The 121,896-nt window shown below is 42.7% G+C and overlaps 1 protein-coding gene across 1 annotated transcript; it reads right to left on the reverse strand.

Moving 5' to 3' along the window:
• Positions 1-57,656: 57,656 nt before the first annotated feature.
• On the reverse strand, positions 57,657-117,508 carry Irs1 (insulin receptor substrate 1). Its single transcript, XM_041649827.1, has 2 exons — positions 112,716-117,508; positions 57,657-62,170 (listed from the first exon to the last, which is right to left on the reverse strand). The coding sequence occupies exon 1, from the start codon at positions 116,430-116,432 to the stop codon at positions 112,737-112,739; it is 3,696 nt and encodes a 1,231-aa protein (XP_041505761.1). The 5' UTR covers positions 116,433-117,508; the 3' UTR covers positions 57,657-62,170; positions 112,716-112,736.
• Between the last annotated feature and the right edge of the window lie 4,388 nt (positions 117,509-121,896).

Here is a 121,896-nt window from a genome sequence, read left to right on the forward strand (position 1 = left end):
TCAAGTCTTGTAAGTGCTGACACAGTCTCTGTGCGTGGATATGTGTATCAGTTCTGCTGTGTCTAGAAGACACTGCTTCCTTGGAGTCACTCATCGCCTTTGACTCTTTGCAATCTTTCTGCCTTCTCTTCTGCATACGTCTCTGAGCCTTGAAGAGAGGGGGATGTTGATGAAGATTTCCTATTTAGAATTGAATGACTCTGCACATTGTACCATTGTTGGTTTCTGTATCAATTCCCATCTATAGTCAAAAGAAGCTTCTCTGGTGTGGGTTGAGCAAGGCACTGATCTTTGGGTGCAGTGGTGGTATGTCATTAGGAGCAGTGTTAGTGTCATTTGTCTTTAGCAGAATAGTAAAATTCATTTTTCCCCTATGTCCATGACCTTGCCAATCTTGTCTTGGCCAATTTAGCAGTGTCAGGTATGGGCTTCATCTCATAGAGTGGAGGCTAAAGCCAATAAAAAAAAAAAACTAACTCCCATAATGTTTTTGTCACCATGATACCACCCTATCTTATAGGCATATCACCACTGTAGGTCTTAAGGCTTGTAGCTAGATGACATTAACAAATACCTTTCTCTTCCAGTAGTGTGCAGAGTACCTTCTAGTACCATGAACCTTAGGAGATAGGTGTGAAACTTCTAGGCACCAGCTCTACTTCTCCATGCTCAATGACATAATTAAATATTGACTTCCTCAACAGGGCCCTACCGTCATGTTATAGAGAAGAAACAACAGCTCCAGCCATAGCCTGTCACATTTGAAACACACTGTGCAAACCCTTCAGCCAATGCATGAACAAAATGTAACCCATTTCTGGCACTGGAGGTTTAACTTGGTGGCTAGGATGTCAGTTTGTAACATTGTCTCCCTTATTATTTGGAAACTTCACTTAGACTCCTTTCATAAATGGATGTGTTTTAGAAAGCTTCTGCAGTAATGGGTTTCCATGTGTGTGGTTTTCTTTTTAAATGACCTTTTGATGTGGGATGTCCTTCTGTACATGTGCTGCTTAAAAAAAAAAAAACTCAATGAATAAAGTTGTTTTGACCAATGGCTTACAGAGTAAATCCAGGCATGAAATCCAAACAGAGAAAAAGAGAGAGTAGGCAGAGTTGAAAAGATACCATGTAGCTGCCAAAGGTAAAAAAAACGCCAGAACCTTACTGGTAAACCAAAAGCTTTAAGGTAAAATATAAAATAATAGAAATGGGTTAATTTAAAATTTAAAAGCTAGCTAGAAGTACGCCTGAGCCATCGGTCAAACAGTGTTGTAATTAATATAGTTGTGTGTGATTCTTTGGGCCTGGTGGCCAGGAAATGAACGGGCAGTCTCCCCTTATAGCCTTTAGTGTTGGTTGTTTCTCCCCATGTGCCCTCCTTTACCCTTCGCTCCCATGAGCCCTTTATATAATTCTCCTTTTCTAGTCTCCCATTTATCTCCCCATTGGACAACACTGTGCTTTTTTCTTTCTGAACAAATTCTCTACTCCTCTCTCACCCAGGTCCCTTACTATGTATGTAACATTATTCATATTATAGCCACATGTCAAAAGCTTAAAAAGTTAATATCCACATAATGAGAGAAAATACGATGTTTGTCTTCTGAGGTTTTCTCATTAAAGATGATATTTCTCTAGTTTCATCCATTTACTTTGAAATTTCACAATTTCATTTTCTTAACAGCTGAATAATATTCCATTGTATAAGTGTATCACATTTTCATTATCTATTCATCAAATGATAGATATCTAGGCAATTTCCAGTTTCTGACAACTATGAATAGAGCAGCAACAAATATGGATGAACAGTATCTCTGTAAGAGGATATAGAATCCTTTGAGTATGTGCCCAAGAGTAGCATAGCTGAGTCCTGAGATAGATTTATTCCCAGCTTCCTAGGGGACCACCACATTGATTTACATAGTGGCTGTACCAATATGCACTCCCACTAACAATGAATAAGTGTCCCCCTTTCCTGGATCTTTGCCAGAATGTACTGTCAACTGTTTTATTCATCTTGGCCATTCTGACTGGAATGAAATGAAATTTCAAAGTAGTTTTAATTTTCATTTCCTGATGGCTAAGGATGTTGAACATTTCTTTGTTTCTCAGTCATTTGTGCATTATCTTTTGAGAATATCTGTTTCAATCTGTACCCCATTTTTAATTGAGTCATTTGAGATTTTGATGTTTAGTTATTTGGTTCTTTATATATGCTACATACTAACTCTCTGTCAAATATATAATTTACAAAGTTTTTTTCCCATTCTGTAGGAATGCTGTTTTCCTGGATTGATGGTGTTCTATACTATATAGAAACTTCTTGACTTCATGGGTTCCCATTTACTAATGGTTGATGTTGGTGCCTGTGCTAACATTGTTCTCTTCAGAAAGCATTTTTCTGTGCCAATAAGTACAAAGTTATTACCCACTTTCTACTCTTTTGATTGAGTGTATCTGGCCTTATGGTAAGGTGCGTGATCCATCTGGAGCTGAGTATTGTCCAATAGATAAGGATCTATCTTCGCTCTTCTTCATGCAACCATACATTTTGAACAGTGCCATTTGTTGAAGATGTTGGTTTTTTGTTTTGTTTTTGTTTTCCTGTGTGTATTTTTTACTTCTTTGTCAAGAATAATGTGTGCAAAGGTAAACAGAATCATGTCTGGCTCTTGAATTCTATCCCATTGATAAACATGTCTGGTTTATGCTTATACCATGCTGTTTTTATTTCTATAACTTGATAAAAACAACTTGAAATTGGAATGGTGGGACCTCCAGCTGCTCTTTCATTATTTAGAATCCTGTTGTTTCTGTGTTCCCTCATGAAGTTGATTATTTATTCAATTTCTGTGAGGAATTATGTTGGAATCGTGGAGGATTGCATTGAATATATAGATTACCTTTGGTAGGATTTCCATTTGCACAACATTAATCATATCCTATTGATCTATAAGCATGGGAGTTCTTTCCATATTCTGGTATCTTCTTCTATGTCTTTCTTTAATGTCTTGAGGTTTTTATTTTACTTGCTTTGCTAGAGTTATCACAAATTCTTTTGTTGTTTTGTTTTGTTTTGTTTTTAAGGCTATTTTTAAAGGTAATGTTTTTCTGGTTTCCTTTTCAGTATATTTGTGATTTGTATATAGGAAGGTTACAGAGTTTTGTATGTTAATCTTGTATCCTGACCTTTTACCTTTTCATAGTAGCCCAGATTTCCAGGATACTTTGTGCTTGGGATTTTTGAGATATCCCATTTTCTTTGACTGAGCTATTCATTTCTTCTTCCTTGTCTTCACAACCTGAGAATCTCCCTTCCATGCCTTGTAGCACATTGGGGAGGCCTGCCTGGGTAGCTTTTGTTCAACATCCTAAGTTTTTCATTTCAAGTTTTATTTCAGTTTGGAATTTCTTTAGTAATTCTGTTTCTTTGTTAAATTCAACTTGCATGTCTTGAGATGTTTTCATTATTGCATTTAACTGTTTTTGTTTTCATATATTTTCTATTGTATCTTCTGTTGGACAGATGAGACCTTGCACACTATGGTGGGCAATCTATTTCACCCCAAATCCTCTTTTGTCTTGTTGTTCCTATTGCCATTTCCTTTTGCTTTGTTTTCCAAGTCAACTGATTTAAATGCTATCCTATCTCAAAATTACCTTCACTGGAACATCCAGAATAATGTTTGGTAGAAAATCTAAGTAGTTGTATATCAATGTGGCCTAGTCAAGTCGGCACACAGAATTTCTATTGCAATGTTCTTCTCCCCCTTTGTCTGATATTCTGGAGACCTTGCTCAGTGTCCCACCTTCCCCTCATTGGGCTTGTGGTCATAAACAATAGTTCTCAACTCCTAACAAATTTTTTGCTGTCCCTTCTGTGTAAACAACTGACATCTTACAGAAGCAAGAGATGTTAGATACTCTCTCCTGTATAGGACAACTCCCAGCAGCATGCCATCTCTAGTATAGAATGTCCCACCCCCCACCCCCACGAACATGCCATCAGCATCCCTGCATTGAAGAAATCATGTTCTAAATGGCCAGTTCACTTCTGGGCTCTCTAACCCCGCTCCTTATTGCTTCATTATCTCTGGCCTCTGTTCCAGTCACAGAAGAGGCCAATTTCTTCTCTCCCAAGGGCCTCTGCAGTTGTCATTCCCACTGCCTAAAAATACTCCACTCCTTTAATGGCTGGCTCCTTATTATCATCAGGTTTTATCTAGAAGCCCTGCCCATATCTGCACTTAATCCCACTCCATTCAATTAACCTAGTTATTTCTTTATCGCCACTGGGCATTTGCTGTATTACCTCACATGTGAGAGGTCTTGCACTCTTAAAGGTCAAAGAGGATGGGTGTCAGTCACCATAGCCCAGAGACAAGTGAGAAGCCTGGAACAGCAACAAGCGCCCAACGGATACTTGTTCAAGGAAGGAAAACATGTCTTATGTATTGTCACTAATTCCAAATATCTGCAGGCGCTTGTTTCAGACAGTGCTCCCTACCAACTCGGATGTGCCTGTAGAAGACCTGTTCCCAAAGCAACACCATGACAATAGCTCCCATCTGCTCACCCTGCCCCCAGAACACTGAGTTGTTTTCTGTTGAGCATAGATCATAAATCCAGACCTTTTTCTGGTGTCACCTAATGTACAAGGTGCAGTTTGGTGCCCATGACAAGCTTCATCTGAGTTCTATCCGATAAATCCTCAAACATGCCAAGGTTCATCTTGGATCCAAAAGGAAGGCAATGCAGATAGAGTCAGTATCTGTCAAAGTCTACAAGATGAACTTTCCCCCAGAAAAGGATTGGCATAAGAAAACTAAGCAGATCTCAGCAAAGCAACTCACTTTACAAATACGATCTGTGTAGTCCTTGCAAACATGGTTCCCTCTTGATAGAAATGGGGCCAAGATCATCTAGGCTGAAACATGTAGCAGGTCGTGTCCATATGAATCCTCTCCCCAGTCAGAATCCTCTTCTGGACCCCCGGCCATGGTCTTAGGGTGCCAGACATGGACTTGCCAATGCCTCTGGTGTGGCTCAGTGTTTGGCCACTACTGGTAATTATTAGTCTTTTGTGCTGCACTTTTCCCCCCATAAATGTTTGTAATTGCCATGTTTTGGGGGAACATCTTTCCTGCTTCAACACTTCAGATGGGGTCTCCCCATTCTTGATTCTGACTACATGGCTTTTGTGTATGGAAGCCCATGATAGAACTCACCCATCTCTACCATCTGCCTTCTGGACAAACCATTTCCCCCTAGGACTAATGGAGCTTTTGAGAGAAGGCCACCAGGAAGGTTGCCCACAACTGCCAGCCCTCTTCTTCCCCTTCTGATTCATCCCTTCACTTTGACTAAGCTCTTTACCACTCTGAGTGCTTCAGTTAGGAACCTAGAGTTGCCACCACCACCTTCCTTGGCTCCCCAGATAATCCAGTGGGTAGTCAAATGACTCGCAGTGAGAAAATGAGGATAGTTTTGGAAATTCTTTAAAATACACAAACCATGTGAAGCACATGAAAGTGAATTAACTACTATATAACAAGCAATCTTCAAGCTATAGTAGCTCAACACAATAGAGAGGTTTCTCTCCCTCCCCCTCAGTGTGTGTGTGTGTGTGTGTGTGTGTGTGTGTGTGTTTTACTGCTCATCTAACACATCAACATAGGTGTTTGTCTGGTGCCTTCTACCATGTGAACCAGGAACCTAGGGTCTCTCCTTTTCAGAGGCATGAAGTCTTCACTGGATTCCCTACAAGCAATAGTCAGGGTAAAGGGACAGTGAAGGAAGGCACTTGATACACCGTAGCCTGTGTCGTTTCCACAGGTATTAGTCCTGTGCCATCATATTCTCACACCTAATTACAAGTGCGACTCCTCACAAAATCTGATAGCATGCTCAAAAGTAAAGGGAAATGAGGGACAAGTGAACTAATAGATGTTGCCAAGATTCAAGATCCTCCTTCCCTTTCCTGGTTAAAAGGAACCTGCTGAAGAATAAACCACAGCACAGTCAATCTGGGCAATCAGGTCAGTCAGTCCTGATACCATGCCAACTCCTGTACAAGGCTGTTGAAGAAAAGCACTCCTGTGTTTACAGAGGACATTGGACAGAATAGTAATGGAACAGGATGACAGATAAGAGAACAGATTTTCACAGAGATCTGGAGAGAAGAATGTTTATGCATAGTAAAGATACTACTTTCTATTATTTGAAGAGGCCTATTCTGACTAGACTCACATAGGTGCCAGTTGACAGGGCCTCATCTTGGCCCAAAGCCAAAAGCTTCTCTTTTGTATTGGGGGTTTCTCTGAAACCATAAGACAATTCTTCTGCAAAAACTGTTTGGCCATCACAGAGAGGAATCAGAAAGGCCCTATGCAACAGGAGCCATTTAGAACCACAGCCTTGTAGGAGTCAACAGGGAAATAGTTCGCTGCCTTCTGAGCAGACCATTCTGAGACATTTGCAAGAGCTTTGATGAATAGTTCCCAGGATTCTCTTCCCTCTCTCTTGAACACCTCCCCTGCTGTCCCAGGTTTCCTATGCTTTGGTTTCAGTTGCTAGCTGAAAGGCTCTCTACAGTGAGCACCAGGTGTCCGCAGCAGAGGCTGAAGGGCTCACAAATGCTTGTGTCATTTATGTCTTTGTCTTCCTTTTCTTCTTTTTCACTTTTTCCTCTTCTTCTTTTTACTCTTCTTCTTTTTCCTCTTCTTCTTCTTCCTCTTCTTTTTCTATTCCTCCTCTTCCTCCTTCTCCTCCTTCCTCTTTTTCTTTCTCCCCAGCCAGATCACAATTTATTATTAAATGCAACAAATAATTGTTTTTTTTTTAAAAAAACTCTTGCCATTAGGTTAATAGTGGATTCACTGAGGGAAAAAAAAAAAACCTTAAGTTTGAACTTTTGTAAATGATGTTTTAAATAACCTCAATATTTTAAATGTATACTTTATTTAATTGGTACAAAATAGAACATTCTATTTTAACTTCCAAATCTCTGTAATAGACCACTGAACTTTTTTTTTTCTTTTCTTTGATGGCTTCCCCACACCCACCCCTTTCTGATTTAAAATTCTGAAGAAAATTCTCCAGGGACAGTGAGTCAGTAAACCAAAACTACATTGACTCCCATGGTTGAAACAGTATTGAAGCCCTGAGACTTCCAAAATAGATGCACATCTTGTGGGAAAATCACCACCAAGCCTGCATTCCCCTACATTAAGATGCTAAAGCATTTTGTGCTTTGTCTTCCCCTCCTTCCGGCTCTCACACAACTCAGTTTCAAGCCAAGGCAGAAGTCACAGAATGCTCAAGAACGATAATTGGAGGTCAGCACCTCTGAGATCCGGGCACGTAGTGAAGGACAGAATCTTCATAAGCTCTGTCATCTTTCCATTTGTCGATGATTAGTATCCATGCTATCCATCCAAATCAAAACACGGGTATATTCCCCATGAGTCCCCAATAGTAGGGGCTTCTCATAATCTCTCATGCCTGCTCTTCTATTCATGCAGACTTGGAGTTTTGATCTGTGTGACATGGGATGGATTTATTGTCATTGTTGAGTTCCACTATCTAGTAAGAGAAGACTGTAACTCCATACCTGATCTTTTATGCTTATACAGCATTTTATCCATTTTAGTTTCACAAGACTCCAATAGACAGGGATAATCATCCATACTTTACATGGAAATAAAGCAATGGACCCACTACCTCCCAAAGGTGGCAGTCAGAGCCATACACCTAATTTCAAAGTTGGAACTCTTTAAACTTACACACACTTGGCTTATATGAAAAATAAGCAGAGATTTGGAAGGTTAAATGATGTGTCTAGCAATGTCCACATCATATGATAAATTTCCCCCAAATGATTGCATTAGGATAGCTATTATTACTACTACTACTACTACTGTTATTATCACTATATAAAGATTAACTCTTCACATCTAATATCCACTATTTTGATTGGCTCTGGTGTGACTGGGGAGATGCCTAGAACTGTAGAGGGCCTTTGTTCAAGCATGAGGACTTAAGTTCATAGAAAGCATGGTGGTTGCATTCTCCTGCAGCCCTGGCACTGACGGAGAGTGGATATGGGAAACCCCTGAGACTCATCGGCCAGGCAACCTAGCAGAATTAATTAGCTTCAAATTCAGTGAGAGACCCCCTATCTCAACAAATAAGCCGAAGGGGGGAGTTGGGGAAGACACTCACCATTAACTTTGGCCTCTATTTACACACAAATGCTCTCACCTCCAGTAACAAGTACATTTAGAGAGAGAGAGACATGGAGAAAGAGAGAAACCCACTCATGGAATTAAAAATTCTAAATATAATAGTATATGACAGAAACCAACAGCAAAATGTAAAAAATATAAGAATCTAACAAGCCAATAAACTCAATATATAAAAGCAGAATAAGTAACTTAAACAACAACTATTTTGAAAAGACTCAGCGCTGTGAAGTTTGATCTATGCCTCCCAGACAGATCTAGATCAGAAGTACATTTCCAATCATTGAACAGGAAATCTTATAGCTGCACACGCAGGTGGCTAGGCTATAGTGAGGGCAAGCTGGTAATGAGTTTTAAACTATACAGAACTAGAATTTCTCAATGTTCAAATCAAACAGACAGAGGTTGAAAGGGAAGCTGTTAAATACTGTTAAACACTTATTCTGGAAAGCTTTGCTGTTTTCCCTTTCTACTAATTTCCAACTTGTAGTCTGTACTCTAAAAATAAGCCAGCCAATTTGTATCTGCCGGTCAGGAGGCCCTTTCCCAGTTCTGTGGTGCACGTTTGAGCCTTGAGGCAGTAAGCTGGAGTTCAGTGCGAGCACAGTGACCTGAACTGGGACAGGGCCTGGGATCCCAACCCCTCTCCCTGCACAGCAGAACAGCCTGTGCCCCACACTGCAGGCCTGGAAGCAATGACAGTCCCCTTTCACCTCTTCCCAGATAGGCAGGAAGTCAGAAGACAGACCCACTGGGCCTGTGACGCCATCCACAGTGACTCTGGCAGGGGAAAGGTCAGACAGATGACAAAAGGCTTAATAGGACGTGGCAATATGCGTAACCAAAAAAGGCTCTTCCCCTGGAAATCCTGACTGTCTTCTTGCTCTGTGAGATGCCCTATCCCCAGGCTCTGAGACTTCCAATTGGCTCAGATGCTGATGCAAGTTCTCTTCTCATTCTATACAAACACATTCTCCAGGTTTGTTTCCCTGAGACTCTAAGTTGGTCACTATAGTATGGGACAAGCCTGGGTTCAGGTATGGACCACGCCCTGACCTTAGCACTCTATTAGCCACTGGCTAGGTCCTGACATATCCAGTTCCTCTGCAAAACTCTCCCTGGGATGCTATGAAGAGAGCTGTGCTATCCTGCTGTGGCCAAAGAGACAAGCTGCACCCAAGCCAAGTCCCTACTTACCTGAGATTTCAGGCTTTAGGCACAGTGTTAGAAAATAAAAGGGAGAAAGTGGCATTCTGGGAAAGCTGTCAGAAATTAATTAGTCTATGCTGTGTTTATTCAATAAGTATTACTGCATACCATTTTAGGAGCTAGGCATTCAGAAGCAAATGCTCCAGACAAAGTTCCCTACCCTTCCCAATGACATTGCCACGGTTGGGAGAGGGATATAATTTTTTCCCTTTCTTCCCCTCTCCCAATAGCGACATCTTTTTAAGTTCATGTTATGTTTTTTTTAATTTTATGTACATACATACATACATAGAGAGAGAGAGGGACAGACAGACAGACAGACAGACAGACAGACGTGGCCAAGTAATAAGAACTGTAAAGAAACAGAAGAAGGGAGGGGAGAAAAGTGAGGTTGTAATTGTAAAAAGCCCTTCCTGAGAAAATGACATTTGAGAGAAAACTTGTAGGCAAAGAGAAGCCTTGAGGCTATGAAGACAGAAGGGAGCAAAAGCAGAGACCTGCAGAGGCCTTTGTTGGGGTAGACCTAGCAAGATGATGGAGGATAAGCAAAGAGACCAATGTGCAGAAGTGCAAGAAATGAAAAAGGAAGAAGGAAAACAAAGGTGATGATGGGATTAAAAAGTCCAGGTCCCTGTTATACTGAAAACCATTACTTTGCATACTACCTTAAAAAATTAATTGGAAAAAATAGTAACCTGAACTTAAAACATAAAGCTTGTGGTCCATTTGCAAATAGAGATCAGGCAGAGAATCCAGTAGCTACGCAGGACTGAACCGCTCAGCTTTAGAGTCTTTGGTGGTTAGAAGGCATATTAATTTTCTGTCACTAATAACAGATTCCCGCAGATGGGTCAGCTTAAACAGTAGCTGCTGACCGCCGCACAGTGTAACAAGTCCAGCACTGCATGGCTGGCTTCTGCTTCAGTTATCACATGCAAACATCAAAGCGTTTGGTGGAGCTACTGACTCGAGGGAAGAGGGCCAAGCAAAGAGTCACTGGTCTTCTTCCAAGATCACCAGTTGGGAGCTGAGTTCTCAGTGACCAAAAGACTGAAATCCCATTTTCATGCTGGCCACCAGGCAAGTGTTACTCTCAGCTCCTAGGTGTCCATAGTCCCCTGTTGTATTGTTTTTGCTACAGTATGGCTATCTTCTCCCTCAAGGCTAGCCAGAGAATTTCTTTATCACAGAATCCTCCCCCTTAGCAAAAACCCAGTCCCTCTTTTAAGCACTGGGCCAATTAGATCAAACCAATCAAGTGTCCCTTTTGAATAACTCATGGTCAGGTATTGAGTGAACAGAGTTGACATCCCATACATACATGTGCCCCCCTCCCAGGGACTTACATAGAGGGCCAGGAGTCCTGTCTGCATCTTAGAATTTCATACACTATAGAAATTACCTAAAACCTTTAGATGAGATTACCAAATTAAAAGTAGCTGGAACTGAAAATTAATCTCTTCCTCCAGAGAACCCTATAGCTTCCTGGTCCTGATCCTTTTCCGAGCCTGTTTTCCAGACTTACCTTGCATTCTGAGAATTGCCCAAATCCTTCTGTTTAGAGGAGAAAGGGAAAATCCCTCTTGCTTCTAACCAATCAAGATCCCCACCTCACACACCCCACCTGCAATAGTTTAACTCACACCAAAGTCAGAAGAACCTTTGTTTGGACCATCAAGGGAACTTGGAGAGGCAAATCAAAGAAAATGTGCAATTTGTACCTATAATTATGAATCAAGATTTATTTAGATTTTGGGTGAGGTTCTTCTCTAAAGAGTTCTGTTGCTATCTACTGCATAGTAAAACTGAAGTCTCTGATAGCATGGTAGGAGTTTCTTATCCTTCTGACACACAATAACCAGCATCTCTTTTAGTGGTTTCCATTGTTTTGTGCTTAATATGGCTACCAGAGAAGCAAAGGAAGGTGCTAGGGAGAAACCTCAGTTGATAAAATGCCTGCCACACAAGCATGAGGATCTGAGTTTGGGTCCCAGCACCCACATAAAATCCTGGTGCGTCTGTAATCCCAGCTGTGAGGAGACAAAGAGAAAAAAAAATCTCTAGGGGTCACTGGCACATCAGTCTAGTCAGTCCGTGAACCTCAGGTTCAGTGGAAGCCCAACCTCAAAACAGGATGCTGGGATGGAAAACAAGCAAGACAGCTGATCTAAACTGCTGCCCTCCATAGACACGTGCACACCATACACAAGGGTGACAGGAACGGAGGGTGGGGAGAATATGGCACTGGGGCCCCAAGCTCATCCTCACCCTCTCAATATCACATGCTTTAAAAGATGCTGTGTCGGAGCTGGAGAGATGGCTCAGAGGTTAAGAACGCTTACGGCTCCTGCAGAAGACCTGGATCTTCTCCTGCTTCTGCACACAAACATGTACACCGAGGAACACACACATCATACACATTAAAATAATTGAATGAATTTTTTTAAATGTTGGCTAGATTAACAAAAGCCCTTGCTTTATGGAGGGACAAATCTGTGCTTTAATTGAGACCCTGTCATTCACAGACAGTGCAGCTTTGAGCTCATTGTCCGTTTCATTTATCTATTCCTCTCTCCCCATCAAGTACGATAATATCACCTTCCTCCCTGGGTTACTGAAAGGATTAAAGCAAGGTAGTAGTTATAAATGTGTTTATATTTTGCCCACTAAAGTAAGTATGTGGCTACTGTGCCCATGATTTCCTTTGAAGCAGAAACTGAGGATGACCTCTGACCTCTGTTTGTCTCAACCTTGCCAAACACACAGAGACCAGAAGCCTTGATGAAGAAACATTGTACATCGCAAGAGGTGGCAGCTCAACTTGCTCATGCCCTTTGCCCTAATAATGATTTGTTAATATCCACTCTTCCTCCAAGTTTCACTTTGGACCAGACAGAGGGGTTCGGGAGACACCCCAGCTGAGCTACAGTGTGCAAATGTGCAAAGGTGTAATCGGGTGTAAACCACAGAGTCCAAGAGAAGGAAAGGCAAACAAAGACGTCGAAACCACTTCCTGAGTGGATGCAAATTCAGAATGATTGCACCGTGTATGGCCCTGCTCCAGGTACCAACACGCCCTGAAAGGAAACTGCGAAATAGCACTTAGAATGTGCATATGAAGGTGTCTGGTCCCTTCAATACTTTCTCCGGCACACACACACATCCAGCATGAGAATGGAATACCCTGTGCTTCAACTTTGTGGATGTCATTCCTCACTTAGCAACCCTCCAACACTGTATCTCGCTTAAAAGCTTCTCCTTCTGATGCCTTCTACATATTAACAATTTAAGTCTGTGTCAAATCCAACTATTAGGGTTTTTTTCCCCCTCATCAACTCTCAGTTCTGTTAGTGAAATTATGCGGGTGCGTCCCCCACTATGTGGTTTGTTTTCATCTTCCTGGCATCCAAGTATCATTTTCACCTGAAAAAAGAAAGCCAGCACCAGCTCGTTACAACAGACAAGACAGGGGGCTGGAGAGATGGCTCGGGAGTTAAGAGTGTATACTGTGCTGGCAGAGGATCAGAATTTGGGTTCCAGAACCCATGTTGGGTGGCTCACAACCCTTGTCACACCAGCTCCAAGAGATCCAAAGCTCTCTCTTCCTAGCTTCCATGGGTACCTGCACTCAAATGCAAGGAACCCCCAACACACACACATGCCCATACACATGTACACAAATATCCCTAGGCAAATCCACGTATAAAAAATAAATTATAAAAAATGTCCTTATTCACTCTTAGCTCATGTCAGTTAGGATGAAGCATGCCTGAGCTATAGTGTCATCTCATTTCTTGGGAATGACTCAAGATGGAATGATTCATTAAATTCGCCACTGCAAAGAATTCATTCACTCCCGTTGCCTTTGAAGCAAATACAGAAACTGACTCCAGAGGGTGATGGGTGTTCATAACTCAAAACCAACAGGAAGCCTAGTGAGTAAGAAAGAAATGGGAGTGGACAAGGAAGCCAGTTAGGGGCCAAAAAATAAAGCCCTTTTCAGGGAATGAGAAACCTAAAACCCACAGATTGATAAGGAAGGCCAGAAGCTGCCTGCCCAGAGAGATGTCAATAAAGAAAAGTGATTGTGAATTTAGAGGAAGCACCCCCTAGGCTGGAAAAGGCGGGGAATATGAGGACCAGCCCGGGGTGGATGGGGTGGCCTGGAAGTCGGAGCTCCCCAGTCAGCCTTAGATTTGATATTACAAACTGCAGGGCTCTGGTCTATCCATTGCCTCTCCCTGAATCATGTGTGCCTCGTCTATACAATGACGATAACACGTAACTCCAGAGAATTATTGTGAGGCTCTGATGGCATCAGTAGTAGCTGCTGTCACAAAGCAGAAAGTGACTCTCCAATGTAGCTCTCTGTTATCAGCTCCTGGACCTGAAACGGGCTTTATGATCTTGGTCTAAAGACACAAGAATCTCTTCATCCGTGTAGTATCAGCTGAAAGGTTTCAAGGGAATTCTCAGTGAAAGGGCTTTTATCCCTGATCAAGAAGAAAGAGTAATCCTAGCTCCTTTACACTCAGAGAGCTGGCTCTCAAGTGTGATTTGAAATAAGAAAAGTTTATTTCTGGTGTTTTGGGTACCTGATGTGGGATTCCCCTCTGTATGCTGTGAATACCATTGGTTAATAAACTGGCTTGGCCTGATAGGGTAGAACAGAGCTATGTGGGGAAAACTAAACTGAATTCTGGGAATAGAAGGAAGGCAAAGTGAGGAGAAACCTCTGGAGACAGATGCCAGAACTTTACCCAGTAAGCCACAGCCTCGTGGCAGTACACAGATTAGTAGAAATTAAGATGTAAGAGTTAGCCAAAAAAGAAGTTAGAGCTAATGGCCAAGCAGTGATTTAATTAATACAGTTTCTTTGTGGTTATTTCAAGGCTGAGCAGCCAGGAACAAGGGGCCTCATACAACAGGTACCTGTCTCAGACTCTTAGCTTTTCCATTTCTTTATCTGAGAAATATTTTCATTTTCCTCTTTTCTTTGCTCTGTTTATTCTCCTCTACTCACAACCCGATTACACAAAAGAATTCTAATAAATACATTCTATGAGATTAACAATGAGAGTTTGCTTAGCATACAGAGGCCCTGGGTTGATCCCCAGCCCTGCAGGAAAAATGAAATGAACTCAGCATCTTTGGTACTTAGGTTTCTTGATCCAAGTGTTTTCAGCAACAAAGAGTGTGCATGGCTGGCATATCTAGGCATCCTGATAAGGGTTAGATAACATGGTGACTGGAAGATGTCAAGAAACACTCAGGCTCAATTCCCTTCTCGCCTGTCAAACACAACTTCTGTTTTCCCATGAGATTACAGAATGGTTGTCTACATCAGTGAGGGCCCTCTGTCTCTTGTTCATGCTTTAAGAAGTGATGTGATGAGGTGAAAAGGCCTAGGGAAGTGTGGGAAAGTTTTTCTGTAGTAAACCATGGGATAAAGCCCTTCCTTCTATGGCCTGGGCCATCATACAGCATCCATTCCTGTGATAAACTATGCACACCATCCTCTAAGATTCTCCATCGGGATGCTGATGACATCAATCCACAGACATTTGTCAGGATTCCCCTCTCTTTGCTGAGGCTGAGTTGATTCACCAGCCCGCAGTACTGCATGCACAGAGGAATATAGGAGAAATTCCCGTGGAGTTAAATACGGTGATACTATTTTACTTTGTCTTCTCAAATATGAACATTACTAATGAAAGAATTTTTATCTTGCTTCTCCCAACAAGTTCTACATTTTTTAAAATGAGGACACCAGACAGGATTGAATCGTTGAAATTTTAGGTTCCAGAGGTCTCTTTGGGAAAAACACACAATTTCATAATATAGTAGATAATATAAGATATCTGAGTCATATGATTATGTACACACACACACATATAATGTACCACTAGCACCCTATAATGTCATATCCTAGAGATAACGGACATGACACTGGGGAGTCCAGGACATCTTTTCAAGGTTCTCGTAAGAGAAGGTTGCATCCTGGAGTATAGGCCAATACGGGAGGACTGAACCATAAGAATGTCAATCAAGCAGACCCAGTCTAGAAGGAGAGATGCGAACTTGGATTAGGGCTTGGAAAGAAGAAGCCCAAAGACTGAAGATTCAAAGTGAAAACAAGATAAATGTTGATGTTGATCAAGTGTAGAAACTGAAGGTCATCCAGTGAGGTCAGAGAGTCTGGGAGCTAATGGAAAAGAGCTGAAGGGAGCCCGAAGGTTACAACTTATTCGCAGAGGAGCCATTGAGACATGCCTTGGTCAACTAAGATATATTTATAACTTCCAAGTGAGAAAGGTGAGGGTAAGTCACTCTCTGAATTAATTTGTGAGTAAGTATACTCACAAACAGAATAGACTACCTCTGCCTCGAAGAAAGCCTGTATAGATATAGTGCCCATCTGAAGTAGAAATCATGTGTAAATAGAGTCTGAAATTCTTCAGGAGGGGGGTGCTGGGGAGGTAGCTTAGATGGTAAACTATCTGCTCTTCAAGTGTACAGACCTAAGTTCAGATTTCCAGCGCCCACGGAGAAAGTCAGGTGTGGTGCAACCCTGTATCCTGGCACTGGGGAGGTAGAAACAGAAGGAATCTTTGGAGCTCACTCATCAGTTAGTCTTGACAAGTCTGTGATCTCCAGATTTAGTGAGAGACCGTGTCTCAAAAACCAAAGTGGAGTGCAAGCAAGGAAGACACCCAGTGTCAACCAATGGTGTCCATATGCATGTGCACACACATGTGCATTCATCCACACACCCACTCACCCACAGTTGAAGGCATACAGCCATATACCAAGCACATACACAATATTTTAATTCTTTGGTCATGTTTTTGGTAAATATTCCTAATGAATTAGCAAGTCTAGCTTCTGAACTGTAGGCCCCCACCTTAGCAAAGTGGGCTCCTCCTTTGGAGGGATCTATAAATACTGCACTTAGGATCTCTAGTCAAACTAAGTTTGCTCTTGGAGCTGCCTAGAAAAGCACGGAATTCTTTGTACTCACCATGACTCCGGGTTTCAAATGATGGAAATAACTCAAACTAGGTCTTGAGCAAACAACAGTCTCATATTTTGGAGATGTCTTGAATAATCACTGGATTTGGGAATAGCAGGTACCTGGATACAAATGTCTTCAGAATTCAGTTTTGTCTTTCCTCAACTTTGTTCTAGGTGGAGTTCATTTTTTTATGTCATTTCAAGATGATCTCTGGTGACAGATATCTATGGCCTGTCAATGTAGCACGCCCAACATAAATAAGTAAGTAAGCAAATAAATAACCCGAGTTAAAAGTTTAGGATAGTTGGTAATAGAATCAAGTTGGCCCATGTGCCCATTTGTCAGCATGACACTGAGAGGCCAAATTTTCCACCCACCGTTCTACCCATTTACCCATTTTATGTGACTTAGTCCTCACTCTGTGGCTTCAGGAAAGGTAACCGAAATAGGCTAGTGTGGTGTGGGACAATTGTCTGTATTCTATCAATTATATTTTAAATAAATGCTGATTGGTCAGTAACCAAGCAGGAAGTATAGGTGAGACCACCAGACAGGTAGTAGAGGCAGGTCGATGAGAACAGAATTCTGGGAAGAAGAAAGCCCATTCCTCCACAGTCCTGGCCCAGCCACAGAAGAAGCAAGCTGTGACTGCCTCACTGAAAAAGATACTGAGCCATGTGGCTAACACAAATAAGAATAATGGGCTAATATAAGTTGTAAGAGTTAATAAGAAGCCTGAGATACTAGGCCAATCAGTTTATAACTAATGTAGACTTCTGTGTGATTCTTTGGGACTTGACTGTGGGAACCAGGCAGGACAGACACCACAACAACACTAGTGGGCCTCACCCTTAGCCGTGCTATAAGATATGACCATGGCAATTCCCATCCATTGACATCAGAGTAAGATTTAGAAATCACCTAATAGATAATTTCAGAGTTTGGTGGATTTACTATTAAAAACTGTTTCAGAATAAACATGACAGAGGAGACCAAGAATACATCTGTGATGAAAGTGTTTACTAACTTCCAGCAAAGTCTGGCCTAATTAGATGGTAATCACAGTTAGCTGGTACACAGTGTTCACATGAAAAACAAGCACAAGATGTGTTTGATCCGAAGGCTGATAATCCTGGCCGGCTTCTTGTAGACACGTAAGTCTTCAAAGGAGGCAACTTTTGCCTAAATATTTTCTGTTCCTTTATGATTAGCTTTGAAGGATTAAAAAAATATTCCACCACATTTTACATAAGCGAAGATGTGCTCCAGCTTGCCTCGGTGTCTTTTAAATAATTCTCCTTTAAAACTCTGCTTGCAGCACTCTGACAAGAGAGCAGAGCCCAAAGAGGTGAGGCAATATCTGTTTTATGGACAAATTTTATTGCTATCTGTTACCCTGCTGTGGGTTCTGTTTGTAGTTTATCTTAGGGCAATTAGAGATATTGCTCCTTAGACACCTACCTCAACGGCTTATTTGAAAGTCATTTTGCTAATTAGGAATTACTACATTAATATGTGTAATTCTTTTTAACTATCATACTTACCCAAATGCCAACTTTGTATTAGCATTTCAAACCTAAAATATCTTTAGACCCAAACTCTTTAAAGATACTTCACATGTAAGGAATCCACATAGCCACGAACACCAGTTATTCACCTTTCGTTAAGAAAGAAACTGCTTGTTGATATGCATCAGTGACTTACTCATAAAATATACTTCATGAAAATGGGTGCAAAATTAGGCGAAACCCGAAGAACCCCACTTGCCTTCGGAGGCTGTAAGATTCAAAACCAGTCATGTTAATAAAATTATTATACTTCCAAAAACTAAGCCAAGGCTTTTCTTCTTCCTTCAGCAAAGGAGTGTTATAATTCCCCTGAATGAGGCTAGCCCCAAGCCAGAAAGAAAACAAGAAGCAAATTGTACACTTTAGGAGGTTGCAACTAGCAGCCTCTGGTGTAACTGTCTGTGCCTCTGGAGTCACCTGCCCTTGCTTCTCTGAGCACGAGTTTGCTACTGAGTTCAGTCTGGCCCTTTCCCTATCTGTGCATGTTGGCTGGTAAATTAAGCAGGCTTCTCCAAGTGGGTGGCCTTTTTTGCAGATGCACCGCCTTTGTGGCCCAGTGACAAATGCCTGGTGCTGTCATCAGTGTCCCTGGAGATACAGGAAGACTCACTGTGTCTTGAGTAACAAGAAGAGAAGAGAGGCATGCGCCCTTGGTTCTTGTCTGCTGCTTGCTTTCATGATTCTTGTCTTTCACACTGGTGTATACCTGGTGGGGGAGACAGTAAGGGTGACAGTTCTTCATCTGGTGGAGGGAAATTTCCAGTGGGACAAATATATCTGGTTCTTACCTGTTTTTGAGTACAGGACCTCACTCCTCCACAACAGCAAACAACATCACTAGAAAAGTCATGCTTCATGCTGGCTATGGCAGCACACCTTTTTAAACCTAGAACTTGGGAAGCAGAGGTAGAAGGAGATCTGTAAGTTCAGGGCCAGCCTGGTCTACAAAGAGAGTGCCAGGCTAGCCAAGGTTGCATAATGAGACCCCGCCTCAAGAAAAAAAAATTATGAAAGTATGTGCCGTGCCTTCTATGGGGACACATGAAAGATCCTTGAGTTTAAGACCAGCCTGGTCTGTATAACAAGTCCAAGCCAGTCAGAGCTGCACAGAGAAAGACCCCATCGCGTTTTTTAAATGAAGAGGAAGTTCTAGCTTTTGGATTGTTTCTTGGAATTCAGGGACTATTTCTCCACTACCTAGACTACTACTGGCAAACAAATGTTGGCTTTATGAATGATAAACAGTATTTCCCAGAAGCACTCATTTCTTCACAGGGCCTTGATTTATGTCTGTCTTTATCAATCCTCTTCCCCCTACAGTGGTAACCTTTCAAAGAAGAAAGTTTTGATGCGTGCATCCCATATGAAAGAAGTCCACGTGGTGGTCTCGCCACCCTCAGGTTGTAGACTATGCTATAGGTGACTTTAAAAGGATTGGAATTGCAGCTGGGTTGTTTATCTCAGGAGCAAACAGTGGAAGAAGGAACTTCAGGCGGGGTTAAGAGGAAGAGGGGGAAAGCTGCTGAGAGGACCTGCTGGAGAAGAGAGCAGGGAGCAGAGCCAAATCCTAGAGTGTCTTAAAAACCAAAATAATTACTCTTTTGTGTTCTGCTCCTCCACATTGACTGTCAGGTCATTCGTGTGTATGAGATGACCCACCACAGTGCCAGGAAATAACACAATGACAGGATTCCCTGTTCAGTCTCTTCCCCCTAGCTGGGACACTGGGACTTGAGGATCCTAAGAGGCTCCGCACAGCTGGTAGGCATTTGGAGCCAGGTGCCTGCTGCTAATCCTCTAAGGGCTTCCGCTGAATCAGTCCTCATTCTGTGCTCCTCCTAAGAGGACTGCGCAGTAATTCATACATTTCAAAGAAGAGACGCTTAGAGTTGTCTAGGGACACAACACGGAGGTTTTAAGAAGTATCCTGAGTGACTCCATGTTTCAAAGTCGGCTTTGAATCTTACTTTAATAAAAATGGCAGATTGAGAACACTGCTTCCAAATCATAAGAGGACTCTGCCCAGACTCAGCATTAACACAAGACAACGAACAACCAATAGACTCTTTCAAAACTTTCCCCTTAATAAGGAAATAAACAGTTTTGGCCCCACAACCAGATCCCTAAGGTCTTATTGATTTGGAATTTCTAGGGAATGTAGGGAGATGGGCAGTAGAAGGCAAAGGCTGTTTAACAGCTATGGTGCAAGTATTAGGTTACATTACAGGAAATCACTAATATTTAATCATTTAGGGCTTTTAAAAGTCACTTTCTACAGTGTTACTTGGTAGCTAATAGTTTCAGTACCCTGCTAACCATAGCAGTGTATGCATATGAGAAATCAAATATAGTTTCTCCCCACAAATGGCACGGTTTAGCTCTCTAGTTACTTGTATCCTGCTTATAGATATTACTTGTCAGGGATGTGGCTTACCTACTCATGCAGAAGACCAGAAACTTAAAATCATTAGTAGAAGTTGTTAGGATTGGTACTTAACCAATAGAACACCTTTCCCTGAATCTTCTTCAAAACTAATAATAGCAGTCAAGCATTTTCTAGGTTACCAATATTTTTTAAAGACCTAGAGTCTCATATAGCTTCCTATAGTATGGACTGACATCTACTCATTTTATCAATGAAAAAGCCTGGAAAAAAGAAACACACCCTAGTCTAAAGCCACAGGCAGGTGGTCGCCAGCACTGGTTTTACACTCAAACTGTCTGTCTTTCCAGCCTGTACACCTACAAGTCAGGGTTCTCCAAAGACACTGAGCCAATAGGCTACATCTAGAAAGACCAAAGGATAGTTACCATGAAACACTGACTCAGATGATGACAGAGGCTGAGAAGGTCCACAATCTCTTGTTTACAGTTTGGAAAGCTAATGGTGTCATTCTGGTTCAAACTGGAAGTCCCCCACGCCAATAAGAAGCAGTAGGATCGTGTTTGTTAGGAGCCTGCAGTCCAAGGAAGAGTAGAGTCAATGTCCAAGAGCAGAATAAGATGGAGATCCCAAACACACGGAAATTTGGCCTCTGTCCACTTTATCGATTTGTTCGATAAGATTGGCTGGCACTCACCCACAAGGGGAGGGTGATCCATGCTCAGCCAATAGGCACAAAGGTTGCTCTCTTCCTGAGACACTGCCACAGACCCACCTAGAAATAGTATAGTCAGCTGTCAGTCTACCCCTCGCCATAACCCAGGTGTCATATGGACCGCCATTATCCCAGCATCAGCTTAAAAGTCTTAGGGATGTGCTGGCAGATCAACATAAGAAGCACAACACAAGAACACGAGACGTTTGGAGATCTTCATGGCAGCCATTTGGAACACATGGCTCAGTTCCATCCTGAAGTTCCATCTCCTCTAAAGAGGGTGGGTTTTCCATTTTGTCCCCAGCACCACCAGACCACGGCAAGTATCCCTGTGGACACCAACTGTCCTTGAAAGATGGACCGCAGGCTGGAGCAGTGCCTGCGTAGGTAGGCTTCACAGAAAGAAGAGTCCTCAAGAGGCTAAGCTGGGCTGAGCTTCTCTCCAACATCGCTGGTAGAGCCTGGAGAGAAGTAAAGAAACTAAGACTAGACTTTGTTAGCAAGAAGTCCCATGAGAGACCTCAAGGGCTGTGAAATTGAACAGTGGAAAAAAAATGCTTTTTTATTGCCACTAACCTCGATCTGACCTGCTCACCCCTAGGTAAGATTTACATCCAGTTATGAAAGCAGACAATAAGCCAGGCAGGATTGTGATTGTTGACAACAGAAGCCTCAGAAATTGTTATGCCTCCTTAGAATTATGAAAATGTCTGGAATCTCACAAGTATGCTTTGATATCTGAAAATGGGGGAAGTACAAATGCATGCTATTTTTCAGGGCAATAGTAATACATGCCATTGCAAACTTACATTTTTTGAGGGTCTTGCCAATGGCTTCTCAATAAAATTAATTTTCTCAGAAATCCTATGTATTGCAAGCATTTAAAAACATGATTTAGAGAAGAAGTTTGTAAGCATCTCCAGTATTTGAAAGAAACTCTAAAAGCATAAGTGCCTTTGTACACTGGACCAGTGGGAATGGAATCCTCCTTCCCACTGCCCCACCCTAAAATGTTTTCCATGTCACTACATTAGCCACTGTCTTTAGTTGGGTATCTCCCTCCTGTCCGCTAGTCTAGGCGTATCTCTCCATCAGATGTCTTGACAATACAGGCTGCTCAGTGGGAATACTTTATTAGACCTGTAAGTTTGGGTTTGTGCATGTGTTTCTACCTTTAACTGTAAAATGTTTGAACTATGAAAAAGCATGAAATGTATGTTGTACATTTGTACTTTGTATTGTTCTAAAAAACACTTTGGGGTTATTAAAATGATGCCTTGTGGGATCCTCAAACTGTATTAGTATCGATTTCAGGGATTAACTATTCACCCATTTATAACTGCCCATGTCCTTATCTCACCTTCTCAATCAAGCTCCACCTTCAGTTCAAAAACAGATGCAAGGCAAATAGTGTCTCCCAGAAAGACAGGAAAGAAACCATGTCTGCCAACAGTGGGGATGCTTCACCTTTGAGATGAAAAACAGACTGCCATGCTTGCTTTAGACACCACTCTCATGATTACACAAAGAAGATTCTCTCCAAATTAATTTGGATTTTGTGTCCGATCTTAAGGACAGCCACCTTGTGGAAGTCTTGGTAGGGCTCAAATAAAACTTTTCCCCAAGTATAAGGCAGAGCAGTGTTTGTGGTTTCTTCCTGTTAGGTTAATTTCTCATTATCTCAAGAGGACCATTAATGGCTGCTGAGAGGGAGAGAGTCACTTTTGGAGGTGGCAGGGGGGACAGCAATGGTGATGACTCCATATCCATCAGAACATGGACAGCACTGGCTGGGCTCATGGGCTTATAAAGAAAAGACATGAAATGGGGAAGGAGATGTGTTGTGGGAGGGAGTTAGAAAAAGGATGCACAAGAAGGGAAGACAACCAAGAAGCACTGTATACATGTGTAAGATTTTCAAAAGTGAAAATAAAAAAGAGGAATTGAGGGAGAAGAAAGACTTGATGATTTGATGCTGACACAGGGTTAAATATTCACATAGACAATATTAGTCTACTAGACCTAGGGGAAGGGGTCTCTACACATCCCTTGCCTTTTTAGCTTTACTTTCTCCATTTGAATAGGTCCTAGTATTTGTTCCTAAGATTCAAGTCTTTATCCTCTTTCAGTCAACATGACATATAATTTACTTAGCTATTTATGCAGCTATCTTGAGAACCTGAATTTGATTATTCTTGTGATGGATATCTGATTTGAGGGCAAAGAGGAAAGCATTGCACAAGAATGGTCTTCCTCCCTTCTCTGACAACCAGAAGCTCTGAGCACATGACCACTAGTTAACGTAAAGGGTTGAGTTGGGGTCACATAGATCCACCCAGACTGAAATAACCTTATCTAGCACACACTCCAGGAGGGAAACCGTTTATTCGCTCATTCTCCTTGAAGCATTGGAATCTCACGAACTTACTAGTGGATCCAAATTGCTACAGACAGACATATACTTGAACAGTTTGATTAACCCAAGATTTTATAAGGAATTCACTAAGAATGACAAAATATGAAATAATAAGATATGTAACTAATATAATCATGCTTACACACACACACACACACACACACACACACGCACACAATGTAGTGCTACCATACCCAGCAAACAAACCACAAATCCAGCACAATGAAGATGTAGTATTTACATCCTAGGAGACCTTTCTTACAGAAACTCTTAGCCAAGTGGACTTCTGCTCTCAGACACTAGTTCTGCCACTTTCTGGAAATTTCATAAAATCCTCTATCTTGGAGTTCTATCGAGGGGAAATTGATCACATTGTGACCCTCCGAGACAGGGATGGAGTCAACCACTAGATCAGAATCGGCCACAAAGATTTTGGAGGACACGGGATATAATATGAAAGAGAGGCACAGGAAGCAGTAGGCAGGGGTTTAGAAAGACTCAAGGGCCCTATTGGTCTGGGAAGCATGTGGAGAGAGTGTCAGCTCCTCCTCTGCTTTCTTGATTTATCAGGTTTGTACCCCAACATCTGACTCTTGAGTTTTTACTAATAATAAAATAATCTAGATAACACTTCAGTTGTCTGCACTAGTGGCCTGCTCCTCTGTGGCCACATGTCCAATACTAACTGCAGTGAGACTCAGAGTGGGTGCTCTGAGGGACTATTTGAAGCACTCGGGTTTACCCACACCATTGCTACCAATGCTGCTTTCACTCAGTGAAAAGAAAGGGTTGCTAGACACTCGTTGACAGAGTCATGATGACTATGTGGCAAAGCCTACAGTTTTACCTTGTTTATCAGCCTTCTTGAAGGGGTGGCAGTGTTTGAGAAAGTTTTCATGCAAATAGCTTTAAATCTATGATTGTATCTAACAGAAAGCGTTTTTCCTGGCGGGTGCGCTCATGAAGAGCTTCCCTTCCTTCCTTCCTTCCTTCCTTCCTTCCTTCTTCCTTCCTTCCTTCCTTCCTTCCTTTCTTCTTTCTTTTCTCTTTTCATAATTGTGACTATCAATGAATCACAATAATGAAGACAGGTGACCTGTGACATAGCTATGCCCCAACCCTTAGTAACACTGTAATACTCTCTGGGGCATCCTTTTAAACATGTTCCCTGCAGGTCATGTTCACAGTCTTAAATATGAGTTGCTTTATCCTTATTACTATGTAGGAAACACAAGACAGTCTCCAGTTATGGCTTTGTAGCACCGTGTGTATTAGTCACACATTGGAAAGTAATTTGTAACTTAAATTAGAAAGCGATAGACTCCTTCGATGCATTTGAGCCAGTCCCAAATGACTTTCATATCACTGTCACCTGCATTCATCCTTCAGGAGAAGAGAGCTGTGCACATCTGTTCTGTGAGTTCCTAATAATGATAAGAATTGTTATTGCCATTGGCTCCTCCCATGTCCATTGTTTCAATAAATCTGAGCATGACCTGTAAGTTTGAGTGGGATCAAAAAAAAAAAAAGATAGACGCTATCCCAGAGCTTCAGGCAGATTTCTAACTTGTGATGGACCGAATTCCTCCTTGGTTTGTGCAGAGGTAACTCAGCACTTTAATGTCAGGCTGTGGGGTGCTCCCTCAAGTCAGGAAAGTGAAAACATGCCCCAAAGCAGGCAGGCAGGTGTGCACCCAATCTGGGCTTCCTAACAGGTTCCTTTTGTTAGCTAACTGGTTAGCTCTTTAGGGCTGCGAGGCTGGGAGGCATGAAGTCTACCGTCAGGTGCTGGTTGGGGGGTGGACCTCATATTCCTTTGGTAGCTTCAGTGTTTCCAGGCCAGTTCTTTCAGGGAGACTAGAGCCATCCTAAGGATTTGGCCTTGAGCTCTTACAGATTATGTTAGCTTTTATTCTAATCTTCATAGGTTAAGGTCGAAACCTCACCGACGCAAGGCCTTATACCAGCTGGCTAGAGTCTGGTGAGGGAGAGAATCTTTTCTATAACTGTGAATATCAATGGATCATAGTAATAAAAGGGATGGAGAAAGCGTAAGTGCCTGAATCATTATTGATCACTTTTTTCAATCACCCCAGGCAACTTAGATCTATAAATGTAACCATAAGAAATTGCAAACATTTGACTGTTTCTGACCCACAAAACACAGCAATTTCGTACACTGTAACTTAATATAATGTGCCTTGCATTAAAAACCCCTGGGGAATCAACTGACAAAAATCAATCCAGCTACTAGATGGGTCTGCCAGCAAGAGATGGCGGTGGCCCCCGTGGTTTTATTTTCTTTCTTTCTGTTTTTAATGAAGAAGAACCCAATGACATCGAGTGTGATAAATGCATCTATGTTTTCACCTGTATGTCTAACCATGCACCTCAGAACAAATTTTAACCTCCACCCTGGGTCCCTCATCACCACAGAAAGGTTCATCCACAGAGCTTAGAACAGTGGGTTTAGGGGTGGAGAACATGGCTCAGTGGTAAAAACTGCCTCCTGCATATAACAAAAAGGACCTGAGTTTGAATCCCCAGAGCTCATGTAAAAAGATAATTTTAATTTACACATGATCTCAATTATTTTCATCACAAGGAGGGTATGAACTAAATACTTGATAAGCTTCCCATGATAATTATGTCAATTTGGGAAGTTGTATTTCCTTCATATATCTGCCTCTATATATGGGCCTAGATCCTCCTCCATTGCCAAGGTCAGAACAATCTACTATTTCAAAACCAAGGTATGACCACGAGTCATTTAAATATCAGCAGTCCTCAACTTTATTTCTGAACTGTAATGTAGCAGAAATGCTTTGGTGCCTCCGATCTTGCCTTTTAACTAAGTCTTAAATGGATGCATTGGGTAAATTCCTTAACCGTTGTTTCAGGCCAATTAAGGACAGAGAGTGGACAGGGTGATGTCATCCATCACCTGTTGACATCTGCAAAGGGCCATTATCTTTAATAAAGGAGGAAGAGGACAGGGGCTTCAGAAATTGCTCAGCTGGCTGGGAGAATGCGCTGGCCGTATAGAGGACCTGAGTTGAGCTTGCAGTGCCCACATCAGGAAGTTCAAACCTCCTCTAACTACACTTCTAGGGCTCTAATGCCTCTAATACCTGACTTTGATGGGCACCTGCACTCATATGCTCATCCACTCACACATACAAATAATTAAAAATAAAATAAGTCTTTTTTTTTCTTCTACAGAAGGAAACCAATAGGGAGAGGAATAAACAAGCACCCTTGGATGGACTTTGGTTACTATAGCATTACTATGTTGTGGTTATTTTCCACACAGTGGTGGCAATGAAGATTATGTTAGTCTGCCCAAGCTGCTATAACAAAACACGGCACACCAAGTCATTTAAACAACACACATTTATTCTCCCGAAGTTTGGGAGACTGGGAGTAAGACATAAAGGCGTTGGAATACTTGCCTTCTTCCTGTATCCGTTCATGGAGGAAGGGGAGGAGGAAGGGGAGAAAGAAAAAAAGAGGGAAAGGCAGACCAGAGAGAAATAGAAATAAACAGATTTGTAAGGCCATTAATTCCCAGCATGAAAATCCAAACCTCACAACCCCCTGGTTTCCAAGGCAACCTTCTGCAAACATCAAATGCTGTAGCTAGGGTCTAAAAACAATTTTGGAGAGTGAACACAATTTAATCCGAAAGAGCAGCTAAACAATAAAATAAAAATCACAGATAGCAGAACCCACCACAGAAAGATCTCCGGGTTATATTTTTTTTTTCAGTTACATGGGTTGAGGGGAGGGGGCAGATAGAGAAGAACACAGAGACTTTCCATTGTAAGTATGTTAGTCAAGGTTCTTCAGGAAAAAATAGAACTGATAAACTGAAGAGATTCTACAAGAGGATTATTAGACTGACTTACTTGCCAAGATTGGCAATGGTATGTCACACCATGAAGACCCAGAAACCTGCTAGTGCTCAGTCTATGAGGCTGTGTCTTAGCTGTCTCAATCTGGTGCCAAAGCCTGAAAGATTCCCAAAGAGCTATTGGTCTTCAGTCCATGTTTGAAGTCTAGAGAAGCTAATGTCAGCAAAAGAAGCAGCAGTGACAGCAGGGACAGAGTAGATGACCTCATCAACAAGAGGAAAGGTCAGCTAAGCAAAATGGTGTCGTCTTCCTTCTCCCGTGTCCTTGTAGCTGAATTGCTGCCAGAAGATGTCACCTACGATCAAGGTGGGCCTTCCCACATCAGTTAAGGCAATGAAGACAATCCCCCACAGACACGCTCAGAGCAACCAAATGAAGACAATCCCCCACCGACATGCTCAGAGGCCAACTTAATGAAGATAATCCTTCAGTGAGATTCCTCAGGAGATTCCAGGTCAGGTTAAGTTGACAATTTCAGCTAACCATCAAAATAAGCAGCCATTCTACCATTAGCACACACTAGCCCTGTATATCTTAATCAAACAGATGAGAAATTGGAGCAGTGGGACATCATATTCCAGCTTTTTGTTTTGTTTTGTGAGACAGAGTTACTCTGTGTAACAGCCCTTGCTGTGCTGGAACTCACTTTGTCGACAAGGCTGACCTTGAACTCTCGGAGATCTGTCTGCCTCTGCCTCCCAAGTGCTGGGATTAAAGGAATGCGCCACCACTGCCTGGCTGAGCTATTTTAATTAACAAATGGCAAAATGTATCAGAAAAGAAAGCTGAAGAGATGGAGAGATGGCTTAGCAGTTAAAAGCACTGACTGCTCGTGTAAAGGACACAAGTTCAGTTCCCAGCACTGATTCGGCAGTTCACAACTATCTGTAACTCTAGTTACAGGGGAGTCCCATACCCTCTCCTGGCCCCAAGGGCCCCAGGAACACAAGTCGTGCACATATGCAGGCATTCATACACACAAAATAAAAGAAAATAAACTCTCTTAAAGATACAGAAAAAGACATTATATTCCTTTCTTTGCTATATGTGCCAATCTGTGTGTGTGTGTGTGTGTGTGTGTGTGTGTGTGTGTGTGTGTCACAGAGGAAGACCTCAGGTATCATTTTCCAGTCTCTGTCCGCCTTGCTTTCTTCTAGACAGGATCTCTCATTGGCCTGGAACTGACAAAGTAAGCTAGGCTGGCTGGTCTTTGAGCACAGGGCATTATATGCATTCAATTGGTCTGTGAGCCTTGAGGATCTGCCTACCTCAGCAAGGGCATTACAGGTACTAGAATCCCACCACCACCACCCTGTCCTGCTTTATTTTAAATGTGAATGCTGAAGCTCAAACTTGGGTCCTTATGCCTACAGATCAAGAACTTTAACACTCAAGATATCTCCCTAGCCCCAGTGTAAGCACTGTAAATTAACTATGTTGTTCTGAACTACCATGTTGCTTTAATCGACTCTTATTACACATCAAAGGGTCAACTTCTTGTTGTTTGAGCATTTCTGTTTCCTGGCCTTCCTATTCTTCTCCCAGCTCAGGTTTCTTTATTTGAATAACAATTTGACTTAGGTGCTAAAAATGTCCTTCATGCACTGTTGGTCGTTTTTTATTTTTAATTTCCCTACTACGCTGAGCCCCAACTTTTGAGGTGAGACCAGAAGAGGCTGGTGTGTGGGCGGTAAGCACATTTGCTTGAAGCTGCTGTGGGATGCTGCAAACATAGCTGTGAAGCCACAGTTCTGGTGATTTCTGCAGTCCCATTCCTCAATCACACACTCTTCCGGAATTTATTTCTGCCCATGCAGAATCCACGTATTAAAAGCTTCGAGTTGCTCTCCTCAGACAGTCTCTATTTTTAGTAACAAACTGTCACTCAGAGGTGCGTACAGCTGCTCATTCACACGGAAGCCTTTTTCCACAAAGCTCACATTATTCTCCTTTCTTTTTTAAGGCCCAAAGGGCCTCTGAGGAAACACACAAACAGCATAGGTTATATTTAGTTTTTTATTCCACTATCATGAAGTTCTAAATCTAGAGGAAGTTATAAATATACTACAAGGATTTTCAATAGTATTGTAACACCACGCAGAACTATAGCAAAAAAGGGGGGGGGGCACTGTGAGGGATAAAGGAGCTTGAATTACAATAAGAAGACACATGAATTGGAACTTTGGAAGGCATTGCCCAGTATGGGGAACTAATATCACACTTAGTAGCACTAAGAAATGCACAAGACATATCCGAAGCTCTTTTAATATTCATAGAAAGCAGAAGGAATAGCAAAAGACAGCAGATACTCCAAGTCGAACGACTATCGTGTTATATAATTACACTCGGAGAGCGTTCACTGAAGCGTACACATGGGGTAGGTGAGGGATGCAACCCCACAAACTGCCTAGCACATTCCCAGCAACGCTGCCAGGTCGGCCTTTGCATGTTATCTCAAGTGCTTCCCTTTCACTAACACGGAAACCAAGGGAAGTGTTTCGTGCGCTTGGAACTCCCAGCCTGCGAAACCCCAGCCAGCCTGTTGCCCTGAGACCAATCCTATCTCACTCCTCACTAAGGAACTCATTTCCAAACCTCTCTGCTTGGAGTACCCGTAACCTATCCAACACCTCTTCAACACCTCTTCTCACCCTTCTCAGAAGGATGCAAAGAGTCCTGACACGCATCTCTTGGTCTTTACCAGCTTCTCAACTTAGCATACATAGTATTACAGTACAGGGTCGTGGGTCCTCTGCAAGGTAGACAGTTTATGTGAATCTATAGGCTTCTGTTTTCACCTACAGGGAGTGGATATAGACCTGGAGGTCTCTTTTCTATTCACACCCTTCCTCAAGATACTTCCTCAAGATAGAAAATAGCACTCCAACATTGTCACCGGTAAAAGAACCCAGCACCCAGAAATCATTTATAATGTAAGGGTGGCTACCTCGTCAAGACAGTGCCATTTTTCAACAGAGAAAAATATTTGGGCAGACAATGATCATCACTCTTTCTCCAGGAACATTTCCAGCCTTCATTTATTTTCCTTTTCTTTCCTTTTCATTCCTCTTTTTTTTTCTTGTTTCATACAAGGACCCTGTTTTTCAAGAACAAGCCTTGATTTTATAATTGACATTGCTGCCTCATGAGCGATAAATGGAACCACCTAAACTTTGAAAGCCCCCTGACCCGAGTTCACTGAAACCAATGTTCCAACAAAGACATCTTCATTTCGCCACATGGCTCTTTAGCATCCCAATGTAAGCTCATGAAAGTCAGAGCCCAGCTCTTCTGATTTGGTGCCTTGTTGCCTCAGAAAGATGAAAAGGCACAGGTTCAAACTTCTCTCTTACACAATTCAGCAAGCAAGGAACAAGGAGGGAGTCAACCTTTGTTCTAATGCACATGTTAACAGGGCATGTTGGGCAAGACCTACAAACTAGTTCTCACATTCTCCCTAAGTGAAACAGGGATTATGAATGTACAGCCAAGGTCATGTCACAGGGCGGGGGATAAAGCTTCCCCAGTTTCCTGTGTGGCATCTATGGAACTTGCAAAAATGTCTCTTGGCATTGCCAAGAACTTTAGTTCATGGACCATCTGCTCAGGAAAAGGAAGCAGATGACAATACTATGTCTTTTGAAGATAGGGCAAATCTTCCACACGAAGTACCTCAGTCCAAGAGCACCAAATATTCTCCTGACTTCTTCACGCCCCCTCATAATTTGCCAATTTCTACCTTCTTAAATACATCTGTTAAATTAATATTTTGGCAAGTGCTTAACTAAATGTGTGGTGAGCTGCCTTCCGTCTAACTTGGCCCTATGCTTCTCAAGAAAAAAAAATTTAATGTTAAGAAAATCAAAGTGTCTTCCTTTAATTGTTTTTATAACCTTTTGGAAAACCACTGTTTACCTCTGGAAGCGCAAGTGTACTTAACTAAGTCAGCCAAATCTGATGTGCCACCATTGGACGCCGCAGAGGCCATTGTCTGTTTCTTTCTCAGGCCTCATGGTCTCATTCGCTGCCCACACTACAGTTTGGAAGTGGATGAATGAATTCACAAGCATCGCTGTTTGCACTTTCACACACTGTTAAAAGGCAGGAGGATCAGATTTCAGAGTACTGTGAAGAAGCTGGCAAGGACTTCAAAGCGATTTTGAAGTATCTATTACTTTATTAAGCAAGGGTTATAATGATGTACAAAGCACCAGCTACTCATGTTTTCCTGTTCGTCTGCATTTCCTTGCAAATACTGCAATTTCAATTTTCCTGCGTAAATACTGGTTTGTACGCTGCTTTTAAAATTATAGATCAGACAGCAGTCACAGACAAAGAGCCCAAGCCACCAACCTAAACCACTTGCAGCACTACGGGAGCTACGGTGGGCCAAAAAGTCTGCCTCTTGTCCTTGTGCCTGTGGCAGTGTCTGCTTTCTTCTGTCTCCTTCCTTTCCTCCTTCACATTTCCGCCAACATTGTGAAATCCAGTGTTAGCCCACCACAGACAGCAAGCGCCTGTAGCAATCTAGCAGACATTTATGTGAGTAGTTAAAATTGTCTCAATACGTGCTTACTCAAGCACGAACACTTCGTTTTTAAATTCAGTGTGACCTAGACAGGTCTATGCCATGTGACACGGCAATGACATTAGATTCATTGTAAAGTTGGAGAAGGGAATGCTCCCTGGTCCATCAGCTCCTCTAGTGCTGTAGGACTTAACTTTAAGGCGGACCATGTAAGCAGCTCCATTATGCCTTATGGGCTGTCAGAGAGGTAGAGGGTAAGTGCTGAGGTGTCAACTGAACTGCCATTCCTAAAACTTGACCTTGACTCTTTGAACAAGGCCCATTCTTACTAAGTAATCCCTTGGACTTGAGACATATTCGTCAGGCCCCAATAAAATGCTACCCCAGTTGATATCACCCGTCTCTCACAGTCCACACTGGGTTACAGGCATGGAGGTGGATGTCATCCAAATCTCACAGTGATGAGGCCTGTGTTTTAAAATAATGGATAGGTTTGTATTTTGTCCTATAGGATCTTCATGTTTCTATCATGAAAACATACTTCATGGATTCTAAATTTGAAATCTATTATTGCTCGTCCTAGTCATAAGTAAAGTAGAAAACCCTTAGGAATTCGAATCTTTCTCCCACTCAAAAATAAGCTAAAATGAAAGTGGCAAGGAACTTGGAAACAGCATGAAGCCAAGGAAGGAGAGTCGAAGTTTAGAGGTCTGCAGATGTAACCAATCTCCTGCATACTGAGGACTCAAGCCAAAGTTTATCTGAGAACGGTTGGGTCTGGTAGATCCCACTGGCAAAGGAAGAGTGGCCACTGAATGTTCCCAGATTTCCTATTCTCATGACAATGCCACTCACTACCCACTTCACTATGACTAACGTTAAAGTCAAAAGTAAATGCCTCCTTTGACCATACCAACAACGCTCATAAAATATTCAGTGTCTAGCAAAACCAAGGTCTATCTGGGTGGTGGTGACACACACGTTTAATCCCAGCACTTGGAGGCAAAGGCAGGTGGATCACTGTGAGTTCAAGAGTAGCCTAGTCTACAGAACTAGTTCCAAGACAGTCACAGCTGTTACACAGAGAAACCATGTCTCGAAAAGTCAATAAAATAAGAAAGAAAGAAAGAAAGAAAGAAAGAAAGAAAGAAAGAAAGAAAGAAAGAAACCAAGGTCTATTATGAAAATAAATTTCCTGGAATTGCAATGTTAAATCTGATTATCAGTTTTCTCATTCATACATAGGATTGAAATGATTTTAAATCCCTTTAAACCACCAATTTGGAGATGTCATCATCTTAGTGCATGAAACATACTGAAAAATCTTGCCCATTCATTTAAATAGCATACTACAGTTGAATCCCACATGGTGGCTAACATGATTCGTTACTTTATTAGCTCAGCTCAACCTCAAACTATCATTGGCTTTTTGCATCATACCATATATGACAAATATAAAGACATCTCAGCCTCTGAATATAAGTCCCAAATGGCCATCTCAAAATGACTGGATGGCAGATAGCACGGTTAGAGTTGGTGCATTCAAAGCTGGTCTATTTCCAAGAGACCTTTCTTGCTAATTCCCAAAGTCTATTTCCCTCTATAGCCAGTATCTTTCCTAGTGCCACAGCTTTACACGTCAGTATTAACCCCCAGTCTAGCTTCCACCATCACCCTTCCCAACGGACTTTTTTTTCTTTTCTATCTTTCTCTTAAATCCAAAATCAAATCCTATATTTTGGAGAAAATCTTTCCTGATCAAACAGCCGAACATTAAATTCATTGCCAAAGTTGCTTAGTCATTTGCTACAGAGTAATGTTTGTGAATTCCCCAGAAACATTCTAAAACCCTAACCCACTATAGGTCCTGCATGAAAGTGATTAATGTCCTCGTAAAAGAGATATGGAAGGACTCTCTTGACTTCTCTTTCCACATGAGACAAGAAGCCCATAATGTGCAACCCCAAAGATGGCCTTCATCAGCCCCAGCCATTCTGACACTGTGATCTTGAACTTCCAGTTCTGGTCCTGTGAGTATTACATATCCATTGTGTAGAAATTCCTTGATTGCTAACGTTCACAAGTCATAGATACATAGTTTTGTGCAAATGATAAAGCATGGAAGAGAATAGGGGATGGGCCTGGGCAGAAGGTACAGCTTAAAACAAGATGAATGTGGAGGATGCCAAGCAGGAAGGAAGTGCTTAAGGAAAAAAAGTCTATCAAATCATGAAAAACAAGAGGGAGAATTGAAAGGCTCAATGGAATACGACCTGGAACTCCTTAGCCCCCTGCACTTACATATGCCTAAGTATGAATCCCAGTGTAAGGCTTCTGTTTGTTCCATCTGTCTTCCTCAAGACAGTGTGAATTATTTGAAGCAGAAATTGCCTTTTATCAATCTATACCTTAGAGCATTCACCAAAGTTCCTGCCCAAGAGTAAGAAGTCAATAAACTTTTGCTGAATATTGAATTCATCTTCATTCAGCTAAATAATTTATCTCATCTAAATTCAGAAAATAGCTTATACTAATCGAGTCAAATGATGTGTGTGTAGCTATACTTAATTCTTAAAATATAAACAGTTGGCAAATTTCCTCTGAAGTAAACAATTAAATGCCTTATTAAAACTTCCAGCGGCAGACCCCCATTGCCTCTTTTGGCACTTCTGTCTGGGTCATGGAGAACTCACCAAATATGGATTTGAAACTGGGTAGCATTTTCCCATAAGGGAGGAACAGTCAGTACTAGCAGAGATGGCACACATTCCTGGATAAAAGTTTTCAGCTAGCACACACCGTGCTAGTTTGGCTCTAGAGTTATTAACATGGAGAAAGGGTAGAATTCGAGTCACCCACATGCCCATAGATGAATGAGATCACTCCACCATCTCCCTGAGTAACCGTGGTGTAGAGGTGGAACTTCCCTGCCTGTTTTAAGTTATAGGCAGGAATGTGGAGAATGTCGGTTTCTTCCAACACCAATCATAGTAGAGAAGCTTCTTTTTCTCTTATCCTCACTTCTCTCCCTTTGACTTCTAGAGACCTGAGCTAGAGAAGCCAGCTATTATCCAGAATGGCTAGAGAAAAGACACCTGACCACTGGAGATCCTAAAAGGATACCAATTCCCCTGTTGTTGAGACTCCTGGCAGCAAAGGATCTAAGGAAATTTCTTCTAATCCATGATATCTATTATAATTACATTATGTGCAGCATGCCAAGACCACTCATGTAGAATCACTCAAAACCTAACTGTGGTTTTTTTCAAAGTTTTTCTAAGAGCTTAGGAGGGGCCAGAGTAGCTTAGGGTCTGTTTTGCGTGCTCCGTGACCAGGAGCTCTAAGGGAAGGGAAGACCAGCTTGATATTAATAGTGTTATCATGGCATTTAACAGCTGTTGTTCTTAATGGTGACCCTTGTCAATTGCAGGAGAATAAAATGCCTATAAAGATCTGTTATACTCATCCACCTTGCTCTTTCTCCCTCCCATCACTAATCCATTTTGCACATCTTGTTCCATCCTGTCAAGTGGACATGACTTTGTTGAATCAGTAAGGAGACATGGGTAGGGGGATCAAAAGCTAAAAAGGGAACTATATCTACTTGGAAGAACTATGTATTCTAATTTTATTTCTATTAATATGCTAAAACATGCTGACCAAAAACAACATTAAGAGATAAAGGGATCATTAATTTTAGATCACAGTCCTTTGAGGAAGCTTAAAGCAGGAACTTGAAGGCAAGACAACTTGTTTTTCCACACACAGCTTCACTTCCCAGTCAAAGAATCAGATCAAGAACCATGAAGAATGCTGCTTTCCAGCTGACACCTTTCTTAGACGGTTGAGGATCATGTGTGTAGGCAGTGGTGCCACCCACAAGGGGTCGAGTCTACAGAGACAGTCAAGACAATCCCCCACAGGCATGGCTACAGGCCAACCTGATCTAGGCAATCCCTCAACTGGGGCTCTTTTCTCAGATGACTCTAGGCTGTGGCAAATAGACATTTAAAATTAACCAGCACAGGGAATGGTAGGTGGGAGGGGCTGGAGGAAGGGAACATGAGGGATCAGAATGGTTGCGTTGGTGACTGGATGAAGGGGGAGAGTAATGAAAGAGATATATCTTGATAAAGGGGACCAGTATGGAGTCAGGGAGAAATCTGGTGCCAGGGAGACTCCACAAGGATGACCCCAGCTAGGACTCCTAGCAATAGTGGAGAGGGTGCCTGTAATCTAATCTAATTAGTGATTACCCTAATTGTCATCATAGAATCTTCACCCAGTAACTGATGGAAGCAGATGCAGGGTTCCACAGCCAAGCACTGGGCCGAGCTCCAGGAGTCCAGTTGAAGAGAGGGATTATATGAGAAATGGGGGGGGGGTGTCAAGATCATCACAGGGAAACCCACAAAGACAGCTAACCTTAGGCTGTGAGAACTCAAAGGCTCTAGATGACAGCTAGGGAGTCGGCAAGGGACCGAACTAGGCCCTCCACATGTGGGTGACAGTTGTGTAGCTTGGTCTTTTGTGAGGCCCCTAGCAGTAGGACCAGGACCTGTCCCTGATGCATGAGCTGGCTCTTTGAAACCTAATCACTATGGTGGGATGCCTTCCTCACCCTTGATGCAAAGGGGAAGAACTTAGTCCTGCCTCAACTTGATATGCCATGCTGTGTTGACTACCATGGGAGGCCTTACCCCTTCTGAATGGAGGCGGAGGAGGAGTGAATGGGGGGAGTGGGGGTAGGAGGTAGGTGGGGGAGAGGGAATGGGAGGTCATGAGGGAGGGGAATCTGTGATTGGTGTATAAAATAAATATTACTTAATTAATTAAAAACACAGAAAAATTAACTACCACAGAGAACTTATCCCCCCAAAAAATAATAGAATGTATTTATTGGCTAAATGAATAAACCCTCTTAGGGTTGACTGTAGGTGCCAGCATTAAAAGCCACTGATTTAACTGTTCCCTAGAAACTCCGATTACAAAGCTGTTTTGCTTAAGTTATTTCAGCAAAACCATGGTTTGCTCGTTTTTTAATTGATGATTGTCAATGACCCAAATGTAGAGCTTATTCTCTTTTGTAATATCCACTTAGTCTTCTTGAAGCTGGAAAGCAATTTCATCAAAGACCATAAAACATTGGCATTATTTGACTGGGTACCTATACTGTTAGGAAATCAAAATTTAGAGCAAATGATTTATAAATATGCTGGAAATGCACATGGCAATAAAACCTATTAAAATTGCCCATTACTAAGGAGTGATTAAGTCGATTAAAACACATTCTCAAAGAAAGGCAAATTTTTACTCTACAGCAGAATATGTGTTGCCTGAGCTGTCTAAGCTGCATACACAGCAGGCAGCGAAAACAAAAGGTGTCTCTGCCATATAAGAGTTTATACAATTAAAAACATATTCTCTTGACATTTATCAGTTTTAGTTAATAAGAACATAGAAGAATTCTAAGGGATAAAATTATATAACCTGCTTCATGTGGCTACAGAAAAATTACTGAAAGTCAAAATCTAGTAGAAATCATCTGGGTGTTGAAATTGAGTCTCTCTCTCTTTCTCCTTTTTTTGCTTGTATTTCTCCATATCACTATAATTTTTAATTGTATTTAATAAACCATTTAAAAAAAAACAAATGTGTATGGGTATATGCTACAACGTCTGGAGGTCAGAGGACCACTTGCAGGGTTGGGTTCTGTCTTTTCACTGTGTGGATCCCTGGGATGAACACAGGTTGTCATGCTCCATGGGAAGCACACTCACCTCCTGAACCACCTCACAGGCCCCAATAAACAATGTGTACACTCAGAAAAACAAGCAACAGAGTAAACAGGACAGACAGCAAGTGCTGCCCACATGGGAGCTGCAAGAACACTTGACTGTTCTGACTATGCACAGTCTGTGCTCCTGTCAAAGTTGGGGCTTTGCAGTGTCTGAAGCCCCTTTCAGCCTTGCTTATCCAGCAGCCAAGAACAGCAAGCAAATCCAGCTGCTGCTCAGTGTCAAGTATGCGTGGGATGATAAGTTAATGAGCTGATGGGAAGTGTAAACTGTGTGTTGAGATATTACATATTGTAATATCCAGGAAATTTTGTATATAATGTTACTTGTATACAAAATAGTTTGAGCATTTGTAAATACAATGTGTGTGTGTGTGTATGCATGCACACACACAGGATAATTGTATAATATATTGAACATTTTCTACAACATTTTTACTGGCAATACTAGCAATGCTTCAACTAAATATTGTATTATTTATTTTTTTAAGCAAATATATACTTAAATTCCAGGGAGAAAAATATCATGCCATGTATCCTGATGTTTGTTTGAAAATCAAGTGTGTGTGTGTGTATGTGTGTTGATAGATAAGAATTTCATGAAGTAATCTCAATAGAAAGTCTTACTTTTAAAAACCTGAAATGGATTATGAAATGAATGGTCACATCTAATTATTTTGTTGTTGTTTGCCTACATGTGTATGTATTTTAAACATGTATACAAAAACTAACCCAAAGCCGGGTAGTAGTGGTAGTCCAAGAGCTCAGGAGACAGAGGCAGGCAGATTTCTGTGAGTTCAAGGCCAGCCTGGGATACAAGAGCTAGATCCAGGACAAGCTCCAAAGCTACAGAGAAACTCTGTCTTGATGAAGAAAAAAAAAAAAAGCAGTGGTCAGAATAAGCAGTAGCAACAGTGTATATATGAAACATAACATCACCTTTGTTACTAGGTTTGGGAGAGACAGGATACAGAGTAGAAAGAAAATTGGGTATTGTCTTTTCTTTAGGATGGATTAATCAATATGTTGAAGAGAAAAATAAATCTCAGGTGTTTTATTAATATGCAAAGCAGACTATATTCAACATTGTCTAACAGGAGCATTGGCTTTCAGGGCAGGGTCTATGTCTACAGGAAAGGGAAAGTTGGTGTGTGTCATTGCTTACTACAGTCTGGATCACAGCCCACACAAATGTCCAATATGCTGTTACAACTTACTGCTGCCCTCTCAACGAGGGGCCTCACAGAGAGAGGTCATTCTGGACAGACAGGAAGGAAATAGAAACCAGTGTTCCAAGTTTGTTCTAAACCGAACACTAAAAGGAAAGCAACCTTGTTCAGCCTCAAGGCCCTACAAGTTTGCAGACATGTGAACAAGGCAGGCCGAGGGAAGCATTGTGGAGTCAGAGGGTCTGAATCGAGGAGACAGCTGGCGGGAAGGAGACTGCCCTCCCAGATTTACAGGCTCCATTCCCTGAATAGCTTGACCCGCGCCATGCAAGGAGTACCGGACAGAGGGAAAGACTCAGCACTAGGGTTGTTTCCACAGCAAGTGGTGATCATTTATTGTAGTAATAAATAGGCATTTTTTTTCCTGTGAAACAATACAAATTGCTTTGTTGTGTTTCTTAACACAACATCAGTACCTACTAAAATATACTTATTGTGAAGATCAGACACAGAGTTAAAAATGATTGTTGCCTCAAATCTCATATATACTAATCTTTAATGTTCTGGTGTGTGTCTATGCAGTGAGCTCTTTTCACAATACATTACTCTTTTTTTGAGATCATTATGAAGGCTTTTTTCAGACTTGCTCCTTTTTTTATTGATATTTATTGAGCTCTACATTTTTTCTTTGCTCCCCTCCCTGCCGCTCCTCTCCCCCTTCAGTCCTCCCCCAAGGTCCCCATGCTCCCAATTTACTTAAAAATTATACTTTTTACTTCCCATGTAGATTAGATCTATGTAAGTCTCTCTTAGTGTCCTCATTGTTGTCTAAGTTCTCTGGGATTGTGATTTGTAGGCTGGCTTTCTTTGTTTTATGCTTAAAAACCACCTATGAGTGAGTAAATGCGAAAATTATCTTTCTGTGTCTGGGTTACCTCACTGGTTTCTTAAATTTATGATAATGTAATGATTTGGCAATTTTATTTTAAAAAATTTAAAACATGATTTTTGTTTTACCTACTTTTTGAGACCAGATCTCAGGGGTAAGCTTACTGGCCATGCAGAAGAGGGTTGGCTAACAGTTCCTCAAATCTGTGAGTGTTACTTTATACAACATCAGAGACTTTGTAAGTATAATGTAATTAAGAATGTTTAGATGGGCAGATTGTCCTGGATTGTCTAGGTGGGACAGAAGTGTAATCACAAATATCCTGTACGTGGGCAAGGGGTATTGATTGTAGCAGTATGACATGAAGACCAGGCTACAGTAGTAGGACGTGCCTGTTTTGAAGATGAGGGAGTATCCAAAATAAAGAATTTCTAGGTTCTTCCCTAGAAAACTGAAAGGAACGTGACCTGTTTTGACACTCTGATTTTGGCTAGTGACCTTTGGAACTGTTAAAGGTTAAGCATATGTTGCATTATGTCATGAAGTCTGTGTCATCAACTACAGAAAAGCAAGATCTATGTCTATTCATACCTATTTATCAATAATAACAACAGTTCATTCCAAATTGTTTAGTACCTTTTAAAACAAAGTGGCCATAGTTGGCCAATCAAATGCCACTGTCGATGCGTTGGCTTGGAAGTGGGCATCAACGCAAGGCAGTATCAGCAGAACCCATAAATCTCAACACTTAGAAGATCTCCTTTTCACTCAGAAGCGGTAATGAGTTGAAACATTACAGCATAGCCCATCTTTGTACTGGATTGCACATCCTTAGATCACCTATTGCCTGTCTTGCATCCTTAGGTAAATACGGAGAAGACAAAATGAGATTGTAGACCATAGAAAGCACAGTGTAAAACTCTACCCATTCATTTGTCAGTAGGAGGGCAGGACAGCCAAATCAGGGACAAGATTAACCACTGGGACTCCATTCCTATTGGGGGGATCTAGCTTGCTTTGAGCTAGACTTTGAGAAAATTCTTCAAGATATTTAACACATGGTGCTTGGCCACATCCCAGGCATTATTGGTCTCTTGCTGGATTGCTGATTGGTAGATAATACGTTAGTTTTAGGAATCTATTTACTGATTGCCTTGCCTGCTCTGTCAAAATACTCAGACATTAATGCTTAATGTATACCTTAGAAATGGTGTTGTCGTATTGGACTATATATGCGATTAAAAAAAGTTTGGTGAACAAAATGTGTAGACTGTTTACCATTTAAATTCTAAATCCGAGACACTATTTTTAAAGAGAGTAATTTTTTAAAAAGCAACCAGAAAAATGTCTGCTGCTATGGTACCTGTCACATTTATAATAGTTAATGTCTTCTGTTTCACCAAATGTTTAAATGGGGATCGCCCTTCTTTTAAAGTCTCTCACTAAGTTCTAAGTAGAAATACGTGCCTGCTTTGTTGACTCTTTCACCGAACCTTAATGAATCATATAAAGATTTTTTAGAAACTATTGAGATATACTTTTGTAAGCAGCTCCCAGACAAAACTGGCAACATCTCTAAAGACCGAGACACTGCAGAAAACGCTGATTGCTGCCTGTGAACAGAATTAATGAATTCAGTCCACAGGTGAGAAAGAACTTACAGTGAATATTCAATGCCGTCCTAAACCTGCACAGAAAAAAAAATGTGTTCGCAGCCCATCAAGCTGTTAACTTTGTGTGATTTGCACTGCAAGAGCTTCCTTCCTTTTTCTCCTTCATCTTCAAGGAGGAAAGTGTTTGACTTCAGAATGCCAGAGTGGAGAGTTAGATCCTCTGTGTACAAAACGTTCTGGTCCGGAAGACTGGAAACCCAAGAGGGTCTATGGGTTTGCCCGAGGTTTCCTTTCTGATTGCTGAACATCTTGCCTTCCTTCCTGTAGAGCATCATGTCTTACCCTAATTTTGACTGTCCCAAATAAACTGCCTGGAGTTGTAGGACTCAACAGCCTGCAGAAGAGGTCTGCCCGAAACTGTCCACAGCATCCAGCAGGAAACCACAAATAAGCCACTTATTTCCCTAAACCTGTGCTGGAACTTTACAAAATGGGGGGCTCAAATGCCTCTCCTCAGCCCTATCTATTCTCTTTCAACCTCACCAATGGCTGTTTTGGCCTCAGCAAAACCAAAGAGAAAGGGAAAGGGAATAACTAGAAGGAAAGTTCCCAAAGACACGCTGCCACTGAAGCATGAAGGTGCTTGCTGGGGCTAAGGGAGTTTCTAAACTCTTTTCCTGTCTCATCTATGCTTCAGTGAGGGGAAAATCTTCAAGACCTACTTGCTGGCACACCCTGAAGATGAGTCTTCAGGCATGGAGCCTCCTATATTTGGTAGCTTCTGTTCCAGAACCTCCCAGGTTTGCTTAGACCTGTATACCACACTTGGCCAATATGCTAACTTCTGGGGGAAACACAGTCCCCCAACAAGTCCAGCTGTGAAGAAGTAGGGACTTTTGGTAAAGCTTCCCACAACATCTTCCAGATGGATCACCCTGTAACTTCCTTCTTGCATCTAATGGGGAGTTTCAGACATGCAGACAAACCATTCATAAATATAAATGAGTCTAAAGTGACATGAGTACTTATTATGTCTGGATACCACATTAAAATGTCCAGCTCAGCATTTAGACCCAGCTCATCATTTGTTGAAAGGGAGGGAGAGACATAGCTAGAGAAAGCTATAGTAAGATGCCCAAGCTCCTATAAATAGATTCTCACCTTTGCTCCAGTGAACAACCCTAGTGAAACTCATTGGGACAGACACACACACAGAGACAGAGAGACAGACACAGAGACGGGTCGTGTGATGTTTTTTACTCTTTGGACTCTGCGGGAAACTACTGCCCATCTCCCAAATGAATCACACGCGGAGGCTTATTCTTAGTTATAAACGTCCAGCCTTAGCTTGGCTTGTTTCTTGACAGCTTTACTTAACTTATATTACCCGGTCTACCCTTTGTCTCTGGGCTTTTTCTGTTCTCTTCTGTAAATCTCACTCTTTCTCTGTGGTTTGCTGTGTAGCTGAATGACTGGCCCCCATGCCCTCCTCCTTCTCGGACTACTACTCTGAACCCCTTCTCCCAGATTTTTCTTATATATTCTCCCTACCTACCAGCCCTGCCTATCCTTTCTCCTGCCTAGCTGTTGGCCATCCAGGTTTTTATTAGACCATCAGGTGTTCTAGACAGGCAAGGTATCATAGCTTCACAGAGTGAAACAAATGCAACATAAACAAAAGCAACACACCTTAAAATAATATTCCCAACAGAGAGAGACAGAGAGGTGAAGTTAGAAGCAGGGCTAGTTGAGAAGAAGAGGATTTAGCAGAGAAGGAGAGGACAAGAAGAGGTTTGGAGGGAAGTATGAATATGACTGAAATATCATGTGAATGTATGACATGTACGAAAATGATGAAGCCATTATTATATATAATTAATTATGCTAATAAGATCCATTTTAAAGGTAAAAAAGGCCCCATCTTGACATTCTTGTTGCATAAGTAGATCAATTATACTCTTGTAACTAAACTGCAGTAAGAGAATATCTATACCAGCAAAGAAAAATGCTGTGTGCACTTTAAAATAATTATTAAAATATTCATTTTCATATGTACTGCAAATCTTTCTTTGGTATTAGATGAGATCCTCATTGTCCTTATTAGGAAATGAATTATTGACTTGCCATTTTAATCTAAAAACAATAAATATAAAACACTACTTCTTTAAAAAGTCATTTGTGCTATTCCAATTCTTAATAATCTTTCAGGAAAAATCTTTATAATCACATATTATGTATATTATTGGATAATATGCAAAAAGTAAATATGGGAAAATATGCATAAAGTGCCAGCCATGGAAAATATAGATCTGTGAGGATAGCAGAATATCATTAGGGGTCATTGCATTGTTATGTTCCTTTAGCAAAGAAGCAGTATTGGTTTTCCCCTAGACCCTTGACTTTTCTAGTCTCAGGTTCCTGGACACACAAACAGCATTGGACATAGGTTCCATCTCATGGAGTGAGTCTTCACTCAAATCTGATCTTGGTTGGTTACCCCCACAAGCTGTGTACCGCTATTGCACACTCTTGTAGATTGAAGGGTTTGTAGCTAAGTTGGCGTTTACTTTTCTCCTTTGGTAGCATGCAGAATACCTTCCACTATTAGTGAATACTAGTCTGTAGGGATGAAAGGTTGTAGGAAAGCATCAGCTCAACTTCCCCATTTTCTTGGGTTTTCAACCCACCAGTAGCTGAGAGCATGAAGCTGAAACTTAGGCACTAAGGGATGACTGCACACACTAATTAGATTTCCCTTGTTATTTGTGCTATATAAACATTCTACTTCCTATGTTACTTTTTATTACCTAGTTATACTGTGAACTAAGAGAACACATGAGAATCTCTGCCAAAAACCATATTCCACCCATGTATTGTTACATTAAATGTTTTTCTGTATACATGAAGATATTCTGTTCTTAGGCACACATATCTCCACACTGTTAAAATCCTCATTCTGAATCACATTCTTCCTAATATTAAAGGATTCATAGAATTATTAAGATTCCCACTTGATAGGACCTATTATAACTCTGTTTCCTTGCAATTCAATTTTAGTTTATAATATCTGATATTACACTTTAAATATACTTTTAATTCCATGGACTGAGTTATCAGCTATAAATGATACAATTCACCTTTTAACCCAAGAGATCAAAGAGGTACCACTCAGTTCTGTAACACTGTTTTTCATCTAAACAGACTCCATCCTCTATCCTCTAGCTGTCCTTTCAAGGTATTTCCAGCCTCCTTTCATGGGTTTTGTTGCTTAGAAATGAGGACACCTTTGTCATCCTGTGAGAATACCAGATAGAGCCCAGGACTGAGAATGGAAAGGAATGTAGCCAGTTTGGAACACATCTGGGGATGGAGCCCAGGTCCATCCTTCAGTTAGTGGGTGGCCTTGGAAAAGTACCAACTCATGAAAGCCTCCATTTTTTGTTTTGTTCTCTCTCTCTCTCAGAATTGGTTTCAGAATTCCCAAGAATATGCACAAAACAGTGCTGGGTAGATAGTAAAAAGAAAGCAGCCAGTATCATTATTTGGATTGTTGCTAGCAATGTTATTTTAGTTATTTGTTATATCCTCTAATTATTTATCCACTTGTTTGGCAGATATGTCTTGATTTCAAGTTATAGACCAGGCAGCAAGGACCACACTGAAAGAAGCACAGGGAGCTTCGGGTATACAGAGGGCAAGGGGATAAGCAAACAAGCAGAGACCGATAACCGCAGATGAAAATGATGCTGTAGAGAAACTGAAAACAAGATGCACAGGGGAGAGTGACAGGAGGGACAAAGATGAGGAACAGCCACTCCTGACAGGAGCATTTGAACTGAGAACAGGCTAAGAAGGGAATACCTGTGTGGGGCTCTGAAGCCAATGGGGTGCTCCACCCGGACAGAACCCAACTCACCGGATGAACAACAGAGTGGGGTTTTATTCCCACTGGACCTGGGGATCTCTGCGAAAGCATGGCTCCTTGGTGTGCTAAGCCTTGCATCTGCCATGGTGTCTGCCTCCCACAGAGAGGTCGCCCAGCAGCTGGTACTCAGGGATTCCGTGTAAAGCAGAGGTGGAAGGCGAAGGGGAAAGGAAAGGAAAAGAAAGGAAAGGGAAAGAGGAAATATCAGAGGAGACATCCAGACAGATGGATTTCATGGTTTTCAGGGACGGGAGTTCACAAAGAGATTGGCAATGGAGGAGGGGACCCCCCCCCCCCTTGTGAGCATTAGCTGCCATACTGATCTCTTTCCTGGGGTGGACCCAGATGGTGGTGGGGCCTGGGAAACCAGGAGGTCTTGCTCATCAGTATCTCTGGCACTTGTCACTGGCAGTTCTGTGTCTCAGGTCGCAGATAACAACTGTCAGATGGTCTTAGTGTGAAGCAATATGCTCTCCTCTAAACAAGGAGGCAAGCCAAGCCCTAGAGAGGCCGAAGTCTGGACAAAACACACAGGCCTGGAAAGACTTAAGAGTTCATGTGTAATTGAATGAACAGAGCACTTCGGGTAAATGTAACGAGTTAAAGTGAAGCACACAATGTCCCTGGTGCCCCTGATCACACAAGCAAGAGAGGCATCACACATCTTTGGAAAGAAAAAAACAAAATACAAAAAAAAAAAAAAAAAAAACAAGGAAAGAAAAAAGTGACTGTTACCATATGAGAAGTTAAAAAAAAATAATGCTTAAAAGGTTGGTTCAGCCCAAGAATGGATAGAAAGAGGGCTGAGAAGCAATAGGAGCAGGTAACACTCAGGACAAAGACTAAGAACTGCTCAGCACAACATTTTTCCAGGCCTCCAACTCCTTGTGGTCCAGGAAGCATTACGTCTATCCAGGCAGGACAATGGAGTCTGGTTTGGCAAGGTCCCTCTCGACACTCTCTACTCTTTAAATGAACAACTTCAAACAATTGCTTGCACTTCTGAACAAAACAGCAGCCTTAGATGACGTTTGAAGGTGCTAGACTTGGGGAGCATAACTGCATCCTACATGAGGGTAAAGGAATGGGATTCCACTGGAGTTTTTGCTACCAGCTGATCCTGAGGAAGAAAAGCAGCAGCTGGAATGAGAAGGAGAGCTGGCTTTGTCACTGCTCACATGCACTTTCTTCATGGACTCAGGTGGGGGTGGGAGGGCCAGCAGATCAAGAAGTCTCAGGAATGTATTCTAGAAAGCAACACAATCACAAGATCCCAACTTCGGCTTAATTCTAAAGCCTTCAGCACACAACTTTATTTTACCAGGAAGCAAAGGCAGGAAGGGCAGGGGAGGACTTAAGGTGGGAAATTGTTCCTCCTATAATGCCTTTTAACGTCACCATTTGTCATGGGACAGGAGACTGTAGGCATCTTCATAAAGGTATTTAGAATGGAGTTCCATGGTTAGACATATAATGTGTAAGCCTAGGAGGAAGTCCTGCCTATGCCTAAGGAGCGTCCAACTGCACAGTGATCAACAGCATCCTCAGTTACTGAGAGGAAGACTGTGGCTCTCGGAACTTAAATTGTTTTCCCATGCTCTCGGCTTATCGGGAATCTCTAGATTGGCCCAGGGCTATTTGATTTCAATGCCAGAGTCATTTTCTCAAATAAAAAATTCATCTTCTTGTGGCCCATCAAAAAAGCTTTAGGGAGGCTTTGGGATGACACCCCAGTTGGCAAAATGTTCACCTTGCAAACATGAGGACTTATATTTGTGTAATCTCACCACAGGGGAAGTAGAAGCAGGTGGATTCCTTGAGTTCCTTGTTCATCCATCCTAGCCTGCTTAGCAAATTACAGACCAGTGAGAGACCCTTGTCTGAAAAAGGAAAATCAATAAAAGGTATAAAAGGTTGAGGTGTCTGAGAAATGACACCTGAGGCTATCCTTTGGTCTCCACTCATATATGCAAGTAGATGTATAGTTGCTCATACATGCACAAATGTGTGCATGTGCAAACACAAAACTTAAGCAGCAGATCTTTAACTCATCGTCATCTCTGAAGAAAATCTTCAGTTGTTGGTTGCATTTACATGCTCCTAACATGTGCACACCGAGATCAGAGCTCCTACCAGAAACACAGTCCTGTAGTTTCTTAGAGAATGTCTATGAAGAGTTGTACACATTTCCATAGTTTTGACTGAGCTCATCTTTGGGAGCTGCTGGAAATCAGCACCAGACCAAGGACAGGGAAGATGAAAATACAGACTTCCTATTAGCAGCAGCAAATAGGACCTGCTGGGTGGCAGAGAAAATTCTTTTCCTGATTTAGTTCTTTTCAGGCCACCGGAAGTATGAGAGGCTACCTCAGTAAGTGAGAGCCAAGGCTGTGTGCCAGTGGGAAGCAGTCATCCATGGAGCTGGAGCTGGGAGAGGGGTGAGTCACAGTGTGCAGGGTACCACCAGGCCATTAGTCACCTTCACAATTTCCTGCCCCAGATTTCGAAGGGGGAAAAAAATCTCAGATATGTTTATCCAGAATTAAAATATTCAGAAAAAATACCTAGAAAAACTGTTTTATTTAGTAAATGCACAAATTAGATGCCATTTAAAAGGTAAAGGTTTTTTTTCTCATATTATACACATGGGAAAAGGATGACCTCTGCATGATTTTTGGAGCTTGTTCCTAGATCTGGTTTTAGATAGGGTCAGATTCTGATCTCCGAGGTGCCACTAATAGCAACCATTCCCTTTGCCAAATGCATTCCTTCCTTGGGGAAACTTTTCTTTGTTGAGGCGAATGTCTCACGAATTCAGACTTTAACTTCACAGACCTTTCCAAAAAGCAAATCATCATGCTTCCTCCTTTCTAGGAAGACCCAAGTTTATGGATGCATCAGATAGAATGGCAACCCTTGACCAACTCCTAGTCATGAGTGGAGAAATAGGTTCAACTGTCTGTCGTGTTTTGTCCTAGGCCTGTGTCTGAGTCTATAAAACAAGCAAGAGGGGTGAAATCATGTGGCTAGACGGTTTGTAAATGTGCTCATGTGTGTGCAGGCCAGCGGTCAACACTGGGTGCCTTTCTCTCCTTCTCTTCACTTTAGGTTTTCAGTCATGGTCTCTCCCTAAACGTGAAGCCCTGACCAGCTGGTCAGAGATCCCTGGGTATCCTCCTGTCTCTGCCTGAAATGACAGGCTAGTGCCACCACATCCGGTGTGCACTGGGGATTCCCAACTCAGGTCCTCATGCTTGCAAGGCGAGCACTTCACCCATGCCGAGCAATCCACTGGCTCTAGGGATTATTCTAAGGGACCATTTCTTCGCCATCGCAGGACCTTTAGTGGATTCCATAATAAATTATAAATCTTTTACCTGGGAATAGAAAACACACACAGCCACACCACCATGATACAAACACAGTGCCTTTGATTTGGGGGTGTTGATATCAGAGTCACAGTTGAAAAGAGCTAATGCTCCCCTCCTGTCAACGAATAGTTGGGGGGCCAGAGAGAACTTTGCTTAAGTTTCTTACAGGGCCAAGATGAGAACAGAAGTAGTCACGTGGTCAGGAAAAGAAATCAGGCTCACAGCTGTCAGACATTCCTGCAAAAAAAAAAAAAAAAATAGGAAGATTGCTAGACTTGGAAAAAAAAAGTTTGTCTAGCTCGGCCAAACCGATTCTGTTTTTCAACAGATGAAGTAAACCAGACTTAGACTTTTTTTTTTTTTTTTTTAACATCTGGGGCACGGAATCCTGCAGATCGGAAGCAATGCCCTGTTGTGGAGATAATAAAAGGATTTAAAATTAAGTAAAGAATTTAAATTTAAAGCAGAACATGCTAAGGTTGGGTTTTTAAAACACGCCACTGTTTCCTCCTAGAATCATGTATACGTGTGGGAAGGGTGGCTGTTGGGCAAGGTAGGATGGGAGTGGGTGATCAGATGAGGGATTTGAGTGTGCATGTATGGAAAGAGTTGGGGTATGTGTATATCTGCATATATTTGATAGGGAAAGCTGCATTTACCTCTGTGGGGAAACCCCCAAAGATTTGAGCTTAAGAGGCAGAGAGACTAACATTCTGACTTTACCACAAAAGGACTAGAGAAGGGAGCTGGACGCTGGCAAGATACCTCAGGCTGGATCTGAATTATGGAATTGTCCAGATGTTATTAATGTTCATCAGGATTTCAACGATATGGCTTTTTATTTCAGTTCCCATGTCTTTCGATTAGTCATGGATCTGAGTTGGAATCCCATTTGTCAACTATGGATCCTTACAGTGGTGTCATAACTTCTACATACATTGAGATGAAGGGTTATTTGAAAAAACCTTTGAACATGTTATTGCCGGCAACAGGAGCATGACAAAGATTTGGGTGGGGGGGACATGAGTTGTGAGTGCTACCTGGGTGTGCTCACAATATCTGATCTAGAAAGGTTTTCTTTTTTTTTTTTTTTTTTTTTTTTTGTTTTTCGAGGCAGGGTTTCTCTGTAGCTTTGGAGCCTGTCCTGGCACTAGCTCCTGTAGACCAGGCTGGCCTAGAACTCACAGAGATCCGCCTGTCTCTGCCTCCCGAGTGCTGGGATTAAAGGCGTGCGCCACCACCACCCAGCTAGAAAGGTTTTCTAAACACAGGAACAAAAGTGGTCACCTCTGCCTCTTGTTGTAACGTGAGAGTAAGAACTTAAACCTGCTGACAAACGGAAGAATTTTTCCAACAGAAGGTGCATGAGTGCCTTCAATGATGTGAACCCTGGAAACAGCCCCTGCAGAAGGTCCCGTCCTGCCTGCTCTTCTGCATTTCAGCCCTTGGCTCCTTTAGTGGAGTCTGTCTTCTCCAGATCTGGTTGGCTATCTAACTGACTCTGGCAACTTCCTAGAAGCTGACTTCTTAAATCTCTGTGTTGGTTTTATATTGGGCCCAGGCAGGATCCCCAAACTGACTGAGACAAGGGCATTAAGGCACTTTTTGAGATATATTTTAACCAACCTGATATCAATATGACTTTAAAATAAAGTCACAGAGCATTTTCTCTGTGGTACAAATCTCATGCCTCACCCACGGCAGTTCCTCCGCAACACTGAGTGAATATCGAAGTTTGGGGATAAAACACTGAGGAGTTTCCCTTCCTGTTTCATCTAAGACCAGAATAGAACACTGGTTTGTTTGTTTTAGAATTTAGTAATCCTCACATATTTTGTCTTAGTCCTCTAGGCAGACAAATATCTCCCTGGCCAGATGGATACACCTGTCCTCTGTTCTGTAGTTGGTGGCAAGTTAGCAAACAATAATAGAAAAGAAATTCCTGCTGCTTATCCCTAATCTTTATTGAGGTCTTCCAATTCTGGATGCCATGGTCACCTTGAAATTTCCCTGATATTTAAGGAAACCCAAGCTCTGTTTGAAAAGGAAAACCCTTAACTGATTTCTACCATTACAAGAATTATTCTATAAATATTGAGGCAGCAACCAAAAGCACCTTCTTGGCCCTACTTCATTCAGAGCTGTTTGCCAAACTATAAAGTAGCATTTTAGTTTATACCCAAAGTGGCTTGAAAGAATATTCAACTGTCAAAGGCATGGAGATGCATCAAGGACTGTGAACCCCAACCAACAGCATAGTCACTGTGGTAACTCTGGCAACAGAGGTCCCCTATCTACTCTGTGTAGCAGGTCCTGGAGAATCTCAGAAGCCCAGGGCCGGGGTACTGTTTCACAGTACTCCCTTTTGAGAAACACCAGGCAGGTAGTAAGCACTGTACTTCATAGGCCGTTGAGACTCTGATAGCACTCAGCTGTGCTGCTGAACTGCACAGGCATTGTGTGACTGGAGTAGCAGTTACATCCCAATGAAACTTTGGTGATAAAAACATGAAGCCCACTGGATTTGAAGCTTCCAGTCATAGGTGGCCAACCTTTGGTTACTAAACCATGGGGTGCTATGACTGTGGGGATTCACTAATAAGATGCTCATCCAACATCCTTTATATTCTGCTGGTCTCTTTCTCATTACAAAATTGAGATCTAATCTTTGCAAAACTTTATAGAAAACCCATACAAGCCAGGTGGTGGTGGTGTGTGCCTTTAATCCCAGCACTTGCGAGGCAGAGGCAAGAGGATCTCTGAGAGTTTGAGGCCAGCCTGGTTTAGATAACAAGTTCCAAATTCCTGGACAGGCTCCAAAGCTACACAGAGAAATCCTGTCTTGAAACACTTCACTAAAATACAAAAAACAAACAACAACAAACAAACATACAAATAAAAACATACAAAAAGCTATGAGACATATTCATTCTTAGTATTTTAGAAAACAGTCTTCCATGTGTGGGGGAGGAGGTGGGCACATGTGTAAGGATGTCTGTGTGTATGTGATGTGGGATTCCACTCTGTATGCTGTGAATATTATTGGTAAATAAAGGAACTGCTATGGGCCTATAGCAGAGCTATAGGGAAACAAAGCTAGGCTGGGAAAACTAAACAGAATACTGGGAGAAAGGGGGCAGAGTCAAGGAGAAGTCATGGAGCCACTGTTGGAGACAGATATGCTGAAACTTTGCTGATAGGCTACGACCTCGTGGTGATGCACAGATTAATGGAGATGAATTAAATTAAGATGTAAGAGTTAGCCAATAAGAAGCTAGAGCTAATGGGCCAAAAACTGATTTAAGTAAGACAGTTTCTGTGTGGTTATTTTGGTTCTGGGTGGCCAGGATGAAAAAGCAGCCCCCTGCAACAAATTGGCACCACATGGCCATCTAAAATCCACTTAAAACCTGAGAAAGCTTAAAAAGGGATCCTAGACACAAGACAGAGTCAAGCATGGTTTGGTAGCAACATTTTCTTGGGTGGGCTCTGTTTGCTAGAATCAAGCAGAGGCATGGCTCCCTTAAGAGAGGTTTTCCTGATTCAGTAGTAGCAGAAAAAAAAATCTGAGGCCATTTTGAAATGCCAGCCTTCTGGGCTGACCTGCCAGGTTGACCTCTGGCTCTTTTAGGAGACCAAGCATTTGAATGGGGTTTTTGAGCAATGTGTTAAGGCTTGCTTGGTGGCAACATGGACCAGGTGGGTGCCTATAGAAGGGGCACTGTGCATAGCTCTCAGAGGCAGCTGGACTGGGCGAAGCAAGCAGGAAATACCATATTTCCCCTAGCTATGGTGCCACTTATGTTTTTAAAAAGCACTTGGTATTTTAAGAAGCAGTCCTGGTCAGAAAAGAATTATAGATATACAATAGGACAGATTCAGATATAAAAGATGTCTAAATGAGTCACAGTGTTGGATAAATGTACATAGGCTTGAGAGAGAGAAGAAAATGAGTATAGAGAGTTATAAAAAGAAGTAAATAGTTTACAAAAAATGAAACAAAGTCTTTAAAGAGACAGAGTATAGACAGTCATAAATTAAAAGGAGTAAAGAAAAATAAGCCATGTAAAGATGGAAAATTCACAGAGAGTCTGGAATATGTATATTATTGTGTTTTCATCGAATTTTTTGACTGTGAAGGAGCCAAATACAGAGAGACATTTTATTGTGTTGGCTGCTAAGCTAAGCCAGCATGTATATTATAAAGGTGTCTTGATGTCAGAATTTAGGTGTAAGGATATGTTGCTTTGAAAAAGAAATTCTTCTTTTCTGTCCACAGAAGATGAGAACCTGTGGATTGCTTCCAGACTAATGTGGTTTAATGGACCAAGACCCCCCCCTTAAAGGTAGCTTTGAACACCCCTCAAAAATTATTTCATCCAATAAACAGCAGGAAGAAGTTTGGATAGAACTATGCTCATATTCCCAAATATTGTTCATAAATGTTTGTTTACATTTAAAGGGGGAATATACTATAGAGATTTGCATTGGCATAGATCTTGGTTTATTGATACAAATTTAAGGTCAATATTGTTATATGTATATTTCAGCTCTTGATTAAGGTATTGTGATTGTATAGTTCATTTAGAAAATGTAATATATAATTAAGAAATACAAGTTAATAGATAATCATCTATAATAGTCAAGCTTGTAGTCATGTCAGTTAAATTTTCTAGATGTACAGAGATGTATTTCAGATAGATAGGTATTCTTCAAACCTTTCAAAGACTACAAAATATGGCCTTTAAAATGTTTTAAGAAGTTAGGACTTTTCATGACAGAGACATGTCTGCTCCTGGCAGCACCAATTACTTCAAGAGGAAGATGGGCATTGAAGAAGCTCCTTATGGAGTTGGTTAGCCATTTGGGCAAGAAATTGCTCTTGCCTGGACTGCTTGATGAACTGGACATACAGTACCTGCAGAGAAATGACTGCTGAACTTGCCTAAAGGTGAGACAATTTTTCTGGGTTCCTGCTTCATGAAAGAGTCTGCCAGAAATTCTACAGGACACAGAAGAAAATTACTGACAATCTGCCAATAGAGGCAAAACAATCTTTCAAATTTCCTGCTTCATGGAAAAGTCTGCCAGATACTATGAGCCTGTAGGCTGAAGATGGATGTCCTAACGGAACAGAAGAATTTTGGGTGACTGTCCAGGCAGCGAGAAGTCTATGCCAATTCTAAAGTTTTTGAAGTTGCTTACAGTGAACTTATTTTTTACTTAGGTAATATTATATCCTTCTGGAGTCTTTAATGGAGTTGAAGAATAGATAGATAGTTATAATTATAGTTTTCCTTAGTTGCAAAAAAATAAAGTAGATATAAATATTGTAACTGTAATTCTTGCTTGATATCTGTTTTGTTGTATATAATTTCACTATTTTAAAATTAAAAATTGTTTTTTTCTTTAAACAGAAAAGGGGAGGTGATGTGGGATTTCCCTCTGTATGCTGTGATTATCATTAATGAATGAAATTGCTTTGAGCCTATAACAGAGTAGGGTGGGGCAAAGCAGAGCTAGTCAGGGAGGACTGGACTGAATAATGCTGGGAGAAAGAAGAGCAGACTCAGAGAGAAGCCATGTAGCCCCATGAGAGCCAGACAGAACTTTACCCAGTAAGCCACAGCCACATGGCAATGCACAGATTAATAGAAATGGGTTAAATTAATATGTAAGAGATAGCCAATAAGAAGCTAGAGCTAATGGGCCAAGCAGTGATTTAATTAATATAGTTTCTGTGTGATTATTTCAGGTCTGAGCTGTTGAGCAGCCAGGAACAAAACAAGCAGGTCCTCCTACTACATGTATGTGTATGTGCCTCTGCATGTTTTAAACTGCTGTGATGCAGTGTAATGAAATACATGGAGATTTTCTAGATACCTTTATTTTTAATGACTCTCTCCATAAATTTAGGCCAGTTGTATTGATTTCTGTCTTAAGAGGCTGTTTTCTTACCAGGGCAGTGAAGAACTTTATTTTCATTTCTTTTCTCACTTTACAATTGGGAGACGTTGGTCTTTGAGATTTGGGGCAGCTTACATGCAAGGCAAACAGAAAGGATATTGTCTAATGAACTCTAGTAGGTATGGGTGCTAGGAAATCTCTTTGATATTCACAGAGTTTCCTGTGGCCTTGTTAAATCTGTATAATAATTCTGGGAAGCCCATTATAGCTGCTCTCAGACCCGTCCTTGAGCTTCACTGGACATCTCTCAGAGAGGAGAGATTTCTGAACTGTGATGAGCATCAACCATCTGTTCCCAAGTGATGAGGGCTCATCCTCCAACCCAGATGACTCTGGCATCTGCCTCCCCACTTTTCCTGTTGTCAGCATCAGTTATTTCTCTATTTATCAGTTTCCTTATCAGACAATATCAAAAGTTCTAATTTAGGACTGTTCAGTGGAGATAGTGTGTAAAAGCTAATGCCCACAAAACACAGTTTGAACTGCATGCAGCTTTGACAATTAACTCACTGTCATTTTGTCTTCCTAAAATAAAGCCAGATGTTGTAGTTTGCTGCTGCTGCTGCAAAAAAAAAAAAAGGTATACCTTGTGAGAGAAGTAAGAGAAGCAAGCAACTACAATAGACATCAATGGACTAAACTAGACATAAAGAACACGACCTTATTAGCTTGTATCTTGCAGGCCATAGCTGGACAGAGTCACATTCAACTTCACGTGCAATCACATTAGTTCTGCAAAGTCATTAACACAAGGCAGTTAGAGGAATGCTGAGGTGTGTGTGTGTGTGTGTGTGTGTGTGTGTGTGTGTTTGTGTGGGTGCATGTGTGTGCATTTTGCTGTGGATCAAACCCAGAGCCTCTTGCATACTAGGTAAGCACTCTATCACTGAACAGCAGCCTATTTCGGTAGTGTTTTCAATATCTGAAACATAGTTTTGAAGCACCTGTGAAGGGGAAGCTTACTAGGCTCTCAATGAGAACACAAAGCTTGCCTGCAAACAATGCTCAGTGAAAAGCCAGTTGTCCAGCCTCTCAAGAATCTGCAATCAGACACACACCTTGTCTCCCTTTGCGTTGTCAAAAACCAGATAATTTATGCAAATCCTGGTGTATAATAAACACCTATACTGATTTTAATAGTACCACTGAGCTCATTACAAATTCTCCTTGGCTGTTACTTCTCAAAGCCCTTCGTCAGCAACACTTTACTTGCTACACTCTGTCTCTTTACGTGTGTAAAGGTAAGACCACAATTCGGCTATAAATTACACCATTGATGCATTCCAACTAGACTTTCCTCTAATTAATGCTAATTAGTGATGTTCCAATGTGATTTCAATAGGAGATAAAGCGTTATTTACTCTGCAGTTCCACTACAAGGGAACTGTTTTGCCTTTTTTGTTTAATATAAATGGAAGGAAGCAATACAAAATAAAGATCAACCACAACTTAAAGCATGTATTAAGTCAATTTTGTGTGCTGCTTTTAAACAATGAAAATATCAATTATCCTGTCAGGCAGCTCTCTCTAGCCTTTGTACCAAATAAGTGAGTCTTTGGAGTCTCATGGTCATAAAAACTTAACATTTTAAAACTTAACCTTGAATCTGTTTCCAAAATGTCAGTCAGTAGCTTGAATTAGCCCTGACAAACAAGCTATAAAAGTCATCTTCTCCCTTAAGTTTTCAAGCAAGAAAACTCAAAAAAGCAAGGGAAAAGACTTGGCTGCTCTGATGCTGGCAACCCAGACAATTATCTCCCAACGTTCTAGATTTGTGTTTGTGGTGGTTTGAATGAGAATGTCTCTGTAGGCTTAGACATTTGAATGCTTGGTCCTGAATTGGTGGTGCTATTTGGAGAGGCTTGGGCGTTTTGGTCTTGTTGGAGAAACTATGTCACTAGGGGCAGGCTTTGAGGTTTAAAAGCCTCAAGCCATCCCCAGTGTGCTCTCTCTCTTCTTACTTGTAGTTTAACATGTGACCCCTCAGCTCACTGCTCCAGCCAGTATGTCTGCCAACTACCATCATAATGGTAATGGACACTTTTCCCTCTGGAACTATAAGCCCAAGCAAAGAACTCTTCCTTCTGTAACTTGCCTTGGTCAAGACATTTTAGCCCAGCAATAGAAAAGTAACTAATACAGTGCTGGTGGCAAAACCAATCCAAAATTTCCATCTGTATAGAAATCAGGATTTCCCAAATGTGTTTATCAGAAAAGCCACATAGTAGGCGAAAAAATAAAAAGTAGACATTTCTGGAGCAGCCCAGCACTCCAGGAGGTATTTCTAATAAGCGGTTCTAATGAGCAGACACATTTGGGCAACATGTTCCAGCAGAGATTCTCACTCTGACCTCTGACCTCTGGCTAGACTCTTCCAGGGAACATTGAAAGCAACAACTGATGCCCAGACCCCACTTGAAGGCCAGCTGGACCATTGTTCTAGCCACGGCTATTTTTTGGAATTTGCACAAACAACATGGAGCCAGGGCTGAGAGGTATCCTTGCCCCCACTTCTCAGTTTCATCTGTCCACTGGAACTGGCAACTCAGATCCCAGGACCATGACCTATGTTTGGACAGAGGGACTTGAGCATGCGCAGGCTCAAGGCTGACAAGTGTCCCAGTGACCAGAAATGAAACACAGTTCTTTCCACCAAGAAAACGCTTCCTTTTCTCTCCACGTGTTTCTCCTTTGGTACCACTGACCATCATGCAGCTAAAAATCTTTATAGAGCTTTTTATTTTTTTTTCTTAATACGCTCATCCACTGAATGCAGCCCAAGAAGGGAACAGAAAACTACCTGTCCCAGATAGCAGTTTTAGAAGTATGTTCACAGTGGAAACTGCCCATACCCAACCAATGACCCACACCTGGTCCAGATCCCACATGGAAAGACAACAAGAAAACCACTATGCACATCTCTGGGTTCATTTAGACAGTTTTCTTTAATTAACGATGAAGACACTACAATTCTAAGTACCAGACAGAATTGGGGGTAAAAAGAATTGAAGACAAGCATAACATTATAAAGAAAGCTTGGAAAAGTGAAACACTGCTAAAGAAAAAATATAAACCTGGCCTGGTACCCATTACATATATACATAATACGGTATCCACATATATACAGTAAATGTTTTGGTAGCAACAGAGACCATGTGTTGGTCTTTTGTACACAGATGAAGTAGCACCATCAATAGCACCACCATCTTCGGATGATAAACCAAACCACACACAGTAAATGGAAAGCTAGATGGCATTTGTTTGGCCCACCCTGTAGCCAAGAGGTATAAGGAAAGTAACTACACAAGAAAGATTCTTCTGGAAACTCTATTCTTAGGCCAGTGGCAAAGTTCTAAAATGAATTTTTTTAAAAAAAACACTAGCACTACAAATGGATATGCAAACAGACACATTTTCCTGGGTAGTGAATTTGTTCTACGATATGGCATAATGGCTAACACTGGAAAGACAGCATGAACAAAGAGAGGTTTAAATAGTGGGTGAATGGCAAAGGGATAACACACCCATCTCTTGGTGCAGACATCACAAATGCCAAGTCATTGATAAGCTAGGGAAGGGAGATAACACCTTACCCAAGTCATACATTTAAAAATCATATTTACTACTTATAGGCTCCTAATTAAGAGTAGGGCCAAACACCTCCAGCACCTCTCAGTCTTCTTCCAACATCTATTCGGTGCCCTAATTGTGAGTAGTGAGTGACAGATACCCAGCATGTCATCTGAGCCAAACTTTCTACAGGTGTGTAAGGGGAACTGATGAACAGAGCTCCACTGGAACCTTCTTAGGCTTGGCTCAGGGACGAGCAGGCCCAGTGTTTAACCCTCAGTTCTACTAACTACAAGGAAGGTTGTCTCTGCTTTCCATAGTTAAGCTCATGGTCCAGCCTGGAAGTCCTTCCATTAGTACTGCCAACGTTGGGCCTGCTCACAGCCTGTTTCCTACAAGTTTCTCAGAAGCAGCCCATACATATGAGTGTTGCATCACCTCCTGCTAACATGCACACTGTCTTGGCAGCACTAACCCTCCTGTCTTGTCACTGCAAAGAAACCATTTCTTATTTGCTTTCCCCAATTGTCTTCCATGGACCTTCCCAAGAAGCCCCTTCTCTCCAGAGTGGGTGTGAATGCCTGGCATCTTCCTAGACCTCATTGTATGACCACCTCAAGTACAGATCCCAGCCAAGGCATCATGAGGTAAATTTGGGATCGGTATCACCAACAGCCACAGCAACTCATGGCTGTACTATCCCTCATGTTCCTTGCTGTCATCGTGTGGTGGTGAGCAGCCTTTCTCTATCTTTGAGTAGCCTGTTTCAAAGGTGTTCCCAACTACATGGTATATTGCATTCAGGATGTACCATTGAATTAAAAATACTGTTTCCTACAGTACAGCAAAATTGTTTCTTAACACTTTGTCTCACATATAAAAGACAGAAGACAAAAGCTAAGAGAAGACAGGTTAAAATTCTCTATTTCTGCTAGATGGTTCTTGAGTAGATCCACTTTTGTAGTCGCTAGATTAGTCGAGAGTGGCCCTGACCTTTGAAAGTTAGCAAGAAATAGTCATACACGTAGCAGCAGTACTGATTTGTCATTATTGACCCAGGTGGTTGATCATTAATGGAATCCCCTCATTTCCAGCTGGTTCTAGAGCTAAGCTTTTGCCCCAAAACACAGGTAACATCAGAGCCAGGGAATATACTTGTTCTTTTCACAAAGGAGAATTTTAAAACTCTGTCTTAACACGTCTCTAAGAAAGAATGCTGAGAAAGGTTGGTCTCGTAAAGAGAAAGCCACTAACTTCCACATGAGCCAGGGGCCACTAGAAGCCCCATTAATGTAAGGCCCTGGTTGGCCTGCAAATACCTGGAAAGAGATAAAAGCCAACCTTTAACAGGAATTGAACACAAAAACATAGCAGCTGATGTGTTTTGAAGTAAACCCTTCAAAGAGCCAGAGCATGGGAATTCAGCCTGGGTACCAGCGACTTCCAGTTCCAGGTCAGCTATGTTTGATTGGAAGCTTTCATCCCACCCAGCTCAGGTGACTCTAGAGGAAGCTGAAGGAAGAATGTCTACCTTTGCAATATTGACTCCATAAAAAGCAAGAAACTAGGAGATGCCTATCCACGCTCTTCTTTTCCACTGTCACCCCAAATGTCAATAACCCCATATACAGAAGCATGATAGTCACAGATATCTGAAGCCTGGGCTCTGTGAGCTATCACAGCCAGCTTTCTAGGCAAACAGTTGGGGCTGACTTTGTTCACTGCTCTCCCTTCCATTACTCGGGTCCTGGGGGGAGGGGTGGGGAGCAAGCAGCTTGCTTTCTTCTTATATTAGCAAGCATTTGAGTCAGAATACTTAAAGAATGAAAAGTTACTTTGACAATGAGAGTCTTTGCTTACACATTTGTAAAAACAAAAAGAAAAAACAAAAAAACAACTTTCACATCAGATTTTTCAAAGCCAGTGGGGTTTTCTACTGACAGCAAATGATGTCACTTGGCAGAGTTCCTTGAAAACAATGTATACTTATGACTAGAGACCTATTTACCTTAGAAACTGATGAGCATGCAAATGATTAAAATCTGCAACAATGAACATTGTACAACAGTCTGTGAGGTATGTGTCTTCTGGCTGACTGAGTGCTAACACTGGCCTCAGCAGTCGGGGGTCAATTTATCCCTCTAAATAGAGCAAGGGGTCCCTAATCAGTTGATCAGGGCAATGGTCAAGGCAGTGCCTTTGCCCTAGCTCCTTCCTTGCAGCCCCACCCAGGCAGCTCAATCCTTCCCAGAGGCAGAGAGTTGCTCCTCCTCCCAGCAGCATTGCCTTCCTAGGGACTCAGAGGGAGCCCGGCACTGCATCAATTCTCTATACTTTTCAGAAGTTTCGTGGCAATAATTTACAATTCTGGAGGAAACATCCTCAGGTATATTCATTGCCATTGCTATTTAATACATGAAAAAATCCAAGACGTGGACTTTCCAAATAAGGAAAGGATTAACATGTTTACTGCTGGCTAGATGCCTCAGGGGCAGGTCACTATGTTTTTCTGTGCTCTCTGTAAACCACGTTTATTAGATAACCGCTAAAAGGCCAGCAAACACCAGGGCAAATGAGCCAACCGCATTCATCTAAACACACACAACACTGGAAGCTCTCAGAACACAAGAGATAGGTGTCTTAGAGAACATGACATGGAGCCCTGGAAGGAAGGAAGGAAGGAAGGAAGGAAGGAAGGGGGGAGGGAAGGAGGAAAGAAGGAAGGAAGAATCTGGAATTTTAATTTCCAGTTAGCAAGAACACACTTCTCCTAACAGCCTTTTCAAGACAATGTATGAAATGAAACATGATGTGTACACAGACAGAGAGGGGGTGGGAGCGAGAAGCTTATAGAGGTGGGGAAGGGGATCAACAGTGTCTAGTTTATTATGAACAGAAAGACATTTCCAGAATTTATAAACACCCACATTCTTCATTCCAAAGAGAGCTTTTGACTTGAAGGGATCGCTCATGCCTCCTTCTCTCTACACAGTATATACAATGAAAGTCTGTGGTTTTCTTTTCTTGCAATTTTGCTTCCATTCAGTTACCAACTCTAAGCTGACAACTGAAAGCACCCCAGTAGAATACATCCTCCTTCTGTTTGGAAAAAAAAACCAAAAATCAAAACTAGAATGAATTTTTAAAAGGAACTCAGCTCAACATCAAGTTTATATTACAGGAGACAGTATCAGCGAGTATAACTGTACAGTACAGAACTTTCTATGGCACTATGATTCTTATTATATTATTTTTCTGAATTAGAATCTCAAAACAAGGATCATACCCTAAACTACTCTTCTTCGCCTCGTTTTAAGCATTTGCTCCACTCTTTACAACAGAACATCAAATACCTCAGTTCCACATCCAAAAAAAGATGTGCGGTAAGGAAAGTTACATTTTCATTAAAAAATTACACATATAAATCAAAACCTATGTTAAATATTTAATACTCTCTCCACCCAACGTGAACAGTTCCGTATGAAATAATTTAGAGTGGTGCTTCATGGGACACGGTTTCAGAGTAGATGAAACATACGCTTGTAGATGCGACGAGAATAAACCCATTCTCTTGCGGCATGGTGATGGGCACACCAGCTCACTGTGGCCAGCGAAGTCCTTAAGGTTCAAGATGAAGTTTACGCAGACTCATTGTCCTGGGGTCACAGTGCTTTCTTTTTGCTTGGCACAATATTGAACGTGCAGTTCAGTCATGAACTCCTGAGGATTGTACAGAGTAAACAAACTGTAATGGATGCATCGTACCATCTACGGCAGAGGGAGACGTGAGGTCCTGCTTGTGAGTTGTGAAATAGTTTGAGTCTGGATACCCATGAGTTAAAGGAGGATTTTCTGAGGTCATTTAGGTCTTCATTCTGGAAAGAAAACGGAAAAAAAAAAATGTTACCATAGGCATCTGGAAATGTATACTCAAGCAAACTATGAGAAGCTCCCTCCTTACAGAAGGATCTATCTGAGATCAACTGAAGTTATAGGCATAAGTAGTAGTAGTAGTAGTACCTACTATGTACCTACATAACACCAACACACTATATTTAAGTTTTCTTTCAAAATACAAGTGTTTATAGCAGTCCCAAGCTAAAGTAGTGAATACTACAGCAAACAGATCAATGTGATCCATACATTTCAGAGTTTTGGCAATAAATAAACACAAAATTCTTTGGGGTTATGTTTGCAGCAATAATGTTCATTCTAGCTCTCATTTAAAATATTGTAAAACACAACACACAGTTATAGCCTACACTCAAACTTCCAATTTAGGTGTAATTTCTTTCCTCCAATTCAAGAAAGCTCACCTCAGTGGGAAATTATCTGTAACTCCCCTTCAGAAAGGAGACCCTTTATGAACCCCAGAAAACAACTCTTGCTCTCCAGTTTTACATAGACAGTACTTCAGAGGTACCTATTTTTCATGTACTCAGAATTGAGTCTCTCTATATGAATATGTATAGAATGCCCAGAACAGTCTGCGTCAAGCAGATTGTCATAAATAACTCGGTGAATGAGAAAATGGCTACGTTAAGTGCCATGGAGTCGCCGAAGTTCAATTCCGCTGAAGTTGGCCTCCTACCAGTTTCCAAAAGAAAGGCGAGTTTCATTATTAATAGAACGTGAAGCCAACAGGTGAATTTCACAACAGGTGCACCCAAGAAGAATTCTAGATTCACAAAGGTGGGGAAGAGGGCTTCTAGCTAAGAACATTAGTTAAATGCCTCACTGACACATTTGGCTGCCTTTGGAAGAAAAGGGATAATCCGGGGATGTGGAAACAAGGATTGTCACCCCAGTGTTTGTACAAGGCTTGCCACATCGCAGGCATTTGATAAATACGAGCTGAACAAAGGGCAGGCATGCCACAGACTTGCCATTGAAGACATGATAGAACAAGGCTCGGGACAGGAAGGGACCAGCAGTGGGTAGGCCATAAGAAGGATGCCGCTTCATAGAACTGCCAAAGGCCACAAGGGACGCGTGGAGTTAAATATAGAGATCGAGGGCAGGTACGTGGCGAAACCTCTGTGGACAGTCCAGGAGGCCTTTATCTAACTACGGGGATAACAGATAAGGACAAGGACCACAGGAGACACAGGAGGACGAGCATAAATGCTGACCGGCACAACTTGTTTGTCCTCTCTCTTGCTGTTCTCCCTAGTGCTGTTTCTGAGACCGGGACTTGCTGTGTGGCCCAGGATGTCCTTGAACTCATGGTCCTCCCGCCTCAGCCTTTCCAGTGCTGGGATTATAGGGGCTTACTGCCAAGCCTAGCCTCTGTCTCCCTTTGAAGGGAGTGATTGTGACACTGAGCCACCAGCATTTCCTATTTACACACTGGCTTTCAGATAAGTCAAAGTTTACCAAAGAAGACTCATTTTATGAGATTTTTATTTATTGTAAAATATTAACTCTGCCTCTAAAAGACAGGCTACCTTTTACTTACTAATAAAGACTCAGTATAGAGATGCCAAAGCAAAAACAAACAAATAAAAGTGGCCGGGGTTTCTCCCTTTAACTGCAGTGAGACAGAGTTTACTCCATATGGAGAAAGGGCTAGGCCATTCTTCCAATAGCCTCAGCTCAGCTACGATACTCACGGCCAAGTTTTGGGGTTGTCATTTACTTTTAAGTTTCTCCTGAATTCCTATCAGAATATCAGGATATAGCTAGATAGAGATTCACAGCTCTGGGCCTAAAATTAGGTGGGCCACACTCTATTCAACGACCTGTGACAAGAAGCTGCCACCTATACAGTGCAAACAGAGTGGGGAATGAAGGGCACACAGCATGTTTTTCATTTCATATCTGGCTCTCCTCCAGGAGAGCTGGATGAATAGCTTAGTTTGGGAACAAACTGTACCCAGGTTTATCACCACATGTGCCAAGCTGCACGGGTGTACAGGGCAAGGACTAGGGGACCCTGGAAGGGGAGACAGACAGACAGCCTCTCTGTCTGCTTAAATACATGGCTTCGCACTACCAGGTACCACTTTCGTAATTTTACATAAGCATGTTCGAAAGTAGAAAAAAAATAAAAACATATCCCTTCATCAAATAGCTCCCTCCAAAAGTCATAGCCCTCTGCTTTAAAAAAGGCTTTCACGTAAAATCTACCAAGACACAATTCAGGCACAAATATCACCCATTGGTGTCACCAATTTAGGAACTTAAGAAAAAACAAAAACTGGAGTTCATGTGGGGGAGGGTGGAACACAAGGCCACAGAGGAAGTCTGAAGAGCACATCTGCCTGGTTTTGTACAACGGTGTGAACCTGGGACTGCACATGAAGGCAAGAAGCTGCCAGGTAGTGAGGCAGACCACCCCGGTGAGAACTGTCCTTCAGCGGGGCCCTTTGGGAGGCAGGGTACTCGTTCGGATCACAGAGCCATAGTCTGCAGCCCTGCTTGTGGAATGCCTTCTCAAGTTTCCACTTCTTTTGGCAACTGCCTTCTCAATCTCAGGCACAGTCTTCCCTATCTCAGGCACAGTCTTCCCTGTGGTCTCTAGAGCAGCCAGTCTTAGCTCTTGGAAGGCACATTTGATCTTTGGAGACTGCCAAAAAGGTTTTCTAGCCAAATTCAGTGAATAAAGGGGTTGATAGTTCCCAGGGACCTAATTACCTAAAGCCAGAGAGTTTCAGGACTGAAGCTACAAAGGCTTTAGTCTTCTTGTACACCAGGGAGAGAGACCATAGTCTTCACAGACAGACCTCTCTGAGGCTTTATTGGACTTACGCTCATCTTCCTATATCCTTAGCACTACACTCTTGCACCCTAGACAGGCTGAGCCTGGAACACCCAATGTGGCGGAAGAAAAGGCTATACTCTAGGTGCATAGGTTTTTGCAATTTAGGAATATGTTTCCAAAAAGGATAACCACACTGCGTTCTCACAGTCGTGAAATTCAATACATGTCTTTTACAAACACAAATGCAATGGCATATACCGTAATCAGCAACAGAGATGACACGGCCATATGTACATGCAATGTCCTTAGCTTCTACAGCCTCCATCAGCAGACCTCAGGTGCCCATACCAAACGTGGCCATGCTACTTTCCAAATTTAAGAGCTCACTGGTCCTGTGCATAAAATGGAAACCAAATGCAACCCATTTCCTCAGCAGAAGACTCAGCGCAAACATCAAGCTCTCTAGTTACATCCCTGGGGAATTACTTCTGAACCCAGAAATGTGATGCGCCTGTCATGAGAGTTAGCAGCAGGAAGTTACACTTGGACAAAATTTCATCACACCAGTATCTACTGTACCCCCTCTTTGTGTATCTTCTTGTCCGATAAAACCCACCTAATCCTGCTGCCAGAAAGTGAAAAAAGTCCTTTTTAAAGCATTATCAGATAAGTCAACACTTGAGCGATGCCACTTGAGTCCGACAGATTATTGCATTATGGCATCCAGAAAGAATTTACATCTTCCGGAACTGTACCCACTTAAACTATGCCTACTTGAGCTGAAAAACAAACACAGCTTTTGCTTCCTTTCACATTGTTTTGGCGGAAGGATCAGTTTTGGCTGTGAAAGTTGAAAAACAGCAGGCAGCTGAAAAAGAGGTTCCGGGAAGGGTCTGTACCCTTCCAAGAAGCCACTTTTAGTCAGAGCCATTGGTCAGGGACCATCTTGAGCATCTTGGTTTTGAAACTTGTTGCCATTCTGTGGAGTCAAGTGCAACATAGTAATAAGTGTTTGACCAGGGTTACTATTCTTGATTCTTGGAAAATAGGAGTAAAAAATAGTTCTAAAATATGGCCACAAAGTAGCCCTGCCTCATCTAATGGTATTTTTAAAAGGTCTGCAAGGCTCAGTTTCCTTCCGAGGAGATTACTGTTTGAAATCTCACTGTGGATTTAGCAAGACAATTTCCTATTAATTAAATCCTATACTTAAAGAAGTGTGTCAAGGTCTGAGAATGTTGCTTAGAATGATACTTGCTTCTTTTGACATGTACAAGGCCCTGGGTTCAATCCACTGCAGAATGAAAATAGTGTCAAAACAGCCACATTGCATTTTCACTTAACATAAATGTGTATGCGGGAAAGTTATAACACAGAACACTTATAAAATACAAGAAGATCTAAATTTCCATAATATGTTTATAATGCCTGGCACCCAAGGGTAACTGTTAATTCAGTTATTCCAATTTCACAATTTATATGCAAAGTTTTGAGGTCTTGTAATCCTGCATTCATTCTTAAATGTGTTTTTTAAAAAGGGGAAACTAACATTCAAATCATCCTTCCATACTTTCTCATTCTCACAAACATGTGAAGCGAGTCATGTGAAATTGGTGGCTCGATTTTGATGTTACCGTAGTATCCTATCCTTTGTCTCATCTTCCTAATTCACTGTCTGGAATTGGAAGTGGGGTGAGCTGCCGCATTCCCGGCTTTGCTCTCCCACCTGGGAAATGGAGAGGGAAGAAGTGGAAGTTTGGGAGCTCAAACATTCCTGTTGGGCACTGCTCTGTCCTCCAAGATGGCAGCTGTGATGCTAGCGCTAGCCTCTGGAATCCCCTTCCATGACTTCTCACCTTAATATATTTAAGGCTGGGTCTTTCCCTAAATATGAAGCTCACAAATTCAGTCAGACTCGTTGCCCAGCAAACTTGAGGAATCCTCTTGTCTATGCCTCTCAGGAGTAGATTTACTTGTACAAACCACCATGCCCAGCTTTTTAAAGGGGGAGTTCTGAGGATTGAACTCAGATCCTCATGACTGCACAGCAAGCCCTTTATCAATGGAGACATCTCCAGGGGTTGGCAAGTCTACTGTTTTCCTCCTCCTCCTCCTCCTCCTCCTCCTCCTCCTTCTCCTCCTCTTCCTCCTCCTTTTTCTCCTCCTCCTCTTCTTCTTCCCCTCACCCCTCTCCTCTTTTTTTTATTTTTTGTTTTTTCAAGACAGGGTTTCTCTGAGTAGCCCTAGCTCTTCTGAACTCACTCTGCAGACCAGGCTGGCCTCAGAGTCAGAGATCCCCCTGCCTCTGCCTCTTGGGTGCTGGGATTAAAGGGGTGTGCCACCACCACCTGGCTGTTTTCTTATTTCACATATACATTCAAGTGCATGCCACTGCCATTCATTCTTCCAGCTTTCTCCCTGGTGTTGCTACTGCAATAACTCCTGGTAATACTAATGCAAAAATCACATCTTCTAGAATGTCGATATATTAATAACATACTCCAGGATGACTTTTTAAAAAACATCCTTCAGTCTAGTAGCTGAACCTAGAAAATGAGAGAATGGCAAAACCAAAATCAAATACGCCAGTTGCAAATCTTGTCGCATGGCAGTAAACAGAGATGCCTTAATGATAACATTTGTTATCACACAACCATAGCTGAAGAAATGGGAGCACCAATCTCCTTGGTAGATTGTGAAACACTAACAGGATCCTGTGATTGACAGGCAGTGCTCCAACATCCGAATCAGATGGCAGCACCCAAGAACCAAACAGCGCTCTAGAGAGGCATCTCTGCCAAGCTCACCAACTGTCCACTTAAGGAAAAGGGAGCTTCAAAGGTTGGGCACAGGAGAATCTGTCTGGTCTCTAGAAGGTGGAGCTAAGAAGTAGGATGACAGGCTGAAGCTTTGGAAGAAGGCGACACTAGGGAGTGAGAACGTACTGTCTCTATTCTAATGCCTTCCAGTAATCACTTCGAAATAATTAGTCACAAGTTAGAGGTAAGGACTTTGATAGCCGCTGCCTGGCATTGAAACATAGAAAGGCGTTTAAGCTAAAGAAAGAAAATTTCTTTTCAAACTAGCCAAGATTGCGTTGGCAAGACTGGGTTTCATGGTCTGAAATGGCAAAGGGTAACCAAGCAGACCAAACCAATGCTTTAATGGAGCTGCTTAAATAGCACTCGTGCCCAGTGCCAGTCACATGGGGAGAGCTGGGGAAAATAACAACGTTGCTGGCCAGACCTTCAGGAGCACAGGGTTGCCAGGGAGAAAATCCAGGATGACGTGCCAACATGTGAGAGGCCATCTCGCTCCAGTTCCTCCTTTGTCGCGCAAAAGACCTTCTAGTGGGGCTGGTGACTTCAGGAGACCACCAATGAAGACAGGCAAGCTTTATTACAGAAAGAGAAATTACCATCTACCAAGGAGGCAATGGAGCCGTTTGGTTCCTCTGTGGCCTACTGGAGTGAATACTGTCCCCCACCCCCACCCCCACCCCCGTGGGTTCCTCTTTTCCTGGCTTCCACTGTGCTCTGGAAACTTCTCAAAATGATTAGGGATGGGAAAAGAAATGTAAACAAAGATGTTCAGTTCTCAATAAGTAAAGGTGTGCTGTCGATAAACCATTCAAATAAAATTCTAAAATATTTGAAACTGAGGCCAGAGAGATGGCTCAGAGTTAAGAGCACCAGGTGTTCTTCCAGAAGGAGCCAGTTCGAGTCCTGGCACCCACATGGCAGTTCACAACCATCTGTAACTCCAGTTCCAGGGCACCCAGCACCCTCTCTGGGCCTCTGTAGGCACCAGGAACGCATGTCGTGTACAAGCACACATACAGGTAGAACGCGCACAGTCGTAAAATTAATTTTAAAAAATCCTTTTAACGAAATTAATTTTGCATTCCTTTAACTAATTAAAGAGGAGCTCAGTAATAAAGCAAATTGTATCAGAGGCATAACAGTGTCCCTGGAAACGGGTAAATCAAAATGCCTTCAATGTTGCCATCAATAACACGCCACTAGGAATAATAATTTTTGTCAACTTTACAGATATAAAAATCACCCAGGGGACAAACCTCACACATGCATGTGGCTGAAGGGGTTTCTAGACTACAGTTAACGGAGGCAGGAAGACCCACTCTAAATGTGAATGAAAAGATAGAATGGGCCCAGCAACAGTAGCCACCCTTCTCTGCCCACTGATTGGGGCCGTCACGTGACCAGCTGCCTTGCGTTCCTGTGGCTGGAACTTCCCAGCCCTGATAGACAGCATCTCTGAATCATAACCTTAAACAAATCCTTCTGTCCCTACACTGCTTTTGCCACAGCAATGAAAGAAGTAATATGTACGGCCACATATATAACAGAATCAAAGCAGAAAGATTTAGAGAAATTCTTCTACAATACGGGTCCGACCATAAGTGCCACGGGGGCAGGAAGTCTTTTACTCTCATGGGGACTGTTTCGACAGCATCTTCTCTCTTACTGGAATTACATTCTAGTTAGTTCTGAGGTTTATACTGTAACATCACGTCACTTTCGGGTTTGGGGTTTTATTTTGTTTATAATGGTCAGAAAACAGGACACAGAATTTAGAAGTCTGGCTTGAATACAAACCAGTGGGCTTAAATCACATCCTGGCTTCCTTTACAATGCTGTGAAGAGAGGGTTAAGAGGGTTTGCAACACAGTTTCTGTAGTCAGACCAAAGGGAGGGAGGCAGGTCTACCACAGCAACTTTTCTTTGGCTCTCAACACTAAGTGGGATTCTCATGCTGTCCCTCGAGTCTGATTGCTCCAAGACAGCAGGCCCCTGACTGCATGTGCGAAAGTGTCCGGATACTCAGTTGTTCCCAGCCATCATCAGTTTTTCCATAACAGCATGTAAACAGGGCCCAGAACAGACGCTCACTCAGACAGCCCTGGATCTGCAGGGAACTGAGGTAACAATCATTACCACAATTGACATCACTTTTGGCAGCTGGAAAAACCTGTGTTTAATCTATTTCCTTATTGCCACAAATGTGAGCCGGAGTCCCCAGTATTACGGCTGTGGTTGACTTTATGGAAGATTTTTGGTAATGCAAGAAAAGTCTATGGAACCAAACAAGAGACTTTTAGAGAAACCACAGGATACCTCAGTAGTGTAGCCTGATTCCCCTCACTGTAGGTGGTTTAAACAGGTCTACCAGAGGAAAACACCACTCCTAACAGCTCCTGGGAGTTCAGGGTCAGGAAGAGACATTCTTTACCCGAAACTACACACTTCTATCTACTGAACACCTCCAGGAAACCGATGTCAAATCACAAGGAAAAAGTTTGTTTATTTGGCCCTGTCTCCCTTCTTTGAGGAGAGACTGCCGGGGCGGGAAAGGGCATGTAATAATGAATTTGATCTTTGTTTGAAATTAAGGGAACTGTTCCCAAAAAGGGGGGGAGTAGGAACTAACTAATAATAGAACACTTTCTCTCTGAAACTAATTGAAAATACATAAGACTATGGCATTATTTCCAAATGCATTAAACCATGGTTCTCCCTGCTCTCAACTTAAGAATCTTTTTCAAAATAATTGTGCTTATTTATTTATTATGTATCAATTCCAGTTCCCCTCCCTCCTCTCCTTCCACTACTCCAACTTAAGAATCTTAAGGAAATACAGTTCAACAAAAGCTTGTGGCATATGAAGCTAAATTTTAAACATAATCTTATCACTCCCTGGCCTTTTAGCTAAAATCAAGTGTAAAGGAAATAAGGAAAGTTAGAAAACCATGCCACCCACGTTCAAAAACACAAGTCCAAAGCGAAGAGTCGTGTGGAATGGGTGGTGCTAAAGATGAGCGACAGATATTTCTCAGAATAAATCAGTGACATGTACTTTGTCCGGTGTTCTATTTTCATTTCTATTGCTGCAATAAAACACCAAGAAGCAAGTTAGAGGAGAAAGGGCCTTATTTAGCTGACAATTCCAGGCAACAGTCCGTTGCTGAGGGGAAGTGAAGGCAGACACTTGAAACAAGTGCTAAAAAGAAAGAAAGGAAGGAAGGAAGAGGAAGGAAGAAAAAAAGAAAAGAAACAAAGGCTCACATCCTTGCTTGCCTGTGCTTGCTCTCAGCTGGTTTTTCCCTTTCTCATACTGTTTAGGACCCCTTGCCTAGGGAATGAATGGTACTGACCACAATGGGCTGGGTCTTCTTGATATCAATTAACAATTAGATCAATACCCAGAGATACGGCCACAGGCCAATTGGATGTAGAGAATTTATCAAGACTCTCTCTCTCTACCCACGTGACTCTAGGTTGTTCAAGTTCACAGTTAACATTAACGAGTCCACCCTGGATTGCCCATCCAGTGCTAAATGAGTAACCTATATAGAAATGAATTTTACAATGTATGCTTGGGAAAGACAACTTCCAAAAGGCTACTTTGAGAATGAAAAGAGAGCTTTGATGCCTGTGAAAAACTGATCATTTTGTCTAACTCCAAAGTTATTCACAAAGTGAAATGTGAATGGAAGCTAAGATGACTTCTAGCACCTCTTTTGTTTTTCTATATTCTGGGCTTTCAGGCAAGTCACTCGCTCTCCTGTTGTTTAATTTTTCATTTACAACATGGAATAACAATAGTGATTGCGTAGGGTTGTCATGGAGATCTCTTATTATGCACGACACAGAAGCCCTTGATTTGTGGTTCTTTTGTGACTGCTCTGGTTAAGAACGAGAAATCCTTGGCATTCAGATATACTTGTAACGACTGAAGAAAGCTTACCAGCTGAAAATAGTTTACGGAACTAGCACGCACAAACGGCTCCATAGACCATAGCCACAGGCTAGAGTTGAAGGCAGAATGGAACACAGTTTCGGAAGGAAGATACAGTTACTAAGAAGAGGAGATGGCATGGGAAATGGCAGAATGGAAAAGAAAGGGATACGTCAGTATAGAAGCTGCCACTATGCCTTGTGGTCTGATTATTATTTATGAACAGGGCACAGCAGCAGTTACAATAGCAAGACAGTGGCACTCATCTGAAGTCTTAAAGCCATCTACAAAAGGTCACTTCTGATGGTTGAAGAAATTAGAAGCTGGGAGCCCCTTGCCCTTTCTACGCCTGATAATAAAAACTTTTACAAAGAAACTACGCGAACGAGCTGAGAGGGGTGCTCACTGAGGGGTTTTAAGGCACTGTCTCTAGTTTCTAAAGCATGTTTACCACTGTGGGAGAAGAACTGGGTGGCTTAGGTTTCTAAATTCCTTCCTCCCAATCTCTCTGATCTGAAGGAAACGAACAGGACAGTGCCCTGACCAGTCAGGGCTGCCTGAGCAACTTAAAAAGCTGAAGTCGATGCCAGATGCAATGAAGTCAAACCATCGGCAGCTGGAAGAGTGGGGGGAGGGGACAGAAGGGAGACTGAAAGATTATCCGCAGAGTTGATAATGTGCACATGGCTGTCTGCAGCTCCCAGGTCTTGGAAGGAGACGCTGGTATAGATTCCTGACCAACTGTGAACAGCTCCTTATTGTCTCACACAAAGAAGCAAAATTCTCTCTGCAGGCAAAGTGGGGTGACCTTTCACCTGTTGACCCCAAAGGTCCTGCGCCTTTGCTTTCATCTTTCAAGTCTCACTTCCGTTTGGCTCTAGAGAAACACCCTCCCCCAAGAGTGAGTGAGTGAGTGTGTGTGTGTGTGTGTGTGTGTGTGTGTGTGTGTGTTTGCTTGCATATGTACACCAGAGATCAACTTTTGTGTCATTCCTTGGGTAGGCCGCTCAACTTGTTTCCTTGAGAGAGGGTATCTCAGTGGCCTGAGGTTCGCCAAACAGGCTAGGCTAGAAGGTCAGTGAGCGCCAGGGACCCACCTATCTCTGCCTTCCCAGCAGGGGATGGTAGGTGTGTGTGACTCAGGCCCAGCATTTTCACATTGACTCTGGGGACTGAAGAGGTTCTGATGCTTTTAAAGGCACCTTACTAACCTAGCTGTTTCCCGGGGCCCCTGTTCCCTCTAACTTGGAAAAGGCCTTGGCTTGGAAGTTACTTTGGCTACATCTGAAGTTGTACCATGTTGTAGTGATGAGCTGATGGTCTGGCTGAGCCAAAAGATGCCTGAGGACTGTTAGGCCCAATTCTTAATAAGTAGACGGTGACAACCCTTAAGGCATTGTTATAGAGCTATATCAGTGTTACAGACAAATTCTGGCTTCCTTTGTATTCTTCATGCACTAGTATTAGGGACCTTAGGATTTTCACTAAATCATAAATGCAGAGGAAGAACGGTACCTATATAAGACATGAGAGTTTGTTATCTATTGTGGCTTATGAGGCCACCAACAAACCAGGAAGAAGGCCTTGCAAGACAAGAGATCAGCATTATCTTGGATCTTGGCTTCCCTGGTCTCCAATTGTGAGAACTAGGTATGTCTTGTCTAGCCACCACCATGGTTTGAATAGAAAATGCTCTCTTGGGTTCATATGTTTGAACACTTGGTCTCAAGGTGGCGACATTATTTGGGGGATGTTATGGAAAATTAGGAGGAAGGGCTATCCAGAAGAAGCCCGTCAATGGGAGGAGAGTTTTTGGAGTGTTAGTCTGAACTTCCTCTCACTTGAGTCTTTCTGTTTCTGGACTACCAACCCATTCTAACCACTGATGCAAACCACCAGCCACCCATCACTGCCCACTACCACGATCATAAGCAACTTCTGCCACCATGCCTACTTCACCATGACTGGCTATGGAGCCATAAACCAGATTAATTCTTCTTCCCTTACTTCTTCAGGTGTTCTGTCATAGTGATCGGATGAATACCTATTCTACAGCCACCCGCTCTATTTTGTGACCTCAGCAAGAACAAAGACAGCAACTCTGAGGAGCTGGCAGAAATGAGGAAGAGAAGTGTGGACCACTGACATCCAAAACCAGGACCTGAAACATGCACTTGAGGCTGACGTCATCTCTGCGTGGTTACCTTCTTGTCTCCCAGCCTTTCACTCAGTTTCTAGACTAATGTTCTCAGACAGGGTAGGTGGGGAAAATGTATCTCATGGAGGACCTTGATAATGTTTGCAGACATTTCTGGCTGTCTCAGCTGAAATCAGGTATAGTAGGGGGAGTGAGTGCTATTAGTTTCTCATGGGTAGAGGACACAACCACTGCTAAATGCCCCCACCATAGACGGAACCGTCAGGTCGGCTGCAGCACAGAGTTATCTGGCTTCAAAATGTCAAGACTGCCTGAGAAATCCTGCCTTGGGGCTGCTGCCTCCAGCTGAAAAAGTCAGGGATGGGGGAGGGGGGTGTTCCAAATGTGGCTTGTTCACTGCTCCTGGGGTTTGATAAGGCCTCAGTAAGCCTGTGAGGGCTTCGTCTTGACAATTTTTGATCCGAGGACTTTCTACATTTAGAGCCCCCCACTGGCAGGCTGCTTCAGAGTCCCAATATGCCCCTCCTCATATCCAGACCCTTTCAAAATGACGATGCTTGCTTACAGCTTAATTTGTGCTGTGTCCTGTTTCCTCGGTAACCGTTTTGCTAGAAGACAGCTAGGTAATGCAATCAGTCCACTGTTCCTTTCTTTTCCTCAGAGAAACTTCGGGAAGCAGTATCATAGCAGAGCACTAACTCCAGAGGAGAGATCCACACAGTCTCGGGAAGAAGAGCAAGATGAAGTACTGGTCTGCCAGTCCTGACCAAGAAAAAACAGGAGGACCCCACTAAGAGATACACTTGGTCCTCCCAGGTCTTAGTTCATCCAGTTTAACCTGTATTGAACCACCAATCTTGAACAGGGCCTCTATTTGCTTCCACAATAAAGGAGAGAAAATATCTATCCCCACAATCAGTTGCAAAGGCAGGGAGATACAACAAGAAAAGGATACTGGGAACAAAGAGATGGTTTATTTCAGTCACCTGTGGCTCTTAGTACTAGGTTTTGTTCTCAAGTGTCTAGGAGTGAAAACAAAATTATGAATTGGATTTTCACTGTTCCAGAATCAGTTGACTTTTTAGAATCAATGGCCATTCTGAATCTTAGAGAGAGTACATCTAAATCAGAGTGCTGCTTCCTAGATGTTTTTTTTCACACTCCATGAAACAAGTATCTTCCTTGAAAGATGATCTACTACTAAAGACAAAACAAAACAAAAAGGCAAACAAGCAAACATGAGGTAAGACTGAGGCCTGAATTCTTGTCGCTCTATTACACATCTGCCTGGGAAGGCACTTCCAGGTCTGTTTTCTTTCAATTTCTATTAAAGAGAAATAAGAAAAAGGAGCAAGTGGCTGAGATTTCAGGCAGCATCGCTGATGAGCCGAGGAAGGCCTCAGAACTCTAGACACACAAACACAAAAACAATAAACACAAAGAATAAATTGATTTGTAGATGATTAAACAGTAAGATATTCAGGCTGATCCCTAAGGTAATAACAGTAATGACAGATCCTGCTAAAATACAGCCTCAGGAGCCTTCGTGGTCCCAGCACACAACAAGGAAATGACAGCTTCCATTCTTTCCAGACTGTAGCCCAGAATGCTGACAAAATGTCACACAATTGTGCCTTATTATCAAGCACTAATGGATTGTAATGAATAATTTATGAAGAACCCAAAAGTAGGCTCTCCCTCATTCTGCTTAAAAAAAAAATCACCTGAGGCTTCTGCCCTAAGCCCCTGCCACTAGTGGAACTGGCCTTCCTGGTCATTTAATCTCTTGGTGTTTTCCTCCCATAAAGAGAAGACAGTTTTGTGACTGGTCAATCTCCATGACCAGCTGGTTCTTTCCAGATGATCCTCATCCTCGCCCCTCCCCTATGAGCAATGCCCTTCAGGAGACCTCACCACAGTTCCTGGGATCTCTGGAGATTTCCCAACATACAGGATCCCCTTCCCAAAGGCGCCTGCCTCAGAGCCTCAGATGCAGTCAGTACCAACTTGAGGGCCATGTGACCCTAGCGTCCAAGCTGAGACACTTCCTCATGGCCTCTCCACTCTGCTTTTGATCACCTAGTGGTGATCACCTAGTGGTGTACTAGCACTTCCTACAGGGGGAGAGCCAAAAGATAAATGGGAAACTCAATAGAATTCAACTTTGTATTTTTTCCATTTGAAAATGCTGTAAAAAATGGTTTTTAAAAGGTGTGTGTGTATGTGTGTATATACAATGACTAAAATAATCTAGATGACTCTGAGTCCAACTTTCATTTTAAATGTCTCCCTCTTATTTCTATAAATGACCTCATCACCATATTAAGAGCTCATGGGCTGAAAGGAAGAGAATAACCAGATCAGTCCCATTAGGGACCATTGTACAGAGTTAGAATCATTGCGTGAGTTGCTCAAGTTCACAGAACTGGTTGGCAGCTAATACTGGGTAAGACTAGGTGGGAGTCCAGTTGCACTTTCTAGCCATACAATCAGGAACTGAAATCTTTCCAGTCTGGCTGGATACAGAGAAAAGTAAAGCAGCCTTGATAGAGGAAGCAAGGCAGTGCGATTGTCACAGGAAGTGCGGAGGAGATTCCAAGCCATTAAATCAACCAACTCCAAAATGGGGATTATCATGAAGGTGAATTTACAGCAGAAAGAGGAGAAATAACACTACAGAGGAAGACTGTTCACAGGCACTGGGCACAATGCTTTAATACTAGTGGCATTAAATGAGCAGAGATTTAGGACATATACATACTTTATCAAACGTATTTCCACTATACTTGGTGCTTTCTAAGCTAGTGTTAGGATGTCACGATTAGCCTGGGTCTTTGTTTCCAAGTTGAAATGGAGAAAAATAAGTCATGAAGATAGAGGTAAATATGCTTCTTGTACTTGAACGTAATATAAAGTTCATTAGAGTTCCCAAACCCCACCCCTACTCCCACCTACACCCCAGGAATTTGTTAGGACAGAGAGATTCTGCTGACCAGGTCTGAGGCAGTGTTTAAATTTCCACATCTCTAACCAGTGTCCAGCAGGAGCCAGGGGCACTGGTCCTGAGGACCAGTGGCAAGGGAGGGAAGGGCCTGCAAGGAGGAAGAAACCCCCTTTGCAAAGTATGAAAGAACAAGAAGGCCCAGCTGAAGGACTGGTAAGAGGGGTAAATCACTTCCATGTTCCCTTCCTCCAACGGGAAAATGGGCCTCAGTAGAAGAGAGTGTTCATCTGAGATATAAATAACAATAAAAATATCCAAGAAGGTTCTAGAAGTGTTGACTAGAAAAGAATGAGAAAATCCTTGTTCCTGGGAACTCCTGAACAACCCAGACTTAGATGACGTCAGAAGTCTTCAGGACAGACTAGCTTGATTCCTCCCAACCCTCACTGTCTACTCTTCTCTATTTCTCCCTCTCCCTTCTTCCCACGTCAGGCTGCCCAAGCCTATCTCTAAGGAGTTACTTCTTCAGTGTCTTATCTCCATTAAGAATCGTATAATGAACCTTCTAGTTGGTTTTCTGACTCAGATACTAGCAGACGTGATAGGTTAGAAATGATTCAGCTCTCAAATCTTAGTTTTCTCTGTGGCTGTGACCCTGATTTCCTGTTTGAATACATACTAACACTCTTCACCTGATGCCCAGGAAGAAGCTCTTTCCTATGTGCATGTCATAAGCATTCCATCAGCCAGTCCTTCCCCATCTCTCCTTTCTTCTATGGCAATAAATTTAGATAAGTAAAAGGACTTCACATAGACTGTTTAAAATAAACAAGTAAATCTGTGTAGGGTTCGGACTAATACATAAGGCATAAGGTTAAAGAAACTGGAAGAGGGAAAAGCAGTGAAATGGTAACTGTGGTGGTGGTGGTGGGAATAAAAACAGTCCCCAAAGAGAGTGGCACTACTAGGAGGTGTGGCCTTGTAGCTGTGGCTTTGATGAAGGATATGCCACTGGAGGTGAGCTTTGAGATCTCAGATGCTCAAACTAGGCTCAGTGTCACTCTCTCTTCCTGCTGTTTGCCCGTGTGGATGTAGGACTCCCAGCTACCGCTCCAGCACCTTGTCTGCCTGTGTGCACCTTGCTTCCTGCCATGATGGCAATCTACTAAATCTCTGAACTGTAAGCCAGCCTCCACTAAATGCTTTCCTTCATAAGAGTTGTTGTGGTCATTGTGTCTCTTCAAAGAAATAGAAACCCTAACTAAGACAGTAATTCAACACATTTCTGTCTTCACAGAATGAATGAGAATTGCGTTAGACTCAGACGGTCTAATCCGAGAGACGCTGAGGACCATCTTATGCATGCGCTGCTGGGTAAAAGAAGCAAAAATAAACAGATACTGCTCACAACTCAGTGAGACACACACAATCTGCACCGTAGTCATCTATAACCAAATAAACCAAAGGATGTGGCACACTTTGATAATTCAAGGAGACTAGCAGGTCATAAGAGACAAGAGTCAGGGTTTATTCAAAATGTAAGCAGAACTGAAATAACAAACGAGCAGTTCCTTTAGCTTCTGTTTTGTTTTTTTTTATTATTTTGTTTGCTTGATTGGTTTCTGTGTTCCTAGGACTTGAACCCAAGGCTTGATATTCTAAATAAATTTTAACAACCGCAACCTACCCTCAGCCTATGGGATAATAATCAAACGTCTACAATCTTCAATTCTCAAACCTTAAAGGTGTGGATATCAAAACAGGCTCCCATCTTCCCTAAACAACAGTCAACATCTTTTTAAGGGCAAAGACAATTTAACATGCAGGTGCCTAGGACCCAGAACCTCTAGAAGCAGCATTTTTTTTTTTTAAACTGGGGGAAGCAATAATACCATGATGATGCAAAGGTGCCAAAAACTAAAAACTAAAACAAACAGGCAAGATTTGCTAACAACTCCATACCCATCAACAGAGCATAGCAAACTGGTCCCAGCTTCTATAGGAAAGCAGGAAGGCCTGCCCTCCAGTCCTAGCTCTTAAGATGTTGGCCATAAGAGTCTATCTTCCAGACAGGGAGGTTTTACGGCAGTGGGCAGGGGCTCATGGTTTCATGGCAATTTCCCCCGCAAGGCTTGTGTCTGTTTTCTCATTTGAAGTGCAGCTTTGTTAGAAAAGTCTCGGCAAGGCAAACTCACATGCTGAAAGATTTTAGGACATGGTTAAGAAGTGACAGTGTAAGGAGCGACTCCCAAACCAACCTGGCATGTCGAGCAATTCACATGCATTATTTTCCTAACAAGTTGGGGCAGAGTGAGAATGCTTTTTACCCAAGACTGTGGATACAACAGGAATGTCAGCCTCCTGCAAGACACTTTCCGCATGAGCCACAGCCCCTGACTGCCCCGCTGGAAGACCCTGGCTCCACTAACTAGTGTGATTTCAGGCAGCAGATTCGTCTCAATAAACTATGATTTCCTAGTAAAACGGGGATAAAAGTGTGGAGTGGAGGGAATAGTGACTGTAGACCGGGAAGCAGGAAGCTTGACAATTTAGCAATTACAGCACAAGTAATTTCTTAGCATGAGGCTAGACACCATCAGCAAGGGAAGGGAAGGGATAGTGGAAGGGGAAAGGAGACAGGAAGGGACATTTCTTTGCAGTTTCCCCTATTTGCAGAGTGGAGAACCTCTAAAACAATTACACACGCCATATGATAACAGATGTTATTTTAATAGATCGTCTTATCACTTGGTAAGAAGGTCCTGTCTTGCTTTGAGCCAATCACGTATTATCGATAGACCATTATTTGGATTGCACTACCCTTAAACTAAAAGAGACATTCAAAAGCACCTGTGTTTGTAGAGCTAATATTTTTCTACTTCATTCATGCAGAAGACAAAAGCAGGCCCAGGCACTGTAGATTCAAACTACATTCCAACTATGTCATGAACTGTAGCTCTCTAAAGCCAGAAATAAGCTCGCAGCAGATGAATGCCCTTGTTGGTCTGTTCTTTATGGTTTTTTTTTTATATATATATCTAACCTTTTAACTGTGATTGCTGTCTAAATAAGAATATATAGGCAAATCTTTAGGTACATTTATTCTAAAGTCCATGCCGCTTGGTTAAGGTTATTTCAACTAAAGCACAGATAACAGGCTTCACATTTGGGGAAACAGATTCCCACAGCTGGCAGTAACTGAAGACAGGGATTAGCTTGGGGTATGTATGGCTAAGGGATAACTATTTGACTAGCCTATGAGAGCGCTTGATTCTCATCAGTGCCCCCGCCCCCACTGATGTCGTTTGAATTTAACAATATTCTTAAAGGCTCAGTCTGCTTTTTAGTACTACAGACCATGAATCCTGATTATTTAATAAAGTAATTTTAATACTGATGATAATTGTTTTCAGTATATATTTGTAACCTCATTCCTCCCATTCTGGAAGGGGGGAATCAAGTAGAATCCAGTCTTGCCCATAAACACATACAAAGTAATTTAGAGTCTCCAGCAACATTACAAGCTGTACAAGTTACACACCAAGATACACAGAAGGTCTCCATGGCCATTACTTCATTCAGTCTTACAACAACACTGAGATTATACCATCGGTCTTGTCCTTTATACTACTTGTTCTTCACTGCAACAAGTAAAAGAAGGGCTAGAAAGGGTGAGTGAGAATCCGCAAGCTCTCACAGCTAGGACGCAGAGCGGCTGGGATGCAAATCCATGCTTTCAGCCACAAACTCATAGGCACGGCTATAAATAGCATGGGTGGAAGCATCGCTAAACCTTTCATCTAAATAGAGTCCACTGCAATATACAAAGTTATTTTTATAAAAGGAAACCGAGGGTACGCTTCGTGTTTACAGAGGGTAATGAGAAATTACATGCTGAAAGGCCACACTGATAAACAGCGACTAGAACAACAGTCCACCGCACAGGCACCTACATATCAGAAATGCCTTCCCTGCTGGAAAGCAGCTACAAGCGAGATTGCCATCAGCCAAAGCATGCTTTTATCCCTTCTGACGTGTTCTCTATGGGGCTGGGGGAAGCGCTGAAAATGCAACCCCCTTGCTTCTGCTAGTCTAGACAGTGGCAGACACAAGAATTGAGTGTGACTAATAGATCCCAACAAACAAACAAAAAGAAAGCCAATGGCAAAGACGGAGGCCTGCCAGTTATGGACCCTATAAGATAGAATCCTTTCTTTCCCTGTAAGGGACCCAACTACGCTTCCCCACTGCTTCTGGTTAAGACCCAGTGACCATGGGTATATTTTTGTCCAGTAGTTTTCCTTCAACTCTTCTCTCCTTTATTTAGAAAGCCAAAATAAAAAGCAGAAAAACTATACTTAAATAGTCATGAGCCATACACTATAATAGGTAAACAAGTCCTTCGTCATTAGAGGCCACAAAAGAACATAAGATTAAAAAGCAAACTATAAACAGCTGCATCTCCCGTACAATTGTTTACATTCTTAGACATCCAGTTTTTAAAAATATTCCCTGTGTAGATCAAAACATGCTGTGCTTGGCGAAGAAGAAAACAGTGACGTTAGCTTTAAACTACTACCCGGTTTATATATAAACAGGGCTAAGTTTATGCAGAATATTCTAGTTGGCAGCAACTGAACTGAACGGTCAAATGCAGACCTATAATGTTAAGTGTGCTAATTATCTCTTACAGGAAAATAAAAAGAAATAGCTATGACACTGTTAAAATAATGTCTGAGCATAAGTTCTATCCACCTACCTAGATAAAAAAAAAAAAGGCTTTTTCAAGTTATTGGGTGCTGTGTTCTCAGATCTGAGTGAGGGCTGGGTATGTGTGCCTCAGTTGACCTATCATGCATGAAGTCCTGGGTTTGAACCTATGGGACATGGTAGTGTATGCCTGTAATCTTAGCAGTTGACTGGAAACGGAGAATTAGAAATTCAAGGTCATTCTCAGCAAAAGAAACTTGAGGCCAGCCTGCCTGGGAAGCCTATGCAGAGGTGGACTGGCCTGGGTGAAGCTAGGTAGGATTATACATTACCTGGCACATTGCCTTTTTGTCCTCTACTTCCTTCCCACCTCTTCCTTCCCCTCAACTTTTCTTTTTCATTCCAATTTTTTAAATACATTCCTTCAACTGGTACCTGGTACCGTTCATAAATAGGGTCAGCTCATTTCAGATGATCAGGTTTAGAAAACTGGGTGGCCCCATACCAACCACGTTCATTGTTGTTGCTGCTAACATTCTTGCCTTCAAGCACTAGAACTCTAATCTAATGAAAAGCTGCCCGTGGGAGCCAGGGAAATGACTCAACACAGAAAAGGGCTTGCTACACAAGCAGGAAAGTCGGAAGTTCGGAGCTCCAAGGCCCGGTTTAAAAAAAAAAAAAAAAAAAAAAAAAAAAAGATAGGCTCAGAGCACAAACAAATGTTACAACTGGCTAGGTTGTGGTTTGGAAAGACAATTGTAATGCTTATATATGTAACTGAGAAACAACTGCTAGCTAGGCTTTTGCAGAGTTATACTGGTCAATGGAAAAGCACTTTCTGCAAACGAAATGTAAAGAGAAAACTTTTACAGGGATTTTTTTTTTCAGCAAACAAATTTCTAAACATAGCACTTGGGTTTAATAAAAGGACACATACATACTGACTTCTGGAACCTAAAACTTCAAGGGCTTTGGGCAGCTGGCAACTGTCCTGAGACATCAACCACCCAACAGCTGCTGAATCAAGGAACATTCCAAAACCTACTATTTCCTATAGCATGGTAAATGCTGGCATGTGAGAAAACACATGTCCTCACAAAAGCCAGAGGAAGCAAACAGGAGCTTTCGTGATCAAACCAGATACATCATTCCCAAGATAATTTTTAAATGAATATAGAATAAGGTACGAATTTGTGTCAAAGTTCTTATGAAGACAATATAATAAAAAACTTTGGGGGGATACAATTTAAAAACCTGTTTCCTCCTTCATAGAAAACTCAGGGGTGTTAAAAGTCACAAGAGAAGTCAAATAGACAGTAGTTAACAAAGCTATGAAAATACATCAGGAACTCTCTCCTCCTAAGACTGTGCTAGAAGAAAAGGGAGGAGAAAATGTTCACCCACACTCCAAACAAGACTTCTCAATTTATGTGCGATGATTAATTTTGTTTGGATTATTTCACACTTTATGATAAGATTAAAAACTAGGATTCCATGAGTGGCTTTACTAAAAGGTTGCTTCAAACACTATTCTCAAAAGCCAGCCTCTGAAAAAAAAACTTAAATTGTAAAATGTTAATAAACTAAATCTCACAGGATAGCAAATCTAATCCACTCCACACTTCTCTATAAATGTACAGAGCCATGTTTGTTTGCTTATTTTTTTTTTTAACCTCCTAATCTCCCGTGGCTCCATTAGTAAGCCCTAAAAAATGTAACCTGGCCTTTACACTCTTGTCCATCTGGAATGTTTCCATGTTAGAGGAAACCCTTGCTCCTCTGCCTCCACGAAAGTATGCAGCTGGCAAAAACTTGTGCACGTACAAGGACAAGCACTTTTATCCATGCATGCACATGGCTCAAACATTTAATCCCCGAGCACCCACATCTATTCCTTTTCAGATAATGCTAGGAAGGACGTGTGCTTTGTTAAAAGATGGAATTCTAAGCCGGGTAGTGGTGGCGCACGCCTTAATCCCAGCACTCGGGAGGCAGAGGCAGGTGGAGCTCTGTGAGTTCGAGGCCAGCCTTGTCTACAAGAGCTAGTTCCAGGACAGGCTCCAAAGCTACAGAGAAACCTTGTCTCAAAAAAAACAAACAGACAAAAAATATGGAATTCTGTACCATTATCAGAAACCAAATGCTATTCTTTGTTAAAAGAGACTGCAGAACAAAGCTTCGATACTTTCCGTCAAAGCTGTCTTAAGTCCAAGGTGCCATCTTCACCACAGCCCATTAGAAGCCTTGGTACCAAATATGTGCCGTGCAAGGATCAACTCATGAAAGTAATATTGTGAAACCCAAGGCTACACTTCGTTCCTTCTCAGAGCAGCAATTTTCAAAGACACATTTCAGTAAAGATTTAGGAATTGCTAACGCTCTCTGCACTGCTTCTGAGAAAACCAATCCTACTGACTCTCAGGATGTCAGACAAAACTTAAGACATTAAACTGAGTTCTATACCAAGCTTTACCACCTAATACACCGAGGGCAGGAATGTGAGAACTCAGACAATTCAGTTCTTAACTATTGGTTTTAATGAGCAAAACAGACTAATAAAATCCAGCCCTCCAGGTATCTGACAACATAATTGCTTTGGAATGCGCTTTGCTATTAAATCTAGCTGTTGCTGTAACTGAGATTTTTGGCCACACATCTTCAGGGGATGCTGGGTTTACTTTCTGTGTGTCAGTACCAACTATACCACAGACTTTTGCCACACACACACTAGACCACGCGATCACAGCCACTGGAAACCAATTTCCAAGGACACAGTACCTCAGAATTCTACTGTACAATGGAGACATTTTAAATAATTCTCAGCCATCTACCCTACTCTAGTCCACAGTCACCTATACTTAAAAACTTTTGCTTCTTATCCAACTTTCAATGGAGTGAAACCTACATGAAATTGCAAAGAGTATTCCTCTTCCTCAAGATAAAACTAAATTGTGTATGATTTGGCTTCGAGTTTTATAGATAATAATCTAGAAATTCCCCCAGTCTGTTGTCTTAGTTAAGCTACAAATGATAAATCTTGATACTTAAATAATTGCTTTGTGAAAACAATCCAGAAATCATGACAGATCCTTAATCCCACACTCCTCTTCAGTGTGACTCTGCACAGGGTAACTCAAGGAACTAATAGAGCCTACACAACATGACCTTGGGCCAATTGTTACCTAGTCAGAGCTTTAAATGTGTTAACCTTAATAGCCACAACCCAGGAATGGTTCCATTCAACCCAAATATTGGTCTTACGATTTTTTTCCTTTCTGCTTTGCTTTTGTGTCTTGGCTACCCTCACTGCAGGGTGTTGAGCTCCCGGAAGAACCAACGGATCACTAACCGAATATAAGAAGTCAGATTAAAAAACAAAACAAAAAAAAAAACATGATTTCAGCATGGATAAGATCCCCACCCCTAGTTGAGAACCTGTGGGCAGTTAACTGTGGCTGGTAGGAGAGGGGTGGGAATATAATTTTCTTCAGGGGTGCAGTCCCTGGTAAGTCATGTATGAACACGCACACACACACAACATGAAATTAAGAAGAAAACATGTTGAAAAAAAGGGTTCAAAGAAATAAGAGGAGAATGAGGAGGAGGTGTCTATGATAAAAATATATTAAAGCCATATAAACTTGTCAAATAAATAAGCCATCTTAAAATATGGGTCTTATACTGTTCTGAAAAGATTTGAAAAACCTGGAACATGTCACTAGTCGCAATAAATCCTAGAAAGAGATAGATAGATAGATAGATAGATAGATAGATAGATAGATAATGAGGATGGGGCTACCACCCTAAGAAAATGAAGTCAAACGGTCTAAATGATAGGCCTCTGTAGAATCAAGCTCTGTAGGAGAATTCTAGGCCCATTTGCATGTCGGGCTGTAGTGTCGAGGTGTGAACGCTGTGTATAGGATGCTCCTAGGAGAAGGCAGGCACATTTAGCTCCAGGAATGTCACCAGTCCTGTATGTAGAGTTCTACCAGGCAAAATTTACTTCTTAGTAATTCCCTTCTGAGACAAAAGAATCCGCTTCCAACTCCGTTTCCCACTTCTTGGATTATATGCTTTACTTTCCCAACTCACAGTACAGATTCATCCATCCTATTTCTTTCTTAGGATGAGATTTTCTCAAATTTACCTCCCTCTGGCCCTACAGCTGAGTTGAAATGGGAATTAGACATGAGAACACGCTTTAGATTTCCATTGAGTAGCCAGTAAAAACTCACAATGAATGGCTGTTGTTTTCAGAGAAACTGTCTGATAAAGTTCTCTGCTCTACTCCGTGGGAAAGCAGCAACGTAGCTGGGTTTTCTACAAAGTCGCTAACATCCCTCTGTATCTGTGAAAGTTTTCCAAAACAGCCTTGTGAGCATGAACAATCCTTTGTGAGCTCCGAAGAGTGAAAACTACACGGGGCTTTGCCATCGGCCTGCTCCACAGTTGACCACAGGGTTTTAGAGCAATCAAGGAACTCTAGTTCTGCTCGGTGGAAGGTCAAGAGAAAACAGCAAGACCTTCTTAAGAGATTCCTCCACTGTCTCGTTGGAGAAATTAGAGGTATGTTCCACAAGTGAGAAAACTGGAACCAGAAAGGAACTGGGCCAAAAAGTAAACCTGTTAGAAACGTGAGCCCAGGATTTATGCGAAAATGGATTCAACTGAAGTTTATGTTGAAAAATAAAGATGAGCCGGGCAGTGGTGGCGCACGCCTTTAATCCCAGCACTCGGGAGGCAGAGGCAGGCGGATCTCTGTGAGTTCGAGACCAGCCTGGTCTACAAGAGCTAGTTCCAGGACAGGCTCCAAAACCACAGAGAAACCCTGTCTCGAGAAACAAAAAAAAAAAAAAAAAAAGAAAAAAGAAAAATAAAGATGAAATACATGGGAAATAGCTGTCTTATCTTATGTTTAACGTGATACAGCTTTATTGGCTGTAGCTAACAGCAGTCCCAGAGTGAACAAAGTATGAACGAACAATACGCATTCATTTCTTTGGATTATTTTTCTATCAGGTTTCATCTTTGATTTTTTTGTCTGTTTTTTATAGGATGATCAAAAAGAAGAGCGTTTCCAGCAAACCACTCAAAGATTTTCTCAGTTTTCTCGAGTCCTCTATTAATGTCACATTGGTTCTTCCGCCCCTTCAGGTGTCAGAAGCACTAGAGTAGCCCTCACCTTTGTGCTCCCCTACTTGCTTCACCTGACTGCTAGTATCATCCCTGCCACCCCGATTTGTGAAAAGCATGGTTCTCCAATGTCACTTTTCACTAACTGGCAGGTGTCCAAGATGAACCTTCTTTCGCATGGAATCACACAGATGGAGGAAGAGATACCGTTTATAGAACAGAGCCAGCGAAGACGACAGGAGCCACCAGTTCACTAGTGAATATCCTTAGGTCTGCCTTCCCTGAGATATCCTTATCATTGCAAGAACTCGGAAAATGAAGAGCGCTCTCCCCCTCCCCCACTACCATATGGTAGGATTTGGTGTCATTACCCTCCAGCATGCCTCCCTGAAACTCCTAGTAACAGCTGCCTACAGCAGCTCAAAGCAGGAAGAGTCACGGAATTAGCACTTAAAGACACATGGTACCCTCAAAAAAGCCACTGAAAGTTAATTCAACCAACGTAATTTTCCAGGAAGTAGGACCTGAGAACGAGAGAGAGAAAGCAATAAAAACCCACGCAAACCCACTATACCTAATCGGTGCTACATGTTTCTACTGTGGACTTTAAATATTGAAGAAAAAAATATTTTGAAACGCAGGTGTTGAAGCCAGCTATTATCTAGTGCACAGGACAATTAAAGGATTAGACTAACACTCTACTTCCTAAAACATAACGAGACTTCCACACAGCGCCAGTCAGCTGGTAGCCAAGGGTTATCAGCAAGGCTAAGCTAGGATCTCATAACCTAAAAATGACTTCCAATAAAAAGAGTGCTGAAAGATAGGCACGTGGGTATAACAGGTCAAGAAATGAGCAGGTCACATCAGGTGATATGGACTCCAGAACAAAAAGGACCGATCCAAGACATATTAAAAACTGGGTCAAATTGTTTATAGCTAGTATGTCTTTTGGAGGATTAAAACAATGATCTGACCTCAGAAGTAAAGACCTGGCTATTCTTTACCATCAAGATCCAACCCTGAAGAAACTAGATCAGGTATGTCTTGCAGGCAATGTGTCAAGAGTCACTGCAGAGTGGCCCAATGTCCAAGCAGGCTTGGATCTAAGACCAAACTCTACTGACAATTCTTATCAGGCCTGGTTTGGTCCAGGGGCATTTCAGAGGCTAGAGCAATGTGTTGTTGAAGTCACCCCAAGCATATACCTGCCTTGTACTAGGAATGAATCTATGGTAATCTAGATCAGAAGTAGGTTTTGCTTACATAGAAGAGATCCCGGCTCATAACAGATCACACAGAACTATATATCTCTATATAGCTATATATCTCTTCAATAGAACACCTGGTGGCCAGGGTGGTCCTGGCACATTTGCTAACCTTCTCCATCATAGTTTGGACAAAGCCTAACTGATTGTGGTTTCACAGTCTCTCCAAGGTCTGGTCCAAGTTTATTATTCCCCTCCATTTATTCCATCTCTTCCAGATGTGTCAGAAAATGCCAGAACTGATCCCACTACAACTTACTGCAGATACTGAGCCCCCAGGAGCCATCTCACCTGCATACAGTCACAGTACTACCTCCTTGCCTCAAGCACACATTTTTTTTTTTTTTTTTTTTTACTTAAACCTGCCTTCTCTCTCAAAATAGCCCACCCTATCTTCTTTTCCCCTTTACAGAATTCCATTTCTTTTGCGGATCTTCCCGAACCCATGTTACTTTTGGGTGTCATTGATCTCTTTCATTACGAGAGAACACAGGCCATGAAGACACAAACCCATTATTTTTTCCAATTAACCAGATACAAAATTTGCTGATAAACTTGACCCTTAATAGTAAAGTTGAAGTAGTATTTCTGGATATGTGCCGACTACATAGACACATATTAAATAATGAAATACTAATAATGAAATAAGGCAGTAATACTTGAAAAGGTTGAAACAAACCAAACCTGGGGCTAAGAACATGGTTCAGTCAGTAATGTGCCTGTCACATAAACGCAAACTCCTGAGTTTGACTCCCCAGCATCTATGTAATAAGTGAGGCATGATTCATGGGACTGTAATCCCAGTGCTAGGAGGCAGAAACAGGAAGACATCATGGGCTCACTGGTCAACTAGCTAAATTTGTGAAATCCAGGCTAATGAGAGACACTATCTCAAAACAAAACAAGGAAACAAACAAACAAAAACACGTAGACAAACAAACAAGGAAGAGAACAACAGAAGAAGATACATGAGGTCAACCTCTGGCTACTATACACTACAAACACCCCTACGTTCCCCAAAAAATATATAAAGGAAAGAAATGAAAGAAGTCAAACCCAGAAAGCTACTCAAAAACCTAGTCCTTTGTATGCAGCAACAGCTACCAAGACTGCAACATGCATGCCTCTGTATTTGTTGACTTTAAAATCCATTTGAAACTAGATCTGTATGCTATAAACACCAGTTTGGATGGCCTTGAAAGTTTACTAAAATTCTGATTCTTCCTAGTATGTGACTCACTCTCCAAAACAATGAAGTAATACTGCCATCGCAGGGCCACTCACAGTCAATATGGTTCATGTAACCATGTTTGGTGTCCTTCGATATGGTGTCATGCAATGGAGGAGACAATGAGAAGCAAGTAACTGGCAATAGCATCCTACAACTTCAACATGACAGCTAGTATTGCATCACTCTGAGGATGAGTTCCCACTTACTGCACTAAAGACGTGCGGATGACAGTCCTCCATCCTCCGAGCACAGTCAGAAAAGAGTTGACAGGAATCAAAAATGAAGACAAGTCAAGGACTTGTCAAGGACAGTAATTAGTGATGCAGTATGTGGGCCCTGCACTCGGGATAATCCAAATTCAACGGTTCAGTGACCAAAGGGGAAAGTAAAGCTGAATCAAGAACAACAGGGATATCTTCAGAAGCAACTCTAAGGGTAGCCACGGTGCCTAAGCCTCCATCCAGAACTCTACAGAAGAAGCACAGAGTCCTTCTTGGACCTGTTGGACACTTGAAGCCAATCAGTACATGTGTAGAAGACCTGTAAGTGTAAGTAATGTCATTTTTGCCTTCCTAGGACATTCAAAGGAATCTTAGAAACAACTTCCATGTGACACGCAGTAGCTTATGGACTGACCATTACTTGTCGTTATGGTATCAGTGCAACTTAGCAAAACTATTCCGTTAGTGGGAACAGGAAAGATAACAGACTCCTCTGCCAGAAAATGTTGTGTCAAGACTCCAGGAAACATGCATATGAGCAATCAATCATAATCAAATGGAGTAGAATCTTCGAAAATTTCTGAATGAATCCAGACTCTTCGCTGAGCATCAACCCCAACCATGGATTACCTAACTACTGTTGAAAGTCTGGCATTTCCAATCTTAAAGAATATAACACCAGTGTCAACAATTACCATCTGATAAGCAGTCAGGACATCAGGAAGTCCATTCATTTCCCAGAAGGGTAACAGAAGATTTGAAAAACGACACCAGTCAAGACCTACAAACCATGAATGCAGTTTTAAAACTTCATGGTTAAGGCTGACTAGGTCATAGACAGATAATTACCAGTGCTCTCAAATTACTGCTAGGGAAAACTAATAATCAAGAACTCTCTCTATAAAAGAGAAACATCATTTAACAAGCTACCTTTTAATTCCTTTAATTATTCTTATAAGCTATTATTTTTCCAACCATATATTTGAAAACCTGAATGACTTCTTACTTGATTAAAAAAAATTTCAAAATAAACTTAAAAACATCAATTTAAAACTAAATTTAACATGATAATAATAATAATAAAAAGGAATGGCAAGAAGGACTACCAGGTAAGGGCACAGCCTTATGACCTGTGCTCAATCCTCGGAAACCACACGGTAGAAGAAAAGAACTGGCTCCCACAGGTTGTCCTTTAGCTTCCACAATGTGTCATGGTGCACGAGTGCATGTACACAGGCACACACAAATGAATAAATATGAATAATTACCACCATCATCACAATAGTAAATTTGAATGTGGTCCTTTTAGCCTCTCTGATAAACTTGCAAGATTGTGCATTTTGTCCATAAATTCTTCTACCATTGCTTTCGGCAGCGAAGCCACCACTATCTGAAAGAATATGTCATCAGTTTATTACAGGTTCCTCTCACCAGAATATGAACTTCTAAGAGGGCAAAAAACAACTTCTTTTGTTGTGTTTTCTAGACAAGATCTTACAGTCTAACCCATGCTGGCCTTGAACTCAACATTGTCCTTCCTACAGAGTGCTGATATTGTGGGCATAAGCAACCATCAATGAAGCCAGCAACAGAACTTAAGGTTCTCTCTAATTCTACCATGAGATGTCTGTACCATCTTGAGCAAGTTTCTTCACATCTCTGATCCTGAGTTTATTTAGAAACAGAAACATTTTTACTACCTCTAAGGACACTTGTAGCTCTAACATTTTCTAAATTTAAGAGACACAGTCAACAATGTTTATAATCTACCCTGCAAGGACAGAAAAATGAATTGTAAACCCTGACCCTTTATGAGATTATACCTCATTAACCACCCGTTAATCTGTAAAACTGGGGTTACGAACCCCCACACATCCAGAGTTCCTCCTTTCTTCTCTTTTTGTTTACTTTGTTTTTTCCCAGTCTAATGAAGTTACCAGAAATAACTTTGAAACACAAACAAGCAGAGGAGCTAGGGAACATCTAGCTAATACAATACCAAGCACCTAGGCACAGAAAAGGGGGATCCGCTTTGACACCCTCAATACCTATGCCGTATGCTGTCATTGTCTCTTCGGAAATCTCTGAAGTTGCCAAACACAGACTGGACCCAGTATGCAACTGTACATAACCAGCTATCATTCCGGTAAACACAGGGCACACCTTCAAGCCACAAATGACTTGGCCAGCGCTATCTGTTATCCTTGAACAATGAGCGTGGACATGCAGAAGGTTTAACTAGTTCTTAACCCCACAAATCATTCCCGTGGGACATGTACACTTTAAATCCTGTGGCCGATGTAGAAGAGCTAATCTAGCTTGCTTAGTAAATAGACGAGCTACAGTATTTCTTTTATCCATCTCTTCAAGATGGTCTCCTTTCTGCCCAGCCCAGACTGTAACAGGGGGTCTCCCCACGGAGGAAAGCTCAGAGTCAGGAGTACAGAGACTTACCTCCAAGCAAATTGTAAAAGGAAGAACACTCAGTACTATTTGTATCATTCATAGTTAATATTAATTAAATCCACAGGAACTCTAGGCTTTATATATACACTCCTCTTTTTAAGTTTAATAAACAGGTTTCGGGCTTTAATCCTAACATATAGTTATAGTTTATAAAATAATTTTGCTTGCATAGAAAACACTTTTTTTTTTTTTTACTATGCCAAGCTAATGAATGCAACCCAATTTCCTAGAATGTACCAGCACAACATGTTCATTCCGTGAAATAAATATCTGAGCTGCGGAGTCAACGCGAATGCACGTCTTCACACACTCAATCACGCTCACTCCTGCAGCCAAGACGCCAGGCAAGCTGGCTGAATTGGAAAAATATTCCTAATCCGGAAACAACACACACCCAAAGCATCCTTGCGATCTGAAGGTGAAAGGAAGTTGGTAGGAGGGACGCAGAGCACCATGAACCTCCCCCTCCACAGGCAGCTTACAAACACGCTTCCACTCAGTCTTTCATTTGACCCTCCAGACAACACGGGAAGATGGATTGGAGAAATATTGCTTCCTCCAAGTTTATGAACCAGAAAATTAGGTCAAAAAATGACAGGCTCCCCAAGGAGGCAGGAAGAAAATCCACATGTCTTCTTTTTCTGATTACACCAGTTCCGTGCTGTCACTGGGTCCGCTAACCTATAGCAATCACCCTGGTGTGACATTAGAGATGTACACGGAATGGGTCAGCCCGTACTCTTTAGTCACAATACACAGTCAGGGAAGAATGGGTCCTTGGCAGTTTTGCACTTAGCTGAACAAGGATAATGAGTTGTAGGAAATGGAGGGATCTCATAAGGACAGGAGAAAAGAAACAATGGTAAATACTCATTTCCCTCCACACACACTTTTTTTGAAATTTCTAATCCTCTTAGAGAAGACGATTACAAGAACTCTTGGATCAGGAAAGCAGAACTCAAGACTTAAGCTGCTCTAAGTATCCTTATCAACAGAACAGGAAGCAATAAGTTACCGCTGCTGCATCCTCTTTCATGTGTTAGCTACAGTTTTTTTTTTTTCCACCACAGAAATTCACAGCTAGGACACGCCCTCAAATAGAATCTTCTGTTCTTCAGCCGTCAGCTGAAGCTTCATAAATAGCCCAGCGTATGTACTCCCGAGCACTGAGTACACCCCGCACACAGACATAGCCCAGGGTCTTGGACACTCTGGTGACAATATGGAATGTGCATGGCCAAGCAGGGACAGAAATGCTATAGAGGACACCACAGATGCCTGTGAGCTAATGACCTATGTATGGGGCTCCATGAAGACTATTTCTGGAAACTTTGAAATACAAGCCATTAGAAGATATATATTCCTATTTTCTACACACGGCTCACAAAGACCTTAAGACTTTTAACCAAAAAAAAACCAACTTTGAACAAGTGATTCATTTTAGTGAAAGGACTGTGTTTAAAAAAAGAAAGAGAGAGAGAGAAGAGAAGAGAACAAAATAGAAAAAAAGAAAGGAAGAGAAAAAACAAAACCATGGGTTTGCTTTTAAAAACAAATTTTCTAGTCAACAAGTATATAGCACAAAACTGGTCATAAGAGAATGTGTCTGAAGAATTGCACGTGTAATTCAAGGGTAAAATAACAAGAATCTCTCTTCCTCTCTTGCATACACAGTTGTAAGAGATGCCAGATATAATCTTTATGATCTACTATGTCAGGAATTTTATTGCTAGAACTGCTGAACAATCTGAGACCATTTCGGGGGTGGAACGGTGATGGAAATTCTGTGTTTGCAAAGGGAAAGCGGGGAGTATGTGGAATTGCACTAGGAAGCACAAATAAATGGCTTGGGATTTTTAGTACTTTTTTCTGGGCACCCTGGTGACTCCTTTCTTCCCCTCCTCCATCTTCGCCAACCACATCTCACCCAAAAAGTACAGGATTTTGCCCTGGATCCCTGAGAATCACAGTTGCCCTAAGATGGCCCAAAATTCCCTAGATGGCTGCTTCAATGAACAAATAGCACTGACGTAGAACACAGTAAAGTCAGAAGAAACAGAAAGTGGAAAGCCATCGCCAGCTGGAGCCTAGGATGATCAGGAGCAGGGCACAACAATGCAGGGAATGAAAAATATTTTGTATAGGTTTCAGAAACAACCACAGAGTTAAAGAAGGTTTGAAAAGAGCCATAACTGTAAACTAAAACATGATTAAAGGGGAAACCGACGACTGGCTTCACTTGGGTCTTCAAACACATGTAAAAAGAAATGTCATAATAAGCCAATTGACTGGCCAAGCAAACTGTGGTACAGCCATAATGGGTTATTAATCATCAATAAAACAAAGGGAATATACAAGCCATGTAAAGATGCAAATGAACCTTTCATGCATATTGCTACGTAAAAGGAGTCAATCTGATACAGTAACTAACATACTAAAAGAATTACTAGAACATAGAAATAATTCAGAGACTGGTGACTGCTTTAAGACGGGGGAAAGTTCAATGTTGATCAGAAGGAAATCTTAAGATTAAATTACTCTGTGTGACAATCTAATGGTGAACACAAGACATTAAGCACTTTACAAAACCCATAGTACTTTATAGCATACATAGAGAACTCAAGTATGTGCAGAGTTAACTAAATCATTTGTGAGTTCAATGGCCATGGGATGGAAATCATAAAATGACAAGAGACTCAACATGCATTGCAAATGCATGGAGTGCCCTCACAGAAGGAGGTAGGAGGGGTGAGGGCTGACTTGAGTAACTTGGAAGTAAGGAGTTTCTGAAAACAGAAGCAAATGATAGTGCACACAGCCCTGACTTACCGTTGTTAAAGTAGCTTCTCAGGAATACGGGCTGACAACAATCATGAGGTCTAGTGAAACAGTTTCATCGAAGACTAAAACATTCCATCCCTTCGGCAAACAACTCAAACTAGTGTCAGGAAGTTCCTGAAACTGACCAGATTCACTAAATCTGTCAGATTAAGCTATAAAAGCCAGGAGTTCTCCCTCAGATGGAAAAGAGCAGAGCTTTGAAGAAGACTCTCAGGCAAGTAAAGCTGCAAAGATGACTACGAGACAAGACCAGAAAGCCTGGAAGAAGAATTGGCTGGAAGAGGTTTAGAACAGAGTAACTTAGAAAGGATGCTCTTCAGACTTGTGAGCTCCCTACGGGCTGTGGAGTGTGCTCCAGGCTTCCCAACTTTTGTGAGCTGTCTCCCATGGTGGTGTGTGCCTTAGTGATACAGCGTCTTCAGTAATTTCTACTCCTGTAAGTAATCCCTCATCCATACTCCTGCAAGTAATCCCAATAAAAGACGTTGTTTCAACAAATTGAACTTAGGTGATACCTGTACTTTCTTTGGTTGGTCATAGGATCCCTTTCTGGGATGAGGGGATGTGTTTGTGTGTGTGTGTGTGTGTTAGGGATTTTCAGTGGGTGTTAATTTTTCTTTTAAAGATTATATTAAAAAACTGGTAATGTATTTATATATTAATCCTTTTAATATATAGATGTGTATGTGTGTGTGTTGCATCTCTCCAGAAAAAGTTTTGTCATGCATCATAGTCTGAATATCTTCATTTAAATAATAATTTAAAAGCCTCAATTTAAAAAATTTAAATGTCAGGCATATCATGCATTACCACTAACAAAATCAGAATGAGTCATCTTAGAAGGAATGTCCTAGCATAGCAGTTGTTACCCCTACAGAAAATAATCTCAAAAGCTGCAGTATTTCCTCCAGACAGGTAGAGATTTAACAGGAATATTCCTGAAGATCTTTACTTGTAAAATACATAGTCATACCAAAATAAAAGTTTCTTGTATAAGACCAGTTTCAAGACATTAATCTTGGCTCCCAATTTGTGTAAGAAATATACCAGAGAAAAGCAAGTGTGTTAAATAATTTTCTCATGTTATTTTTATCAACAAAATTTTGGAAAAGGATTAATATATAGATACATTACCAGTTTTGAACATAATCTTTAAAAGAAAACTTGACACCCACTGAGAATCCCTAACATCCAACCCTGGAACATAAGCTAGGATTCACAACCTCCATGAACATGTGGTTTAACACACACTGGTGTTTCCAGTTGCCACCTGTTCCAGCTCATTCACCTTGGACAATTTCTCTCAAGCAGACACACTAATTTCAAACACTACTCACTTTTATTCTATATCCTTATCTTCTTATATCCTTACTTTTATTCTATATCCTTATTCTATATCTCTGTGACATCAGAACATACCGACTTTGTTTCATCTGGGAGTCAGGAGACAGCCTTACTCATGGTTGATAAAGCCACAAGCATACAACTGATGAAATACTTATATACAGACAGTATACAGGGCCATGAGTTTATAAGGAAACTGTGAACTGTTGTCTCTAGTCCACCCTTCCGGTTCATGGAAGGGGCCAGAAGTCCTTGCACCTTCTCTCAGAGCATCCTACTTGTTGCCTGGGGAAGCTGGCCCTTTACAGCTTCCTTGTCTGACCTGTTCTCAGGAACAGAAGCTGTAGGAGGGCTTGAAGTAGAACTCCAGAGAACCACTAATACAACCAGGATGTAATAATTCACTAGCACCTCATTATAGTCATTAACCAAAATATTCTTTCCTGTCTGCTCTACAAATGCCCGAGTCTTTAGAAATTCTTAACCACATAATATACAGCCTTTTTAAAGCTGGTTTCATCTAACTTTTAGGTACAGAAAACACAAAAGCTTACTGCACAACAAGTGGAGATGTTAAGACAATGTTCAGACACACCGTATCAGGAGACAATAACAGCATTAAGCAAATGTCTATAATTAACAGGTAGGACCTGCCTGAATATTTCCCATACTGTGCTCTAAAACACATGGTGCAGCATTCATTCATTTCACACCTAGATACCACAAACAGGATCTCCCAAATACCAAGGTCATTCCACCACACTTGAAGCTCACCGACAATGAGGCCACAGAGAGAAGCCACCTCTTTAACAATCGGTACATACCTGGTGGGAAATATTGCCAAGCTTTAAGAATTAGCATGAATGTCAAAGGGCCTGCAAAGGGCCCATAGAGCTGGATCTCTATTTAAAAATAAAACAACATATTTATGTGATAGAACTTGAGGAGTTGGAGACTTTATATAAAAAATAAACTATTTTGGTGTTACACATACATTTACTCAGACCTTACCTTCAGTTTTCATATTTGAAATGTCAAATAATGTTATTCATTTATCACTTTTGAAGTAGGGTCTCACTAGATAGTCCTCGCTGGTCTGGGACTCATAGAGATACACCTGCCTCTGCTTCCCAGATGCTGGAATTTGGGCCCATAACGACTAAACTCAGCCCTAACTATTGTAGTAAGAAAGAATTGCTGTGACAGCTAATTGAGCCTAGACTAAACTTTATATTACTTTGGACATGATACTGACTAACTTCAAAAGCAAATACCAAAATGACCTCTAGGGAACAGAAGGGGAGCGCCTCAAATCTTAGCAACCGGGATCAGTTTCCTGAACCTAGGAGACACTTTAGCAGAGTTGCTAAAAATGGCCAAACTGCCAAAAGAATTCATTTAAATTTAATGGCTTTGCCCAGTCCTCCCCACATATTTTTACTGAGGGTTTAATTGGCAATAATATACTCAAGAGAAATGAGGCAGAATGATACATTAGAAGGGGGCTTATGAATTAAAAACTAAATAACTGGTCTTTTCTAAAAGCAGAGGTAGCTGATACACAGTTACTTTGTAAGTTATTTTTCTTTTCTTACTTTTTTAAGTAAATTTGCTTTTGATATCTTTTATCTGTTTGTGTTCTGTGACAAGGTCTCACTATACAGCCCTGGATGTCCTAGAACGCACTAAGTAGATCAAGGTGGCCTCCAACCCATAGAGATCCACCTGCCTCTGTCTCCAGAGTGGTAGGATTAAAGGCTTGTGCCCCACCCAGGGTTTTTGATATCTTAAACCTAAGTAAAAATACTATGCCATGACCTAGATCAGTGAGCTACAATTAACATCAGAAGAACTATATTAATAGAATGCAAGCCGATGAACCGCTGTTGGGGCTGAGAAATAAATCTTGTCACAACACAGCAGAGTTGCTGTCAATCTTCAAATGAATAGTTTGGAAAACAGGAGAAATATCCAAGGCTTTAAGATACACTGCAGGGACTGAGGAGGTGGCTTAGTATGTAAACTGTTTGCTACACAAGCATAAGGACCAGTGTTTGGATCTCCAGCATCCATAAAAAGTCGGGTATAGCAGGGTATATCTGCAAACCCAGTTCTGAGAAAACAGAGTTGTGAGGCTTCCTGCAGCTTACTGACCAGCCAGTCTCCCCAAGTAGGCAAACTCCAGGCTCAGTGAGAGATCCTACCTCAAAAAATAGGGTGGGTAGCAACTAAGGAAGATACTCACTCTCAACCACTGGCCTCCATACACACATGTGAACAACACATATGCACAGGCACACACACTCAAGGACTTGTTCACACACACACACACACACACACACACACACACACACACCTATACACACACAAAAGGAACATTATTGCCATTTCAGAACGAGACATTTGTGAAGAATTCCACCCACATTTTCATCTCTATCAGATTGTAAAGACTATCATAATTTGCCTATATTTAGTACATATGATAGTATTAAGTCTAACTTTAGTTTTTTAAATGTTTTAAAAATGAAATAATTAAGGGTCCCTAAAATATATTCACGTTGTGGTTTTCGCTGGGGATTTTTTTCAAAAGCCTTTCCCTTCTGTGATCAAAGTCTCTCCTATGACCTCCTGAGGACAAGCTGTCAATTTAACCAGAGGTTTACGAGTACCAGTTTGGACCATGGAGCCCATGTATACACAACTCACAACTTGTAAGAAAAGAATACCAGAAAGCCTGCAACCACACAAGAATAAGTGTTGTCACTGTCCCTCAGGAAAGGGTGATCTTTCTGAAAGAGAGGCTGGGGCTAAGTATGCTTGAACTTGGAACCTAAAACACAACTATGTCTTTCTGGTCACTTAAATACACACATACGCACATACATGTACGTATCTTCCATTTTAAAACACAACTTACTTATGCTGGAAATTCGTTCAGAACTCTTTATATCTATGATGTTTTCCAAGCACCTCTGGTCACTATTTTTGAAAAATATTCCTCTTGCTGGGGGGTGGAATGGGGGGAGCCTGAAAGTGCCTGGTGTACAAATAACAATAAATCCTATTTGTGGGGCATAGAAAGTCAAATGAAGCTCTATTCTTACAAAGGAGGCACATTCACTAAAAAAGTCCAAATAAGGGACCCAGTGAACTGGATGGCATGCTTTTGTTTTGGTTTGGTTTTGGGCTTTTTTTTGTTTGTTTGTTTGTTTGTTTGTTTGTTTTTGTGGGATGTTTGATAACGCAAGGACACTTTTTCAAGTGCCCATCAAATGCAGTGTGGTAACTGGAAGCGGGCTTTGAAGGCATAAAGACATTCCTCCGGTGAGTTTCACGCTGCAGGCTAAAAGCACTAGCCATTCATTTTTCCATCTTGAGACACATTCTTCACCCAGTTCAAAGGCAGAGAGACAACAAGCCCGCACACTCTTTCTGAAGGTCGTCCCTTGTAGGGACTTGTGAGGGACCAAAGCCTTAAGCTACAAAACGTGTTTAAAGACCTGCTTTTAGAAATGCTACCTTTTTATTCCACTCTAGTCCCACCTCCTAACTTAACTTTCCTCCCAACCCCCAAACACAAACTCTCTCACACACAGGCTCTCTCTGTCTGTCTCTCTCTCACACACACACATACAAAACACACACACACACAAATGGGGAAATTTAGGCAAAAGAAAATGTTTTAATTATATTCTCAGTGATTTCCAACTAACACTTGCAGAAATTATTTCATTATGCATCCTTTTAAAAATAGGGTATTTATTTATAATCCTTAACCGAAGCAGAGAGAATGGGATCTGCTTTGAAAGGAAATGATTGTTTAGCTGTGGTTCAAAGAGTGTGTTTTAACTGGGAAGGGGGTGGGCAGGTGGGCAAGCAGCAGGCAGATGGGAGGAGTGGGTGGATGGGAGCCACCGAAATCACAACGTAACAGCAGCAGTTCAACTAGCTGCACATAAAACTTCCAGGTCCATCCCCTCCCCTCTCACCATCAAGTGTATTTTATACAGCGCCCTGTTTTGTTTTGTTCTCTGACCTCGAGAACATTTAAGGCACTTGAGATTCTGGTAAGAGAAAATCGCAATTGTGACTGTGGGGAGAGCAGAGTGCAAAGCCCTTGCGCCGAGTGAAACTTAGCAAACCCTCTGCCCTGCCAGGACCTTCGCGTGCTCAGGTGGGGACAGTCTTCCATTTCACTAACATTCCCATGCCCCTTTACAGTCCTTGCTGGCCACCTCTCCCCACAGTCTATCCTTCACCCAGTCAGTTCTAATCAGGCCCAGCTTGCTAGCCTGGCTCACTGAGTCTGCAAGTTAGCCACTAGGAAAGGGATGGCGGGAAGGTGTTCTCTGGCTTTAGACTCCCTTCCACTGATACCTTGGGTCCTACGCCAGCCACGTGAGGGCTGTCAGCAAACATGATCCTCTACCAGGCACTTCTCACCTCAATCTTTTGACATGGTGACACACAAATTGTCGTCTACAAAGTTCATGTTCTGTAACTGCACAATCAAGTTACACAAACAAACAAATGAACAAACAAAACCTCCTAACATCCAAATAATTGTATAAGTTTGTATTGTGCTGTTCTCCTAAAGCAGGATGGGAGGATGAGTAAGGAAGCTCCCAGGTGAGCTAGCTTGGTGTACACTGCAAAGAACAAGAGAGGCCCTGTCTCAAACAGGAAAGGTAAGGACTAACATTGGAGGCTATCCTTTGACTTCTACACACTCTCTGTACACACAGGAGCATGCATACATGCACACACCACATACATACATACATACATACATACATACATATTATACAAACCCAAAAAAGATTTAAAAATTGGGCACGCTGTGTGACTCAGGCTTTAGTAAACAGAATAGTGGCAAATTCTAGTATCCTTTCTCTTATCTGTGACATCCACCCACTACCATATGAAGTCCAAATTAGTCTCCTGGGAACACAGGACCCTGCCAGTAACTAGCACTATCTGAACCATCATATGAAGGACAATTTCCTCTTCACCTCAGACAATCCAGGCAGACACGCAAAAGAACTTCCCGGTAGAGCCCCACTCAAAACACCAGCCCACAGAACTGAGACTTAATAGTTAATATTTTAATGATTCTGGTTTGGGAAACCTTTGTTTTCCTTCAAAGGCTAAACAATACCATATCTTAAAAAATTCGCAATTTCACATGTAATCCTTTTCACTCCCTATCATTGTGGACACCTAGAAAAAAAACAGACACTACTACTATGAGTATATTTTGGGGAGCAAATCATCAAAAGTGAACAAACAATGATAATTATCAAATAGATTTTATGCATTCTTATATTCTTTAAAGTTTCTATTTGTAACAGGAGCCATCTCATTACCACAATAATCATCTTGAACCACACTGAGGGGGACAAATATTAAAGACATCAGTCATTTATATGTTGAGCACTAGAGAAGGTCTCACTGTAGTTGAAACTGGAAGTTGTTTGAGCAGTTTACCACTGGGAGTAGGAGAGACCTCTACATTTCACTTCTGTCCCGTGGAGATTCTGAATAGCACAGGATCACTAAGATAAAGGAATTTATGTATATACAGTTGTGTGCTTAAAACACATAGTCTCCAGACAAAGCAATTCCAGTAAAAAAGCACCAAGTCTTTCCAGCTCTCAGCAATATGATTCCTTGGTGCCCAGAAAGCCTCCACTTCATGCGAATCCTTAAACTTAGTCCTGCCAAATTACAAGAAGAATTATAATCCGTTTCATCTAAGGAGCAGCAGGGGCGTGTGAGCACTTCCAGGCCAGTAAAGAAAGACATAAAAGTGGGAACACTTGCAGTTTCAGTGTTTGAGAATTGAAAGACCTTTTACCTCAGCCTAGAAAAGCTGCTTACTTCTTTTTTACTTTCTTTCTTTTTTCTCTCCAAGATAGGCAGGGTTTCTCTGTGTAGCCCTGGCTGTCCTGGAACTCTCTCTGGAGATCAAGTTGGCTTCAACTCAGAGATTCACTTGCCTCTGCCCCCACCCCCGAGAGTTAGGATTAGAGGTGTGCACCACCATTCCTGGCTGTTAATCACTTCTTAACGAATGCCTTTTCATCTTTATTGGACTACACATACAATCTCTAGCAGCTGTTGTGCCTGAAAACCCAGAAGTCTGTTTTTCTTCTTCCCTTTATGGGAAAAACAAAACCAAACAAATAAACAAACGGGGGGGGGGTAAACAGGAAGCCTACTACTATACCAGATCTATTAATTTGTTATACTTCTTTAGCACCCAAACTTGGAAGCAGAGTATATTCTTCCAAAGAAGACCCGAGGAGTTGAAAGTTTAATCAGCTTTCTGTTACTAAGCTTCAGAACACACAGAAAATTCAGTTCTGGAAAATAAGCAAAAGGCCATGGTACTGGTGGCCTGTTAGAAGAGAACATGGATGTAGGTGGAAAGGAGACTCACTTTCCACTCTCCACCTTTAAAATGAAAGGGAAACACTTAAAAACTTAAGTCTGTAAATTTATGGCATATCTTCATTTTCAAAAAGATGCATGTAGTCTAATGCATACAGGTATTTTGCCTGGACACATGCCCCTGCGCCATACACATGCAGTGCTCTCAGGAGCCAGAGGGGGCATCAGATCTCTGGAAACAGGAGTTACAGATGGTTGTGAGCCACCATGTGGGTGCTGGAAATCAAACCCAGCTCCTCCAGAAGAGGAAGTATCACTCTAGCGGGTCTCAATTTTAATAACACTGAGACTCACAGCAGGGGGAACAATCATCAGAGTTAAAAGAAAACCGACAAAACATGATGGAGGGACTTTCTCAACTGTAACTAGACAGGGAAATCATCCAGACTGTATATAAGAACTGTAAAAGTTAAACAGCAAAAAATATTTTAAAATACTAGAGCAACGAAAAGTCCCAAAGGCCATTGCATTCAAACCCAAAGGAAGAAGAGTTCAAAGGATTATAGTCTTTCAGCACTAAAAGCAGAACCCAAGGAACACCACCGCAACAAACCTACCTGAAGGAGAGGAGCTAAGATTCAAAGAAAGATTATAATTGCTTTTGCAGCCTCCCTGCCTCCTAATGCCGCTCAACCAAGAAGGAGTCCCATACTCATTCCGACTTGGACCTTCTCCCTCCTGCTTCGTTTGAACTAATGCTTCAATACTCTTGCTTTCCTCCTTGCTCTCTGAAGATAGGCTATGTTTCCATATGAGAGGTTCAACAACCTCCAAAACTATTCTTATCTGATTTTCTGTCGTGGAGAAAGTTATGGTTATTTTGGTTTTTCTTTTTAAAAAGGTCTTAAACTGTAAGGTAGCTTTGTACTTTTGTTCTACAGACTGATGAAAATTGCTACTTACATGGATTACACTTTCTGAATTTGAATCTTTGTCCCATGAGAAATCCAGTAACTTCCATACACCTAGCCTCAATCTCTTCTAATAGAAGATGAAAAATTTGAAGCATAACAGTGCTTGCTCAATGATATTGAGAAAAGAGGGAGGAAGAATGAGGAACAAATGTGGCTAACAACCTGTTTGGCCAACAGCAAATATTTTATGTTGAAATTAACAAATGAATAGTTTCTAAGACTATACTGGAGCTGTTAAAGATCTTCTGATTTGGGGGGCTGGGAGATAGTTCAGTTGACAAAGTACTTGCCATGCAAGAATGAAGATCCGAGTTTGAGCCCCAGTATTCATGCAAATAGCAGTGCAAGCCTCGAATCCCAGTGCTAGGAGCCAGAGACAGAAAGAGCCCTAGAGCTTGCTGGGCAGGTAGTTTAGCTGTTTCAGTGAGCTCCACCCTGTCTCAAGTAAGATGGAGAGCCCTTAAAGATGCCCAACATGGCTGGGTGCTGGTGGCACACTCCTTTAATCCCAGCACTTGGGAGGCAGAGTTTGAGGCCAGCCTGGTCTAAAAGATATAGTTCCAGGACATGCTCCAGAGCTACAGAGAAACCCTATCTCAAACAAACAAAAAGATGGCCAACATCAAATTTTATATTCACACATGTACAAGCACACATACACACACACACACAACAGCTGAAGATCTGATTATCTCCATAACTCATAAAATTTAAAGAAATTTAGATATTGAGCCCTCCAAATAATTTAAGAGTGAACAGAGACGTGATCTTTGAAGATCATATGAATAATAGTTGGGTTACAGAGTAATTACCAAATCTTCTGTGGGCCTATATGTCTCAGCTATATTTTATTGTTTTCTAAAGCTTGTGTTGTCTTATTGTTATATATGCATATGGTGTGTGTGTGTAGAGGATAACCACTGTGGGCTTCAGAGGTCAAACTCAGGTCATCCATCAAGCTTGGACAACAAGCACATTTTTGCTCACTGAACCATCGTGTTGGCCCAACAGCTATTTATTTTTTAATGTTGACTTTAAAAACAACTTAACATGGTCTATATCTTTCCAGAAAGCAAGAATTAGAACTTCCTTCACGAGACATAATCTATTTGCGATACAGCATATATTTGGAATGAAATCATAGCTCTTTGGTGTCTTCAATAAACACAACTATCACAGTCTAAAGACTAAACAATGCTGATAGAAACATGACCCGAATATGTCAGTGTAGATGGGAGAACTTGCATCACAGAGTATCTGGTCAAACAACAAAACAACTAATAGGAAAGAAAAACATACATGCAACACGTAACTGCAAGAAACCAAATTAAAACATGAAATGGTAAAGGAGCAATGAATGCAACTCCACTTAGTCGCTAAAACTACTAAGCCTCTTTTGGGCTGAAGACCCACAGAACTCAACGTCTGACCCAAGTGCTCCACCCACTCCAAAAAGACAGGAGCTGAAAGAGAAGCACGACCTTCTCCAAATGCACTTATTATTTTTAAAATGCTATTGTTTAAAGAGCGGTGACTCGTGAGAAATGCACAAATGACATTTATACAACTAAGTTTATTTTAACAAATAGATTAAAGCAGAGCCTGTAGCAAGAATCTTATCAAAATGGAAAACATTTCTTCCATTGTAGATGGCAAGCAACTTAGTTTTTCCTACTCCATCATTTCCCTTTCTCTGTGGTCTGTGAACTAAGACTGGTCAAGATACTACCATTTCTATAAGACAAAAGTAGACGCCAACTGATGGTGCTTACAACCTTATCATTTCAACTGTTTCATATTAGACCAAAGTGTAGTAGGGGGATGCTTGTTTGGTTTCTGGCTGCCCAGACTCCCAAAATAATCACACAGAAACTATATTAATTAAATCACTGTTTGGCCTATTAGCTCTAGCTTCTTATGGGCTAGCTATTACATCTTATTTAACCCATTTTCATTATTTTATATTTTACCATGAGGCTCGTGGCCTACCATCAAGGTTCCAGCTGGAAACTCACATCTTTCACCTCTGGCAGCTACATGGCGTCTCTTCTCTCCACCTCCTTTCTCCCAGCATTCAGTTTAGTTTTCCCTACCTAGCTCTACTCTTTTGCCCTATCAAGGACCAAGACAGTTTCTTTATTAATCACTGGTATTCACACCATACAAAGGAGAACCCCACATCACCAAAGTATGCAGGAATTATACTATCCAGCATTAAGATATGATTCTGCTAAAAACTCATAATTATGCTTTTAAAACACATTTCAAACATAACATTTAAGAGTATAATGTTACATTATTTGTATTTTAATAAACGAAGCTTGCCTGAAGATCAGAAAAGTAAAACGCCACACTGGCCAGCCTTACAGACCAGGCAGCGATGACACACACCTTTAGTCCAAGTAGCCACTCTAGCTCGCCATAGAAACCAGATGCATGCCCTTAATCCCAGAACTAGAGAGGATTATAAAACAGGAGGAGTCAGCTCTCAATCTCAGTCTCATTCTGAGATTCCTAGAGGCAGGATCACCATTTTTGGACTGAGGTCGAGGTAAGAGCCAGAGGCTGTCTGCTTTGCTTTTCTGCTCTTCAGGTTGAACCCAATATCTGCCTCTGAGTTTTTATTAATCATGGTTCATAAGAGTTTTTAAAGTTGGCCATGTGGCTGTGGATCCATAAGGTAATGAAATAAATAATAAATCAAATGCATAATTATAAACGTGAAGATAGCTATTATTTTTAAAACTTCCCCAAAGTACTGGTACGAAAATGAATCTTTTTTTTTTTTTTTTTTTTTTTTTGGTTTTTCGAGACAGGGTTTCTCTGTGGTTTTGGAGCCTGTCCTGGAACTAGCTCTTGTAGACCAGGTTGGTCTCGAACTCACAGAGATCCGCCTGCCTCTGCCTCCCAAGTGCTGGGATTAAAGGCGTGTGCCACCACTGCCCAGCGAAAATGAATCTTTAATGAGAAATAGACTTCAAACCAAATTCATAGTAAGTCATTTTCCTTGAATGGTATTTCTAGGAACTCTCTAGCATAAGGAAATAATTGAAGAAAAGATTTTCTTTAAAAGAACAAAACAGAACCTTACAACTATGAAGTACTATTATGTTGAATTACCAACCCATCACAATAAAAGGAAGCGTTTATCTCCTATTCAGCTAGGAAATCTGACTGTAGTGGGAAGGTGGGGAAAGACTATGTGAATAGTTTTAAGTGAGAAGTAAACAGACTATTATTTTAATGCTATGTGAAGCCTGTGTAGAGATGGGAATTCCAAGAGAATCTCTGGATATATTCCTAACTCCACAGCCAGCCAAGATAACACTGGGTCCGTGAACACCATACATATATTAACAGCTCAGCTAAGTACTCCAAAATTCTAAAGTACAGACGAGTCCTGGGGCAGCACACACTTTGCCTGCAGGAAAAGCACTCAACTGTTTAATATACCTAAGAGGGAAAAATGAAACTAGAAAAGGCATGTGGGAAGACACACATAGTCCCCAGGTAGGTTCTCATTGAAGAACTCTGATACTACCAATAAGAAACTGATTACCTCTAAGACGGGGAAGATTCCCAACAAGAAATGTTGAGCGGTGCCTCAGAACCACACTGGTTACAGCCTGATCTGCCCTGCAAATATGAGGCTCCTGATGGGGGACTTAAGAAAGCAAAAAATTACAGAGGACTGACATTCGCAGTGGATGACTTATTTATTTATTTGTTTGTTTATTTATTTATTTTGGATTTTTCGAGGCAGGGTTTCTCTGTAGCTTTTTGGTTCCTATCCTGGAACTAGCTCTTGTAGACCAGGCTGGCCTCGAACTCACAGAGATCTGCCTGCCTCTGCCTCCCGAGTGCTGGGATTAAAGGCGTGCGCCACCACCGCCGGCTTGGATGTTTTATTTTTAAGTGAGATAAGAGGACACTAATCTAGTCTGGGGATGGCTCCAAAGTGTGGGTTTGCCTCAAAGGGTCCTAACAATATGAAAATAGGCAGTGGTGGTGCTGGTTTGATCTGCTTGCAGTGGCAAGCAGACTTCTGTAAGTGTGAGGCCAAGCCTAGTCTAGAGAGCAAGTTCAAGGACAGCCAGGACTGCACAGAGAAATCCTGTCTTGATGAAAACCAACCAAACAACAACAGCAACAAAACAGAACACATGAAAATGCTCTCTCCAATCAAAGGCCAGTCCTAAATCAAAGAGCCTTCCTTCCTGGCCTCCATCTGCCCAGACAGAGATCTGACACATAGGTGAGACAGAACAGCTTAGTTCATCCCAGTGCACTTTTCTAGGACCCCGACTCCAGCTCTTGGAGAAATAAGGCTCAGTACAGATGACTCATTAAAGAGGATCAGTCATTTGCTCCAAAATATCCCTGGCTTTAGAGCTGCAAAGATCGTTAGAACAATGTGGAACAAACTTCTCCGGTTACTGATGAGGAAATAGAGCAGGGGAAATAAGGGACTTGATCAAGGTCACGAGGCTAGATCTTACTCCCTGGAGCAGCTTTTTTCCATTGCATCATTCAAGATAGGACAAACTGATTTTCCAGGAATTCTGATAAACTGGAAAAAAAAAGATTAAAAAGTAGCATGCTGGTTTAGAGCTCAAGTTCTTTCCCGTAAGGCAATATTAGGGCTGTTCAGCTAGATGGTTATTTTATGGGCATCTATGTTTAAAAACATAGGAGACCTAAACAATGGCAGGAGCTAAAAACTTGGATGCTGCAATATCTCTCTTCTGTTGCTCTCAAGAAACTTGGGTTCTTTCAGGACGGAGCTACCGTTACATTGATTCCCACCTGTTCTTTTTCCGGGGGCCCCTCGAGTCGGTGATGGAGAGCCTGATGCTGAGAAAATCTTCGGAGAGTAGGAGAAGCAGCAAACACCGGTTAGTTTTCTCTCTTTAGTGCCCCTCCCATCCCTACAGCAATACATCACATGAAGTTTTGTCATGAGGTCACAGTACAACTAGAACAAGTCTTAACCATCAGCTCGGAGTGCCCTGGTGGGATGTCACTGGCCAAAACCCAAATGTTTGGAAAACACATCCACTTGACCTCAAAATCTTGGGAAAGGAACACACTCTGCTCTTCAAGAGTTCCTAAAGAATCCGCAGACACAGTGTCCAAGCAATAGCCTAAGGTTCCCCCGCTCTCTGGGTTCCCTCACAAGAGGGGTGGGAAGGATCAGCTTTCCTTGATCTTATCCAACTCCGGTGCTTTGTAAACTGCAGGTGCTCAATAAAGTGTATATGGTTAGTTACTGGAAAGAGCCTCGGGCTCTTTCAAGGCAAAGGAGCTTTTCTTTTTTCTTTTTAAACTTATTTATTATGTACACAGTATTCTATCTACATGCTAGAAGAGGGAACCGGATCGAATTACACACGGTTGTGAGGCACCATATGGTTGCTAGGAATTGAACTCAGGACCTCTGGAAGGGGCTGAAGAGGTGGCTCAGAGTTAACAGTTATTCTTAGAATGACCCCAAAGCAAGGGGTGTGCCTCCTCCTCCCTTTTAGCAACAGAGGTAAATGTGAGAGACAACGTGAGCCAGCCCAATCAATCCCACACCACGTGCCTTCTGCCGCCAGCTCCTGTTTGCACACCAAAGATGAGAAGATGATGGAACAGCGTCGTAGTAAACCATAGTAAAGACAGGAGGGAAAACAAAATGGGGCATGTCACATGGTCGCGACCTGAATTTTTCTCAATTAAAAAGAGGAGGAAGTGAGGCGCTTCCGGCGTCTGTCAGCCCGCTGCTGGGCCTTTTTCATTTTTGGGACTCTGGCAGAGACGCATTAGACACGGAGAGCATCGCATCCTAGGCTTGGGGGCAGGAGGACCTGAATCAGCTCGGAAGCACCCACAGGGGTGGGAGAGCTTCCCCAGCTTGGCCCCAGCCTACCTCCTCCCGCCCCCGCCCGGCCATCACTCATGCTGATTGGCTCTTGCAAGGGCCAATCGGCACCTGACATCCGACCCGCCGGTCTGAGAGGCGGAGGCTCGGCTGCCACCGCCAACCTCGAGGCCCGGGAAGGGGCCCTGTGTCCCGCGAGGACGCGAGGACCGATCCAGGCGGGGGCGGGAGCCTGGAGGACCTCCTAGCGGCCCTCTCTCACACCCCGGGCGGAAGCGGGGGATTTGAAGAAGGGGGACAAGAGCCAAGCGAAGGGGAGGTGCAGGCAGGAAGTGGAGGTGACCCGGGAAAAGGGAAAGTGCCAGGGCCCCGCGGGTCTGCGCCAACTCCAAAGGCCATGGGTGGGGAGCATCGAGGGAGGAGGTAAAGAGAGGCAGCTGTGGAGGCGTGGAATCCTGGAGGTCTCAGTAAGGAAAAACAGGGACGGAAAGGAATGCCAAAATTCTCAGGGGGGGGGGGGGGGGGGCTTAACAAAAGGATGACCAAAAAAGAAAAAAAAATGAAAAGAAAAAAGAAAGGAACCCCGGAGGGATGGCTCCGGTCTGTGTCCGCAAACGTGTGCTCTGGTTACCAGGCTACAGTTTCATCAGTATAGTCCAATCTAAGGCAAATGCTGGTTACTGGTATTGGGACCATCGTGCTGCCCAGAGGGTTCTTTTAGCAATCCTCTTTGGGCTCTGGGTTAACCCGATACAGACAGTAGGCCACAATGACTGTACTAATGCCAGGACCGTGCACTAGGACGTGGGGACAAAGGGAATGGGAGAAGAGGGAGTGATCTTTCCACAGCACAATCTAGCAGTTCAGAACTTAAGTTAGAGGTGACCCTGACATGTACCAAAGAAAAGAGACCCAGAAAAGATTGTTGTTGAATCAGTCAAGTCCTGAGCACGGGAGCAACGGGTTTCACAAATGGCTCTCCTTGAACTGACATTGAAACAAAGTAAACAAGCTGAGGTGTTTAAAAGAGGGGCTCGGAATGTGCGCGAGCTTGCACAAACACACACTGCACGCACGCACGTGCACGCACACACACACACACACACACACACACTCGTGGCAGCTGAATTCCTTTAAGCATGTTTTTCCTGAAGCAGGGGAAGTAGCAGCCACAGCAAAGGTAGGAGAGGTTAAAATAGCTAACTGATAAGTCACTGTGAGCAGAAGCTGTTTGCCACTGGCAGAGATCTGATTGCGCTCAGCTTCTGATGATAATTGACTAGCAAATAAAACCTTTAAACTTAGCAAAAGCAAGCACAATTGAGGGTGTACAAGCACCAGGTAGCACTAGGTGCTCTGCTTAAAAAACACACTACGCGCACGCACGTGTACACACACACACACACACACACAACTTAGATAACACATTTTAGAAGACTTCTGGTATTTGGGAAAGTATGATCTATTGCTATTCCAGCACTGTAACTGACACGACTGATTATTTTGGATTATCATATTTTCCCTAAAACAGTTAAGAATGGAAGGTTGAGCATTAAAGTCTTGGAAAGGGAGGGAGGGATTTGTGTGTGTGTGTGTGTGTGTGTGTGTGTGTGTGTTTTCCACATAAGCAGGATTTTTCTTTTAAATTCCTTTTTAAACAATGAAGATTCTGTTTGGTCATTTTGTTTGTTTCTTCAAAAGACCAAACATTTTTTAAATCAATTTTGTAAAACAAAACATATACAAAGCAAGAAAGCAAACGGGGGTGGGGGGCGGGAGTCTTCTTCCTTTATCTCCTGTAAACCCTAAATTTGAGCTTTGCTGGATCTATTTGCTTCAGACTCTTCTTACTCTTTGTAAGCAGTTTACAAAGCAAGTATTGCAGGAATCCCAACTCTCAAAAATCACGCTAGAAATAACCAGGAATATTATGTCGACAACAATACACTAAAAATCTCTGTGCCCCAGTGATAAAAGCAAATATTGATTTAAATACCAAATAAGTGCTTTCTTTACATCACAGAAAAATCTTAGTTTTAATGTTCATGTGCCTCTATTTGGCCCTACAAAATAGAGAATGATAGTTGTTGGAAGCAGAATCAGGACCATTTTGAACACATAATCGTTCCTGTTATTTATTATTATTTCCTATTGATAAAAACCCAAGGCACAAATTAATTTATTATGAATAGAGACTTGTTAAGAAAAATAAATGCTTTTCAATGCTCTTTCTGTGAAGCATATATAAAATTCACAAGGTAATCAGTTGGTCAGGATAAACTGCTTCCAGTTCTGGAAAGTTCTGAGTTTGCCAACTCATCACATTATTTGGGAACGACACTCCCCTCCCCACAATGACCACCAGAAAATAGGCTCACAGAACGAAGGGCAGGGTAACTTCCTATTACAAATGTTTCTCATTTCAATACAGCCTTGGCCACAGATGACCTAAAGCCAACTTTCAACATCTCCGAGGCATCGATTCATGAACTAACAGGAAAACAAATAGCCTATAAAGGAAGACCACACAGATTTCCCCTCCATTCAGTGCAAACCAAAACAAACACCCTCTTCTCCCTGACTTGATGCCTGTTCATTTCAGTAGAAAAACATTAAGCAATGTTATAGAGAAACGTACAGTAGCCCCCAAACAGTATGCATGATGCTTCAGTACAAGAAAAGGAACCGCAAGGCAGAAAGGCTGGGGTGAACTTCCACGACTCTTAACTCAGAATGGGTCCCAGGCACGTGGTGTTTATTGTATATTCTGTAGAAAAGCAGCCATGCCTGCAAGATGGTAGGTCCGTGTGTGAAAAACATTTCATGAATCCTACTACACGAACAAAAAGAAAATGTCCCCCACAATTAAATTCCTTGGAGATCTGAGATAGGTAAGAATTCCTCTCTAAATACGTGTGCCTAAAAAGCTCTTACTCAGGAATCTTTTTTAAGACAGTCTGAGTAAAAGTCGCTGCTGTTTACACGGCCTTGGTATTGTGAAATCACAGGACACGAGTGCACGCAGAGCCCCTCAGCACTTAGGATCTTAAATGAGGCCATTTTAGGCTGCGTGTTAGCAAGCAGTTTTGTAGAATTGTCCCTATGCAGGGCTGGCCTGAAAACTCTGATATGAAGGAAATGATTCTTGACAAACCTCCGGACAGGTGTTAAAGAGCGCTAGTTCTTAAGTGCTACAGAAGCTCCAACACGCTTCTTGAACTACCTGCCAGGTGTCATCGTGGGGTGAGCATCTGTGTACCCCGACTCAATGACCCCATTCCCTGAAAGTGTATCCTCCCCAAGGACACTGTGGAAAGGAGTGAAACGGGACAGAGGGAAAGAGCAGAATTCAAGCCCCCACGTAAATAAATGCACTTGGGTCGTCTGACTTTGCCACCATAAAACACACCTGTTGTGATGTCCAGTTGAGCTACTGACGGTCCTCTGGCTGCTTCTGGAAGCTGATGCTGGCATAGGTGCTTAAATCCTCACTGGAGCGTCTGGGGGAGCTGCCCTCATTGCTGCCTGAGGGCTGGTGAGAGGGAGGGGGTGGTAGGGGCTGCTGTTGAGAAGGGCACTCCTGAGGACGCTGTTTCACGTCCTTGGCCAAATCCAGGTCTATGTAGTTAAGACTATTCTCCAAACCCCCAGCAGCTCCACACGCTTGAGCTGTTTCCTTGGAGGCTCCCCCTAGATCCCCAGGTCTCAGCCACACATTCTCAAAAGATGCAGAGCTGTGGCGTTTTACATCCTCGCTGCTGCCGCCACCACCACCACTGCCTGCTCCTGCAGCCCCTGCTCCAAAGGACACTGTGTTACCAGCCCGAGTTGGTGCTGAGAAGGTCTCGGAGCTATGTCTCCTCCGGCAGCCTTGAGTGTCTGCACGAATCACTTTGGCACTCTGGTTATGATTGGGACTGAGATTCACTCTGGTGAATGCACTCACACCCCCAGGTCCCTGAGGGCCTCCCAGCAGGGAAGAGTGAGCAGCCTGCTCAGCTGCTCCTTGAGGTGCAGCAGGAGAAGCCGAAGCTGCAGAGGATGAAGATGGAGCAGCCCCTGCGGCTCTGGGCAGGCTCACCTTCTCTGCAGCAAGGCCTGTCCGCATATCAGCATAGCTGACTGGGGCCACTGGTGAGGTATCCACATAGCTTTGACGAGGACAACCTATCTGCATGGTCATGTAGTCACCACGACTACTTGGCACTGACCGGGTTGGCCTGCAAATGTTAGCAGCCCCTGGAGGTGCAGGGCCTACTCTGCCCAACTCAACGCCACCACTCTCCTGCCAGGTTGCCCTCCGGCCTGGCCCCAAGTCCATGTTCATGTACTCTTCTGAGCCAGTCTCTTCTCTGGGAGCTGGGTGGAGCTGGGGTGGACACCGAACTGAAGGAGAGCTATGGGAAGTCGCGGGGCCAGCTAAATAGCCAGGCTGGCCACTCCCGAATTCAATATTCACATATTCCCCTGGGCTCTTGGGCTCAGGAGGGTGTAGCGAAGGCTGCTGCGGCGGCTGCTCCCGAACCCGCGGTAAGGTGCTTGCCTTGGGATCTCCCAAGGACAGCCTTGTAGGCCGGGCCAGGCGGTTGTTGGTCTGTGCAGCTGTGTCTACCTTTCGAGGCAGATGGGGTTGCAAGACATGGTGGTGGGGATGCGTGAGGCCAGACTCCGGCCTGGCCGCACAGTAACTCCCACCTAAGCTGTCACTGCTGGTAGAAGAGGAAGAATCTTCTGCAGTTGCAGTGTAGAGAAGGCGTCCAGAGCTAGAAGAGAGACGAAGATGCTGGTGCCTGGCACCCTCCTCTGGCTCCCCAGGGCGCTGGGTGTGCTTAAAAGACCTTGGCAATGAGTAGTAGGAGAGGACTGGTTTGTGCTGGGGATTGTCGGGACCGTAGTAGCATTCCGAGGGGCTGCTGGTGTTGGAGTCTCCCACGGGTGACATGTTCATATAGTCGCCTGTGCAAGGCAAGAGCTTACCGCCACCACTCTCAACAGGGGCTTTGGAATGAGGCAGGGCATGAGGATGGTGCCCCCCTACTCCATTTGTCCACGGCTTCCCATAGCTGCTCCCAGACGGGGCGGCACTGCTGCTGCTGCTGGAGCCACCACCAATGTCAGGGGAGCAACTGCCACTGGGAGACATCATCATGTAGCCATTGGGGTCCACTCTCTGAGGGTGGCGACGGATGGGATTAATGATCTGCTGTGGGGCAGAGACACTTTTGGGGCTCATGGGCATATAGTCCCCATTTCCTTTACGGTTGCTGGGGACTGGAGCCACCCCTGGAGACATGGGCATGTAGCCGTCATCGGTGTGCAGGTTAGAAGTGTCCGGTCGGTGGTGGCCCCCGCGACGCTCCAAGGGATGCATCTCTAGACCCTCTTCGGGATAGGAGTGGGTGGGCACGAAGGCAGAATGCCGATAGCTGGGCAGTCGGCCTCCACTGCCACCTCCTGGTGGGTAGGCAGCGGGCATCATCTCCGTATACTCCTCAATAGAAGCCACAGAAGACTGTGAGGGGGTCTTCTGATGGGAGATGGTAGGGGACGTGCCTGCAGAGTGAGTTCTCTTCCGAAACCGGTTATCCAGATCTGCTGCGCCGGTGGCTTCATCCCCAGTCAATGCCGGGCTTGTCCCCAAGTTAGCACCTGGGAGGTAGCGATGGCCATTACCACCCCTAGACAAAATGTAATGTCCATTGGGAGCAGTCAAGGTGGAGGCTCCCTTGCCACCCATGCAGATGTAGTTGCTCAGCTCTTCCTCACCCCTGGCTGGTGGGGTGTGACCCAGGGAATCTGGGGTGACGCTGCGGAAGGAACTTCGGAAATCGCACGGACTAGAACCATACTCATCAGAAGAGATGAAACCGCCATCACTAGGAGAACCGGACACCGAAGCACTGGAGCGCCTCGGGAAGAGACAGTCTGAGGTGGAGCCATGGCCACTGGTGCTACTGGATGACAAACTGACTGGGCTGGTGGCTGAAGGCGAGCAGCGGGAAGAAGGCATAGGGATGGAGCGGCTGTGGTTGAGTGGAGGGTGAAGCCTGGAGCTGCCTCGATGCCGATGGGCGTGGGTCCTGTTGGTGCTAGGGCTCACAGGACTGCCATCCACTGATGCTGGACGGGACATGGTGCCTTCGCCATCGCTAGAGGCGCGCACCCGGAAGGAACCTGGTTTCCCACCCACCATGCTGGCAGGGGAGGTTGCAGTGATGCTCTCGGTGCGAGATCGGCGAGTCAGGCCCACCTGGCTGGGTGGAGGATTGTTGAGATGGTGCCTGCGAAGGGGAACACTGATGGGGTTGGAGCAACTGGATGAGGACTGGCTTTTGCTGCGCGGGCGAAACTCATCGCTCATGGCCCGCATGGCCTCTAGAATGGTCTCGTGCATGTTCTGGGCTACCACGGAGTCATCCACTTGCATCCAGAACTCGCCAGGCCCTGTCACGGCGGAACGCCCCACCTCAATGAAGAAGAAGTTCTCTGAGTGGCCACAGCGTCTGATGTTCATTAGCTGCAGCACCACAGCCGCTGCCTCGGAGTTCAGCTTCACAAAGCTGATGGTCTTGCTGGTCAGGCAGAGACGGTAGATGCCAATCAGGTTCTTTGTCTGGCCCAGGCCCTTGGGTTTCAGGATAACCTGCCAGACCTCCTTGAACGCGGGTCCTGGTCCAGTGTCATAGCTCAAGTCCTCCCCTGCTTCTCCGACGCCAGAGCTGCCGCTGCAACTACCACCGCAGCCTCCACCTCCAGCCCCGTCATGGTGGGCCTTTGCTCGATTATGCAGCTGCAGAAGCGCCTGGTACCAGCTGTCTTGCTCAGCCTCGCTATCTGCCGCAATGGCAAAGTGTTCGTCTCGGGTGTAGAGAGCCACCAGGTGCTTGTTCTTGGAGTCAGCCCGCTTGTTGATGTTGAAACAGCTCTCGAGGGGGATCGAGCGTTTGGGGGCGCTCGATTTATGCCGCCACTTCTTCTCGTTCTCATAGTACTCCAGGCGTGCCGGGCCCCCGGTCTCGCTGGCTGCTCGCAGCACGAAAAAGCGCTTGTGCATACTCTTGGGTTTGCGCAGGTAACCCACCTTGCGCACGTCCGAGAAGCCATCGGTATCCGGAGGGCTCGCCATACTGCTGCGGGGCCGAGGGAGGTGCCGAAAAACTGGGTGGGGGGAGTATTCGCGATGCGGCCCCGCACATGCACTCCGGGGCTGAAGGAAGCAGAAACCCTGATTCCGAAATCGTCGCCGTTCCCGGCGCTGAAAAGGGGCAGCCGAAGGGCGAGGTAGCTGCGCCAAGGAAGATTGCCCGACCCGAGTTTAAGGGCGTTTCATGCCCAGAGGGGAAGGCAGTGTGTCTAGGGTGAGTGCAGCCGCAGTCTTCTGAGGAGTCTCCGCAGCCCAGAAAAAGCTAAGATGCATCCCTCGCCGCCCCTGATCGAGTCCGGTGCGGGGAGGCAGCAGCGACCGAGGAGTCCCAGCTTGGCCCTTCAGGCGCGCGCGCCTTCCCTCCCGAGTTCCCCTCTGGAAGTAGCGATTCCCGAGGCAAATTAAATATCCTTGGGCAGGGGGAGGCGGGCTGCCAAGTCCCAACGTTGCACGGGGTTCTCCCTCCTCCTTCTCCTCCTCCTCCGCCTCCTCCCACCCTCCAACCGTCCCCGCCGCCACCAGCCGCCCAAATACCAGCTCAATCGCAGAGACCGCGGCGCTGCGGCTGTTGCTGCTGCTGCCGCCACCCGAGGACGCGTCCACTGCAGCCCGCACTCGAGCCCATCTCGGCGGGCGGGGAAAGTGGCTTTTCCACGCGCAACGCTACTGGGCAGCCAGGGGAGCAGGGGACGGTCCAGAGGGACAGACTCATCACTGCCCCAAGCTCCAGTCCGCGAGGGAGGAGGGGAGGGGACGGGAGGGGGGAGGCGGCGGGGAGGGAGGTTTGGGAAGAGAAAGGGGAGGGAAGACTCCCTATCCTCCGGAGGCGCAGCCGCCGCAGTTACTTCTCCCTCCTCCTCCTCCTCCTCGGAGAGTTGCCGAGAGCCCCAACCAAAACAAGCGGCGGCGGCGTCTGGCACCGCGCGCCGGCCCCCTCTGACCGCGCCGCCGTCTCACTCCCGAGGAGCAAAACACGTGACGGAGCCTCTGCTCTCTGCAATCGGGCCACGGCCGGGAGGCTCCAGGCAGGGTCTCTCCCTCTCTCTTCTCGTTCTACATTCCCGGCCGAGCCCGCCCCGCGCCCGCCCCTCTCCACCCCCTGGCCGTGCCGCAGAGGCGCCCGCACCCGGCCTTTGCTGCAGCGCTCAGGCAGCGCCCCTGCGTGGCCGCTAGAGCCCTGGGCGCTGCGCCTTCTATGCCCGAGCCACCCATGGCGCCCCCGGCTCGCAGGAATCCCCGCGGCGGGAGGGCGGGCGTGTTTGGGTGGCTACCGGAAAGCAAGAGGGGAGTCTGGGAAAACGGGAGGGGGCGATCTGGGGAAGACGCAGGAGTGAGGGTGGGGGCAGTTGGGGGGGTGCACTGCGGCTACAGAGCCCGAGTGGGAAGGCTGGGGAGGAGGGGATCCGGATGACCCGCAGCCTCTCACACAGGTAAAAGCGACCCCTGGGAGTCAGCTGGAGGTTGGTTTCTAGGTAAGAGCCCTGGGGAGAGCCACATTTTTGTAAGGTTTTCTAAAGGACTTCTAGGCCAGCCTTCCACCTGGAATCTCCGGATGTGCAGCGGTGAAGCACCTGGAAGGAACACAGAGGGATGCCCAAGGACAACGACTGTTGCTGGTTTAGGGTCTCTGGGAATCAAGACCGGGGATCGCACGCCTGGCACTATTGAGATTAGCAACTGATCAGTTAGGGAAGAAATAAAATGTAAATGTCACAATTCCATTCCCTTCGTGCACGTGAACTGGAGTTAATACTTATGGATTAGGGCAAAGAATGGGGGTGAAAGAAACCTGACACCCCTTAACATGTTCTCAAGTCTATCTGCATTAAAAAAAAAAAAAGATGGTAATGACGTTCAAAGAGTTCCTAAGTTACAATCCTAACTGTGTACATATTACCAAATGTTTGTTTCATGGTTTCCACGCGCAGTGGACGACCCAATAAATTTTTAACCTTGACCACAAGGATAAACTGTTAGGTTGTACAGGAAAATGGGTACTTCTTGATGAAAACGGGTCAGCAGCCTAGTTGCAAAGCCTGTTAGTCTGTCTCGCCATAAACAGACACTCCCCAAAGTTTTTATTTTATTTTTTAAAGTGACCTATAAATCGAGCAGAATGTGTCCCTGTCTTGCCCAACTGGCATGAAAGACCTACAAAGGTGACGTTGGTCCCTTGCTTAAAGCCACCCCACATTAGCCCTGGGCGGTTCTGGGTTCCACCTCTTTTTTTTTTTACACCCCCCCCCCCCTCCCCGCCAGAAACCCTCTCAGCCTCCAGCTCTCTGGTACTGCAGAATGTTCACAGGGAGACGCAGCAGTAAAGGTGCTGGGCATGCTCAATCCACTAGACCGCCTGGCCTGAAGTTGGGGGGGGGGGGTATGGGGGGAGTCAAGGGCGGGGGTAGCGCGCCTTAGCCTAATGTGGGGCGAAAGGCGGGGTGAGTTTCTTGGGGCAGCCTGCTGATTGGTGGAGCTGCCTGTCCTTCCCGTCTTGCACAGATGCAGTAGAGGGGAGAGAGGGTGAGGGTACCTACGAAGGTGCCGGCGCCATTCAGAGACTTGCGGTAATTGATTTGGGATATCCCGCATCTGCAGATGCCACCTCCTCACGAAAGCCTGGGAGCCTCCGGTTTCTCTTTGCACTCTGTCCTTCACCACACAGGTTCTTCTCAACCTGGCTAATGTATTATCTGGGTACACATGTTGAATTGAAAGTCCTCCCTTTTTCCCTCTGACAGCTTGGTGATGTGGGCACACGTGGCTATAAATAGCAAGTAATTTGGAAGTGGTACCGAGGCAGCAATAGCAGGAATCGGATTCTGAAGGTTTGAAGGGGGAGGGAAGGATGTGAAGTAGAGATGCCTGAAGTTAGTGTAACAGAGTAACCCTGGGAGGTTTGCGCAAGCCCCATCCACCCACCAGTGAAACAAAAAAGAAACATGATAAACAGCTGTTTGACAGCAAGATCTAGATTAGGCCAAACGGCCTTTTATAGGAGGGGGCTTGTGGTTCGCGTTTTGCAGTAAAGCAGTTCAATTCCGTAGACTTTCATTTTTAAAATTACTTCTTTCCTGCCCTCCATCCCCAACCAAGATCAAACAAAAATAGAGAGGGGGAAAAGGATGTACCGCTATGAGGAAAACATACTACTTTCTCAAAGGAGGGGACAACCGAAAGAGCAATTTATTTTGGAAAATTTTTACAAGTCATCATTCCCAAAGGTTAGGGCTTTGATGATATGAAAGTAATTGTTATTATGGCTGAAAATAAAACAGAACAACTCCCTTGAGGTGTCCAAAGACCTGGGTTGGATCCCTAGTAACACACACACACACATACACACACACACACACACACACACACACACACACTAGAGTTTTACTGCCAATCTTTAAGAAGTTAATATTTAGATTGTAATACAAGAAGTTCAATTTTGTACTTTTTTAATTCATAAATTACTGTAACTCTGGAAATGCAAATTCACATTTGATTCATGAGAATATACAGAAGAGGAAAGGAGTGTTTTGTGGAATCTGAGTGAAGTCATGCACTACCCTGTCACCTTATGCTAAATTAGCCTTGTGTATTGCAATGAAATGCTCTCTATGAAAAATTTACACCTAACAAGGAGATTCAGACTGGGCAAGCAACTGATTACCAAAATAAATTGCTCAATACTGCCATCTCTAGGACAGTTAGAGACCACTTGTGAAGAGAATAAAGGAAAATTACACTTTAAAACATTGACTAGAAATATTTCCAAAACTAAATTGGCATATTGATGTCTTGAATACAGTCATGACGGTGGGAATTAAATTTTATATGTCTTTGGTGCATATTTGATTAACATATCTACAATTACCCTTAAAGTGGGAAAATGGCATGTGTATGAAGTTATCAAGAGAATCAAAAAGTCCAAGTTATTACATATAAATTAAATAACACTGAAGATATAACACCTCATTTAAAAACTATAGAATCATTTTATATGAACACCTTTATGTCAGCAGACATGCTGATGGGTCAGCACTAAAGAAACCATTGGAATCTCAGAATTAATTTTGGCAATTTGAGACAATGCTGGAAAAAAATGAAAACCTGTGGATTTTTTTTACTGTAGGACTATTATTATTTTAATATACATGCTTATTTATATGTATATTAACTTTTTCCTCCTCTGCAAAAGTGATCCAAAACATACGAGACAGAGTCTTGCAGCTTTAGTATCAAAATATCAAAGATACAAAATTACTGGTATATAAAAGGTGTGTGTGTGCATGTGTGCACACATGCTAAATATCAAGTACCTGACATTGACTCAAGCAGCGGAACCCAAGTAGATGAAAACTCTTCCTCCATGGAGGAGAGCAGCCATAATCTTAAACTCCAAGGATGGTTACAACTCATGAAGTGATAAGCAGATTCTTCCCCTTGTTCCATTTATTGGGACATCTACATGTGTGTCCAGCATTAGACCCGGTATTGAGTTCTTTGAACACAATGACCTGTCTGTATAACAGCAGGCACTGGTGCCCAAGATCACATAGCAAGCAACTGCCTTCTTATTGATAAGGCATCATGTGTAGACAGTGTATGCTACAATCAGAGATGCCTCTACCATTAATAACTTTCCCTCTTGTCAGTAAAATCTTCCATCCTTTTGGATTATAAAAGATCATTAAAAGCAAGCTGCAAAGTCACATTTGGCCTCAGAATCTGCTAGATCAGGGTTTCTCCAACCCCAGAATCTTCTTAAAATGAAGGTCCTACTTCAGAAGGTTCAGGAAGGAAGGCAAAGGGCCTTCAACCTGTTCCCAGTGTGGCTGATTCCATGGAGTTCTATTGCTGATGACGGATTGAAAGGCATATAAGAGTAAGGTGCACGAAGACCAAGCAGAGCACTTGCTTCACAGCTTTAAGCTCGTTCAAAGAGAACAACAGCAGTAAACATCCAACTCAACTAAGCGCTCACTGTTTGGGGATTTCTCTATGCAATCACACCTATCAAACATGGAGAGGTATTCTCTCCAAGGTGTGATTAGTGCACTGCAGATTTCTGGCCTCAACCAAGCCCCAAACCAACATGTCATAGTTAAAAAAAAAAAAATTCTCTCATCTAAAGCAGTATTGCAAGAGATTCCTACTGGCCCACAATTTTAAACAATATTGGCTTATGCACAGAAGGGAAAATTTTAATTAGGTACTATGGAGTTAAATGAACATACAGCTTACCTATTAAAGGTCTCTATCTGTGGGCTGTTCACTACAGCTAGGCAGAGCAGGCAATGACCCACGGTTGGGTGCATCTCATAGCAGCTTTGAGAAAAATCAATTACTGGCAATCAGCTGCTGAGAATCCATTTCTGCTCTCAGACTGGATTTCATACTGTATCCTGGGGAATTCAGAGAGTAAATGCAGTGAGTGCTAACTCAAGATTTCAGAAAC

This window comes from Microtus oregoni, unplaced genomic scaffold (assembly GCF_018167655.1).
Source record: "Microtus oregoni isolate MIOR12 unplaced genomic scaffold, Mior012 000004F_ref0000308, whole genome shotgun sequence".
Lineage (NCBI taxonomy): Eukaryota > Metazoa > Chordata > Mammalia > Rodentia > Cricetidae > Microtus > Microtus oregoni.

Bases quoted from the DNA above. Each gene is read 5' to 3' on its own strand.
- Irs1 (XM_041649827.1), bottom strand. From the start codon at position 116,432: ATGGCGAGCCCTCCGGATACCGATGGCTTCTCGGACGTGCGCAAGGTG.